The 107,478-nt window shown below is 38.8% G+C and overlaps 2 protein-coding genes and 1 non-coding gene across 9 annotated transcripts; 1 reads left to right on the top strand and 2 right to left on the bottom strand.

Moving 5' to 3' along the window:
- Window positions 1–13,656: 13,656 nt before the first annotated feature.
- GALNT3 (polypeptide N-acetylgalactosaminyltransferase 3) lies at window positions 13,657–38,988 on the bottom strand. The gene is made up of 10 exons (XM_032221382.1): window positions 38,407–38,988; window positions 35,933–36,105; window positions 33,748–33,897; window positions 31,038–31,272; window positions 29,260–29,377; window positions 28,694–28,894; window positions 23,246–23,377; window positions 22,166–22,267; window positions 16,362–16,514; window positions 13,657–14,018 (listed from the first exon to the last, which is right to left on the bottom strand). The coding sequence occupies exons 1-10, from the start codon at window positions 38,919–38,921 to the stop codon at window positions 13,896–13,898; spliced, it is 1,902 nt and encodes a 633-aa protein (XP_032077273.1). The 5' UTR covers window positions 38,922–38,988; the 3' UTR covers window positions 13,657–13,895.
- Window positions 38,989–57,241: 18,253 nt separating this feature from the next.
- Window positions 57,242–101,487, bottom strand: TTC21B (tetratricopeptide repeat domain 21B). 7 transcript variants are annotated; one of them, XM_032219811.1, is made up of 29 exons: window positions 101,406–101,487; window positions 98,874–99,003; window positions 97,273–97,383; window positions 95,149–95,315; window positions 93,573–93,695; window positions 91,318–91,475; window positions 89,866–89,950; window positions 88,592–88,690; window positions 85,465–85,657; window positions 84,830–84,927; window positions 83,824–84,024; window positions 81,827–81,956; window positions 81,050–81,207; window positions 79,372–79,590; window positions 76,688–76,926; window positions 76,056–76,128; window positions 74,275–74,385; window positions 73,011–73,149; window positions 72,001–72,107; window positions 70,726–70,914; window positions 70,509–70,619; window positions 68,233–68,314; window positions 66,646–66,796; window positions 63,865–64,026; window positions 62,883–63,078; window positions 61,544–61,768; window positions 60,474–60,594; window positions 57,944–58,011; window positions 57,242–57,762 (listed from the first exon to the last, which is right to left on the bottom strand). In XM_032219811.1, exons 1-29 carry the CDS (start codon window positions 101,424–101,426, stop codon window positions 57,685–57,687), a joined length of 3,945 nt encoding a protein of 1,314 aa, XP_032075702.1. In that variant the 5' UTR covers window positions 101,427–101,487; the 3' UTR covers window positions 57,242–57,684. The 7 variants fall into 7 exon arrangements, 6 of the variants coding, with proteins under 6 accessions (XP_032075702.1, XP_032075710.1, XP_032075719.1 ...); XM_032219819.1 differs by having other exon boundaries at window positions 62,883–63,075; XM_032219828.1 differs by having other exon boundaries at window positions 70,726–70,845.
- On the top strand, window positions 90,637–90,743 carry LOC116523784. Its single transcript, XR_004257142.1, has one exon. It is a non-coding gene; the product is annotated as a U6 spliceosomal RNA (small nuclear RNA).
- Window positions 101,488–107,478: the final 5,991 nt, after the last annotated feature.

Below are 107,478 nucleotides of genomic sequence, written 5' to 3'. Positions count from 1 at the left end.
AGCCCATCTTCAAGTAACTTCCGGGATGGACTTTAGCACAAGTACAAAGTTTGCAAGACTAAACTTCTGGTCCCGGTGACCGGCCCAAATTGGATCCTGCAACGTTATCCTGGGATATGTATATTTGCCTTCATTTGATACTATCTTGTCATGTTGATTCAACAGGAGAAGAGTCAAAGTTGAGTCAGTTCACAGCTCTCGCACCCCATATCCACCAATTGTTTATATTTGTTTAAATGAGAAAATGCATAGATTTGTAAGTCATTAGGGGTACAAGAGAGTGACTTGGATAAATGATTAGTTTGCTTACACCCAAGCATAAGATCTATAAGACATCAGAGGTTGGTTACAGTAGTTATACATACTATTTTTGTGGCTTTGTTTTAAGTACCTAGTCATATAATACAAATGACTTTACTACCATAATAAATGATCAATATTCTCTGAACTCTGACCCAGTAGGACCCAGGACCCTCCCCCATCAGGCGCATTTACAAATGGGTGAAGTGTAAGTGTGAAAACTGGAGATGGATTTGATTTTCCTCCCATTCATCCATCTGCCAGCAGGCCTCAAAATGAAAAGGAACCGTATACAAATTGTTCTTTGTGGCTAAGACCGACTCAGTTCATCTGGAATCACACAAGCAACCTCTGCATGTTTGGAAAGTCCCACTGTTTTTAGTACGGGGATAAACACATTTTGGCTGTATTTCGTCACTGTGACTTGATCCACTGTTACATTTCCGAAAGAAACTTTAGATGCTTAATGTGATGTAAAGAATATAACTAATGTGGCTAGAAACTACAACCTTATTTGTAATCTGAACAGTGCTACGGCAAAGTCTGATGGTACATAAACTTTGCTAGTGGTTTCTCGCATGATTACTGCCAACATCCATATATCATGAAGCTAAACAATGCAGCTTCACGAAGTACATGTCCGCTATCTGTATGAAGAATTAAACCAGAGTCAGGCAACCTGATATACACGAATCCATTGTACCCCAAATACTTTACTTGTTAATTTTGAGGCTACTGAACTGTCTTTTATTTTCCTTAACAATGAAATAATTAATAAATACCCATATTGTATAGTGCAAAGTAAAGCATTGTGGCCTAACCTCTCTTTTTTTTTTAAACAAAATGTCTTTTGTGTTTCATGGATGTCTCAATTGGATTATCTAAGAGTTTCTCTGCAAAGCTTGATCAACAGGCTTCATGTGTCTAGACAGGCCCACCCACTGCAGTTACTTTTGTGAGTTGCTTGCCGTATAAAACTTCCAGCCTAAAAAAGTTCCCATTTTTCAGATTGGACTGCACTCTCTGAGGGAAAAAGTAAGTGATCTACTCAGTCTAGAGAGTACTAGATTGAGGAAGGTTGCCCTTGAGGTTATAATGTAATATAGAGCCAGTTTGGTCTAGTGGTTAAGACCCTGGACTAAAAAGTTGGAGACTATGAGTTCAGGATCTGCCTTAGGCATGAAAGCCAAATGGGTGACTTCAACCTAGTAACTTTCTCTCAGCCCAGCCCACCTCAAAGGATTGTTGTTGGGAAAATAAGAGGAGGAAGGTGCATTGGATATGTTCACTGCCTTGAGTTATTTGTAAAAATAATAAAGGTGGAATAGAGCAATAGCACTTAAATGTATATGCCATCCCATAGTGCTTCACAGCCCTCTCTGAGTGGTTTACAGAGTCCGCCTATTGTCCCCAACAATGTGTGTCTTCATTTTACCGACCTCGAAAGGATGGAAGGCTGAGTCAACCTTGAGCTGATCAGGATCAAACTCCTGGCAGAGGGCAGAGTTGGCCTGCAGTACTTCAGTCTAACCACTGTGCCACCAGGGTTAAAATATAAATAAATATCAAGCAGCAAGGTGCCAAATACAGATGTGTCCACTAGTGGCTTTTGACAAAAGCCCTTGTTCCTGCAGTCATCTTTGAGTGAATATTTACATTTTTCTAAGATCTTTCTAAGTCCCAAAGTTACATTTCCATCTGTGGAAATAAGACAAATGAAGAAGAAAGCAGCAAAAAAAAATTTCAATTTGTTGTCAAGTAAAATGCTGGAGGTGCCCATGTATTTACCAAGAGTCAAGATGACTTAGAGTCTGTTCTTTGTTTTCTTTTTATATATTCATAAGGCTTTATATATAGCACAAGGCTGCTATCAGATAATAATTGAATTAAATAAAAGAATAAAATAAAATTATGGAAAATTTTAATTACAATAGTGAAAGCAAATAAAAACTAAACTCACAGAAAGAGATAGAATAAAAAGTGCAAAAAAGAAAAAGAAGGCAGGTAATGAAAAAGGAAATTAAAGAAATGACTTCCGATCTTCATCACAAGCATAAACAAGGTAAATCATCAATTTTTCACTTAGTGTCAGCAAATAGTCTGTAAAGAGTGAGCAGAGCTTTATAAAATGTCTCATTTTAACCTTGGTCAAACAAACCAACTTTATATTCCCTCTTTTGCTTCTAACCATCTTCATTTTTAATTTATTCAGATGTTGACATAGAATTTGATTTCATTCCATTTTTCTCCATCCAAAAGATTTCTTGAAGACTTTAACATGTTGTAAATCCAATAAAAATCATTATCAAGTTTGTTCTCTTGCTTTCTTAACTATATTTCTACTTTAATTTTCAAAACTTTAATATGATTCTTTATATATCCAGTAAAATCTATTATCTGGATCATTTTCTTGGCTCATCTTTTGTGTTTTTGCTTTAGCTACCTTTTCTGTCTTATAATCCAAACTTCTAAAATTATCTAATGTTTCTGGTTCTAATACTTCTACATCAGGGGAAATTTGTTCCCATCCATCATTTCTTCATTAATATCTTTTTTTAACATAGTGTAGTCATAGAATCGGATACCATTGCTGATATTGTAGCTGCTAATTTGTGACCCCATTGTTCAAAAGTCTCATGGAAGATTAACCAATGTCAGTGTTTTATGTCATTTTGTAAATCTACTTGCTAACCAAAAACAAAATGGAAGGTTGCCCTCCCCCCTCTTTTGCTTTTCTGCCTGGGATCTGTAGTCCCCTCAGATGTCCTATTTTTGACATCATAAAATCATCTTAAAATTTCACATGGACTTAGATAGCCAAAACATTTTCTTCCCATGAAAGTCTGTTTATTTACATAATTATTTCCAAAACTTTTGGTAAAAGTTTTAATATTCTAAATTCATCCAGATCCTTAACTCATTTATAACTTTCTTGGATCAAAATCCTGTTTAGCTTTTTGCCGTTTATATTTCTAGCTCTTCAAATTCTTAAGCTTGTAGTTATTTTTTTATTTTTTTGTTCAGGAATGAAGTTAAACTCACAAGGTGGCTTTTCAAGTTTGTTGTTCTGAAGCTCTAATAGCCTTAAGGTAATAAGGCAATTTCCAAACATTTAGTGAACCTTTTAAAAGGCTCTGCCACTAGTGAGATTGATGGCTGTTCCCTTCATTTCCTAACACTCAAGCCCATAGAAGACAACTGTCCTGTGGTCTCATGAGGAGCAGCCATCTGGAGCACATGTGGGTAATCTCTCTTCCTCTCCTTATCTGGAGAAGTTTTAGAGAACTCACCAGTTTCTTGGTCTTTTCCACAGTTGCCTCTGCTCTCTCAGGGATGGCTAATTCACCATGCTTCTCCATAAGTTTCCTCGACAAGAATATATCTTCATATTCCTGCTGGAGGTTATTTCGGCGCTGTATAGCTTTTAAAATTCTGTGTCAGCCTCACCAGGACAATACAGAATTTCAGCCTCATTTCTTGTAAGCTACTATTATCATTACCATCAAAAACCTTTGGGTCTCAAATGGGGAGGTAGATCCTGCGTAGCTCTAATGAAGAAAAAACTAACAACAAGAAACACGTCCAGTTGAATAATCCTCCTCCCATGTTTCATCTCCTGCAGTGAAAGCTATTTACCTGGCTCTGAGCAGGCAAAGAAAACCATAGGATTGGAAAAGAAGGTCAGCGGATTTAATTTAAGCGGTTAAAACTGAACATTCTATTTGTTTGGAGGTTTTTTTTTGCAGTTCTTTCTGGGGAAAAAAATCTTTTTCCTCCCTGCAAATCCAACATTCTCCGCACGTAGCTTTAATCAAGTGTTTTCGACTTTTTCTCTAAAGGCAAGTTCCTAGGCAACACAAACTTCGCTTTTCAAAATCAAAAGTCACAGTAATATAGGAACTTCAATTTAAATCTTTTATTATTTCAGACTCTCTATTTCCCAGGACTGCCACATTAATTTACCTGTGCAGAGTAATTTCAGCTACATCTTAATTCAGCAGCTTAAATCACACATGCCTCCACAGCCATGTAGATGCCATGCAGCTTACAAAAATGCAAGTGAAGCATTTTACATTTCTTTGCAAGGATTGTTATAATAATTGATAGCTGCATTTTTTTAAAATTAAAGTTTCGTTCCAGAGCCAGAGTTCACTATTGTGAAGTCAACTTGCTCCTCTTCTACAATGTGTTTGGGTTTTTGGTTTTGGTTTTGGCATTGATGGCTGTTAAAAATGGAGGCATTCTTTGGAGAATGGGTGCTACTAACCCACATATTTAAATAGACACTTTGCAAAAATGACAGTTGATGCTGAATCACTCTACAAGTAGTTCTCGACAGGCGACCACAATTGAGGCCAAAATTTCTGTTGCTGAGACAATTAAATGAGCCTTACCCCACTTTATGACTTTTCTTGCCACAGTTAAGCGAATCGCTGCAGTTGTTAAGTTAGTAACACAGTTGTTAAGTGACTCTGGCTTTCCCATTGACTTTGCTCATCAGAGGTCGCAATGATCACATGACCTTGGGACACAGCAACCCTCATCAATATGAACCAACGGCCAAGCATACAAATTCTGATCTGGTGACCTGGAGATGCTGCAATGATCTGAAGTATGGGGAAACGGTGATAAATAACTTGTTTCAGTGCCATTGTCACTTTGAACGATCACTCAATGAATGGTTGTAAGTCGGGGACTAGTTAAGGAAAATGTTCATCTAAGTCATATTGGTTATAAAAATAACTTGATCTATCATTGCCAACCTATGATACAGATTATTTGCGTTAGCTCCTTTTTAATTCAGATGCATGGCACATATATAAAATTCATCTCCTTTGAAATGCTTTCAATATAAAGCAGGTCTAATAATACTGTGGATCTAACAGACGTAGTCCTCATTTAGCGAGTGCCTTGTTTAGCAATTGTTGCTGGTTAAAAAAGTAATTTTGTGATCACGCCTCACATTTTAATTTCTGCAAAGCAAAGGAAATCTGAAGTAAGATCATAAGCCAGTTGCGGTTCCATTGAGTGACTGCTTTGTTGAATAACCAAATTGCGGGTCCTAATTGTAGTTGCTAAATGAGGACTAACTGTAGAACTTGGTTTTGTTTTCAGGAAAGAAAGAATTGAAGTTTTAAGACTGGGGTGCAACTTACTTGAAAGTTAAAAATAAAATTGGTAGCTTTCAGTTAATAAATTTCACAGATCAGAATGATTGTGGTATTCCTAGGTCACCTTTTCGGAGCTTCACCTCCTGCCAAAGGTTCTAACACAGTTAAACTGTCCAAAATTCCTCCCCCTCCCAAAGACATTTATAGCATGATGACACTAGAACATGAACAAACCCAGAACATACATACAAGCTATAATTGACATTATAGTGCTCCTTCCACATGCTGATTTAATTTGCATTATCATTTGCAACTTCACAGATACAAAAGGGTTCGTGTAGGTGGCAAAAGCCCTAAACTATACCTTATGTTACGAACTTTATTTTATGCTGTATTCCTTCTGTATTTATATTTTCGGTATTTATGATGAATGATCTGTAATTTGATGTATTTAATGTGGCTTATTCTGCGATGTATATATTAAAAATAAGCATTTATAAGTCTTAAAATTAGGTTATTTTTTTTTCTTAGTGGCATTCGTACTATGCTGTATTTTTATTATATATTGTACAATATATATATTTATTGTCCATTTGTTTGCAACAAAGTAAATCAGGTTTCTACGTTACATCAGCTATGTCTCTTTTTGTACTAGAAGGGCGCTATAAGCTTTATCTGAATTTAAATTATTAATGTGTTTTTGAGGATGGAAAACTAATTAGCGTTCATCTAGATAATAGAGCCTTGAAATCTAAAAAATGTTTTTATCCTGACTGGAGTAGTCTCCTTTGCAAAGCTGTAAAACCATGAAAGAAAAAAGGTAGTTTGGTCATTGTGTGATGTATTTTTTTTCAGTAGACTGCATATAGTCTACCAATTAGTTTTAAATTTGTAACTCAAGCATGCCTATTCAGGATTTCTTACATATACATCCTAAGTTATTTTGGTTCTGGTAAGTATTCTACTCTTAAATACCACCTACATAAGATGTCCATCGTTGGACAAATCAGTGGCTGAGTAGGCCATACTGCTAGCAAGAAAGTCACAACTATTGTGGAATCATAGAAGATAAGAACAGGAACCAATTTTGTTGTATTTAAGTACAATGACAATAAAGATTGTACTTACACTTAGAGTACCTCACCTCCATCCCAACCTGCCCAATGCAGACATCTGCTACTATAACGTCCCTGAAAAATGACCATATCCAACAAAGGAGTTCACAACCAGCCATTCTGTTCCATTGTTGAATAGCTCTTAGCCATTCAGAAATGTTTCCTGAAGTCCACCTGAAATCAATTTTCTTGTAATTTAATTTTCTATCATTTCATGACACACACACACCCCGAACAACTCTGAACTCCCATGAAAAGAAATGGAACAAACCGGGGGTATTTTCTTTCAGAAAAGTCACGTGAAGCCGAACATCTGCAAGGAATGGAAGCAATAGCAATAGCAATAGCAGTAGACTTATATACCGCTTCATAGGCCTTTCAGGCCTCTCTAAGCGGTTTACAGAGAGTCAGCATATTGCCCCCAACAATCTGGGTCCTCATTTTACCCACCTCGGAAGGATGGAAGGCTGAGTCAACCCTGAGCCGGTGAGATTTGAACCGCTGACCTGCTGATCTAGCAGTAGCCTGCAGTGCTGCATTTAACCACTGCGCCACCTTGGCAAATGAGAATTCCATCCTCATGTATGTGTTCCTTTTGCATCTTTGAGGTTTGCTGGACCAAGGAAAGATTGGATAGCAATCTCAAACACCTTGTATCTCCAGGGGATAGGACATGGAATGATAGATTTAAATTTCAGGAAGCAATTAAAATGGGGAAATCCCTTTTCTAACTATGATCAGTTTCCAAACTGTTATACCCTATTACCCCCTATTACACACTATTCTATCATATTCCTCTCTATTCCTTAACAGTGGAAGCAATTCACCATTGCTGAAAACATTGAAGCCAAGGCTAGGCAACCATCTGTGTAGGATCCTTTAATTTGGAATCTTGTGGTAAATAGGAATTTGGACTCAGTGGTCCAAATGCTCCTTTCCAACTCTGATTTTGGGACTCCTGCTTATCCTTAATGTGGGGTGGCGTGAATCCCTTCTTTAAAATTAACTAAATACAGCTAATTTTTTTCTGTCATATTAAAACTTAATTCATTGTTAACTTCTGGATGAATCAAGGAGCAGTTTCCCTTACCATATCGGAAAAGAGTGACTTAGAGATAGATTTAAAAAAACGATTATAATAAGAAAGCATTCAATTACATGACCTAAAATCAGTGGTGGGTTGCAGACGGTACGCCCCGGTACAGGTGTACCGGAGTCTGCATGGAGCACCGTGTACCCGCCCGCCCACACTCCTTACCTGTCTTTAAACCCTTCAGCACTTCCGTAAACACGCACGGCGCATGCACAATGCTCCGCCGAGCAGCTGGAGCGTTGTGGAGGCGTTGCTGGATGGTAAGATGCATGCGCATGTTGCACGCGTGCTGCATGCAATGCACGTGTTCATGTGGAGGGCCCCGTTGCAACTGTACCAGTTGCAACGGGAACCAGAACCCACCACTGCCTCAAATGTACTATTTCTAAAATCCATTCTTCAAAGTGAGGAAAAAATATCCAAGGTGATGGCTGAAAACCACCCAATGGATGATGGGAAATAAGATGAAATTAAAGGACTAACAGATAAGTTCAACAGTCCATGATTATTTTTTACTTCAAGAAGTATCAAACTACTAATTGGTTGGCACAGGAGACAAATCAAAATAAGGGAATTCCTCTAAACCTCGTGAGTCTGCAAGGATCAACTATCACACTCTTATTTTCTTCCACTGACAGAAAATGCCCTATCTCTACCTATCTCTACCTCTGAAGTGCTTTGTAAATTGCCCTAGTGTCGCAGAACCTCCAATTTCATGGTTTTGAAGCAGCTTCTTGCTTGGATTTTTGAACCTTTGATGGATGTGATGCAATCAAAACTCGTTCAATCCTTTGAAGTTTCACACACGGACGGTTGCTTTTCCCTCATCTCGTCTCCCTCTTTCTTCCCACTCCACATTACTCTTCTTCATTTTCTACCATCGTGCTCCAAAAGACTCCCCATCATTCAGTTGAAGAGGACACAAAAATGGTACTTGGCCAGTGACTGACTGCCTTAAACTAACATATTCCAGCGTAGTCTGAGAAACTAAAAAAGGCTCCTTGCTTCTCTTTTTCACAAAATTATTTGGGGAGAACCTGGGGGGACTGGTGCTTTATCCCTGCACGACCTTTTTGCATAGAGGTAGTGGCTTAGAGGCTAAGATGCTAAGCTTTTCGATCAGAAAGTCGGCAGTTCAGGGGTTTGAATCCCTAGCGCCACATAACGGAGTGAGCTCCTGTTATTTGTCCCAGCTTCTGCCAATCTAGCAGTTCAAAAGAATGTAAAAAAAATAGGAACCACCTTTGGTGGGAAGGTAACAGCACTCTGTGCACCTTTGGTGTTTAGTCCTGCCAGCCACATGACCACAGAGACGTCTTCGGACAGCGCTGGCTCTTCAGCTTTGAAACAGAGATAAGCACTGCCCCCTAGAGCCAGAAACGACTAGCACAGATGTGCACAGAAACCTTTACCTTTTAAGTAGAACTAGTTATATTTATTTTATTTTTTACGCCTTTTTTACCCCTGCAATTTTAGGACTCTGAAGGAGTTTTATTATGAAGCCATGTTAGAAACAGGAAGCCTGTGTGATTTCATTCAGGCATCCCAGAAACATGACTTGGAAATTTGAGTAGAAACTACAGTACTTACACCTAAATGCTCAGGCTAAGCCTCAGTGGCAATATGTCTTTGGCCAGTTATTTTCCACTTTATATTGTTCAAACTCTGGTCCCACACTTCCATCAAGAAAGATAACTATCATTCCAATTTCACAAAAGGGGGAAACTGTTTTTGCATCGATATAAACGTCAGACCCTAATCAGAATTTTATTATGCAACATGCATAGATTGGAAGCCATGGACAGACACTGCTGGAAATAATTCTGCAACAGCATCCTCTACTGGCTAATTAATTGAGTAAACATTTAGAATAACTCTTCTTTTTAAAAAGAAAGCAATAATATTGCTAAGCAGATGCTTAATACTGAATAAGTTGAAAACTTTGATGCTGTCTTCCAAGAACTGGTTTATAAATTATCCTGTAACCACTGCTTTTCTTGCAAGTTAATTTAATCTGAATAGTACTAAAATAAAAGTTTGTGGATAAGAAACGATAGTGAACAAAATGTTATATTTAACATTTAATAAGCACTACATCTGATATGCTTTTCTCCAAATTATGCAAAGAAAAGGAACATACAACTGCTAAGAGTTCTAAGTTTCCCTTTGGTGAATTAGACATACTGTTCTATTTGAATTAAAGAAAATGCTTTTATTGAATACAGAATAACTTTCCATTTGTTCAGACCACATGGAAAGTCAGCCCATTTCTATTTCTGGGTGCTAAAAAATGTGTCATGTTCAGGATAATTTTAAAAACTGGTCCCCCAACTTCTGGGCTGTGGCCTGGTAACGGTTCGTGGCTTGGGAACCGTACCAAACAAGCAAAGCTTTATTTGCACATGAGCCAGAAAGGTTTGGGGCTCTGCTTCAGAAGGGTCTTCCCACTCACCATTGAACTATTATACTCGGGAAATCAAGGAACTGTAATCCCAACCCATTTAAAATTTAACAAGTTGGGAAAACTCTCTTAGAACTCAGCATGCAACAATAAATTGCTGCATGGCAAATTTAGGTAACCAGAAACACAGGTTTATCCAAGGCCTAGTCTTGATCCATCAAATTTGACTAGTGCCATCCTATCTCTAAAGGGACGTGGTGGCTCAATGGGTAAGACACTGAGCTTGTCGATCAGAAAGGTCGGCAGTTTGGCTGTTCGAATCCCTAGTGCCACGTAAAGGATTGAGCTCCTGTTACTTGTCCCAGCTTCTGCCAACCTAGCAGTTCGAAAGCATGTAAAAATGCAAGTAGAAAAATAGGAACCACTTTTGGTGGGAAGGTAACAATGTTCTGTGTGCCTTTGGTGTTTAGTCATGTCAGCCACATGACGACGGAGACGTCTTCGGACAGATCTGGCTCTTCAGCTTTAAAACAGAGATGAGCAGTGCCCCCTAGAGTCAGGAATGACTAGCACATATGTGTGAGGGGAACCTTTACCTTTACCCTCTTTCTAATTATCCCTTCCAGTGTAAAATTATTGAGGAAGTGGCATGGTTGCTAGTGGAGAGGATTCTGGAGAATAGAAATTATCTGGACCAGTCTTTCTCAATCTTTTATCCCGCAGGTAACCCTAATCCTTGAAATAATTTCAGATCTCAAGGAACCCCTGCATCAATTAAAAAAAAAATCTCACAATTCACTTCTTTCCTACACCATCCACTTACATTTGTTTTCCTCTTTGCCATCATGTCTGACTTTCGGAGACTGCCTTGGCATGTCCCTGCAATTTTACTTGGCAAGAGAAGTACTTCAGAAGGGATTTGCCATTACCTCCTTCTGAGGCCCGAGAGAAAGTGACTGGTCCAAGACTACCCAGCCAGCTGTCTTTGCAGTTGACAAGAATAGAATCACAATCTCTTGGTTTCTAACTTAATGCTTTAACCACAGGACATGGATCAGAAATTGTTTGCTCTAATAAGTGGCCTGTGATAGGATTTGATTGAGGGCACCATACTAGTCTTCCTGGAATAGAAAAACAAGTCTTGCAACCTTGAAGTCCACTTGTATTCATAGCTCTTGCTTGAACTGTGGATGGAGACAGCAGACAGGAGGGCTAGAACTTGGCGTTCTGACAGTGGTACTCATCACCTTGTCATCACTAGGTTAGAACACGGTAGTTTAGTCTACATGGCACTTGCCTTGAAGACCACCTAGAACATTCAGGTGGTATAGAATGCAGCATTCTTAATGATCCATTGTGATACTGCCTATTACATCTCTACTGCAGAAGCAGTACCACTTACCTGTAGGGTTCTGAGTATAATTCAAAGTGATATATGGTCCTTATGAAGCCCTATATAGTTCAAGGCTTGGCTACTTTAATGATTGCCCAATAATTTCTCCCTATCCTACCCAAACAACTAAGCTGCTCCTATTAAGGGTTCCAGGACATATAAAAAGGAGCTTGACAGAAAGCATATTCTCCTCCTCTGGAAGAGCTTGCTGCTGGAGGCAAGGTTGGTCTCCATTCTAATTGGCCTTCAGGAAGCAGGTAAAAACTTTTTTTTAAAAACATCTCAACCTTTGAGAAGCAATTATAAAGAGAGCTGGTGTACTCAGTAAAAGTTAGCTTACCACCTTTGGTACAGAATTGGAAAATCTGATTTATTGCATTTATTGTATTCATATATTTAGCATTGTGTTTTAATTCCTATTCAGCTTTCGGGAGGCGCCTGTTTTCTGTCTTAGTATGCAGTGAAAATATTCAACTACATCTAAATTTACCTTGCAGAATATTTGCTTAGAATTGGTCTCAGCACTAGATGCCACAGGTTGTTAAATGTTTTGCCATTAGTTTTTGTTACGCTCTTGAGCACTACATTTTTGTTATGCCTTGAGCACTACATTGTTTCCAATATTTGGGGATGCGCAGATTAAAGATACAAGAAACCACGATTCCAAAGTCAGCTGACGTTAAAATTGTTTTTATTATTGTTATAAAACAGAATTAAAGAAGCACAATATATTACACAGAAGTGAAGACTGTTAGGAGTACAAAACAAGAATTAACGCCCTAACCTGGAGCTAAATTCACATTTAGACAGATACAAAACCACTGAGTAGGCAGGATCAGAAGAACAAGTGTGTTCTGGTTCTTGTGATAAAAATGCCACAATGAAATACTATGAAGGCTAATGATAGCCTCCCTTTATGGATTTGGTTGAAAAATTCTGGAACTTCAAATGTGGAAGAAGAGAAAATAGTAGTTAATTTTCTGACTTAAACATTGCAACAAACAGGAAGGAAAGCTGTATAAATAGAAAACCATAAAACACACTTTTAAATAAGAACAGGGTTCTCCTTTACGCCTGTCAAACCACAAAATATATTTCCGTAAACCGCATCTCAACAGTAAACTTCTTTACTGTACTTGCAGACTTGCAATAAACACTTTTTCTTGAAATATGCATGTATCTATTTTAAAAAATATAATTAAAAATCTTTTTATCTTCTAAAACTGCAAATATAACAGTGTTTTGGCTGAAATACAAACACATTATCTGCTTTCACGCAAACACAAGGTTGCCAAAAACCAGCCATGAATCTGGTTATTTCATTTCCATAGTGAGCATCTGTGACTCATCCTGGACAACTGCTACGGCAATGAGAGTGGCAGACATAAAGCTACAGTTCTTGGGGAAAGTGTTCCTTGAGGAGCATACATGGGACAGGGGCAAACTTAAAGTTTATCCTTTTTTTTAGTACACTTTTGATATCAGTCACAAACAGTTTTTTTTTAAAAAATTTGGTATAACTCATTTTAATGATGTTTTCTCAGCAATTTGCCCCTCACAATATAGCAGAACAAATTGAGCAGCTGCATATGTTACAACCTGCAAAATTTAGCTATATTTTTTTGCATGTTGAATTAACTGTGTCTTGTGCAGCTCAATTAAAATAAAAAGTGCTCCGTCCTTCTGATGAAAGAAGCTATTTGACTTGCAATGTTCTTATATTAGCCCTTTATCACATAAAGTTCACATTTGATACAACAAGAGAAGTAAAGAGGTAGGAATAGAAACTGCAAATACAGATACCTAATTTGTTCATATACATAATACAAAAATAATGCATTTGTATATCATTATCAAAACTGGTAATGTATCATATTTCAAAAGAAGTGCCAGACCCTTTTTCTTCAGCAATGCAAGCTTTTTATAACCGGTTTTAGAATCTTAAAGAAATGAACGTAAGTAACCCTTACAAACATAGAGAACAAAGACACAGTGAAATGGCAACAGAGAAGTTCAGAGCTTATTTCATTCTCACACTCCAAAAATAACTTAATCTTTTCAGAAGAAGTAATGTTTTAAACAAATATATCATGGATTACAGACATGCTAAATAGTTAAAGTAACTAACAGGAACAAGGAAATGATCACAGTTTAAAATTATAAACAACTTCTATTAGGCACTCTTTGTTCTACTACTACATAAAAAATATTTTAACCTTCATTGACAATTTTGTTTAGTTACTTTGCCATGTAAAATATTTGACAGACACATAGATCGTCAAACATAAGAAATTACATCCTAAAGATGTCTACTGAAAATGTAATTTTCAGTATTCTGTAAACATATTAAACAGTTAAGAAACTAATGTGTTCTTCAGATTTATGCCAGGGGGCGGCAGCTTAGAAATGTAAGTTAAATCAGTTAAATCTTGAAAGAACTACTGCAATTCTAATTTGTTGATTTCATTATCACTTTCAGTACCTAATTTTGATGGCCAAAAATCCATTTCTGAAATAAGTCTGAGGGATTACATGATTCCATACTTGGATGTTCTCTGCTTCCCGTAAGGCACATATTGGATGCTGCATTGTATAACAACTGATCCTAAAATATAAAAAAAATATCAATTTTAATCTACTTTCTCTAAAGAGATTAAAGAAGATGTATGGCTTATCACCACACTTCACTTTTATATCATGTAACTAGAAATGTGAACGTTATTGTCATACCTGTACAGGTAGTCCTCGGCTTATGACCATTAGTTCAGTGACTGACTGAAGTCACAGTGGTAGTGAACCAAGGGACTGGTCCCCAAAGTTACACCCATTGCACTACCCTCTGCTCATGTGATCAAAATTCGGGCCTTTGGTAGCTCACCTGCACTTACAACTGTCCCATCTATAGTCCCTGCCCCCCCCCCCCTGCCCAGCTGACATTCACTGACTTCTTGCTCTGGCTGCTGACCAAGCATACGCCCGCTGCTGACTGCACACTTACCCAGATTATGTGGATGGCAATTTCTTCATGTGAACTCGGCAGTGGTGGGTTGCTAACCGGTTTACTACTGGCTTGCTTGTGCGCAACGCTTCTGCGCATATGCAGAAGCATCCAGGCGGGTGGGCGGAGCCTCCTGCCGCCACCACTATCGCCACTACTGGACCAAACTGGCAGCAATCAACCTCTGGACCTGGGGAAGATGGCCTCATGTGCCCAGCAGCTGCCTCGTAAAAGGTCAGCCGGGAACGCCATGTCAGGAGGAGGAGCAAGAAGACAGTGAATATCAGCTGAGATAGTAGAACATGGGGTGGACAGGGGCCTCAGGGTGCAGGGGTGATTGTGGCTGGACTGGGGCAGCTGCAACTTCCTGGGATGACAAGAAGCCCCTTTGTGCTGAACTGCTGATCCAGACTGCGGCTGGGCTTTGTGCTGTGATTCAGGTGCTTCTTGCAGCCCCAGACCTTTGACAGACCAAGGAGCTCATTTCAGTGCACTGCTGGGATACGGCAGCTGAGGCCTCCAGAGATAGCAGGTGTGGCCCTGAACTGCACCGTATTCTTTCCATATCCTACATGGGATAGCACACATGCACTCTCTTTCCCTGGCTTCTTTGAACAAGCACCACACTGCAATAACACCCCACTCGTGTGCAACTTGCACACCAGGCTCCCCAGGGCAACTCCACCCCATTCCACCCCCCAAAGCTTCCACATCTGTGAATCCCTCTGCTTCTCGCTTAATGTCCTGAGCATCTGGAGTTATGACAGCAACAGGACCACTGTCGCTATGTAATGCAATGAAGTCACATGATGTCAGGCTTACTACCACAATGGAAATTCATTCCCAACAGGGATCATAAATTGAGGACTATCTGTAAATGTGCTTCCTAGATTCTCAAGGTTTTGTAGCCCTAGTGCTTGTTAGAGTGCCAAAGGACCACCAAGATTGACAATTATAAATACTTTCAGATTCTGAGAACCAGTCTGGTTTAGTGGTTAAGGTGACAGGCTAGAAACCCAGAGACCGTGAATTCTAGTTCTGTCTTAGGCACAAAGACATCTGGCTGATCTTAGGCCAGTCAATCTCTCTGCTTTGGAAAAAAAAAAACTTCTGAAAATGTTGCCAAGAAAACTGCAGGCATTAGTCCAGGCAGCTGTCAAGAGTCAATATTCATTAAAAGGCATTCTCCACACACATATTCTAATACTGAAAGCAATTTAAACACTTATTCATGTGATTTAAAGAAATTCAGTGTGGGTAACAGTGTATATATTTGAAATAAAATGTGGCCTTAAAATTTAAGGAAGCTACTAAAATATCTAAAAATACTTAAAAATGTATACCTAAAATATTTTTAAAAACTGAATTTAAAATATTGTCTGTAACAACCTGCCAAAAAGGGAATGGGAATTAAAAGACTTCACATATTTCAGAATGAAAATATTATTTCTCTGTGCCTGTTTTGTTTAAGACAATGAAAACAGTTGCCATTATGAAATTTAAATGAAATGCTATGATGAAAATATTCAAGATATATTTGGGCAAACTACAGCCGCATACAGTCCCAGGAGCTTCCATGCAATCTGAGCAACCTTTCATTGGATCACTGCCTAGCTTTTTTTGGAAACAGCTGAAGAGTAGACCAACTGGTAGAACTCTTGGCTTGGACAAAGTTGGAGAGAAAATGATGAGTACATGAGCAAGAAGAAAAGATGCAATATGGTTGTGTGAGTTTTTGCTTACAAGAAAGTTGTGGATGTGAACCTTGAGGGAAAGAATGATGCCCACCTCTGTAATCTTTTGTGTCTGATGGCAGGGGGCATGCTAAAGTAAGCCTGCACTATTTGATCTTTACTTAAATCATCTCTATCATTTTGGGACAGCCACCTTGAGGTGGCTAGTTTTGCAAGTTTTGCACTAAATAAATGTATTTTGTAGGGAAAAAAATACCTTTCGAAGCTCCCATTTCTCTTCTTCAGGAGTCTTGCTCATCTTTCCTTTGAAACCGCACTCATTAAGTTGTATTACTCCTTGAGAACTATGTAGGCATAGCTCCTTCTGAATATTGTGTCTAATTTCATGGTGTGCAGTGTACTCAAAATACTGTATAAACAAATGTTAACCATCACTCAAAAGAACAAGGATACAAATTCATTGCTCTAATTCCAAAGAAACGTTAATCAAATTCCAAAATTGCATTTTGCAGGTTGGGTATTTATGTCACCAAAGAGTAATGATTCATAGAAAGGATAACTGCCTATGTAACATAATCCAGCCTTTCTCAACATTTTTCCCTGAAAACTTCAAAATTCACTTCTAACTTATATAATCCATGCTTCACAACATTTATAACAAAAAAGTGGCAAACTGGCAGCTGAGTTGCTGCCTGTAAAAATTCTCATCACTGTAAGCACTAGAACTGAGTGGTGTAGTGTTTAAAAATATATCGTGTAATATTTTTCAATCTTGTGGCACCCCAGTTGAGAAAGGCTGGCATCCTTTACATTAAAAAGATTATGTTAATACTAAAATATAATTTCCTTCAAGATGCACAAAGCAGTGAACTATGGAGAAGTTTGTATGTACCGATGGCAAATTCCCAAGAAACTAATCGGTAGAGAATAGAATTAGCCTGAAAGTCAGTGGAATATCTAATGATTCTATAATTAACAACTTTTAAAAATGATAAACTCTAGCAATTTCAGAAGGAAAGCTAAGATTTATTTATTGCTACTGAATTTTGGAAAAAGGAGGACTTAGTTTTGCCCAAACCATACTGAAAGTATCAATTAATAGCAAAGCGAGAAGAGTTTTTCTTTTGCTTTGATATTTAGCAAATGTTTTAATAGAATAATAAGGAACATTCTAATCAATGTTCCAGTAGTGGAACATTTTTTTCATTAGTGCAGCATATTGACACATGAATTTTAACATATTGTACTGCTCTTCAGCTTTTAACAAAAGCTGGCTTTTTGTCCAGGAATGCTCATTAGATATTCACCCATCTAGAAATGCAGAATAGTAGGTGGTTTTTACTACAAGGAAGAGCTCTCTGACCTCCCAGCATGAGGTTTTAAGTCTGACAGGACAGATGACTCGGGTCTGGTTGCTCAATCACACAGTGGCTCTCTCCTTGACAGCAAAAACTTCTAGAGGAAAGGGGGAAAAAAGCAGGGAAGGAAGAGTCAAGGTTATCAAGTTGACAACACAGGAAAGAGAGAATAGACAAAAGGCCAAAGAGCTGAAGCAGAGACAGAAGCATCAAAGGAACTAGTGTAACATGGTCAAAAAGAAATAAAAAAAAATCAGAATCAAAGCTATTAGGTCAGTTATTAGAAGATATACATTGGCTCTGAAACTGCTCTGACTTTGGCAGCTGAGGGGAGTAGTATGCTATACTAGACTAAGCTACTTTCTCCCAATACTTTACATCTATCCAATTCAGTCTAGTGACTGGGAATGCTGCGGGTCCCATCAGTCAAGGAATGACAGGACCAGGAGATCTGCCTTCTCAGCAGAAGCCCCTGCCCTTTGGAGCATTCTCCCTTTGGAGCTCAGGATGGCCCTCAGCCTTTTAGTCTTTTGTAAAGCTTTAAAGATATGGCTATGTGCCTGAGATAAAGATCCTGAAAGTATTAGTGGCCTTGTTATCTGGTTGCAGTGTTAATTGTTACCTAATTATGAAGAGAACTTCCAGCTGCCTATATGTATAATTTACAACTCTTTTAATGTTTTAATTATTGTGATATTGTTTGCCGCCCAGAGTCAAATGGTTTGAAATGTCCATTATAGAAATTGAATAAATAAATATTGTATATGTCTGAAGGTGTGTCTATATGTGTATGCTTTGCTACCATTTTTTGGACAGGTGCAACACACAATCTCCTAGTCAACAAAAGATTGCCACTTATCATTTTGATTTCTTCTGGCATGACATAATATTATTACGAAATAATGCATTGTTAGTTCATAAAAGTATTTTGTGGGAAGCTAAAGGTGTCCAGAACTCCCCAGGTGATAAACTCCCTCGACTTTTTTGCTAGTCAAGAAAGAAATGAGAGCTCCCCATACATTTCAGTGTTAACAGCTTCAGCAATAGCTGTAAAAGAAAAGACCTGGACAACGCTTTGTTCCTATATGTATAATTTGTATTTAAAAAATAAAACATTTTGAATTAAAAAAGCAATAGCCATTTAAAAAATCTACAACAGAATCTTGACATGTTTGTTATCTAAACATTTTAAAAGCATTATTGTATTATTTAATTACAATAAGTAAATAATGGTTTACCCATGGTTAAGTACTGTAGTTCAACTAACCCAATTTTCTGGTTCACACTGAATCAGAAACTAACCATGTGACCTGGAGTCAGTGCAATACATTGCACTAAAGATGTAGATGCCGACTTGGTAAGGGATGCAAATATGCTTTATGTAAAATGTAAAATTAAATTGCATAACATTAAGCATATAAAGTAATTTGACAATAATTCCCTATCCCTAAGGAATTGGGCGTTGGTACTTACCTGATACGCTCATTCTCACTGCAGGTGGAGACAGCAGTCATGTAGGGTTAACTCTGTACAGTAACCAATAGGGCTGAGTCTACAGATTAAAAGCTATCCTCCTTGCTGCTCTTCCCCAGCTTTAGACGAAGAAAACTGTAGACTGAAGTGTAGGTGATATGGAGGAGTAGAATAAAGGAAAACCAGACAACAGAAAGAAAAGGCAGACCTAACCCCATTAAGGTTGAAACCAGACTGGAACAGAGTGGGGGTTCCAACTCTGCTATTGTATTGTATTATTGTATTGTATTGTATTATTGTATTGTATTGTATTATTGTATTGTGTCATGTCATGTCTTGTCGTGTATTGTATTGTACTGTACTATATTATATTATATTATATTATATTATATTAATTATATTATATTATATTATATTATATTATATTATATTATATTATATTATATTATATTATATTATATTATATTATATTATATTATATTATATTATATTATATTATATTATATTATTATATTATATTATATTGTATGTCGTGCATTGGCTTGCCAATTTTTTTAGCCATAGTAATCGCCTGGAGGTGACTGTGGAAGCAATAGCTTTTGAAGCAAAGCGAGCTGCGTCAAGCGCAGCATCAGCTGAAAACTCGAGAGCTGCTTTTAGTTTGTTTAAATCCCTGTGGGCCCTAGTGTCCTTATTTGGAATCCTGCTCTGAAGTTGTTTTAGCCGAAGAAGAGCAGATCTGCTAAAAAATGAGGAAGAAGTAGAAGCCCTGATAGACCAGGCAGAGGCCTGATAACCTTTGACAAGCATTTGTTCTAAACGCTTGTCTTCAGGTTTAAGCGAATCCTCTGGAGCACTGGCAGCTGCATTAGGACCTATATTACAATTAGACCTACTACCGGTAGGTCGATGGCTGGAAGGTCGAGAGCCTTAACTAAGGCAGGCCCTACATTATACAAGTGCTTATCAAGTGAATTAGGAAGAGGACCGGTGCCAGGAGAGGCCCATTGCCTTTGCACCACGTTCATAAAAATTCTAGGGGAAGGAACCACCTCCTTCTCAACAGTGGGTTCTAGGAAAAGAGGATCCTCAGAATTGCCCGTTTCTGGGGCCGCAAGCTTAATAGCCGGGATAGGCTTAAAGCCAGCAATCCCTTTAGCCTTAAACAGCAAGGATCAGAAAAGATCCGGTTTAAACAACCCCACAAAGGCTGGTTGGTCAGGGCCCAGCTCCTCATCCTCAGAGAGATCAGACTCTCTGGGAGGCTGCTCATCCTCATCTCCTGCCATAGAAGACCTAGAAGCTGAATGATCAGCAGTATTCTTATCAGAAGAATGTTTCTTTTTGCTCTTGGATTTAGATCTCTCCGATCTAGATTTAGAACTGTGGCCAGAGAATTTCTTACGTTTGAGGCCCACAGCTATATATTTTTCAATTGCTGAAGAGATAATAGCAGCTACATCAGGGGTAATAGTAGGAGGAGTAGCAGGGGTTGGTTTAAACTCCAAGAACCCCGGGGGAAGAGGAGACCTGATCTGCCACAGGAGAAGGGCCTGCATCCTCTAAGGAGTCATCCTCACTTTGAGGGGAATCAAAAAACCCTGTAGCCTTTTCAGTAGCAGCTCCGACCCTTTGGAACGATCTCCCCGTGGAGATTCGTACCCTCACCACCCTTCAGACCTTCCGCACAGCCCTCAAGATCTGGCTATCCCGCCAGGCCTGGGGGTAAAGACCATAGTCCGCCCCCACCCGAATGTTGTATGAATGTTGCTTGGTTTTAATTATATATTGTGTTTTTATGTTATTGTATGTCTTCCCCTCCCATACAAGTTGTTAGCCGCCCTGAGTCCCCTCAGGGAAAAGGGCGGCCTATAAATAAACTCAACTGAACAACTGAACTGAACTGAACTACCATCTCCTATCTGGGAAGAAGAACCAGGTTCAGAAAGAGAAACCTCGGAATCAGAAGAAAGACCCACAGGAGGGGGGCTATCATGAGTGACAGGGATCACCTGGAATGGATGAGGACTCTGTCTGCCACCTTGCTTGTCAGAAGAAGCACTGCGATCTGCAGACCTAGAATGGGATTGGCCCCCTTTTTTGGCTGACATGAGCCTTTGCTGGAGGCTCCTCACTTGCTCCAGTAGTCACTGCCCTACTTTTGGAAGATTTAGCAGAGAAAGGACCAGCCACAGGGCTATCTGGTGGAGAGGCCCGAGGAGAGGCCATTGCCTCCTCTCCTGCATTAGAAGCCATAATCAAGGTAAAGGAAACAGCCACCCTCAAGGTTAACGCTGACAGGGAGCCCTGTTACTGACTGTTGGCTTCAAAATGGTGCCGGCTGCTGTTCGTGCCAAAATAAACTGCTACACTTTTTTTCCCTTGCCTCAAAATGGCGTCCGTCCTCTTCTATCTCTTTCTGACTGCTCCCGGCTGGTCTGAGGGCTTCGAAAACACTGCATAGTGGTTCAGACAGAGGCCGCAGTGTTCCCACCGTTGGGCATGCCAACAGGGCACTCACAAGCCGCCTGGAATCCTCAGGAGCCCACGCCTCTCCGCTGATTTGGAGCCTCCAGAGCTCGTTACGGCAGAAAAAAAGCATCCGACGTTCGGAAAGGGTTTTAAGCAGCCACGTGGTGGTCCCGCGGCGTGGGGCAAAGCGCCAGACTATTTGAATGACTCCCCTCTGCCTGGAAGATCTTATTGATGGCAGAGTATAAAGTTTAAATTTAATTTAGAATTTCCAATTAATAAAGATGAATTTTTGAAGAGAGAGAAGTCATCTACATGTCCAGCCCAAAACTGACTGAGTCTAAAGCTGGGGAAGAGCAGCAAGGAGGATGGCTTTTAATCTATAGACTCAGACCTATTGGTTACTGGACAGAGTTAATCCTATGTGACTGCTGTCTCCACCAATTGTGGAGAACCTTTCTACACCAACTTTTCTACTATGTCCCAAAAGATTCTAAGGGTGTTATGTTAACTGATAGCTTGAAAGATCTTCTGGACAGAATAGTCATTGGTTTGACCTGAAAGAGCACTGAAGACCAATACTAGAGTGTAGTTCGGTTTCAAAAGGAAAATTAACAGTACTGGAAAATACTTGTTTTTATAGATCTTGTAACCAGACAGTGACAAGTTTAGAAAAGCACAGCAAGAGCATAAAGTTGTATGCTTATCAGGACCACATATGTGGGCACATATACATATACATAAAACATATTTTTACCTGGTTTCCTCCAAGCCCATGACAAGTATACATTATCAGTGGCTTGCCGCCTAAATTATTTTCTCCAACATCCAAACATGCTCTTCTTCCAACATTTTTTAGCTAAATAGAAAGTTGAAATGGAATCATATGACTAGGGTTAACTACAATACACAGATGGTTTCCTTTATCTGCGGGTGGTACATTTCAGAATAACATCATCTTGAATGAATGGAAATGGGATTTCAGAATCTATCATCATTCATTTCTTCCCATGAAAACTTTCTTCCTCTTCTTCCCATAGAAAATATTTGCATAATACACCTGTGTTTGCTTTTACTTCTCCTAGCGGCTCGGCTTAGTCACAATGCTCTATATGGTTTCTTCACAGCAAATGATTATCACTTATAGAGCAATTTGTTTAACTGATGACTAAGAGAGGTTTCTCACTTGCACTACAAGGTTCACGTCAGCTTATATATTCTGCGTGACTCTTTTATATACTCAATGGGGGCTCTTCATGGTGCTGCTAGGCACTAGTGCTGCCTATAGCCCACACATAGCTCTGCAGCATGCAGCCATTGGAGTGAGTTTGAGCCATACAGCAGTTCCACAATCTTGGTGGAGAATCTTCTTGATAATGCTGCTAGATGTTAGTATTATCTGCAGACTACTTGAGGTTCCCAGTTACATGACCAGTTTGTGCACAATTCTAGCATCCAGAGGCATAATCAAGAGGCACTTCCATGAATATCATGAAAAAGTTGTGAGAAGTGAGGAATCCATGAGCATGAACTCTGTGGGTGCATTGTTCCATTCCCAGAATGAATCACTTTGAAGGTGGCCAGCTGCTGCGAACAAACTACATGACTAAGCTTATCCAGTGACACTTGTGTGACAAGCCAAGGAGAAGCAAATATAAACACTTCATGCAAATTTATTAAACTTAAAAAATACACACACACACAAACACACATAGATATATAACGGTATGTATGTATATGTGTATACATACGTATATGTATATGTGTGTGTGTCTCTCTCTCTGTACCGTTTATATACAAAACAACAAAATATATGCATAAATAAATAAATACTCACAAAACCATGTAACATAGGATTCAAATCTGGTATATATGCTTCAGGGAAAACATTGCTGAGGTACCATGTAAAATTTTTACACTGTAATTGTTGTCTTAACTCATATCTTTTTGCGAGATTGCCAAATGATTTCTGTTGAAACAATGCTAAATAATTAGTATACAGAAAAAAATGATGTTGAATTTCATTAGAAATAATTCCCCCCTTTTTTAAAAAAGAGACTTGTAAATTAATTTGGTTAAACAAATGTAAAAATACTTTCTAAGACCAAAAAGGGAGAAAACGATATAAATGAAGCATACAATACTCCATTACCATATTTTAAGGAAGAAGTCATGGTCTTGATGGCCTGAGGTAGCCCTGCTTTCTATATATATCACACTGAATAACCCTGACCACAGCCAGTCATGTGAACTCCCTGAATTCTTACAATTGGCCATGCCAACTATGGAATCTTGGGAACTGTAGTCCACTGATCCAAGGATTATAAGGCTGGAAAACAGTGATTTCTAAAACCATGATGGGCTATAAAATAGACCCTTACGCTTACAGTTTGTTTTTCTTAAAAAATAACTATCTATTTCCTACCTTTATTATTTTTATAAATTGTTCAGGTTGGCGAACATACCTAACATTCCTTCCTCCTCCTATTTTCCTGACAACAACAACCCTGTGAGGTGCGTTGGGCCTAAAGACTGTCGCAAAGTCATCCAGTCAGCTTTCATGCCTAAGATAGAACTATAATTCACTGTCTCCTGATTTCTAGCTTTAACCATAGAACAAATGAGATTAAAAATCACAGAGTTTAGCTGATATTAACAAGTTTGCAATAATAATTCAACCATACTAGACAGGTCTCATCAGAGGAGCTAAATGAAGCGTGTTTCTTCCATAAACAATATGATGAGATGTGACTTGCCGAAATCTATACCTGGGTTAACTAGGAGTCCACTATGGATTGGAGATCTCAGACATCTGGTGACAAATGGGCTATAGGACTCAAAACTTTGACAAAGCAACCAGGGCCAACAAGACTATTGGAAGAAAAAATTTCACAAACATACAAAGATTGAAAATAAAAAAGGGCCAGTGTTAAACTTTTTGGAAGAGCTGGCCAAGTTTAAAATTGGGGAAGACATCCGGCAGATACAGGGAAGAAAAGGAAGAGGGAAAAGGACAAAGACACCCCCCCCTTAGAGAAGAAGGTTATGTTTCTGTACACATCTGGGCAAGAAACGGTGGAAAACAACACAGAAACACACACATACACCATCTCTTTCCTCGTTGCAAATGAGAAAGGGCCAGAGATAAACTTTTCAGAACGGAGCAATGTGACATCATTCATTTTAAAGTTGACACTTCAAAGCCTCGAGTGTCCCCAAGGGGCCTTTAATTAAAATCCCTGGATTGCGCTGCTTGTGCAATGAAGTGCATAGCGCTCAAGGGGTATTGGTGGGGAGGGTAAGCTGGATCAAGGAGGAAGGGAGAGAGGAAGCAAGAAAAAGGGAGAGAGACAAAGAGGAGAGGAGAAAGAGATTCTCCCTCACCTCTGGCATTTAGCAAGTTATCCTGAGCAATTAATTGTCCTACATGATGAATCCGCTGGGACGAGTTGTCCCACGATGAATTGCCCATGGGGGCAGCTGGGGAGAACTGACTGGGGAGCAATGGCTGTGGTGGGTCTACTGGGGTGGGTGTGGGCGGAGTAAGGCAGCTATTCCAATTGTCCCATTCTGTCCTCAGATATCCTGGATCTATGCCATAAAGGGCTTTCAAACTAATGAGCAACACTGTGAGTTGGACTCGGAAGCAAACTGGAAACCAATGCAGCTCATGTAGCAGCAGAGTCACGAAATTTCTATCATTATTTTCAAATATTTTAAACATGTTTTATAGCAAGTATAGTTAAAATATTTTTCAATTGTGCTTTGTGAAACATTCCCTCATAGAAACTTCCTAAGTTATATCTTGCTACTTCTTTGTAATTTGGAAGTGCTATATTACGTTCTCCATGAGCAAACGTGGTTGGTTGAATTAGAGGGGGGAAAGGAAACACAGGGCTTTCCATTTGAAAAATAACAGCTCATTCACAACTGGTACACAGAATTTCTTGGTACACATTTCTTCATAAATTTATACTCTAAGATAAAATTTATCTAATGCACATTATTTAAAAGTTCTAGGAATTACAAAATACCAGTTTTGCTGGTATCTTTTGTTTATGGTATTGCTATTACCGAAGTAGCTGTTACTGTAACTTACCTAATCCATTTCTTTACAATAATTTATTTCATTATTTTGGAGAAATGTTGGATTTATAATGAATACTAAGAATAGCTATCCAACTTTTACAACTATCTTTTATTTGAAAAAAAACTGTTGCCCAATCACACCTTGATTTAAACCACAAATTTGTCTTATTTAGACAATCCTTACTTCTAATCTGGGACAGAAGAGAAATATAGAGGAATGGTAGGGAAATAGAATCTGAGAAAACTATAGGATCTAAAAAATAACTATACAACTGAAAGTAGCTGAGTCATGGAACATTGAAAAAAGAAAAGAATACAGCAAAATAGACTACTCTTTTCCTTACTCTCATGTAGCAACAAAATATCCCAATTATGGACTGACATTCAACCGTGACTTTTTCAACCAAATTTCTACTATCTAGACGTTTTATTTATTTTAATTTTATCACTGCTGATCTCTAAATGTTGTTTGTTACAACAAAAGTACATAATGCTCTTTTATGGTAGTATTCCAAGATGTTTATTTGCAAATTTTGGTGGACGAAAGTCAAAATATCTAGGTGAGCAATGAATATATAAATTAAAAATAGTGGCACCAAGATGCAGCCCTGCCTACTACTTCTGAAAATAGAAATTTCCTTAGCAATGGGTATTTCAAAAGATCCTTAAACATGAACTTTTATATAGTGTCAAGATCAGGAAAAATAGCCAGTGATCCATTGTCACTGAAAACAATTTGTAGCTTAAGATCAGATCAGATTTAAAATCAACTGCTGTTGCATATAGAGATAAATTTGATTTATTTTTCTGCCAGATGGTTGGATATAAAGGCTGGGTGTAAAACAGAAAGCCAGGACGAAAGCCAAATTGCTGCTTTGCCAGAATATTTTCAGACTCCATCCAAACCACTAATCAACCATACAGATGTCTGGCATACAATTTTTGGACTATACTCAGAAGGCTGATAGGTCTGCAGTTTGGAAGTAACTTTTCCACAACTTTATAAAATGTAGGGATTAATACTGCCACTTCCCAATCTTAGAGGACACATGCAGCGTGGTTAATAAAAGAGAAAAAAGAAGTTAAAATTGAGGCCCACCATTCCGTTCCTCTTGGTTGCTTTTGTTGCTATGTGACAGTACTTTACCACGCTTTATCAGCAAATCTATTTCCATACAGATTACTGGTGGCCATTGGTGTGTATATGTCCATATCCATAAATGGCTTATTTGCCCTTTTTTCATAGTGTCTAATAGCATTCCTCTCATTTTGTTGCAAGATAAGGCAGTCAATTTGAAAGAATTTTTGACGTGAGATACAGCAACACTAAAAAAAAGTGCTGAATTTTCAGATTTTCAGTTGCAGTAATTAGCTCTGGCTAAGCCATCTTGTAGCTTCCCTCATTTCACCTTTGAGCAAGTCTTTGATGTATAAAGTTTAGTGGAGAAAGGATAATGGGTGACCTCAGTACACACTTATTACAGGAAATTTCCAGGTTAAGAACCTCTGGTTTATGAACAATTCGTAATTATGAACAGGCTGCTGACCAGCATTATGAGATCTGATGCTTCCGCCTTGCAAATCGAAGAGCTGCCAAACACAGTGCCTCCATGAGAATCATGAAGTAGTGAATGCATTTTTAATATACTATATGCAGCATGTTTTTAGTGGCTCCTGAAAGCACAGTGCAGCCTCAGGCAAACTTTGGCCTGAGGAAGAACAGCATCTGCTATATAGGTTGAGGTCTACCAATACACACTATTTATTTGTCTATCAACTTCCCATATGGGTTATTTTTTAATGCTTTTTGCCATTTTCACATCACTGCTTCCCACTGCAACCTTTCCTTGCCTTCTCTCCCTGCCTTCTCTGAAATCAGTTTCTGCTATGACACTTGTTTGCGGCAGAAAACTGGACAGGAGGGGTTTTGAGGAGCTTAGTTTTAAAATGTAAAGTAAATGTAAAGTATCTATCCCTCTTACAGCTAAGTAGCATTGATTTAGGCAATGTTTGGGGGCCATATTGCTTGCAACACCATGTTCTCTCACAGCAGAGAGTAACTCTAGGATGTAAGTGGTCTTCACTCTGGGTTTCATTCCGGGTTCTCAGAAAATAGAAATATATAGTTCTTCCTGGCTGATAGGAGCTTGGAATACATAAAAATTTTAAGTTTAAATAATTCAGTTTATGATGTTTACATTTCTTCTAAAAATTTCCCAAGTTGCTTAAGACACAGCTTTCGTTAAAAAAAAAACTCAAACAACAATTTAAAAAATTCTAAATAAGTTGATACATAATCCTTGGCTTACAACCACCATTGGGACCAGAATTAGCACTGCTAAGCAAAGCGGTTGTTAAATGAGTCACCCCTTATTTTACCACCTTTTCTGTCACAGTTGATAAGTCAATTACTGCAGTTGTTAAGTGAATCATGCTGTCTTTAAGTAGATCTGGCTTCTCCCATTGATTTTTGATGGTCTGAAGTCAGCTGGGAAGGTCGCTAATGATGATCACTTCACATGATCTTGATTCTATCCCTCTGTTTATGCAGCCTAGAACTGTGTTGGTTTTTTTGGCAGCTGCTGCACACTGCTGGCTCATATTTAAGAGGGATCCAAGATCCCTCTCACAGTTACTACTATTGAGCAAAGTACCACCTATACTGTGGCTGTGCATTTCGTTTTTCTTGCCTAAATGTAGAACCTTACTCTTTTCACCACTGAATTTCACTGAATATTGTACTTATCCAATGTACCTAAGCACACACACACAGGCACTGAGCTAGAAATCAGGAGACTATGAGTTCTAGTCACACCTTAGGCATAAAAGCCAGCTGAGTGAATTTGGGTCAGTCACTCATTCTTGACCCATAACATCAGGTTTGGGTGATAAATTAGTCAATTCTTGTCACAACCAACGGATCAACACTCAGTTGATCCAAGAAAAGCAGACCCCGCACTTGTGGGAAGAATGCTATGGGGAAAAAAGCATAATTCTAGAACTAGCTTTCTAATATTCATTCAATTGATTAGCTCTAATTTATTTAAAGCATATTCAAATTTTCTCAACTCTTTTGTTTTTTGGCTAAGCAAAGCAAATCATACACATACATAGTGCCTAAATAAATAATAATTTTTGCTCACCAAGAATTTCAATGAAGCAACTGATTTCTAATACCACCACCATCGCCACCTACTTGTTTAACAATTTTTGTTGCTTCTGTGTTTCTCCGATAAAATATATATTTATATTCATCCATCCATACTTCTGCAAGGCGAACTTGATTGCGGGTAATCACTTGAGTCCCTTTTGGAAAGGTATGAGGGCTCTTGCTGCGAAACACATGACCCACAACTGAGCAAGGTATAATTTCCAACTGCCCCCCACACTGCCACACCTGAAAAATACAGAGCTGTACTCAGTAAAACCTTTAGTAGCTACTAGGTCAGAAAGGTCAGAAAGCTACAGGAACACCTACATACTAAGAGGATTCAAAGTGTGGCATTGTAACAAAGGTAATAATAAAACAAAGTATTTTTTTTTTATATGAACTAAGCATGAATTAATAATGTACTGACCAAGCCACGTATATCACTTCTAGAATCTACACATCATTTTATTTTTCTAGGCCATCATTATCACATGATTAGGTTAATTTATCTGCTCTAACTGTAGAGTGGAGGTAAAAGATTTAAGAAGTTTTAGCTTAATGTAGATAGTCGCGTTGCCAGTAAAAGACATGTGAATACTCTATTAACTTACTCGGAAAGACATTTCTAGATTTTCTCCTCCCCATATTTCCATTTCTTCATCATAGCTTCCAATTTTATAAAAATAGTCCTTTGATATTGAAAAAAGACCTCCTGCAAAAGTTGGTGTTCTGCCAGAGAACAGGAGAGAAAATAAGAGAGAGAAAGCTTTATGAAGCCAGGAACTTCTCCATCAAACTGAAATATATTATTGGGGTTTTTTTATATAAGACCTTAACCTTATCTTTCTTCAAATAAATATGATCAACTGAACTACCACTACAAAGCAAATACATTCAATGTTACACAAGTGTAAAATCCCTCATACAACCTTACTAATTTTGTTCTTTTGCAGTCATATCCCAGCTTCTTGAAGAAAATTTGGAGCTGTGAAAGATCAGTGGGATTTATTCTATTCTAAAAGAACAGTATGTCAGTGAAATGACATCACTAAATATAATTCTATATCCAAGTCATAAAAAGCAACATACCAACAGCAGTGGAACATACATTTATGAAAATGACTGACTGCTGTCTGAACCTGTATTGTAATCTATTTCAAAATCAAAAACAGACAAGAGTTTTCCTGAGGTTAAAAATGAGAACTTTTGATATCTGAGGATAAATAATCTTATTTGATTTGACATTCTTCCAGCCTAACATAGTAATATTGCTACCGTAATATTAAATCAGTAAAAAGTCAACATGTTCCATAACTTTTCAAAAGTCAGTCATTGCAAAGAAATAAAATAAAATGTAAATTTCAAGTGAATTATATCTAGGATCCAATCTGGGTCAGTCACAGGGACCAGAGGTTTAGACTTCCAAGCTTTCAGACTTATTATCCTCATAGAACTTCTCTCTCTCTCTCTCTCTCTCTCTCTCTCTCTCTTTCTCTCTCCCTCCCTCCCTATTGTGAAATGAATTACTGTATAGACAGACAGCAGTTAGTCAGCAGTCTTGAGAGAGAATTTCCCTGAGGATGATTTCCAGCATGAGTCCAAAATTTTGGAAAATTAAACCTCTGGTCCCTGTGACTGACCCAGATTGGATCCGGCAATATTTTCCTGGACATGTATATTTGCCTTTATTTGTGAATTATATCTAGCCTATATTTTGTAATATTCTAAACATTCTAAAATCAACTCTTCCCAATGCACAATCCATTAACAGTTAATGAAACTATTGATCCTTGGCGTCAGCCTTTCTTGAGATAGGCCAACCTTTCAAGCAGTGTCAGGAAAGAGCTTTCCAGAGATCCCAGCATTCTACTTTATTGTTGTAGGATGTATTACCCAAAAGCCTTGTCCAAAACCTTCACTACCCCCCTTAAAGACAAAAAGGTCATGGTGAGGCTGTTCTGAGTTCCTTCCTTATACTCTTCTTACTTTCTCAGAGCTGAATAAACATTACATCTCTCCCATCTCCTTCACAAACCTTGAAGAAAATTTCTCCACATCCAGGCATACCAGCATGGAATTCTTCCAAAGACTGCATTGTAGTCATTCAGTTATGTACAATCTTTAATTTATTTATTAAATTCATTTGCCGCTCATTTCTCATTTCGAAGCAACTCAATTTTTATACTGAATGGATATAACTTATTTTTTTTATTAATTTTTGCACACATTAACTGGACCAGGCTCTCCTTTGGGGCAAATAAATATATTTAAGAGCTGAAAACTGGATAGGCAGATACAGAATATAAAAACATAAAACTTTTTGTTCTTTTGTATTTTATTCACAAAATAAGCATAACAAAACTATCAATAAAAGTGTTTCATTACTTACTTAATAGGATAGGTTTCATCTTTCCTTTTTTTGTTTTCATGTTCTGGCAGAGATTCCCAGCCAAAGGATAAATTCCAGTCAAAATTTCCTCTGTTGTGGTTTTGACCATAAGGAGAAGGTTTATTAAATTCAAAAGTATTGAGGTCAATTGAGGAAATATCAGGGCTTACAACACAAGTATAATTTTCAGCTATTCTGGCTAGTAAAGGTTCTAGCCATCCATAAAAGCACTCACCTAAAAGACAGAAACAAGCAAATAATTTTTCCACCTGCACAAGAACATTTCAAATACACTTCAACTATAAATACAATTTTAGTTCCTGAAAATTATTTTTAAGAACTGTTTTGCAGGATACTCTTTAAAAATGAATTTCATAAATACTTCAAAAGTTTATAAACAATTATCAATAAATAGCACTAAATATGTATTGTCAAGAGAAAATATAATTAATTTTAAATCATTTTCCTAGCCTAAAAGTTATTCAAAAAAGTTGTGTGTCTGAAGCCATAAAGAGTAATATTGTAAAAAAATCTTTAAATTTTAATTAATCATGTGAATAAGCCAAATATTATTTTATTTTATATTAAATTTATTCTTCAGTTTTTAAACTTAATTCAATACTGTTATTTTGGTAAAAATATTAACAGGCAAAAAGAAGGGCAAGAACAAAGATTCACACAGATGTAGATAGATTCTAGATTCTTCTACACTGCTTTAATTTAGTTTATGTAAGAAAATGGAGAATTAAATCTGTGAATAAACGTGGATGCTTTTCTGAAATCAGCAAAGTCTAATTTCTCATTCAGCTGCAGTTCTTTCAGTAGCATATGCATCCATCAACTGCAGAAATGTTTTCAGGATTTAAAAAGTTGTCCCAGGGAAATTTCACAAAATAATTCTAAAGAAGCAGCTGCACTTTCTATTCATCTTTCTTCCCTTATACATTTTACAAGTAGCTAAGTCTAAGTCCTGAGAAATTGAAACACAACACCTCTGCCTACTACTGTACATAAAGGTAAGAAAGCAAAGTAGTAATATTCAATTACTAATTCTGTTTCCTCACACTCAACTCTCTTGCAAAAGTCTAAGTACTCAAAATAAAATTTCTAATATGAATTAGGTGTTTTTCTTATTTCTCCTGTTTACTGGAAGGAATTTTGAATTAGCCAAGAGGAACATTAAATTAAATTAAAAGTACCTTTTCAAACATAATGTTTAAAATTTAGTGATCATACCTAGGAAAGAAGAAATAATAAAGAAAAATAGGATTTTATTCCTTTTTTGGGCTAATTAGGAATTGGTATTTGGTCTAACCAAGATATCCTATTCTATCCCATTTTTTTTTAAAAAAAAATCAACTTAAATCTCAGTGTACTCTGTCTACTTCTAATTGTGCTTTCATTTGTTCTTTAACAGATTCTGGAAATATTCACTAGTTTTTTTGTTAAATTCTGGCAATATTTACTTGTTTTTGATGTTATAATTTTGTTGTATTTAAATACAATGACAATAAAGATTATACTATACTATAAAATTATATTGGTTTAACCTTTATTTTGAAAAGACTAAGCTCTGTGCATGCTTGGAAGCAAACTGTACTTGAATTTTAAATGTGCAAGGAATTGGGAGCCGGTTGTTATTCAAGGAAAGAGAAGCATTCCATACAAGTTCAGAGATGATTTTCTTTCCATATTTCGAGATCCTGAGACTGGCAGTACTCCTGGTCAGAGTTCATAAAAGTTTTAGAAGACCTGATAGAGCAATCACTTCTAACGAGTGAGCAGTCAGCAGCATTTGACATATTTAGGTGTTATTGGAGAGGCATGAATGGTTTTGAAAAAGGGCAGAGAACACTTGTGTTTTCTAATCATGGAGATCCATAGTACCTTTTACCGGGCACTGGTTTTAGTTTTATTGTAATGGATAAAGATAGGGTGAAGGAAAAAATGTACATGTGACTATATTTTTTTATCAAATCACTATTTATGTCTAACAATTCTCTGTCAAGAATTCACTTACTTATTTGGAATTACTTAATTATTAATAATTACTCCTTCTGAGATCTACCTTCAACTCTCTATTAGAAATGTACCTTTTAAGTTCTGAATTGCTAAATAAGAAGTTATGATGGCAGCATCTCAATGTTTTCAAGTTTCAGAAATAGCAGGTTAAATGATGAGTGGGGGTATGGAATTCTAAAGCTTGTCTACTTTCTCAATTCCTCTGTAAACCTATAGAAATCCCAACCGTTTTATGCATATTTTATGCAACCCATTTGCATGCCAGATTTTGTGATGTAACCCCATGTATTTAAATACTGACTTGACAATCTATCTTTCATTTTTAATAAACAAAAAACTATTTCCCACCCCAACAAAATGAACAATGTCATCTGCAATGCTCCTATTAAATTTAAAAAAATAATTCAGAAGAAAATCACATATACTATATGCCTTTATTTTATTGTATTTTGGCATATTTTTCACATTATTATTCCTTTAGAGGCGGAGTATGTACACCTTGACCTCAGAATATTCATTCCAATCTGGAAAGGAGCTCACCTTAAGCAACTTGATCCTGAAATGAGCTATAGTAGCTTCCCTAAATCAGTGCATCCTAATTTTAGATTAGTCAGAAATTCAATGACAAAATAGGACAATATTACTTAGTGCTCCTCTAGTGTTCAATGAGCTACCTAGACATACTTACAGTGTGCATCCAAAAAAGTCAGGGTTTCTCCAGTAGCTACTGAAGCACCTAACAGTCGAGCAGTGATAAGCCCCTTTCTTTCCTTTTGTCGGACAACTTTAACTATTTGGAATTGTTTCACATACTCATCCAGTTTATCCTGCAAGTAGTCTGAAAAGAGAACAAGTCATTTTCTATACCTTGAACAAAAACAATGTACACGTTTACTTGTTAGAATCGATTCATCAGTGAAGAAAATAAAAAATGATGTAATTGTTCAATGACAATGGTTACAGTTCTAAAAGCTTCCTTACCATCTGATCAGTAAAAAATGAACAAATGACCAAATAAGTACCACTTTAATTCAGCAAAACTGTAATTGCTAACACCTACTAGTAAAGTTAAGCTTTAGCAAAATTTTGTGCTTTTGGAAAAAGTGATCCAAATGTTTAGTTGGACTCAACTGAACATTTTGTATCATTTAAAGCAATTTGGCTTTATAATCAAGCACTTTATAACTGAATATTGTTATAGGAAAGTTACATTTTAAAAGAAAAATGAAATATTAGCTCATCCTGACTTAAAGACTATGGCCAATGCTTTAAAGTGAATAAACTGTTCATGGAGAATATTGCTTAAGAAATATGTTCTCAATATGAATTAAATATGTATCACATTTATCACTCAAGGAAGGCAATAATATTCCACCAAGTCCTACATATACACAATCCAAAATGATAATCTTACACAATGGACTACAGACATACACTTTCAGAATATTATCCAACTGCATTAATGGTGGCGGCAGCGTCATGCAATAGGAACAATCAGCAAGAAGATGAGCTGTTCTAATCAGAACGATAGATTTAGAAGACAAAATAAAAAGTTGGAAATGGACAACTTATACTAGAAAAATGCTTACTGATTAACAAGACAAAGGGGCACATCCTGTGCCATATTCTACTTTGTATATGATTAAACATGTAATATCAGCTAGTTTTTCCCTTTGATAACAAAAAAGATATTGTTGATTAGCTCAGAACCAAGATAAATAACGTATTGCCCACATATGCCAGCCAGTCCTTCATTTGCAGTACTGAGCCTCTCCACAATTGCTTTAATGGCTTGAGTTACTAGTTAGGTGATGATAGAAAGAATGTGCATCCTGTATTTCAACAATATGTTAAGCCAGTAATGGCCACTGTAGGGGAAGAACCACCAGGATGAATTGATGCATTGTATTCTTTTAACATAAACCTAAGCAAGTGTAGCATGCAAGGACAATCTGTGACTTAATTCAGAAACATCCATCTTTAGCTTCGCAATGTAACATTATCTACATATGATTTAGAATTCCATGTCCTTTATTTTCCATCACCAAAAAACATCTTCATTAGAAAAAGTGTTCCTGCTTTATAGCATAACAGATCTTCAAGAAAGAGCAACAGTTTGGCAGTAATTTATCAGGTTTGGCATCGAATCAAGGATTGCATAAAACCAACTAGTCCAACCATACTGTTAAAACAATTTGGCACATGATTTCCAATTCTAGTTTGATCAATTGAGATCTAGATGGAAAATAATCTTAACCATAATTTGACTTGGATTGAATTGAGCCAAAAAGAAAGTGAAAACGAACTAATTCATCTTAAATGCATATGTGGATGTGTCTACATTGTGCAGATAGACCACAACTTGCAACCAGTTTGGATTGAAATTTCAATCGCCAAATGAGGTGGTCAGTGAGTTGTGCCCAATTTTTCTACCCTTTATTGCCAAGCTTGTTAAGCAAATCACCATATTCATTAAGCAAATCACCAATGTTGTTAAGCAAATCCAGTTTCTTCCATTGACTTTGTTTATAAAAAGTTGACTATTACAAATGGCGATCATTATGACCTCATGACACCACAAACCATGGGTTGCCAAGCGCTCCAATTTTGACCACATGACCATGGGAATGCCGTAATGGTTGTGTGAAGTCACTATTACCATCATCATAATTTCAAGCAGTTGCTAAATGAATGGTCCTAAGTCAAGGACTATCTGTATGTGAATGTAGGTACAGTATATGGAAAACGGATATTTCATCTCTTGAAAGGGTTGTCTTTTCTTTATTAAAGAAAAATGTGTATATTTCCAGGATATATTAATTAGGAAAAAACCAAATATGAAGATAATCTATAGTTTAGATATAGCGCCTTACCGTCTACACTGGCATCATCTACCAAAATTATTTCCTTCAATAATATTGCAGGGGAAGTATGCATCACACTAAAAACTGTTCTCAGAAGAGTTGACCATGCTTCATTGTGAAACACTATGATAACACTTGTAGTAGGCAGTGGAGGACAGCGCTTAAATTTCTGCTCAATACATCTGGGGGATAAAACCAGAGTTTATGGGAAAAAACAAAATAGAAATGTTAGATCTTAATACTCATGGTACAGATTTACATGGATGATAGAACTATCACATAATTTAAAAAAACATGTACCGAAAATAACATGGCACAGGTATTTTCTAAGAATCTCATTCTAACAATAAAGTGATAATCTATGCATCACATTGTGTGTAACGGTATGTGGAAATGACCTTAAGAGACAGGGCCAGGGGTGGGTTTCTGCTAGTTCTAACCTCTTCTATAGAAGAGGTTCCACAAATCTATAGGGCCGTTTAGAACTGGTTCCAGCTCTCCCCCCCACCCCACCCGTCTGTACATCATCAAGATGAAGAGTGAGAGGAGGAATTCTGGGAGTTGAAGTCCACAAGTCTTAAAGCTGTCATGTTTGAACACCCCTGAGTTTTTTTTCTAAAAGGTTAGGCGTGCAAGGGTCTTGTAACTTGATAGCTTTAAGACTTGCACACTTCAATGCCAGAGTTCCTGAGCCAACATGACTGGAGGAGAATTCTGGGAGTTGAAGTCCACAAGTCTAAAATCGGTCAAGTTTGAACACCGCTGAGTTTTTTTTCTAAAAGGTTGGGGGTACAAGGTTCTTGCAACTTGACAGCTTTAACACTTGCGTGCTTTAAATGCCAGTTTCTGAGCCAACATTTTGGTTGCTAAGCAAGAGAATTGTTAAGTGAGTTTCACCACATTTTACAGGTTGGCCACACCCACCCAGTCACACGGCTGGCAAACACTCCCACCCAGTCACATGGCCAGCAAGCTACTCCCACAAAGCACGCCACACCTACAGAAGAGTTTCTAAAAAAATTTGAAACCCACCACTGGACTGGGCCCAGAGATGCTGTCTAGGGCAGTGTTTTTCAACCACTGTGCCGTGGCACACTAGTGTGCCGTGACATAGTGTAAGGTGTGCCGTGGGAAAAACACCTTATATATAGTCAATATAGGCACAGAGTTAATTTTTTTTAACATTTTCTAATGTTGATGTGCCTCGTGATTTTTTTCATGAAAAAAGTGTGCCTTTGCACAAAAAAGGTTGAAAAACACTGGTCTAGGGAATGGTCAGATAAGAGACAGCTTAGTGTATAGTTGAAAATTGGGTGTGGCCAGAGGTACACCCAATTTCTTGGGATGAGATCTATACTTTCAGACTTGCAAGATTCTATTAATATGGGTTACAATAAAGTAGAATTAAGCTCATCTGGGAAATTTCCTAGCTAGTCCACATTATAAGGCTGACATTATGAGGGAATATAAAGATTTAGGAAAAATTGCACACAAAGCATCATCATAATTAGCAGATTACTCAAGTTTAAAATAAACAGAAGACCTGCTGAAAAATTGTTAATAAGAGCTTAATCAATGTATTGGAAGTACCCTAATCTCACATAATTTTTTCAAGATTTCTTAGTATTTTTTAGATGCATGATTTGCTATAACCAACGACTTCAGATATAGGTATATATATATGTATGCTATACCTGCAGATGTAAGAGTTAGCAATTATTCTATTTATTTTTTTAAAAAATTAGACATCTTACTCACTCACAGTGACACTGGACAATTTACAAAAATAAAACCCCAGTACAAAACCTATTATACCCGCACGCCGCTGGTAACAACAATCAAACCAATCATGAGTCCCTTATCACCCTGGGGTCCCCAGGCTCACTGGCAAAATCATGTCTTCAGAAAGACTGAAGGAGTGTCAAGATAGGGGCCACTCTTATTTCCACAGGGATGATGTGGCATGGGGGAAGTAGGGATGGGCTGCTGGGGGTTCTCATGGGTTCAGGTGATCCTCTAGTGAAGATTCTGCGTGGTTTGGCGAACCCCCACTTCTGGTTGGGCCCGCCCACCCTGCCCCTCCCATTCCGCCGCTCCCCTCCCAGGAGTCTCCATGTGGCCCGTTCAACATGCCAGGTAAGTGCAGGGCCCACACAGAGGGTCAGAGGGGGGGGATGTGCCTACTAGAGGTTCCAGAAGTCTGGAAACAGCCCTGTTTCTGGCCTCCAGAGCCCCGGGAGGGTGAAAAATGCCAGCCCCACCATGGTGGGAGGCCAACTAGGCCACACCCACCCAGCAACATAGCAGCAAACCTGTTGCTGCAATTTTTGAAGCCTACCCTGGGAAGAAAGTTATAACAACAGTAGTCACAGTTCACATCTTAATATAGAATGGAAGCTCAAGACACCCTTTCCCAATATTTCACATATTTTAAACTAAAACCTAGAATATTTGCTCTTAAATCCAAATACATTTCAACATACTCAGGCGGTCGTGTGTCTGGTCCTAGATCTCGATGTAAAGAAATCCTGTCACTTGCAAATAAATTAAAACAATGCTTTTCTTCACCACTCTCTTTCTCTTTCTGTTCATCTGGGCTTAAACTGATCATTTTGAATGCTTTACCAGAAGCCCCTGGAGTATTAGGATCCTGAGGGGGACGCTCAAGGTAAGGAGTCAGTTCAGCAGCTGTGTAATATCCTGGTAAACAATGCTTCTGTTCAGCATTATGAGTCTGCCTAAGAGGTGCTTTAATTTGCATTTTTGGTTTTGCAGCTTTAATGTTGTTCACAGCATTTAACACTAGATCTAATACAGTTTTCTTTTCATCATGAGATGGCATTCCTCGTCCCTCATTAAATTCTTGAACACCTACTTCTCGTTGTAACAAAACCAAAAATATTAAGAAGACAAAAATAACGAAGGTAAACTTCCAAAGTTTCTTCTGGGAAAACTGTTTCATTATGAAGCGCCGTAGCATTCTCATATAAGTCATCATGGAGAGTCGACATATAGAAGTGCTTCAGAAAATGTTGTTCTTTCGTACAAAAAAGTTCACAAAATGGGAAAACCTGAAAGATTTTTAAAAATGTTAATTATTCTACTGTATGTTTATTCATAAAAATAATTGCAACAATTTAAATTAATACCGTAATAAATTCACAAAGACACTACGTTTCTGGGTTATTGAAACAATGTTCATTTTCTAAACTTATTAAGAGTATTTGAATCCCGTAAGAACCCTTATTAGATACAACTGACACTTTATTCATATTCCTTGAGATACATTCTTCTATACCTTTTAGATCAGATGCTCTAATTTTTTTAAATTATTAGCCATAAACAACCACTTGGGGCTATGAATCTTAAGAAAGTTCACAACATTCTGTTACGTGTCCCTGATACATGTGATTCAAACTTCAAAATGAGTCATTGTGTTTTGGAAGTGTTCCAACTTTGTAAAAGGTACTTCTATTTTGAGTGCTTTGGATATGATCCAACTTTAAAATGGTCCTTTTCCTTAATGCCTGTTTCTCAGTTGATCACTTCTGGAACATTCGGGTAGCCCATTTTGGGGATTGAAAAGACAAAATCCTGAGTTAAATCTCTATTTTCCCTTTCAGTACCCTATATGCATTTCAGATATGTTTCAAAACCATTTTTACACCTTTGAATGGTTGAAGATTGGTTGAAGTAAGATTAGCAAAACCATTTTTACAATTTCCCTATTGGCAGGGAATCATTTCTACTTGAAGAATCATCCATATTGAAATAGCAGTGAAACATATTAAAACAGTACCATCCAAATGATAAAAATTATACTTTAATTAGAACCACTGCATTTTTTCTTTTTCAAATGAAACTCCTGGTTGTATTTTTGATTGCCAAACAGTAAAAGAAAAACCAGTATTAAGCAACAGATTATTTATATCCAGTTCTATGTCATTTGAGAGGACAGAGAGGTTAAGCTGCATTACAATGTTATGCATTTATTTGACATGGTAGCAATTCTAATTTTCCAGATGGATGGATATTTATCAGTATGTCTCTCACATTGCTTCTGAATGTGTTGCTACCTGCTAGGCATTTTGCTTTGGAGAACAAGAACTATGTCTAAATCAGAACAGTACATGCTATTTATTATTTGATAAGCATCTTGCCCAATCAAGTATTAGAGATGATCTCTCATGTAGCACTGGAAAGAACGCTGCTCTACAACAGATGTGTGATAGCCCTTCAGCCATATTGCCTTATGCAAGATTGGCAATCCTACGTCTTAAATCTGCTTCACATATTAGTTTTTGTACAGCAAAAAAAAAAAATCCATCCAAACTGTATATAGTATTTACTATAATCAAATTATTTGAAGAGTTACCATCTGCACAAATAAAAGAAAATCTGTATAACTTTTCATGTTATACATGTTCCATATTAAATCTCTTTAAAAATTATGAACATGTAGGAAAATTCTAGTTCAGGAGTAGTCAAGAGTGGTAGAGTCATATCAGCAAAGTAAAGTATTTTATATTCATTAGTCAGATTTAGATTTAGATAGATTAAAACTCAGTAAAATGAACAAGGCTCCAGATTTTCTAGACTCCCTAACCACTAAACACTGGCTCAATGGAAGCTCACTGTGAATATGCTACTGCTCTTGAACAAAGATTTACTAACACCACCCTTAATTTTTTCCAATCCAAGAGAGAACATTGTTCCAGTCACACTTAGGCTCTTTCAGGCTGAGTTGCTAGCTCAGCTTCTTTATGGGAGTCTGGTTGCACCTCATCTCATAGGATGTACCCTGGAAAGGGAACCAACTAAATTCATCACAGCAGCTTTCCAGATACCATGCTGTATCTCAAATGCACATCTACGAGTGGAGACGCATATGATAAAACTTCAGTCAACAGTGCATCTAGCTTTTATAAACCTTTGGTTGAAACTCAAATTTCTATCCTCAAGGCTTAGCACCATTCTGTCCTATTCTTGAGGACAGTTTTCAGTTCACATGGATCAACGCTGTTGAATCTAATCTTTGAAATCCAGGCTACCCTTCCCTACAGTTCTTAAAATGAAATATTATCAGACGAAACAAATCCTAGAGCAAAGATTAAAGGATAGAAAGGGAAGTAGATCTAGGAAAGAACTCTAACCTTCCTGCCACCAGTACATATTAGATATATTATCACCACTGCCAGCTACCTTACATAGTTAGAAACCATCAGAAAGCTTTCACAGAAAGCTTGCATAGTTACCCAGCAATCAGAAAACTTTCTCAATTGGTCAATAGCAAGTGTGATTACCTCTTTAAAAACTGAAGTTTTAGGAGTTTACTGGTTTCCAGCATTGAAGTATGTGTTGATATGATACCAAAGAGGAAAAATATCAGCAATGATCTTAAAGAAGCAAGTGTTGCTGCCTGTCAGTCTGGGGAGGGTTATAAGGACATTTCCAAACAATTTAAAACCATTCTACAGTGAGGAAGATTTAGTCACAAGTGGAAAACATTCAAGACAGTTGCCAATCCTTCCAGGACTGGTTGTCTCAGCAAATTCACCCCAGGGTCAGACCATGAAATGCTGAGAATTTTTTTTTAAAATCCAAGGGTTACATCTCAGAATCCACTGGCCTCAGTTAGCATGTTAAATGTTGAGTGTCTTAAATGTTATTTTGCTTATTATTTATACTGGTCTACAACTACAATAAATTGAATTTTGACTAGATTGGAATGTTAATAGATAGAAAATGACTTATAATAGTAAAAGGAAGGAATTTTAATCAGTTTATTAGATCCAGTTAAAAATAGATATACTGTTATTTCTGGTAACCATTACTGGACTTTTGTTAATTAGGATGGATGACACTTTAAAGAGTTATAGAGAATGTGATGAGCTGCAGCATGAAGAGATTGTTATATTTTTAGATATAGTATAAGTTGTTAAAGCTGTTTATTCTTTATAAAGGGGGATGTTTTTTTTTCTTTCCCTTTCTTTCCTTCTTTGCACTTTTATCTTTTCTTTTTTCTTTTTATAGTTTGTATTAGTTTTATCTGTATAATGCAATTTTTAATTAAAAAAAAATTACCAGTGCATCAATCCTGACTAAGAGAGACTGAGATAATCCATCTCATCTAGGACACTGTATAGGTTGGAATCTAACCATTATCTCAACAACTTGTTCAAAGACAGGTTAGAGATAAACTAACAGTTTCCCAAGGTGGACGGGTTCAAAGATAACTTTTTAAGAAAGGACATTTAACTCCTTCAAGGTAGTTCTTTTGTGTCATCTATGGCTGCTTGTATTATCCAAGAAGAGCAAGGATCTAACTTGCAGATGGCTGAGCTCATGCTACAGAGGACACTGTCTACTTCCTCAGGTATCGCAGGCTTGAAAAGTCCCAAATTACCTGACAAGACATTTCTGTCATCTCATCAGTGTCTGCCCATCTACCATCCAACTCAAATCCAGTATAAGAGTGTAGAGAAGGATGCAGATGGCTTTGAAGAAAATATGCAACATCTGCTATATTATAAAAACACCAGCTTAGCCTAGTAAGATAGGAAGGGGTAAGGAAGAAATTCAGACTGATCTTGGGTATAAAAGGGAGAGAGAAAAGCCATCAAGCTTCCACATTTAATATCAATAGAATTCTTATTGGGTGGTCCCAGCTTAGTTTACTTCAACAGAGAGGTAATATCCTCAAAATGCTTAGAACGTGCTCAAGGAGAAGTTTCTAGAGCCTCTAAAGGCCCCAGTCATGTAATTAATACTGCTAGATGGCCCTCTAAGAATGCAGTAACCAACCACGGAATAATACCCATATTTTACTGCTCTTAGTGCCACAGAATAGGCACAAATGTGGGCTCATGCCTATGTCTGATCATATTTTAGTCATCTCCTCTTCCAGTGTTCTCCCCAGTAAACCAAAGACCCTCTTGGATCAGCAAGAGAGTCAAGCCACTTCAGAGCAACTTCATCAAAATCCTTGACTATCTTGATCCTCCAAAGTTTAGCCAATCTATCCAAGAGCAATCTCCATGATTGCTGGGAAATCCCCTAAGTGGCTATTGGGAATAAAGTGGATCCAGAAGATGCAACAATCTCCCCCTATGGAGATTGATGCAGATTGTTAATTCCAGCAGCTGGACCATGACAACAGATTGATATTGATGTCCTTGATCCTCCAATCATGAATTCCTCCAAGGTGAATAATAGCTTGCCTCATGGTAACTTGGGACAAGCCCTTGGTTGCCATGGATGCCCCAAATTCCTGACAACTCCCGCCTCCCATCCATGGAAGATGACATTTCCCAGTATATAAACAGCTGGGGAGCCAGCCACCAATGATTTTCACATAGTTGCTCTTACTCTGTAAGATGGCAGTAAGAAGTTTAATACTGCAATTCATTCCTCTCACTAATACAATTAAAATGTCTTTCAAATATGTATGTAGTCACTTTAATTGTATACAGATATTTTGCCCTGCTTTTTAAGCCATTAATTTCTAAAAAGCAACACTTAAAGTTGGGAAAATGTATGGTTATTTTACTTAATAGAGGTGTTATTCTGATATGCATATGGTGACATGCAGTGGTAACTTGCTTATTACCTGGTTTTTCTGCTTAAAATATGTGCTTAAGACTAAAATAAATTACATAACATCATTAAAATCTGCTTCATCAAGACAGTTTAAATTTCAAGGCCTGACTAATTAAACACATCAGCTTCTAGCAAAAAGATAGCCTATATTAAACTAGCGTGATCTTCCTCACATGGGCTTCTAAAACTTAGAGTAAATACCAAGAAGGCCATTCTCATCATTCTGCCAGTAGTATATTTCATGGTGGCTGAGTAGAGAGAGCAATACCTCTGAAAGGCCTTAAGACATGATCTTTATAAAGCTAATCAATTCAGCTAAACACATCATTGTGATTACATTACATTACACTAAGCTTGGTTAATTTCAATTATAGCTTTTTAATAGCCTATTGTTTTATGCAGACATTAGTGCAATTGGTTAGTATGTGATTCAATGTATTGTATGAACCAAGAAAATGGGATAAATGCAGTAGTAATCGGATCTGTTATATAAGAACTTAACTGCTCATGCAGTGATCCCAGAATATTGGATATTGAAAAGGGGGTAAATGTATGGACAAAGCATGGATTAACTATCATTCTGAGCATAGCACTCAACTTTACAGATGTTTGTTGCAGGTTCTACCTTTATATTACCATATTAATAATCACAATTCTTAAAATGTTGGCTTTCTTTTAGTCAAACAGCACTTTACTATGTACACATAAGAGGACATAAGAGATTTAAAGAAAGCCCAAATTATAAAAATCCTTAAAAACAATGTTGAAAGATTTCTAGAAAGTCAGATAGGAGGAGGAATGTAATAGCACTGTGGAATAAGTGTGACTGACTGGATGGAGCTATGAACAGAAAATTGCAATAATTTGTTAAAAGCCTCATTTTAGCTTTTAGAAAACAGAAAGGATCTGTTCTGTATGAATGAATGATGTCCACTATTTGCATATTTTTAATGAGACTAACAGAATAGTTGTATAGTGATGACTGGTCTCCTCCATGATTTCTTATGATATCCCATGCTAACATCATTATATTTACAATTAGAAGAACAATTTGTGAAAACCTTTACATTAAAAATGTCTGAGAGCACAGATGAGAACAGAAATATTTCAAGAGTAATATTTCATTTTTAAAAATTAATTTGATGTAAATGGATGCCATCTAGTGGTTCAACAGATGCCACAGCCGGCAGGTATAGTATTACTTTACCAATCCTCATGATATACATGAATCAAAATTCTTAAGGCAATGAGCAGAAATACCAAATTATCTCAAACTCTGGATGTTTTGGAAGAAAGCATTTTTAGATTTATTTTAATGTAGGATAATAGATATCCTATTGTTTGTAAAAAAGACAAAAATGGGGGGGGGGCAAATTACTATTAATTTTAATGTTATTAATAAATTGATGTTAATTTGTATAAATAGTAAATATAGTTGCAAGGCAAGTGGCAAGTCCTTATGAACGGTTGAGCAAGCAGCTTTGGCAAACCCAATAAAAGTATACATGCAGAGATCCTGTATTTTGGCTATGGTTTGGTTTGGTTTATTAGATTTATATGCCGCCCTTCTCCCAAGGACTCAGGGCGGCGTACAACATTAAAAGAAACACATAATACAAAAGTTAAAAAAATTAAATAGAATATGCAAAACAAACCCAATTAGAATTAACAATAACATTTTTTAAAAAAAAAATCAAATTAAAATTAACAATGATCAATAATTTATTTTGTTTTGTTCAGGACAGGCTGGCTTGCTGGAAAAGCCAACTTTTTAGGGGCGTCGGAAGGACCGGAGGTCGGGGATTATACGAAGCTCTGGGGGCAGCTCATTCCAGAGGGAAGGTGCTCCCACAGAGAAGGCTCTCCCCCTGGGGGTCGCTAGCCAACACTGTCTGGCTGATGGCACCCTGAGGAGGCCAACTCTGTGGGATCGCACTGGACAGTGGGAGGCTACCGGTGGTAGTAGGTGGTCTCGCAGGTATCCTGGGCCTAAGCCATGGAACTATGAAACATTCATAGTTCCCTCAACCCAAAGCTTTTGTATTATCTCACATTGACATAATTTGTATCATGCATTAAGTAGCACTATTTTAAAAATTTACAAAAAAAACTTGCTCCAATTACACTTCTGGTTAAATTTGGGAAAGGGAAGTGAATGTTTTCAATTATAAGAATTACCTAAAATGTATTTTATAACTGCTTTTCCAAGCAAAGCCTTCATTTACATTGGGAAACAAACACATCATTTATTGTTTTGAGTTCAACAGATGGCCAGAGAATGAGTGAGTTATCTTGTTAAGCCTGGTATGTCACTCTCCAATTAGCACAAAAAGAAAAAAGAAAGGAAAACACAGTAGAATATCAAACCTATCTACATGGTATAATATAGGTTATAGAATACTGATAATTATTACATTTCATCATGTAATTCTTAGTGACCAAACAGACTTATGAACAGAATACTAACAACACGGGGTAGACAATTTTTCCAAGGGTCCATATGAGAAACTGGGATAATGGAGGGCTGCTGGGCCACCCCACCACCATCCCCCCATAGTGGACCAGACAGGGATGGAAGTGGTCCGGTTCTCTGACATCTAATTTAATGAAAGCAAAAATAATTAGAATATGTTTAGTAACTACTGATATGTTATTTAAAATTGTCAGATTAGGATCCATATGCATGGCAAAATATTTCAAATTATATGGTTTTGGATTCAGGTTAATTATGGATTGAAAAGTACATTAGAAATTGTTTTCCATGCTACTAGATTTGTAGCAGTTCATATCAGAATTTTTCTTTAATAGCAAAAATTCATTTAAAGACTATGACATGGTACAGAAAATTGTGCGACTTATTATGCAACAGAAGTATAGGATGAAGCATAGAAATACCCCCTCTCGATCTGATAAGTCCTAATAATTATCTAAACCTCCATATTTTAACAGAAAATTGTTTTCTATGTTGTGTCTTATTATAGCTACTGGAAAAAAACATTAAGATTTAGTCCTCAATATATTTACTGATTACATACAAGGGAGACTTACTTTTCTATGATTTATGAAATTAAAGAGTATCTTCTGAGTAAGCATTGTTATGTAATGTCAGAAAGACAAGTTTCAGTTAGGCAACAAAAGGAAATAGTTATAGTAGTTTAGTGCCAGCATCAAACTTTTTTTTAAACCACATCTCCTGCTCGTCATACCTCAAGTCTGCTTCAGATTACATCCCACATATTCCAAAATGTTCTTGTACACCGAATCTAGCAATTGCCCCTCAGACTTCAGGGCTCTACAAAATCACAGTAATCCCTGACCGAGTACAATTTCACGCTGCTACACCTCTTTTAAGTCAACCTTACAAACCTTCCACATCACTCCCGGAAGCAGTTCCTGGAAATAAAAAAAATGCAGATTAGACCTGCCCTCTTGCAGCTTTTACTGCGGCTTCACCCAAAACCCAAAGCTGCGGCAGACCACAGGGTGCAATATTTGGTGTTAAGATCTCCCCCACCCACCCCGGTGTGTGTGTGTGTGTGTGTGTGTGTGTGTCCCACCCCGTTTCTTTTATCATTCTAAAAAATCTATACACTTAACAGGGTGGGTTTTGACAGACAGCGCCTGAATTGTTTAGGAACAATTTTCCACTAGAAAAACAGCTAGAGGCCACATTTTACTTCACAGCCAAGTGCTGTTAGAAGTAACCTGAATTACAGAAGACTTTTTCCACTTTTTAATACTTTGGGGTGGGCATGAGGAATCTTACTGAAGGGATAAACAAGCGTCAATGAGCAATGCTCCCCCCCAACTCCCGTCTCTCATAACCTTGCATATACCACGGTCCTGCTAGAAAATATGAATGTAAATATGAATTATGTAAATAGTAAATAGTATGTATTTACTATGTACATGTAAATAGTAAATTTCATTTTAAATTTACTATGTTAAAATTTCAAATAGTAAATTTACATATAAATAGTAAATATCAAAGACCGGCCGATCTCTAGATGCAAAGCGAGTGGAGGTGGTGGGAGAGTCTTGGGAGGAAGGGGGGCGCCGCTTGCACTCCCCTCCGCTTCTCCTTCTCAAACAGAGGCGACGCGGACAACGCAGCAGCCCTTTAAAGTCTTCGAGGGGGGGAGTGCGAGAAGCGGGCGAAAAAAAGAGAAGAAATAGAATAAAAGACGCCCTTCTTCCGAAGGCAGAAGCCGCAGAACCCTACCTACCTACTATCCCCGCCTCGGAGCCCGCGCCTACCTGTGGCCTCGACCAGCCACCAGCGGGAGAGGAAAGCAGCGCTCGCTGCTGGCTGGGTGGGTTTTTTTCTTCTTCTCTCTCTCTCCTTCGTTTCCCTCTCACCCGCCCCCGCCTCCCGCGCGAGATAGGCGGTCAAGGGAAACGGGGATTGGCTGATAATCCTCCTCCCGCGGCGCCCAGGTGAGCGCCCAACCCGAACGCGACAAGCGCTCGCCTGCGGCTTCTCTGGGTGAGAGAGCGCTCAGGTGAGGCGAGAGAGCTCCTCCTTCCGTTCTTTTAACGGAAGGCAAAGGAGGCCACGTGCTGCGGGAAGCGGCGGGGGGGAGCGCCGCCTTTGCCGCGCTCCGTTTGTGACTTCGTATATAGAATATATATACACATACAGAATATAGTTTGTGACTTCATACATAGAATATATATAGTTTGTTACTCCATATATATAATATATATAGAAATATAGAATATAGTTTATGATTTCATAGAGTATGTACATATATAGAATATAGTTTGTGACTTCATACATAGAATATACATATGTAGAATATAGTTTGTGACTTCATACATAGAACATATATAGTTTGTGACTCCATATATAGAAGCCGGTAGACGAGGCAGGCTGTAGTAGTGTTCTTTATACTCCCCAATTGCAAGGGCATCCCTTAGCTCCTATTTCAGTCCTTCTCCCCCTTAGACTGTAGTTCCCGAAGTGTTGCAAACTCTCCTGGGGGGAGGGGAGGTATTGCTAGTTTGATGAGATCATTCCCTGCAACTGAGTTCTGGATCCTGGATTCCGCCTACAGGTTTGATCTTGGAAGTTAGTCCATTTAGTTTGCTTTGTTCCCATCCAGGTGAGGCTCCCTCCAAATTCAAAAGTAAAACCTATTGCTAAAGATGCCTTTGTTTGTTGGCTTGGGAAAAGTCTAGGTATAAAATTCCAGGGGTGTCATCAATGCTCCCATTAATGGGAGACCAGGCTCTTTAATAAAAAAAAGGAAATAAAAAAAGGAAATAAAAAAAGGAAAAGGGGGTTGCTAAATTGATATGCCACGCTACTCCTAGCGACTTTAGGGGCTGTGCCACTATAAAGATGTGTAAATCGGGTAAATTAAAGAACTGGGGCATATGTCTTATGCTTATTTCTACAAACTGTTCAGTCCAGGGGTGTCAAACTCAAGGCCCTGGGGGCCAGATCTGGCCTGCAGGGCTGTCCTAGAAACAGCAGACGGACTCGCAGTACCTCTGCCAGTGAAAATGGAGCTTGGGAGGGGTGTGTGTGGCCCTCCTGAACTCTGTCTTTGCTGGCAGTGGGTTACAGGAGGCCATTACAGCCGAAAATGGAGCTCACGAGGGTTGCAGGCAGCATTTCCAAGCTCCGTTTTCACTGGCAGAGGGTTGCAGGAGGTCGCTAGCAGAGCGCTCAGGCCACCACAGGTGCCCCCGATACAAGTGATGTTGAGCTGGCAACACCCACCATGGCCATGTCCATCCCCAAGGTCAAACACAACCCTGATGAGGCCCTCAATGAAATCAAGTTTGATACCCCTGGTTTAGTCTAATCCAATTTTGGTCTCCAACTGTGGAATTGAAAATGACTTGATGGTACATAATCAAAAATTAAACACCATTAAACAGATGTTGACATTTGGCACAAATTGTAATTGACAAATCAGCCTTAGGTGTCCTGCTGATCCTTATTCCCATGCAGAAAATAGGTATAACTCTGCATGCGTCTCTCTTATAGAAAGTGATCAAACGTGCTGCTGACAGTCTTACCTTCTAAAGCCACTGGTTACTTGCTGCTTTTTTGCCCATCCGTGTTCATTCCGTTTCTCTGTTTAAGGAAATATCATTGAACGTATCCAAGAGGTTAGGGATTGTCTAGTACTCTCTAAAACTTGTGGATTTGACTCCACATATATATGTTGTAGACATGTACCTGAGTTCTTTACTTTACTTGATTTACAGATCTTTATATTGACACAGCCCCCAGAGTCTTTGGGAGTACGGTGACATATGTTTAATATATACTTATAATCCTAAGGATGACTGGCTGGCATTCTTCTTTCAGGTATCCTATTGATATAAGAGAGACGTTAAAATTAATTTACTTTTCCAATCATTTCTTCTATTTGCTTATTGAAGATTTTAATTTGCTGTAGTTATTACTCTTAATTTTCCTCATTTGAGTGGCTTGGACAAGATTTTCCTGTTCTCCATTTTGTATCCTGATTATTTCCAATATTCCAAATACCAAGTTTAGTAAAAACCTATACCATGTTTTTTTAAGTAGTCCCAATTCTTTAGTACTTTTTATAAATCTCATCATTTGTTTAGTTATGATTTTTCTGCTGAAGTTGACAGTTGAATGAGTCATTAGAATCTTAATTTAATTTACATTCAAATGAATGTAAAACACAGAATAAATTTTTACTAGTTTCACGTTACATACTCTTGATGTGAAACAGGTTTGAAACTTTAGCCATTATTATCTGGCCTGTAACTATTGTGTCTGTGATTTCCTTACTGTATTATGAATATTGAAATATCAAGAACACTGAAAAATAACAATAATATGTATAAATTTGAGGGGTCCACGGTGCTCTCTAAGCTTGGTTGTTTTCTTGCAGATATTTCATTACCCAAACTAGGAAACATCATCGGTGCCAGACTACCAAGCTCAGGGAGCACCAAGGATCCTCATTCAAACCCGAACTACAAATATTCTCCTTTATCAGTATAAATTTCCATGATTCTAATCTTCCATTCCCTGGTCTTCAAATAAATCGTTTTATTGCATAGTGTCAGTTCCTTGCCTTGTACGGCATTGGAAATATTTCCTTAGTGTACAATATCTGTATACAAATTTATCATTCTAAAATATCTTTATGTTTCTTAAGAACTCTGAAATCCATTCACTTGAATTCCATATAGTAATTAAGTTCAGTTTAGCTTGGAGTGGCATTAGTTGTAAATGGTGAGCATTATTTCTCATACTGATAAAAGTAATACCATTATTAGAACAAGGAACAGGCAGAGATTGTCTAGCTTTCACCAAAATAAAAGCCCACAAGAAAGTATGCTCAAAAGTGTACCAAAATGTACAGGTTTTACAATTTAGACTGCTTATATATTGCTTTATCTTTTGAAAGTAAAATACTTGCTGGATTTCTTATAAGCTTATTTCTTATTATCTTGACCCCTTCCAGTCGGGCTTCAGACCTGGTTACAGCACAGAAACCGCTTTGGTCGCATTGACTGATGATCTCTGGAGAGCCAGAGATGGAGGCCATGCCTCCATCCTGGTTCTCCTTGACCTCTCGGCGGCTTTCGATACCATCGACCATGGTATCCTTCTGCGACGACTGCGAGAGGTGGGGGTGGGAGGCACTGTTTTGCAGTGGTTCTCCTCCTACCTCTCGGACAGGTCGCAGTCGGTGTTAGTTGGGGGGCAGAGATCAACCCCTAGGCCCCTAACATACGGGGTGCCGCAGGGTTTGGTCTTATCCCCCCTACTATTTAACATCTACATGAAACCGCTGGGCGAGATCATTCGGAGGCACGGGTTAAGATACCACCAATACGCGGACGATACTCAGTTGTATCTGTCCGCCCCGTGCCAACTCAATGAAGCGGTGGACGTGGTGAACCGGGGTCTTGAAGCCGTTAGGGACTGGATGAGGGCTAACAAGCTTGTACTCAACCCGGAGAAGACCGAGTGGCTGTTGTGTTTCCCTCCCAAAAATTCGACCAGTGTTCCATCGCTCAGGCTGGGGGGTCAAATTTTATACCACTCAGAGAGGGTTCGCAACTTGGGAGTCCTCCTGGATCCACAGCTGACTTTCGACCACCATCTGACGGCTGTGACCAGGGGGGCATTTGCCCAGGTTCGCCTGGTACGCCAGTTGCGACCCTACCTGAACCGGGAGGCTCTCACAACAGTCACTCGGGCCCTTGTGACCTCTAGGCTGGAATACTGCAATGTGCTCTACATGGGGCTGCCCTTGAAGAGCATCCGGCGACTTCAGCTAGTCCAGAATGCGGCTGCGCGAGTGATTGTGGGCGCACCTCGGTTCGCCCACATAACACCTATCCTCCGCGAGCTGCGCTGGCTACCTGTTGATCTCCGGGTGCGCTTCAAGGTGCTACTCACCACCTATAAAGCCCTCCATGGTAGTGGATCTGCGTACTTGAGAGACCGCCTCCTGCCAATTACCTCCCTGCGACCTATAAGATCACATAGATTGGGCCTCCTCCGAATACCATCCGCCAGTCAGTGCCGACTGGCAACTACACGGAGGAGGGCCTTTTCAGTAGCAGCTCCGACCCTTTGGAACGATCTCCCCGTGGAGATTCGTACCCTCACCACCATCCAGACCTTCCGCACAGCCCTCAAGACCTGGCTATCCCGTCAGGCCTGGGGATAAGATCACAATCTGTCCCCACCCGAATGAAGAATGAATGTTGTGTACTATTTTACTCTTATGTATTGTTTTACGTTTATTGTTTATACCCCCCCTCCCTATTTTATGTAAGCCGCCCTGAGTCCCCGCGGGGAAAAGGGCGGCCTATAAATATTAATAAAATATCAAAATATCAAATATCAAATAAGCTTACATTTCTTTTAAATTGATAATATTATTAAGAGCTCTTAAATTTCTACTTGCTTGGATTAACTTCTCAGAGGCTATGGAAGCTACTTGGTGAAAAGAACAATGACAGCCATGGATGGAGTCACACTAATTACGAAAAAAGTTATTGGAATGATGAAGTGAAAGACTCAGAAGTGAAAAAGTTATGTGAGAGAATGATTGCTGCAAACAATGAGACAAAGCTATTTTATTATGGGGATATAGAAAAAAAGATAATTGCAAAGAATGTCAAAGAGAGCAAGGAATTTAAGATTGGGCACAGTGGAAAATGTAGAGTGACACTGATAAAAATAAAAATCTATTTTGGAAGCAAAAAGGATGAACAGGAGTGAGTACCTCCATCAGTGTGAATACTATTAAAAATAAGAAGGATGAAATGTATAAGAGAAATTTGTAATTACATTAGAGGTTAATTGGTTTAGAACAGGTGTCAAACTCACATCGTCACCGTGGCGTCATGGTAGTGTCCCGTGATGTATCAGGACTTTTCACCCCTTCACTAAATCGGGTGTGGGTGTGGCTAGTGTGTGATACATCTGACCCATGGGCTAGGAGTTTGACAGCCTTGGTTTAGAATGTGAGTATGTATATTTGTACTGTACATAGATAGTGAAGTTTTGCTGAATAAAAACCAAATGATTTGCAGTGACTATTAACTAGATTTGTATGCAATTGAAAAATTTTACACAAAAACTTAAGTACTGCAGTTGAACTTATGTACCTTAATGCAAGTTTTGTTACAAATAGAAAATGAAATTTTAATATGTGAAAATCCTGATAGAAACTTATATAATTTCTATATAGTTTGTTGCAAAGAATGCTGTTGAAAGAAACCAAGTGGCTGGGTATGTTGAATGTTGAATGCAATGGAACAGGGTAATTAAATGCATGTCTAATACAAGATATAGACTTGAGAACAAATAAAAACTGAATGTTGATTGAATACAAAAATGAGCAATCAATAAAGTTAGTGCCTGACTTACAACCACAATTCAGCCCAAAATTTCTGTTGGTGAGATAGTTAAGTGAATTTTGCCCCATTTTACAACTTTTCTTGCCACAGTTGTTAAGTTAGTGACACGGTTGTAAAGTGAATCTGGCTTCCCCATTGACTTTGCTTGTCAGAAGTTTGGAAAGGGTGATCACATGACCCCGGGATATTGCAACCATCATAAATGTGAGCTAGTGTCCAAATTTTGATCATGTGACCATGGGGATGTAGCAATGGTTGTAAAGTGTGAAATATGATCATAAGTCCCATTTCTCAGTACCATTGTAACTTCAAACAATCACCAAATGAAAGATTGTAAGTCGAGGATTACATGTAATATGTTGAAATATGAAGGGGAAAACCCAAGAAAATTTCCTGAGATGGAATTGATGAAATACTCAAAATGAGGGAAGTGACAAGTTTAAAGAAAAATAACCAACTATAAAGCAAGTTATGTGTTGGAAAGTTTGCAAAAATAGGAAAGTATGGAGACAGTAAACTGTATTGATATGAATTATTTTCCTTGTTTCCTTTTCCTTTTGTTATCTCCTATCTTTTAATTTCTACTCGTTTGCATCCAGATCACAGCTTATTAGTGAAATGTTTTGAAATCCTGTTTCTAATTTGAATACAGTACTATTCAATAGGAACCTATATTGTGGCCCTTGATTAGCTGCTAACAATCTGATTAGTTTTTCTTTTTGGAAGATGAAATGGAACACTTTTAAGGATTTTTTTCCCTTGGAAATACAAAGCTGTGAGCACCAAAGCTTTCCAAAAAAACATTGCCAGCATCCAAAGTATTAAAAATGGAAAGTGGTATCCCTTGTTTTATTTCACTAAAGGTATGAAGAACTTAATTATTCTATGAAAACTGAGTGAAGCAATAGGAAATGGAAAACTGACTCCACTCCCTACTCTAAAAACAGAGTAAAAGGTGAGTTGCTAGGCAACCTCACTTGGAACACTGGCCTTTTTCATGAAGATAACTACTCTTACCTCTCTGGCTTCCTCGCGGGAATTAATTCAAAGGCCATGTATTAGGCTTAGGATATGAAATACTATTAAAATATTGATAAAAGCTCTAATAGAGTTTTTCCACTTCACTGGACAGAGAGTAAAATCAAGGAAGGAAGAAAGAGATCTACTGTTCCCTCATGGAGGCTTAAAATGGCTTATCTGAATCCAACCAACTTGGTGGAAATGTGGCTGAGAGACAGGATATTAAAAGCTCAATTGGAATCAGAATTAGTGGCACTACAGTATCTTCCATAAATTTACATGCAAATTAACACACTGAGGAATGGGATAAACATTGGCTTTATTACCTATTAAACTGTTCTTACTTCCTGTTTACATTTAGGGTGGCTGAAGAAAAGGACAAGAGCTGAATGGATAGAAGAACTGAGAAGCCAGCCATGCTGCAATTTAGGCCAGTGTGAAATATGCAGGAGATGTTGGTATCCTCATGGAAATCTAGCCATTCTATCTACTTTTATGAATTGTAAAGCAATGTTAATTTTATCCAGGCCAATATCAGAAGACTAGAGTTTTATTAGCAATATCATTGTACAGGTCTGGAATATTGTCCCTACTTTTCTTTCTAAAAACAGTCCACCCCTTTTTTGTGGTGGGTGGATTATTTTCTATGGGAATAAGAAGGATCCCTCCTAATAACTAGAATAAGCTTAGACTATTTTTATCCAGCAAGTTATTCTTTAGTAGCTTTATTGTGCAATATCCGCTTAAACCCTTCTATAGGAAGTGTCTGGCAATTACAAATTCCAATCCATGAAAAAATTAAAAATGCTTAGTGTAACAGTAATGAGAAAAATATTGTACAGAATTGGTTATGCCATAAATAACTAGATTTTGGTTCAGTGGCAACTGAAGCAAAATTAAGTGCCTAAAATAAGCGTGTATAGATGAATGTGGGCACAGATCTTGTCCTGTAGTGGTTACCGATAATGCTCTAAAAATGGAGGGAGAGTTCTAAAGCTGAAGTAAAAAGTCACTTCCTTTCCTGCAAAAATTCATCTCTATGTATAGTTTACATAAAAGGAAGAGTTTTTAAAAAAGCAAAACCAGCAAAACTAAATAAAGACTGTTGGTGTACTGTACAGCAACAATTAGTGCAGCAACAAGATGTCGATATGACACAGAAAAAAGAACCAACACTCAACCACAAGGATGAAACCTTATCATCACTCTGAAAATTGAAATTGGATTTAAGGATACCAGGAAGTTGTAGGACCTAATCACAGAACTCACACCTCTGCAATAAGTAAAAATAGATGTGAGAATCTGTTTTTATATAATAATATACAGTAAACATTCACTTACTTTTCCAAAATAATAACCTGTAACACTGATTGTTTTCAGACTTCATAGATACCAGTGAGAAAATTATATATTTTATACAGTGCCTGAGGTTTGGATGATGCAGATATAGGTCCTGATGCAGATATAGGTTTGGATGATGCAGATATAGGTCCCATACAGTTTTAATTATTCTGTTTCTCTTGTATTAATACCACACAAGATTGGTTTAAACCATGACCATAAAGGAAATAACAGTGAAATTTTCTGCTTTGAACTCCCCTCCCTACTTCAAGTAGCCTTACCTACATACCTCCTTTTATAACAGGGCTGTCAAACTCGATCGTGTCACGTGACTTATTGCAATGTTTTTCTTTGCGGAGCCAGGGTGGGAATGGCCTGCAATTGATGCACCCAGCCCGTGGCCTGCCATTTTGGCAGTTTCATAGAATCACAGGCAGAACTGACAAGTAATAACTATGTCACATGTGGAAAGGGACAGGCCATCAATCCCATTTGGTGTATTTTACACTAAACACTGCTGGCTATAAAAACCGTTTGATTTTAAGATGTAAGCCTTAAAAAAATCCAAAGGTGGCAAAAGGAAACATTGCAATGTACACTACTTTTTTTGTTTTTAAAAAGCAATCTTGCCACACCCAGATTTTCCACAAAAAGAGTAATAAAAAACACTGGGGAAAAATGCCTGGCCAAGGCTTTCCTTTCCTTTTAAAAAGTTCTCTATCTCCAACTGATTTAGCAAATGGTTGGAAGAAAGCAGATTACGTGAACATGTTTTTGAGATAGAACAACAAAAATGGTTGCATGGTGCATATATCTATTTAGATTATAATCAATTCAAAATAGCATAGGCATTCATTGGATCATTAAAAACAAAGTTTCTCAGAAATAATCTTGTCTGGAAATTCTAAATATAGGCTAGGCAGGCAATAAATCACTTGATAGTTTCTTGTCACAATAGCCCAAATAATCAATTAAGAGCAAGTATGAGAGCCAATTGTATCTTTATCAGAAGTGATAATAAAAAGATAGTACTTATATAGACTCAGAGATATAGATAACAATTTGGATGTTTAGATTGTTTTTTATTTAAATGTTGGGTTTTAATGTAAGCAACTGAAGTTCAAATATCTCTTTAACTTTAAGAACTCCATGGTAATTTTAGAAAAGGCTTCATTTCTTAATTTGATTCAGTTTCCAAAAGATGGAGAGATTGAATATTGTGGAAGGACAACAGAAAATACAGTTGTTAACATGGAAAAAAATCCTTGGGAAAAGCCTGGAACAGAGATCTTTTATTTTATATCATGTTCTTCATACTGTTGCATATTTATATGCAATATTGTGCACAAACATGCAAAATTGAAGTCTTATTGCTATAGTAAAATAAATTTAAATAAGAATTAGTTATTGCTTAAGGTTTCCAACGGAGAGGAATGATACCTTACAAAAACAGAAGTTAAAATTAGAGAAATACAAATATAACATTGTAGTATAGTACTTTATTTTCCCCTTTCTTGGTATTCATGGGGATTCAGAGTAGACCCTGTTTCAAAACATTGATTACACTCCAAATAAATCACCTCTACAATGTAGAAAGAGCAATAGACACAGCTGGAAGTTCTCTCTACAGATTTCTCTGCCACAGAGTGATCTTCAAAGAAAGTTCCAGCTGTGCATGTTGTTTCTTTTACTCAGTTTATCTGGATTGCAGCCAGTATCTACAGGGGGAAAGTGAGACACCAATGATTTTTTTGTTTTTACTGAATCCTAAATACTAAAGCAGCCTGTTTTTAAAATAAATCTACAAGTAGTCTCTGCTGGTTTTCACTGGGAACTAGTTGGGTGTGCAGCATCTTCAATTTTACAGATGACTTTAAAGCTCCTTTTATCTTCCAAATTCACATAAATGCATTCATCAATGCTCAAGTCCTTAAAGAAGCACGTGCTTTATCAAGTATTTCTTTTTTTATCTTCGGGTAATTTGGATGTGCTCCTAAAACCTGTTGAATAAAAAAAAACTTGCATTGAGACTGCTTTTCAAGCTACAAGTTAACTTTAAAATAGATGTAACTATATTGTTTAGATTCGTTCCACCATAAGTTTATACATTTGCTTTATTCTGATTCTTAACATGCAACACACATACACCCCTTTCATTATCAGATAGTCAGTATAGTTTACCTTATGACAAACAGTGATAGCATCAATATGTCTCTTGGCTTTCAGATAATTAAAAGCTAGCTTGAAACCTGTAAAAGCAGAATGATACAGATTTTGCAAAGGAATGTTTTTAAAGAAATAAAAATTAAGAACTAGGATGACATGTGCATATTTCTCTCTCCAGTTTAAATTATGGTACATATGGAAGTTTTCAAAATGAGAAGATAATCTATTGGTCTATTATACAGAATTTTCATCTCCGTCAAAATTTACCCTTATCTCTCAAGCTCAAAATCCTTAATACCACGAAAGAGGAAAAGAAAGGACAATAGAGAAGTTTTTCTTTTAATTTCCCACCACCCATCTCCTTTTGTTCACATTTTCTGACTGCAAAAAGTTAATTTCATAGTTGCTTACTACAACACCTTCATTTAGCTCACAAAGCACATGATTTGAAAAGGACATCCCAATCAATTTCCCAGGCTCATCTGCATGAAATATCAGATCAAATATCTGTATTATAGTCTTTGATCATCTTTTTACAATTTAATAATAATAATAATAATAATGAAATTGCAGCAAAAGAAGAAACAGTTTAATACAACAATTAGGGAAGAGAAAAATGGGACAATAAAACAGCATATCTAACTAAACATTTTGCACAGTTGTGTGACTTGGTAAAAACAATTGGCCACCTGATTTGTAAGTATAGGATTAGTGTCCTTTAAAAGATAACACAAAATTTATCTGATTGCCCTTGTATTTGGAAATGATTGGTAAAATCAAAGCGTGTCTTGCGGCACCATAGAAGGGGCCCCTTATTCACAGAGACGTTGCCCCTGTGGTTCTAGAGGGGTAGAAACTTTCACCCACATTTTTGTACCGTGCATGAAATAATCCTCAATGGGTCCTATGGAACTGAGGAAACTTTTGGTTTTAGCACAATTAGGTATGTTTATGTTAACTTTGCTCAGGTTAGAAAGTGCTGTGCTATATCATAAACGATAACAAGCCAGCTCTATGGAGCCTGGGTTTGGACAGACTCGGTACACATTCTTTTTATGGAGTTCACTCTGGAGTCGATTACATTTCAGTAGTAGGTATGCAGCATTCCTCAGTGGCTTCATGGAAGGAAGAATGTGTTGTAACAACATGGATTTGAGCTCCAAGGCCAGGCAGAGGAAAAGGGCTTGTGGATTTAAGAGTTGAATACAGAAAGCTACACTCATCTCCCAAATTCAAGTGAATTTTCTCCTAAGGCCCTACAGGTATCACAGAGGACTAGAGTAAACAAAAGGAGAGAAAGCGCTGAACCCCGACAATTCTATAAATGTTGAAACAGGTAGCATTTTTCTCCTCTCAACAGTTTAAGAACTTTTGAAGGGATAAATGAGAACAGAGCTTACTGTCTTTGAAAGCATGTATGTTTCTTTCCACAAGGAAATTAAGTAGCTTCCCTTTAACTAAATTCTACCTTAGCCAACTTTTCCATCTAGACAACATGATGCCTGTCTACGAATGCCTATTATAAGTTGTGTGTGTATGTATGTGTGAGACAGAGAGACAGAGTGCAGACAAGTACAAAAATAGCAATAGCATTTAGACTTATATATTACTTCACACTGCTTTATGTTCTGTTTTGCTAATTTAACCACAGGGCTGCCTCTTGATAAAATCAAACACAATTTGTTAGCCTGCAGCACAGTGCCATATATAACTGCTCAATAGTAGATTTCCAAGCAAAGATATGTGGCATCTATTTGGATGACAGCACTGTCATCTTCTAAGGGTTTGTTAATACATTAGACTAATTTCAGATACATTCAAATAGATTTCTACTATTTGAAGGAATATATTTTCCAATTAAAAGTACTAAACTGAACACAGATCTTGACATCAAGGCTAAAACAGAAACTTTTAAAGAACAAATCATGCACATTTTATTGACCCACTGGCAGTGTCTATCTCTCTCTTCAATATTCTACTTTCAACAGGCTGAGGTCAAAATTTATATTAGATGTTCTAATACCAATTCCTTAATATTCTAATACTAGGTATAGAGCAGGTGAAAAATGATCTGGTAAAGAATAGGTAAAGGTAAAGGTTCCCCTCACACATATGTGCTAATCTTTCCCGACTCTAGGGGGTGATGCTCATCTCCGTTTCAAAGCTGAAGAGCCAGTGCTGTCTGAATACGTCTCTGTGGTAGCTGTTACCTTCCCACCAAAGGTGGTTCCTATTTTTCTACTTGCATTTTTACATGCTTTCAAACTGCTAGCTTGGCAGAACCTGGGACAAGTAATGGGAGCTCACTTGGTTACACAGCACTAGGGATTCGAACCGCTGAACTGCTGACCTGATCAACAAGCTCAGCATCTTAATTACTGAGCCACAGCATCCCATCTGGTAAAGAATAGGGGAACATATAATCTGGCCTGATAGTAGGTGCATTTTTCCCATTGCCAAACTCTGCAAGATTCACAAATAATTTGCCGTGGCTGGTAATAATTATTGGAAGACCACAAAAAGCAGATGCCAAGAACAGACCTACCAATGGCTGGATTGCTTTGGTTCCCATATTTCCAGGCCATCTCATAGTTTATAGCCGCATCTCTGTAAGCTTGCTCTTTTTCCATAATGTATCCCATATATTCATAAGCTTTGCAACAGGACTAAAACAAAAAACAAAAAAACCCAAGGATATTATTCCTAAAGTTAGAATCCCACTATTAAAATAATAAGTTATTCTGGGGCTTTTTTCTAAAAAGTATGTTATGGATGTTACACTAAACCAGAACTTTCCCTTTGTTTGCTACAACAGGTAGTCCTCAACCTATCACCTGAATTGAGGGCAAAGTTTCTACTGCCAAGTGAGACATTTGTTGTCAGTTTTGCCCCATTTTACAACCCTTTATGCCACAGTTGTTAAGTGAATCACTGCAGTTGTTAAGTTATTTGTTAAGTGACTCTGGCTTTCCCATTGACTTTGCTTGTCAGAGGGTCACAAAAGGTGATAACATGACCCCAGGACATTGCAACTATCACAAGTATGAATCAGTTGCCAAGCATCTGACGAGCTGAAAGCGGCGAGGTGGTGCATTGGTTAGAGTGCAGTACTGCAGACTACTTCTGCTGACTGCCAGCTGACTACAATTTGGGAGTTCAAATCTTACTGGTTCAAGGTTGACTCAGCCTTCCATCTTTCCGAGGTGGGTAAAATGAGGACACCGATTGTTGGGGGCAATAGGCTGACCCTGTAAACTGCTTGAAGAGGGCTGTAAAAGCATTATGAAGTAGTATAAACACCTAAGTGCTATTGCTATCTGAATTTGGATCACATGACCATGGGGGTGCTGCAACAGTTGTAAATATGAAAATGTCATGTCACCTTTTTCAATGATGTAACTTTGAAAGGGCACTAAATGAATTGTTGTAAGTTGAGGACTACCTGCAAAGGAAATAACTTAGAAGAATTGCTTGAATAAACCAAGGATTGCAAGGAAACCTATTATGAGCTATAGTTGTAGCCATAAGCATCTTCCTCTTAAGTGCTCATTACAAATCTCAAGAGATCGATTCACCAATTAATAGTTTTAAAATGGTTTCTGGTTTGCTAATTACCCTGTTGTGTCGAAGGCATCGCTTTAGTAATTCACTCGCCATGTCATATTTTGAGGACTGGATGTAAATATCTGCAAGTAAAAGCCAACTTTTTTCAAACTCTTCGGCATCAATGGGATTCCAGTTCATTTTGGAAATTCGCTTCAACTGATTTCTGGCTCTTGGGGTTTGCTTTAAAATCATGTACGCTATAGCCATTCCCAAAAGTGCCGGGACATGATCCTTCTGCAACAATAGATGGAACAGAGAAGATAAACGGAGAATGCTACAAAAAATAAACTTTTGCAGACCGTGTAAATTGTGATGCACATTCAGTCCCAATCTAAAGATCAATGTGCAGTGCTCTCAAAAGCCCTAAACATTTTTCTGCTAAACAGGTGCAGGAAAACAGATTTGTATTGTGGTGTTTCTCAACTTTGACAAGTTTAACATGTACAGAGTTCAACTCCCAGAATCCCCCAGCCAGCATAACCATCTCACCAAGCAAATCATTTTAGCAAATCATTGTTTTTTTTCTCAATTTCATTGAATTTTGCACAGCCAGTATATTTTTCTTCCAATGGTTTCCATGTATGCTCTAAGGCTAGCAAAAAACAGGAAAATGGTTATCAATAACTGTGTTTCACTAGAAGCCAGAATCTAATGCTTACAGCCACATGACCAAGAATGGTTTATTTCCTACTAGCCGATAACCTGCCGTTGCCCGGGTATTTATTTATAGGGGAAAATGTCAGGACCAAACATAATTTCTAATGTTGGATTTTCCCCCTTACCCGAGGGAGCCCCCTTGTGGAGTACTGTGAAGCCATTACCATGGCAACTCCACTGCACTGCACAGTAAAAGCCATTTTATGGCAGTATAGTAGAAGCCATTTTAAGGCACAACAGGGTGCATCTTTACAGAACACACATCCTAAGGTGTGTTAGGGGGTCTTACCCCCACAATATTTTTTCCAGAGACTAAGTAAGTCATCTGTGTACCAAGTTTGGTTGAAATTGCTCAAGACGTTCCAGAGTTATTGTTAAACATACACACACACAGTCATGTATGCATGTATGTATGTATGTATGTATGTAGAGAGAGGGAGGGAGAGGGAGATTTTTTTTTAGACTCCCTCTATCCACATCTCATCACAAAGTGCACTTTTTCATATTAAACACTAGATCATGGGTGTAAAACTCACCGCATCACGCTGCCATCATGTGACGTTTGGCAACGGTTTTCCCATTCGCAGAGCTGGAGTGGGCGTGGCCTGCGTGTGATGCATCTGGCCCGTGGACCGCAAGTTTAACACCCCTGCTCTAGATGTTTTCAACTGAACAAATGTTTTCAACTTACCTCATTAGTAACAATTTCTGTAAAGGCCTGTAGCGCTCGCTCAACATTTGATTTTTGTTTGGTTGCCATTAAACAGTAATTTTCCATGATGCCAAGCTGAATGTGACCTTGAGCAGTCTGAGGCTTCAATTCTTTTAGGAGTTTTTCTGCTGTTCTCACAGCCAGCTGGACTGATTCTTGCTTTTCTGTAGAACTATTAGATGTGAGAAAAAACATCAAGGTTATATTTTAGAATGCATTAGCAGTAGGCGGGAAAGACACATTCTTGCATGTATTCAAGATATAAATGCAAAAAAAGTATTTAAGAGCACTTTTCAGTTTAGTGCGTAGAGATAGTGGTGCCTCTTTATGTAACAATGCACCACAATGCTCATATTGTATCAGTCCCTTGACTCTTAAGCCCTTTTGAGAATTCAGTGAAAATTGGTTTCGGAAGAATTTGGTTTATGGATGTTAATATCAACACTCCATCAGATACGATTCCACCCATAAGACAAATCCACTCTGTCAAGGACAACGCTACAACAGGCATCTCTAGTTCCATAATGTACTTTTTTGTTCTTTTTGTTCTTTGAATGTCTGAAGATGGATTTCAGTCTTTATTGCTGAGCATGGGAAAAGCAAAAAAACAAACAACACCATTGACAAAAAAAGTCAACTGTACAATTAGAGAAATTATTTTCCCATTTTACTGAATTAGCTAGATAAGCTTTGAAGCCTTTTAGACGTTTTCAGTGTAAGGTCAGGCTGAAGTAGAAATCACCATGTGAAAATTTAACCAGCAAACAAGCTTTTTTCAGCATCAGGTACTTCTTATTAACACTATTATCTAACAATCCACAGGATGAATTGTCCCAAATTTACTGCTTCATCCTACAATGTTTGCACCCAAAAACAAACTGGGGGGATTCTTCTAAACATGACTGATTGAATTCATTGAACAGGATACCATCTAAAAGTAGTAGGAGTCACCATCACTTACTCTATGTCACCATCCAGATGTTCAAATACCTCACCTCCAATTGTTTCATTGTCAGGGTTTAAGCAAATTTCAATCATATTATACACTGCATTTTGTCCCCAGTCATTATCCTTTCTTGCTTTGTTAAAATGTCGAAGGGCATCATTTGGTTCACCAGTGTACCTAGCAAAAGAATTAAACTTACTACCTTGTGTGGAAAGAACTTAAAAGAAAAGAAAAAAATATTATTGTAGTTACTGTGTTTACATCTTGCAATTTCAGGCTTGAGAAAACATGAAGTTCATATCATTATGATTCCACAGAGGGAAAATATAAGATAATGATAAATACTGATGCAGCTACTAGAGAAAATTAAATGCCATTTTCGTTAATATCTCATTTAGTTCCCAGAAATTAAAAAGTAGCATGTTCAAACATAAGAGAAGACAAGAACATATTCGTAGCTAAATGAAAAATAGTCTGGGGCACCAGACTAATAAAGCATAATGCAGTAAGATTACAATTGCTGCTAAGGGAACTATCTTTACACACAAATTCAAGTCAGCTTTACACCAGGTTCATTTTTTTAAATCACATTTAGCAAATTAATTAGCTTATCTGTGTAAAGCATCTGGCATCCAATCTCCCTTTCAAATATGAAACGAGTAAAAGTGCTAATTCTAGGACTGACAGGTAATCCTTTACAGGAGAAACATAATCTCTTCTACATCATGTTGTTAACGCCAAGAATCATCATCAAATAAAAATTTAAATGTATGGGTCAACCACTTGCATAGATTTACACACTTATCTTCTATTAAAGTATATATCCAATTAGCATTCGAATATAGCACATTTACTGTTTAGCTCTCCCTTGATCTGAAAAAGCATGGCAATATTTTCAGCCTTTTTTACTAGTCTAATAAGAGTAGCAGGATGTGTCCCTCTATATGTGTCACTTAAAAAGATGAGAGAGGCCTCTAATTGACATCATAGGTGGACTTCAACTATGAGAGACAAAATGAGAAAACAAATCCAGACAATCACATTGTCTGATTTGGAAAGAATTTTTTTGCAAATTATGGTGGAAAATAAGTATTTGGTCACCTACAAACAAGCAAGATTTCTGGCTCTGTCAGACCTGTAACTTCTTAAGAGGCTCCTCTGTCCTCCACTCATTACCTGAATCGATGGCACCTGTTTGAACTTGTTAGCAGTATAAAAGACACCTGTCCACAACCTCAAACAGTCACACTCCAAACTCCACTATGGTGAAGACCAAAGAGCTGTCAAAGGACACCAGAAACAAAATTGTAGACCTGTACCAAGCTGGGAAGTCTGAATCTGCAATAGGCAAGCAGCTTGGTGTGAAGAAATCAACTGTGGGAGCAACAATTAGAAAAATGGAAGACATACAAGACCACTGATAATCTTCCTCGATCTGGGGCTCCACACAAGCTCTCACCCCATGGGGTCAAAATGATCACAAGAACGGTGAGCAAAAATCCCAGAACCACACGGGGAGACCTAGTGAATGACCTGCAGAGAGCTGGGACCAACGTAACAAAGGCTACCATCGTAACACAGTACGCAGCCAGGGACTCAGATCCTGCAGTGCCAGACGTGTCCTCCTGCTTAAGCCAGTACATGTCCGAGCCCATCTGAAGTTTGCTAGAGAGCATTTGGATGATCCAGAGGAGGATTGGGAGAATGTCATATGGTCAGATGAAACCAAAGTAGAACTGTTTGGTAGAAACACAACTCGTCGTGTTTGGAGGAGAGAGAATGCTGAGTTGCATCCAAAGAACACCATTCCTACTGTGAAGCACAGAGGTGGCAATATCATGCTTTGGGGCTGTTTCTCTGCAAAGGGACCAGGATGACTGATCTGTGTACAGGAAAGAATGAATGGGGTCATGTATCATGAGATTTTGAGTGCAAACCTCCTTCCATCAGCAAGGGCATTGAAGATGAAACATGGCTGGGTATTTCAGCATGACAATAATGCCAAACACATCACCTGGGCAATGGCTTCGTAATAAGCATTTCAAGGTCCTGGAGTGGCCTAGCCAGTCTCCAGATCTCAACCCCATAGAAAACCTTTGGAGGGAGTTGAAAGTCCGTGTTGCCCAGCGACAGCCCCAAAACATCACTGCTCTAGAGGAGATCTGCATGGAGGAATGGGCCAACATACCAGCAACAGTGTGTGCCAACCTTGTGAAGACTTGCAGAAAAGTTTGACCTCTGTCATTGCCAACAAAGGATATATAACGAAGTATTGAGATGACCTTTTGATATTGACCAAATACTTATTTTCCACCATAATTTGCAAAAAAATTCTTTCCAAATCAGACAATGTGATTGTCTGGATTTCTTTTCTCATTTTGTCTCTCATAGTTGAGGTCCACCTATGATGTCAATTATAGGCCTCTCTCATCTTTTTAAGTGGGAGAACTTGCACAATTGGTGGCTGACTAAATACTTTTTTGCCCAACTGTATGTATGTATGTATATGTGGTGTGTGTGTATAAATATATAAAATTATACTGTAGAGGGATACATAAACACCTAAGAGACAAGAGGTTATAGAGGAATAGCAGCTTGTAGCTCAAGGACATTGGAGGTAGAGAAGAAGAAAATGCAAAAAAGGCATACTTTGCTAGCCATCAAGAATCAATCATGGTGCATACATGACACAGATATATTAAACGAACTTGCTTGGCTAACATTTCATAAAGGCAAATAAAAAAGACTTTTTTTCTCAATTTCTTTTATTTTTAGAACTTTTCTAGCCATACCTACCACAAATACAATCCTTTGCAATAATGAAAACCTGAATCAAGTTTTGTCCTTGGAGAATGTTTCTCAGCCATTGTAAGGAATCTTGGAACTTCCTCTAATTTTCCAGCTCTTCTTAACAGATCAATTAAACGAGAGAGTGTAGTATAATTGTCTAAGCATATGATAATAATAAAGAGTAATTGATTATTAATATATGTTTAGATTACACAAAGCAACGCCCGTTTTTTAAAGACATATGCATATACAAACACATACACACACAGAACAAACCACAACACCAAAGAAAATTGAAATAATACTGAAATAATTGAACTTTTGCATGATATTCTAATTTTTTGAGTTTCACCTGTAAGCCTGGTCTATGCAGCTGAGAACTCTTAACAGCTGAAACAATAGAATTATAGGCACCAAATTATTTATCTGTACTCTGTGCCTTTGTACTGCAGGAATCACCTGAATAAGGCTCAAAATGTTACCAGCATGCTCGTTATATATCGAATAATACCCACATTATTTCCAATCTACAAATATTCAGTGTATCTCTTTTTTTTTTTAAATATATGAACACTGTTATTTTTTTAAAAAAAAATGTTTCTCAGAATACACCTTTTAGCTTCTTATCCCAATTACATTAAGAATTTCAAGAATTCATGGAAATCCAGATTGCTTGCTCCCAATGGCAAAAAGTTATTTCCTACAAAAGTCACCAAATATATTCTCTTTTCTCCCATCTTCTTGTCCCCTGCCTCTGGAAACTCTTGCTGGGAGCACCCTTGATTCAGACAAATATCTGACACTTCTCATGCAGACGGTGAAAGCTGTTGCTACAATAATTGTGTCTGCTTGCAGAGTGTCTGAATGTTCTTTGTTAAATTAACCCTAACATTTGAATAGGACATAGCTTGTTTCCTATTCTGACTGGAATTCTGTTTTCCAGAGAAAAACAAATACAGGTCCTTTAAACAATAAAGCCCATGGAGGGCAGAAAAAACAGAATTATTGTATAATTTAGCTCTGCAAATTATATAAATATATTCTCCATTCATCTACTTTTTTCAAAAAGTCCTTTATGGTTTAGAAAACATTTTCTCATCTGATCCTGAATATGGTGCATTGTCATATCATACTTCTATTGAATATTTCATTTCTAATCATTTGTGGAAATGAATTGGTTCTTTCAGCCCTTTCTCAAGATTTGGGTGATTGTGAACGAGTGTTTTTCCAGTGTGACTAGTCTATCAAGGCAACCTAGTCTACCCAAATATGGGACTGAGCATACTTCTGCTCCATCTCATATTTGGGTAAACCAGGTTGCCCTGAGAGACCAGTCTCACTGGAAAAACACTTTATCTCTCCCCTGATACAGCCGACAGAGCCAGGAGAGCCCGTGGCCTAGAGGTTAATACATCTGCCTAATATGCAAGCGGCCGGGGGTCGAATCCCAGAAGGGTATGGCTAGCTGATAAGAGCTAAACAGCTTGAAAAAGCTATACTAGTCTCCCTTTAAATTTAACTCTTTAAATTTAACACAAAAAGATTTTGAACGAGGCATGTAATAAAACAACAACAAAAGGCTTCAATGCTCACCAGGATGGCGATCCAAAAGCTGCTGGAAATGAAACACAGCCTGCTCGTAGTCCTGTTTCTTGAACATCAGATCAGCCATCATCTACAGGGATTAAAGCAGCCAGGCTCGCAGATCAGAAAGTAGCATGGCCTGCTCTACACTGAACTAATCTTGGTAACAGTGAGTAAAAATTCAATTGGGCCAGATATTCCACCTAGGCAATTGCTAGTGCTGTAAGGGAAAGTACCATATTTTTCAGAGTATAAGATGCACCAAGGTTTTGAAGAGGCAAATTAAAAAAAAAGTTTTTGCACTCTGCAGACCTCCCCAAAATGGCCCATTTTTTGCGAAAATGGGCCCGTTTCTTTGTCAAAAAAGAGCATGCATAGCCTTTAGGAGGCTTATAGAGTGTTCCTGGGGGCTGGGGGGGCGGGGAATTGAGCAAAAAACAGCCAGTTTTTCACTCATTTCTGCCCTCCTCAGCCACCAGGAGCACTCTGGAAGCCTCCTAAAGGCTATGAACGGCCATTTTGGTGAAGGAGGCGGGGTTTCGGGAGGCAAAAAATGCTGTATTCAGTGTATAAGACGCACCCAGATTTTCAGCCTTTTTTTGAGGGGAAAAGATGCATTTTATACTCTAAAACATATGGTAAGTTACTCACTTTGATGAAGGATCAAATTTAAATGAGGGCAATGCTGCATTTTACCATACGCCAGAGGATAGAAGATAGCATCCTTTTCCCATCAATGAATCCCATTAAAAATGACACACACCAGCAATGATATAAATGGAATCTATTTGAAAATCTCATAGCAATGGGGGAAAGTTTCATCTTTCATTTGTTTGGTTTATTTAATTAATTTCATTTCTATAGCTGTCCATCTCAATAAATGACCCTGCGAGGCCTACATCATAAAATAATTAAAACAATACAGAATAAATATGTATGGTTGCTGAGTAAAACTACTGTCATATAGCCAAAAAAAATTGGGTCCTTAACACACACGGGGCCCCAGGCCAAAACACCTAACCAAGACCCTACTTGTCTTTTGTAAGGTCTTCATGGCCTTACAAAAGACAAGTAGGGTCAGGGTCATCCTGATCTCTGAAAGGAGAATATTCCAGAAGGCAGGGGCTATGAAAGAGAAAGCCTGTCTCTTAAACCCTGCTAGCTAACATATCTTTGTTGATAGATCTGTAACATGTCCATTGTCCAACTTGCTGGACCTAACTGTACGAATACAACTGTGAGAAGAGATTTCCTCAAATAACTCAGTCCCAAGCTATGAAAGTTTTTAAAGGTGACCACTAGCATTGTGAATTGCACCTGGAAACGCATTGGCAACCAATGCAGCTCATGAAGTAGTTGTATTACATGTGTCAAATATCTAGAGCCATTCACGACCTATGCAGCCACATTTGCACCAGTTGAAGGTTTTGAATATTTTTCAAGGACAGACCCCTATAGAGTACATTACAGTAATCCAGGCAAGAAGTTATGAGGGCATGAGTGACTGAACAGAAAAGAGTATTTGCTAGCTAATTGTATATTCAGTCTTCGTATATCTTATGTGTCAAAATATTTTTAACATTTTCAGTACCAGCTTTGAATTACCAGCTCTTCTCTTCTGCTTACATATCCTAGCTTCTCGCTGCTTTAACCCCTTTTCTTTCCAAAATACTCTCACATATTCTCCTGCATACCCTATGAGCCATGATTTCATTTCCATTGACCAAAAGACAAATTCCAGCTTTCTCTTGGACAGAAATGCTGGTAAATTGAAAATGGCATGTCCCTTGACACCTGCACTACTAAATGAAGTGAAATTGAGGCCACTGATAGATCAGACATTGTCCCAAGCAATTACGTGGCTTTCCAGCCCAGAAGATAATTTGCTAATTGATGTGATAAGGTTGTTGTGAAACTACTTCTGGACAGAACAGGCCTATGGTAGCCTACTTTCCATATAGCATAAAGGATTAACTTGTGATTAGTGGCTGTATTCTTGATCTATAATTGTAAAATAAATTAGAAGTAGATTCATTCCACTAAAAGTCTGCCTAGCATTTATTTTTCATTGATTGCTACAGAATTTTGGGAAACAGGAAGGTGGAAAAAACAGTGGCATTACATTTTAAAATGATTTTAAAACTCTTAATTTAGATTCCATTTTAACTACTATTTGTATCAGTGGTCTGTCACTTTGAATATGTCTGAATGCAGATTAGCTGCTGTGTTGGTAACCATGCAACAAAGGTTTACATGTTCCTTAAAAATAAATCATTCTAACTCACCGTAGCAGCTGCTACATTGTCTTGATCATTTTTTAGCAAGGCAGCACACTGGTACTGGCACGCATCCACTTCATCTAACGCAAGATATAGACGGGCAAGTTCCAGCATCACCTGAGAATCAAAGACAGAACTTTACTATTTTTCCCAAATACGACCACCTCCAAGCCTTTTCAACCAAACCTGAAGAAAAAGTGCCTCAGCTTGGAACTCAGCTCACCTTGTTGTCGGTCTCACAATGCGCAAGAGCTTCTTTGTAAAATGTAATGGCTTTCTCGTAGTTTCGCTGGGTTGCCAAATGCTTTGCTATCTCTGCACAAATTTCGGCTGCCAGTTGCTTCTGCAAAGGAACAGCATCTGGCTGCTCAATCTCAATCCGCTTCAGTACTTTGGCTTGCATCTCCCGAGCCTGATGGAAAAGCCCCCCCCCCAAAACCCCAGCTTTTCAGTAAGGAGATCATGAATAAGGATGTTTGGAAATAATTCTGAAGAGCTCTGAGGGTTTCTGTAACTTAAGCTTGTACTCATTTGTGTTTTGATATATTTGAGACCATCAGTTGTATTAAGTTAGTCTAGTGATGCCTGTGACTTTGTACTGATCTCAAAGGTTTCAAGAAGGGACCTTTCTAAACTTCTCCTCCAGATGCCAGGGATAGATCTTTGAACCTTAGACATGCAAAGGGCATTTGCTGCTGAGTCTTAGCTCTCACACGAGGGCATAGTGACATGCAGTAGAACAGTCCACGAACAGTTGCTGTAATGGGCCAACACTGAAATGGCACTTGGGAGACCCACATCCTACTCAGCCAAGCCTGCCAAGCATCTCTCTTCTGACTCCCATTCCACATCCCAAAAACCTAGAGAGATAATAGTGTAATGATTGACACCTTCGATATTCAATCTACATTTCCATCAGCAACCCACCCTTCCAATCACCTTAAGATTCTACCCAAATTGTGTCTTAACTGGAATCGCAATGTATTGAAAAATGAGTGGTCCAATTTTCCATCCAATTTTGGTGGCGCATTAAACAATTACAGTAAACCACTGAGAGACTTCACACCAGAGGTGGGCAGTCCAGATCGGGCAAACCGGTAGTAGCGGTGGTGGGAGGCTCCGCTCACCCACATGGATGCTTCTGCACATGTGCAGAAGCATTGTGCGCACGAGCGCACAGGAGCGAACTGGTAGTAAAAAATTTGGAAACCCACCACTGCTTCACACCTTTATAAAAGGCTTTTTTAAAAACCACATTTACAAAAGTAAAAATCCTCCTTAAGACTGCTCCATAAAAGAGGCAGGGGAAAGAGATTGAAAATCCATTCTCTCCTCTAGGAACATCATTATGATGATAATCCTCAAAGCATACAATATATTAAAGTTTGAAACATGAAAGAAAGAAAAAAAAAAAAAAACTCAGATCACCATTAGGGAAAAAACAACCCCAAGGTCATTTCAATAATATATGCTTTAGCTAATTAAGGGGTTTCTTTACTTGTTGCAATGAAAAAAACGCATCCTCCGTTCTCTCCATTTTGCTGTAAATCTTTGCAAGAAGAACCAGGTAATGGATATCTTCCATCAGAGAAGACAAATCATTGACTGTCGGAATACAAGGAGATGGAATTAAGAGACATGTATACTACAGAAGGAGCGTTACAATGAAAATAAGGTATTAAGGAAACTTAGGCAAGAATTAGGAAAGAAATATAGCCCTAAATAGCTCATTTAATTTGATTTGATTAAAAATGGGGTAACTGAGGTGGCATGGCAGAGGAAATTGTCAAAATCCCCATAGTTATTACCATACTTTTTGGAGTATAAGACGCATCCCCCCCCCCAAAAAAAAAGAGGGTGGAAATGTCAGTGCGTCTTCTACACCAAATACAGCCATTTTTGGCTAAATCCCACTCCACCCATCCCATTTTCACAAAAAAAACCGAGCCTGTTTTTCACAGAAACGGGATGCACAAGCGGGTTTCGGGAGGCCTGCAGGGTGCTCCTAGGGGCTGGGGAGGGCAAAAAGAGGATGCTTGGGAGGTTCGGGAGGCCAAAAATGGGGCCATTTTTCACAAAAAAGGGATGCCCAGAGGGTTTGGGAGGCCTGCAGATTGCTCTTGGGGACTGGGGAGGGCAAAAACTTTTTTTTTCTTATTTTCCTCTTTGAAATCTTGGTCTATCTTATACTCTGGTGTGTCTTATAATCCAAAGAATACAGTACTTCTGTGAAACAGAAGGATCTGTTCCGTGACTGATCCTTCTGGAGGCTTCCCAGGTTGGAGAAGAAAAACTAGCTAAATGTCAGATCACAATGCTCTTCTTTTCTCTCCAACATCTGCTGAAAGTTTTTTTTTTAAATCTACTTAGCTGGTAACTATAAAGTGCTTACATAAAATAGACGATTGAAACATGTGGACTGGTCAAATTTAAAATGCTTAAATAAGTCCTGGAAATGTTTGCCTATCATACCTATACAAATCTGAAACAAAGGGGAGAAGGCCTTACCAGGTTCATGATCTAAAGCTTGCCGAAGGACTTTTTCTGCTTTGTCATGTTGGTTCAATTTTAGCAGCAGCTCAGCCAAGTCATAACAGAGGATGTTCTGCTGTCCAGTTCTCAGAGCAGCTTCGTAGTAACTGATTGCCTAAAAACCAAAGATTCCCTCTGAAAATATGTAAGTGAAATTTCCAATGCATTTTTACAGAAGAGTGCTAATGCCTTTTCAAAATGTCTTAGATGCTTAAGGAATAACGTTAGAGACATTCGACTTTTCAATGCATTCTTATTTTGTTTCAATTATAATTCAAGGTAATATGCAATAATAATACAATCATTATTTTTAAAAAAATAGGTATGTATATGCAGAAAGTGAGGGCCTACAAGAAGATGCAAATGTTTTCATGTGAATTAGATCAGGGCTAGGTAACATAAAGCCCTCTCAGTAATGCAAAAGTACAACTACAATACAACTACCAGCATTTGTTATCATTGGCCGAGTAGCTGGCTGGCTGGATTCCTGCAAGTTGTAGCTCTTCTGGAGGCAAACATTATGAACTTCACCATGATTACAACCTTAAAATTCCCCAACTAAGGATTTAAGGTTTTGGTGCACTCTACACCAATCTTGAACAATGCAACTGGGGAAAAAGGACCTGTGCTTGGTAGGATCCCAGTTTTTCATGTTAGGGAATCTGCTTACTTTGCAATTTAAAAAGTTCCTGGTGCTTGTGAAAAATATACCAGTTATTAATCCAGTGATGGAATTCAATTTTTTTTACTACCGGTTCTGTGGGCATGCTTGGTGGGCATGGTGTGGCTTGGTGGGCGTGGCAGGGGAAGGATACTGTAAAATTTCCATTCTCCTCCCCACTCTAGGGGAAGGTTACTGCAAAATCCTCATTTCCTCCCAATCAGCTGGGACTCAGGAGGCAGAAAATAGTTGGGGGCGGGGCCAGTCAGAGGTGGTATTTACCGGTTCTCCGAATTACTCAAAATTTCCACTACCAGTTCTCCAGAACTGGTCAGAACCTGCTGAATACCACCTCTGCTGTAATCCCTTGCTTCGGGATGGATTTGGGGCGACTGAGTGGAGCTGAGCATTTACTAACTGGATGCCCTTTCTGATGTCTACGTGGAATTTGGAGTAGATATTTTCTCTTTGTGCCCTGACAGAGAAACATCTGTTGCTGCCTAGGATTGAACCTTCTGAGAGGGAGGCAAGCATCTTAACCTCTAGGCCACCATGCCGCTCATGTTCTTCATACTGTACCTTTGAATAATTGTGTGTCTTGACGAGAGCATTCCCAATTTTACGAGCCAAGGCTCCATCTCTAGGATTTTTCTTTAAAGACTGTTCATAAGCCTCTATGGCTTCTTCAGGCTAGAATTGCAACAGATAAAAAGTGAAGATTATGTATGATTGGACTTACAATACAACACAACACAACACAATTGCACAAAATTGCTATCAAACTCATTCCTGAAATATTTTTTTCAAGAGAATCAAAAGCTCATAATCAACACATAATAAAATGATTCATTCACATAGGGCATGTGTGACTCTCCAAATATTGATGTACTGCATCCTTGAGCATCTTTCATTTTTGGCTTTCCTGTCTGGGTTGCTGGGGGCTGAAGCAACATAAAGACCATCATTGATATGCCTTCCTCACGCTTGGAAAATTCTTAAGACAAGTAAGCCAAAAGCCGCCTCCCCACCACCACCCGCAAATCCACATTGATATTCTGGCAAAAAGGAAGCAAACACACACGGGGACAATGCAGCTCAGAAAGCCAGGTACGACAAAACAATTCCACTTCAGAGCAATTCCCATGAATATATCTAAAAGATCCTGCATTACTTTGATTAAAAAAGAGACAATTCAGACTTTAGAGCAGGGGTGTCAAACACAAGGCCCATGGTCGGCTATGGCCCACAATGTGGTTGAATCTTAGATGGGCTCCTGTGTTTCTTCATATCCAGATTCTGCACACACACTAAAAAGGCTTATGCTCTAAAGCAGGGGTGTCAAACTCAATTTCATTGAGTGCTGTGGTTGACTGTGGGGGGTGGCCGACTGGGTGGGTGTGGCTGACTGGGGGCATGACCAGCTTGAGCCCCCCTCACTGGGTATGGCCAACTGGATGGGTATAGCCAGCTTGATGCCATTCCCCAAATTGCTGGCATGTTTCCTCTTCACACTGGGTAGACTGCACCAAAGCCACGCTGGCCTGATGTTTACTCTTCACAAACATCGTGCCAGTGTGGCTTCAGCCCGGTCTACCCAGTGTGAAGAGGAAACATGCCAGCAATTTGGGGAATGGAATCAAGCTGGCTACACCCATCCAGTTGGCCATGCCCAGTGAGGGGGGGGGTCAAGCTGGCCATGCCCCCAGTCAGCCACTCCCACCTAGTCAGCCACCCCCACCCCCCGCAGTCAATCACAGCACTCAATGAAATTGAGTTTGACACCCCTGCTTTAGAGCATACGCCTTTTTAGTGCGTGCGCAGAATCTGGATATGAAGAGACACAGAAGCCCATCTAAGCCACTTTCCTTGCTAGCTGTTATGAACTCTATACTTGTGTCACTTGCAAAACAAGTAGCATCTTTTTACCTTTCTGGGGTTGTTTTGCTTTCTTACATATTAGATTTTGATCTTACATTTTTCCCAAAAATTATCAAACATCCAATCTGGGGCTTAAAGCAGCTGTCTCCAAAGAGATGCCCTCAGTACTGGGCCTCCACAGGGTTCGGAAGGCATATATGCATCACCTGTATTCTTCATTCTACCTCCCAAAGGGAGTGGCTTTGCTTGGGAGCAGGGTCTGAGTGGGAATAGTTGAGGGAACTAAGATCAACTCATGTGTCCATGCCAACAGGGAGAACAAGAATCTCTTCACTTTCATGCAGCTATTTAGTGCAGTGGTTTTGTGACAGAGTAAATAATCTCTTCACTTTCAGATTACAACATTATCCTCTCCTTTTTCTAAATTATCTGAATATCTAGCTTCATTCTAGCACTCTTAGCCTAACACTGGAAAAGCTTACCTCCTGGATATTCATGTATGCATCACCAAGGAGAAGAAAGGTGTGGGAACTTGGCATTTTTTCTACCAGGTCTCTACAAAGAACAATATGAAGCATTACGGCAAAAACTGCCAGAAACAGAAACTTACTGGAAGTTCAATAAAATAAATTTTCTACAATCAAAAATCTCAGGGGTTGGTCTTTAATAGTTAACCGGTAAATATTTGCTTCTTCCTTGGAAACTTCAATTTAGTAGGAATAAAGAATACTTGCCTTCTACAGAAAGAAAACTGGAATCAGTTGATCTCCTAGAGACCTCAGCTGTAATTAACATGCGTGAATCTGTGGGCAAGTATTTTTCTGAGATTACAGTAATTCAATGGAACACATTGAAATGGGATGAAAAGGACCCTAAAACATAATTCAGCCGGGGAAGATAAAGAGCAGATTGGAAATGTTCATCTCCAGTTTTGACTAATTATGTTAACCATTCTTAATTGAATTAAACAATTCAAACCAAGTTTTAGATTCATGCATGAAGCTGGTCTCTTTTCACAAACCATACCATTAAAGTGGTTTCTTGGATATAAATTGATAATGCAATTTCTTTTTGGGGGGAGGGGGAGAAGGGTGTGGGCAATATAAGGTCTTACCTATAACAGCTTGCATAGAGCTTCTTGTCTCTCCTGTATTTCAGATAGATCTGTGCCATCTTTTCTTTCGCTTGAACAAAATAAGCCTGCTCTGGTGTTATGTTTCTGAACATAGTTAAAGCTGCTTCAACATCTCCTTGCATAAGAACTAAGTCTGCATTAGTAATCATGACCCTCAGTTCTTCAGACGTACCAGAAAATTCATTGATAGCATCTTGGAGGATTTTAATAGCTTCATGCTACAAACAAACAAACATTTTGTCAAAATACCAGCCATCACGTTCATGCAAAACTTCAGCCCTCAGATTAAATTATTTCAGTTTGTCTGCTAATTTAGTTAGTTGCTAGCTAATTAATTAGTTAGTTCATTCCTTCATTCCTTCTTTCAATTGATTCCTTCCTTCATCTCACACATGTGATTTTGGGCATCTTATAAAAGTTTGTCTCAATCTTGTACAGGATACTGTGGGAACATTTTTAAGGATCATAATTGGTTCACACACCAAATTAGTCAAAAGGTAATTTATCTCAATGTATACACTTATTAATTTGAGTCATATTGATCATAGTTATTAATTACTGTACAGTAATCTAATTTTGATATTGACTTATTTATTTAATTTCTACAATGCTCTTAAGTGACTCTGGATGGCTTACAGCGATGATTTGCTTTACTACTGATTTACATCGTTAAATGTTTTAAGATTTGCAGATTTAAATAACTGTTATTTTGAATTTTATAATGACCTTTTTTCATCATCATCCTCTTTTAAAGACCCCATAATCCCTTGCGAGATGGAGTCTTGAGCATCTAAATGGAGCTGAGTGTTCACTGGCTGGATGCCCTTCCTGTTGTCAATGTGGAGATTGTTTCAGCAGATATATTCTCATTGTGCCCAGAGGGAGAAATATCTGCCTCTATCTAGCATTGAACTCACAGCCTCCTGATTGTGAGCGAGAGGTCCACTTCTAGGCCACCGCACCACTCCTTCTAACAAATTTTATAATGCTAGAAAATCTTTCTTTTTTTTTGTTTCTTCTTCTTTTTATTTTTCTTTTGCCTTTTCTTTGACTATATTTGTAAAATTAATAAATTATTATAAAAAATAGAAAAACATTCATATGTAGCATCGGCCGGATCTATTCCTCAAAGCTTTATGTTGCAACAAACCTAGGAGTAAGCCTGATAAGCTTATTTACCAATAGCCCTACTAAGATTGTGATAGGAGAAACACATTATCTTCTCCCACTCCTCTTATTACTTTCCCAGTCAACCTCCACAAACTATAGGGAGATGCTTTGGAGCAGGTGATCTTCCCCACTTGAGTTGCCTCCCTGTACAATTTGTTCAACAGATTCTAAATTAGAAATCATGGAACTTTCAGAAGTAGAAAAGACTAGTCCTCTAATTCATAGAGCAGTAATGGTTAACCTTTTTGCCATCGCGTCAAACCCCAAACTCATACTGTATGAAATTGACATCTTTGAAATTGGAGATTTACAGTATTCTTCCCCTGCCATGGCCAAAGAACTGGTAGTAAAAAAAATGAATTTCACCACTGATGTGCAATCCTCTTGGTCACTGCTATCAGGGTAATTGCAAATACTTCAAATAATTTTAAATTGTAAATGTAATAACATCTCCCTTTAGTTCATAAAACCATGCTCAAATGTTACATTTACGTGTCAGCTCCCTTGGATAAATCAGATAGGAAACATATTACTGTGTTTCCCTGAAAATAAGACCCTGTCTTATATTTTTGCCACAAAAAAGGCACCAGGTCTTATTTTCGGGGGATGTCATCCACTGACTAACCTCACTTGCACCCCCCGCCTCCTTTTCACTGTAAGAGGCCTTCAGGAATTTCTTCTTCTGCAGCTGGCAAGGCTTTCCTGAAGGCCTCTGCAGTCAATAACAGAGCTCCGGATTAATCCAGAGGCCATCAGGAAAGCCTTGCCAGCCTTGCTGGCTGCAGAAGAAATGGGTCGGCGAAGCAGGTATTGGGGTGTGTGAGGCCTGGCTACAACTATCCAAAGGTAAGTAGTACGGCAGTATCCCCCTATCCCCACCCTAGCTTAATTTTTACTCATGTACCCTGGAGTGGGCAGGATCTTAACTGGGGCTTATTTTGGAAGTAAGGCTTATATTGGGCACACGTGTAAAAATCAAGCTAGGACTTACTTTTAGGGTAGGTCGTATTTTTGGGAAAACAGGGTAGATGAGCTAAACCTACTTTATTGTAAGGTTACAATAACAGGATCTGGCAAATCTGAAGGTACAACTTCCTGCCAGCATTTTAACTATCTGATCAATTAAGGTGGGTCTCTCATCCCCCAAGGCAGTGGTGGGTTCTTGCCGTTTCGGCCAAACTGGTAGTGGTTTGGCGGCCTGGGTCGCTGGAACCGGCAGTGACTCAGGCCTGGCATGCCTCTGAACTGGTTCCCCGGGCAGCGCTGTTGCCGCTACCAACTTGTTTTTCAGCTCTGCACATGCACAGAACAATTTTAATTGCACTGCACATGTACGCACAGCACACATTAAGCGCACACGTGAAGCACGCACATGAGCAAACAGGCAGTAGTGCCTGCCGGAACACACCCCTGCCCCAAGGTCATCCATACGCTGCATGACAATTCATAATATTGCCATATCCTTTGATACACAAATAAATAAAAACAAATACCTGTTCACCATTCAAACGATGAGCCTCTACCAGTTCCAGGTAGAGAGACAGACGATCGGACGCATCAATTTCAATTGTTTTCGATTTAGAGGACGGTGTACTGGTTCTCATCCCTGGCAAATTCATTGCCATCTGCAAGGTTTTGATGGCTTCTGCTATCTCACCCATCTTTATCTGGGCTTGAGCTTTTACTAAGTGGTACACAGGATGATCCCTAATCTGATGAAAAGTGATTTGAACAAATAATTGGTATCTGCATTCTTGACTATCTTCTATGAAATTTTTTTAAAAACAACATTGAAAACCAACTATATATGATGCAAATATTTAAGAATATTCTTTGAGCAATTATAGTGTCACATAATTGCTAAGCTTTATAAAAGATTCCCAGGAGTTCTGCCTTCAAATTATACAAAGGTTGTTGGAATGTTTGATTACTTTGAAAATCAAGAGTACAGAGTACATTGAAAAGGAAAAACATACTATTAATTACTGTAAAATAAAAATCAGAATGATTTCTAAACGATAGGCCAATTGTTATACCCACTGCTGGAAAATAAAAATCTAAAGAAGAAACAATGGCCTTCAAATATTTAGGAATTACATTCCAATCCTCTGTAAGGCAATGATCAATACAATTCTGCTATAAATTTCTGATGATCCTCCTGTAATAAACATTGCAGGCCTGTATTTATCAAAAATTAAAATCGCCTGAAGTTTTCTGATTCAAATTTGTTAGATCTATAGTATGAGGTCCTCTGTGTGTACCTGGTGCTTTGCTATACCTACAATCTGGGCTAGTTTCTCTTGAATAAAGTTTTGTCAAACTCTGATCTGAAGTAATATTTAATGGGCAGCTGTTCGCCTATTTGACACTATTGGATAGTTGTAAATCAGCAAGAAAAAGGGAACTGAATTCGATCTTAGAAGATACAGTCTACCTGTTCTGACCTAGGCTTCCCCAAACCACGAAGCAGACTCCTTGTCCTGACAGAAAACTCTTTTTATTAAGTTACTGTGCATTCCTCTCGTTCACATCCAGCAAAGTCTTTCAAGGGTGAATTTAGAGTCACAGACCTTATCTGGCTTGGAGAGCTTCCAAGCCGGTATCTGCAAAACCTGGCAAGGAGCCTCTGAAAGTCATGAACCAATTAAGTGAACTAATTGTCTCCTGCAAACTCCACTCCCCTTTCACTCCTCTTTTATTCCCTATGGGAGGGACCATTTATTGCCCACCTGTGGCCTTACTCCCAAGTCAGCCCTTGTTCCTTAGCTGTTCCCTTTGTCTGGTAACTCTGCGTATGCGCACACTGGGTACAGTCTCCAGCTATTCATCTGCCTCACTGATGTCTGACTCCGAAGGCAGATGGCCCCTCATCAGAGCTTTCCCCAGATTCCAGGACTGGCCCATGTTCCTCCCCAACATCCTCACTGTCCGAATCTGCTGCCAGCTCCACTGGCTGCTGGTGGGCCACAACACTACCAACCCTGTAGGCAAGACAAGGAACCAACCACTTAAGGGCATTAAAAAGGCTAACTAACAATTCTTTGACAAACTGCAATCACCTCAGCGCTCTCAAATAATAAACACCGATATTAAAAAATTCAGAGAGGCAGTTTAGACGACAGTCAAGTATGCAATGGAAGTAGAGTTTCAGCACAGACTCATCCGACTTGCCTGAAAGTTGTAACTTAGACAGAGCTCCAGGGACTGAGCACAGAGTTGGAAGTTGTTCTGCAGCAGATGGACTTGAGCCATGAGGAGATGAGCCTCTGCATAGGAAGGACTCTGCTCCAGACAGTGTTGTAAGAGCCTCTCAGAGGCTTCATAGTTGCCTGAGCAGATTGAACAAATGAAAGACAGGAGGTAGGAAAAACAAAACTCCTCCATCTTCAAAAGTTGTTTTAGGGAAGTATCTGTAAATAATCCCCCCCCCCCAACTGTATACAGTGTGTTTCTTTGTCCCCCTCATCCTGTACTAGCCAATAAAGGAATGATTCAACTTATTTTAGTCTGGATGGTCTAATTAGAGATTCACACACACACTATCAGAGCAAACATGTATGCACTATGAGAATATAATGCATGCAATACACACGCAAATGCAAACATTATTTTGTTGCACAAGAAAATGCCAACCACTCCTATAGCCATTGCTGGTATCAGGGATGGAGAGAATCTCAGAAATCATATTCTTCATCCTTTCCTTAACTTGTTTCTTCTCTGGGTGATTAAATACTCAGGTCTACAGCAAGGCTAAAGCCATTTTTAATCTATTTCCAACCTAAAATGAACATTTCTCTGAATTTATACTGAAGTTTAGCATTATATTCCTCAGAAAATTTGTCTGTGGGGCAATGTAGCCTGCACTTTACCTAAGTTCTCTGAAGCTGCTTTCCGAAACTGAGTGTATAATTTGAAAGAACAAAAATGGGCCCTTAAAGAAATGATTACCTGATAAATATTTCACTTTTGCAACCAAATAGGCGGCTTGTAAAAGACCAGGGACTGTTTTCATCACCGTTTCAAGGACGGATGCACAAGGCCTCAGAAGTGGTGAAGGAGGCTGCCCTGCACCTGCAGGCTAAAAGTTAAAAGGTATTTCATGATTAAACATTATTGTACTCCAACTATACAACAGAGGGAGTTCAACATGATGAACACATTCATTTGAGTGAGAAGTAAAATCCAATGTGCATTTTGCCCAGTCTTGTTCTCTGGATCTCTCAATGCCTCAGTAACCTTGGCATTACTGAGGGTCCTTGCTGCTCTCTGTGCTTAGATGTTTTCTTGCAGACATTTCATTACCCAAACTAGATAACATCATCAGTGCCCATCATGTTACTTAGTTTGGGAAATGAAACATCTGCAAGAGAACAACCAATCTCGGAGAGAAACAACGACCCTTATTTCAACCAAGCTACAAATATTATTCTTTATTAATTGGCATTTCTGAATCCATCTGTTGACTTCCAACTGCATGTTGGGTACTAAGACAACATAGACAGATCAGCTTCGTCATCCTGCTTACCTCCAAAGGAAGCACTCCGAAGGTAGAATCTTCCAGTAAATCTTATTTAGTAAATAAATCTTCAGGAATTAGGTCAGGATTAGGTTTCTTGCAAAATTGCTGCTTTTTTTCTTACCTTGTTTAATTGGCATCATTTAAGCTACACTAGTTTTCCTTCACCTCTAAATATGTTGGGATTATAGCTCCCAGAATTACTAGGCAGTAATTTTGCAAAAGATTAATCTAAACCTTGGGTAAGAACTATAGAGGAAAGGTCCCAAAGGTGTCTTTTTTTAGGAGGCAACTGGACTTCTTTCTTTTGAAGACATTTCGCTTCTCATCCAAGAAGCTTCTTCAGTTCTGACTGGATGGTGGGGAATGGAAGGATTTATATTCTTTGCAGGCAGCTGGTCATTTGCATCCCTTTAGAGGGTCATTGAAGCATTTGGAGGTTTAGCTGTGCTTCAGGTCACTTGAGTGGTGCTCCTGGTTCCTGTAGTCTGCAATTTTTTCCTCTGGAAGTCCATTCCTACTCCCACACCATTCAAAGGGTGTTCATCCCAAATTGTATAGCTAAAAGTCTGTAGAGATTCTCAGTCATCCAGGTCCCAAAGGTGTTTTTTTCAGGAGGCAACTAGACTTTCTTGTTTTTTTCTATTGAAGACCTTTCACTTCTCATCCAAAAACTACAGATTACAGGAACCAGGAGCACCACTCAAGTGACCCTGAGGACACAGATAAACCTCCAAGTGCTTCAACAACCCTCTAAAAGGATGCAAATGACCAGCTGTCTGCAAGAAGTATAAATCCTTCCACTCCCGACTATCCTGCCAGAGCTGAAGAAACTTCTTGGATGAGAAGCGAAACGTCTTCAAAAGAAAAAGCAAGGAAGTCCAGTTGCCTCCCGAAAAAAGCACCTTTGGGACAACCATGACCTGGATGACCGAGAATCTCTATAGACGTATAGAGGAAGGAGATATCAGAAGGAGTTTCACAAAACAGAAAATGGGGGACCTATCTTACTTCTTGCTTTGGTCCCAAACAGAATAAATCTGATATCCATTGCACGTTATAACTAATTTGGGTCATAACAATTTCCTCATTTATATTTTTAATGAAAAGGGGAGAAATGGTTTTAGTAGTTAAAAATGTAAAAGTATTCTCACAACTGAGCTTGTATCTTGTTATTTTCGTGATAATATATTAAAAGTATTAACTACCTTTTTGCCCATTCGCAGGCTATTCCACTATAAATCTGTGTTTGCTTTCTACACACAACAAGCCAAACATTTTAATAATTGTTCTTTCCATCATTATGGAACTTTTTAAAAGAAGGAGTGAGGAAAACAACATTATATATGTGTGTGTGTGTGTGTGTGTGTGTGTGTGTGTGTGTGTGTGTGTGGATTATTTGAAAAAAAAAAGAATTTTAGTATCTTACCTTACTTGGGCAAAAATTAAGATACTCCTTAATAATTTCTATCAAAAAATCTGGGTTTAATTTTTCAAAATATTCTATACCAAGAGGTAAACCTTGGAGAGAAGAAAAATGGGCATCGAGTACATCATTCAACAAAGTAATAACTTCTTCTTGTCTTTTATTTTTCTTCATAGCCAAGACTGCACGTAGATAAGACAGCTCCTACAAAACATTTTTTTAAGAAATACATAAAAATATTTTCTATTCCATCAGGTGTTGGGCACTGATACTGACTGTTGTAGCTAAAAATCCCCGTTAGGGGATCCAACCCCTTTGTAGTACATTCCTCCATATCTATCTTAGCTTAAATTAAACAGAAAAACTTCCATTCTATCTATATGCAGGTAGTCTTTGACTTATGATCCCAATTGAGACTAGAATTTTTGTTGCTAAGCAAAGCAGTTGTTAAGTTAGTTGTGTCCACTTTTACAAGCTCTATTGCCTTGGTTAAGTGAAGTGGCATGGTGGCCTAGAAGTGCAGGCGCTCACTTCGCACTTAGGAGATTGAGAGTTCAGTCCTGGGCAGCAAGAAATGTTTCTGTATTAGGGCACAAAGAGAAAATATCTGCTGCGAACTCAGGAAGGGCATCCAGCCAGTAAACGCTCAGCTCCATTTAGTTACCCTGACACCACCCGGAAGCAAGAGATTATTTCTTTTTAAAAAGAAAAAAAATGGTTAAGTGAATCACTGCAGTTGTTAAATGAATCATACAGTCGTTAAGTGAATCTGGCTTCTCCCATTGATTTAGCTTGTCGGAAACCAACTGCAACCAGGCTGCAACCATAATAAATATTTGCCAATTGCCAAGCACCCAAATTTTGATCCCATGATCCCCTGTCATGAAATCCAAGAGCTGGGCATTGTAGGGAACATAGAGACAGAACTACAGCACAGAGGGCCTATTATCTGCATTAAGAACATGGATTAATATCAAATCGTATTTGGAAAACATTACTCTCCACTTACTGCTGATATTCCAATAGACTGCTGAACTTCTTTCAGGAACTCCAACTGCTGCTCTACATCTTCTAACTTCCCTTCCATTAACTGGCTTCGGATAATTCCTGTAATGCAAGGATGTTTCTCTTCAGCTTTATTCTACGAAATGTCTTCAGGGCACAGGTCAGATTTCATAGATTACACGAAGGCATCCAATGAACCTATTCTATCAAGAACTGCAGGCTGGCAGGACCTGGGTCTGAAGTCAGCAATGAAAAGGGCATCACCTCTATTGCCAACCACATTGGCCTCTGGGAGAGAAATGGTTGTTCTTGGCAAAGCTCTAAATCTGAATCTGCTGTAGAAAAATTCAGTCAAAGGTAGCCTGAAGCTATGAAAATATAATAGTCACTCAAAATCAAACTGGGAAAGATCAGCTTCATATTCTCTCTCTCTCTCTCTCTCCTCTCTCTTTCCCCCTCCCTCGTTTCCTTCCTCTCTCTCTCCCCCTTCCTCCTCTCTATTCCCCCTCCCTCCTCTTCCCCTTTGCTTCCTCTGTCTCCCTCTCCCCTTCCGTCCTCTCACTTCTTCCTGCTCCCTCCCCCTCCTGCTCTCCCTCTCTCCCCGTCCCTCCCTCTCTCCCCTCTATCAATTATTCAAACCTGTTAGTGCAGGAACACTTGTCTCATCAAGAGCCATAGCCGTTTTGTAGCATTTCATAGCTTCCTTTATTTTTCCTTGAAAAAGCATCTGATAGCCCAGCTCTGTAGCAATGTCTGCATTATGAGGAGCTAAGCTGAAAGCTCTGTCCACCAACTTCTGAGTCAGCTGCAGGATGAGTGGATTGCGGCCACACTAGAGTTAAAACAAATACACCCCCCGCCCAAAAGAAATCCATTGAGAACATAATCACAATGTTAATTAAAAATGACCACCTTTACTTCAAATAATTTAATTGCAGCCATCATCGCATACATTTATGGCCCGATCAAAGAAGCTCTCTGCAAGAGAGCTGTCCACAATTTTACTAAATCCTTTAACTATCATATTTTTGGAGTATAAGATGCACCTTTTTCCCTAAAAAAAAAAGGGTGAAAATCTGGGTGCATCTTATACACTGAATACAGCATTTTTGGCCGCCCGAAACCCCACCCCCTTCACCAAAATGGCCGTGCATAGCCTTTAGGAGGCTTCCAGAGTGCTCCTGGAGGCTGAGCAGGGCAAAAATGAACGAAAAATGGGCCGTTTTTTGTTTGTTTTTGCTCCCCCCCTGGAACACTCTACAAGCCTGGTTCACCTGGTGCATCAATTGCGGTCCTACTTGGATCGGGGTGCACTTCAAACAGTCACTCACGCCCTTGTCACCTCAAGGCTGGATTATTACAATGTGCTCTACATGGGGCTACCCCTGAAAAGCGTTCAGAGACTACAGCTAGTCCAGAATGCAGCCGCGCAAGTGATATTGGGTGTACCGAGATACACCCATATTATACCTATCCTCCACGAGCTGCACTGGCTGCCAATTGGTCTCTGAACGCAATTCAAGGTGTTGGTCATTACCTTTAAAGCCCTATATGGCTCAGGACCAGCGTATTTGTGAGACCGCCTACTGCCACATACCTCCCAACGGCTGATAAAATCCCACAGGGTGGGCCTCCTTAGGACGCCGTCAGCTGAACAGTGTCGGCTGGCGGAGCCTCGGAGGAGGGCCTTCTCTGTGGCTGCTCCGACCCTGTGGAATCAGCTGCCCCCAGAGGTCCGGACCTCACCCACCCTCATGGCCTTCAGAAAAGCTGTTAAAACCTGGCTATTCTGGCAGGCCTGGGGCTGTTGACCTTAGTATGTAGGGTCCAGCCCCAATTTGAACGTATGTGTGTTGGATAATTTTTAAATTTTTTATTTTTATTTTTTGTTTTTTCTTTTCTTGTTCTGTGTAAGCCGCTCGGAGTCCTCCGGGATTGGGCAGCTTATAAATCTAATAAATTAAATTAAATTAAAGCCTCCTAAAGACTATTCATGCCCTTTTTTTGACAAAAAATGGGCCATTTTGGGGTGGTCTGCAGAGTGCAAAAACTTTTTTTAAAAAATTGCCTCTTCAAAATCTTGGTGTGTCTTATACTCCAGTATGTCTTATATTCAGAAAAATACAGAATTCTGAGGGTAACATTTCAGAAAGAGAAAATGCACAACATTGGAAAAGTGTAGAGATTCCTGTTGATGAAGTGGTGATAAGAAAAATGTTAGAATGCGCAGAAATGAACAGATTAACATTAGCAATTAAGGAGAAAAGCAAACTGAGTATTATATGATTTGGGAAGTATTTTACCAATGGTTGAAGGGGGAAAAAGGAGTTTGGAAATGAAGAAAGCTAAAAAATAAGTAGACGATACACTTAGAGATATAAAGAAGATGAAAACTGTTAGTATGTGTACGATGAGAATAATGATGTTTAATGTTGATATGATATTATTACTAGAAGATATTAAGAAGAAAAATGCTCACTATATTATAATACTCAATGCTCAATATATTATAATACTAAATTTAGGGAAATAATGTTAATATGAATGTGAAAGATGTGGCAAAAGAGGAACAATGTTGCACAGAGATGTTTGTACCCAGACGACACACTGCATAAGGAAAGATGGAATGTTTATTTTTGTAATTGAAAAATAATAAAACTCTTTTTAAAAAAAGAAAGAAAAAATGTTTTTTGGCCTGCTTATTTAGGCCATGCCCTTTGCTATCAAGCAGCCCCCAGCAAATTATTCCTAAGAAAATGTACTCCTTGACAGAGTAAGACTGCCTAATGCATAAAGTTATCTGGAAAATATCCCTTGCATTATTCAAGTTCTGCTACCAATACTGAGCAACTAAAATCCAGAATCAAAGCCAGCAAAGGCATCCAGGAAGCTCATGAATTGCTCTGCCCCAACCATCTCCATCTTTGATTGCTGTCCGCTTTGGGAAAATGTTCTCAAGCCTCCATTTTTTAATACCCCTGCACTTCTCACCTTTTGCTCATAATCCGTCATAAGCGAGTCTCTTGCCACAGAGAGCGACCCAACACAAATAAAGAGAGGGACGGAAGCAGTGGTGGAATCCTGCCAGTTTAACAACTGGTTCAGTGATCATGCGCGTGCACAATTTTACCAGAACTTACCTTCCACATTACTTCTTGGGGAGTAACACAGGTGAAGCATGGCAATCTGCTCTGCCACACTAATCAGCTGAGAGGATATAGGTAAGTAAAACGGGAGGGCCAACCTGATCGTCAGAGCGAACTGTTTCGTTCTCAGCTGATCGTCCGAGCTAGCGATCCGCCTGAATTGATCCGAACCGGCTGAATCCCACCCCTGGAAGGAAGTGACTGTAGGAAGCCATGAGAGGCAGAAAAGTGTTCCCTGTACTTCAGGGTTGCAATAATGATAGAAATACCAAACGAATGATAAAGCTATCCCTTCAATTTCCATGCCAAAAAATCTATTTCCAATTGCAGTAATTTAGCACTTCCTGAAGCATACCTGGGCTTTAACTCTTAATAGTCCTCGACCTACAACTGGTTGTTTGCAATGGTTATTAAATGAATGAATGTAAGTCAAGGACTACCTGTACCTACAATAATGATTAGTCTTTGCTTTATCCTCAAAAGGCATGACCAGGACATAAATTAGTGCTTCCTATGAAAGACAAAGTTGGCATTATGTACATAGAAAGCTTGCCTGCTTAAATAAAGGAATCATTGAATCAATCATTACTAGCAATTTTAAAAAAATATTTTCTACTTACCGTTCTGCTAAAAACCAAGGCTATCTTACAGAAAAGCGGAGGATTATGTGGTTCCAATTGATCTAAAGCACTAATCAGATCTTTCAGCCTGGAGGAAGCCTAAGAAAAACAAAATATCCTCAACTTAGGACCACAATTGAGCCCAAAATGTCTGTTGTTAAGTGAAGCATTTGTTAAGCAAGTTTTGTCCCATCTTATGACTTTTCTTACTACAATTGTTAAGTGAATCACTGCAGTTGATAAGTGAGTATCCTGGATGTTAAGCGAATCTGGCTTCCCCATTGACTTTGCTTCTCAGAAGGTTACAATCCAACACATCTGGTTTTTAAACCACGGTAGTTGACATAGGGGTGCAAATCCATCCAACAGTTTCACTGATTTTCTCTCTTGTCTTTTAATGACCCCTTGCATAGGGGTGGAGTCGGGGCAAATGACTGGAGCTGAGTGTTTACTGACCAGATGCCCTTCCTGTCACCAATGCGGAGTTCACAGCAGATATATTCTCATTGTGCCCAGAGAGAGAAAAATATATGCCTCTATGTAGGATCGAACTCACAGCCTCTTGATTGTGAGGCGAGAGCCCCACCTCTAGGCTACTGCAACACTCAACAGTTTCATTTATAGCCTTCATTAAATACTTTTTGCAACGTGTAAAATCAATGTATCTTTGGACCAATCTAGAGCAGACTTTGGAAATTGTTTGTTATGGTATCAATCATAGACTAAGGAGCCTATTGACAAAAATACAATAGGTGGTGGGGGGGGGGTAGTATTTGCTTTGTGTCCAATTGCTACTTCCCACTAGCAAAACACAACTTATTGACAGCTCAAATTCTTCTTGTAGCTTCTTGTGTGAAGCCTGGATCTGCTCCATCCTGGCCTATCACCAAATGAGATTTAGGGCAGTATGCATTGGAAAGGTGATCTCTTGTTCTAGTAATGGCTGTTTGATAATATGATACTCATTGTTTAAATTAGATGCATTCTTTTACTGCATGTAATTCTAAAACACCTGTGTCAGGTGTTTCCTGTGTCAGGAATTCTCAAAAGACATTTTACACCTGAAATGTTCCCACTGTTGACCTTGGGGGTTAAATTCAATGGAACTTAGTTCTATATATATATGATTACATTATTAAAACCATTGTCATCATTATCATCACCAGCAATTAAAAGATACATTATTTTACATGGAGGAAAATCCTGAGTCATTGTTTCCTATGTCTCTATATAAAATGCATGCAACAATGTGGAATTAAATACTGAAGACTCACCTCAGGTATGTTTCCTTCCCTGCACAAATAGTGAACAGCCTCCATTTTTAAGGCATCTAGGTTGAGAGCATCTTTCTGCAACAACCTAAAGGAAAATTTTAAAACACACAAACCTAAAATACACACTATATTTTTAGCTGTCTTCAAGGAAAACTGCTGAACTACAAGACACAGAAGCTACAAACAGAATGGCTATGTCAGCTTTCAAATAATGCACCCATAGATAGGCAAAAACAATTTATTGGATACATCGTATTGGAACAACTGGTGAAAGCCGACTTCCACCTAATTAAAAAGTAAACGTTTTCCCTTTCCCCCAAGTCACTGGTCATGCTGTCCAATCCAATTGCTGCTCGGCTGCTTGGTTACTTCACTCCTCCTTGGGTCAGCCACCTGTGAGAATGTCCTTGGTTCCCACAGGAAAACTTTATTGTTTTTGCTGCATAACCTCATCTAACTATCCCCCCCCCCCACACACACACACAAGCCTCCAAGATTGCTTCAGTCTGGTTCACTTCAGGGTTGACAGGCTAATAGCTGAGCTCTATTTGGAGGACTTTCCTGCTTCTAATTTAGGGTAAACTTTAGGGGAGTTAGTCTCTGGGACACTAATGACAATTAATTGGTTCTATGGACAAATGTCAGATTAATTGGGAGTTTTATGTGCTTAGGACACCCTCTTGAAAATGTATTGCGTTGCCTGGCATCTTTATGTCCCCTTCATCTCCAACTTTCAAGACAACTTAAGGGAAATGGAAAGAAGGCTACCCTGTTCACTTTGGCAGCACATTTATTAAAATTGGAACAATACAAAAAAGATTTGCATGGTCCCTGCACAAGGTTGGGCACACAAAACTACATTACTAGAGCAGTAAATTGCCCATTCTTGTTTAGTTCTCATATCATTCTCTACCCTCGTTATATAAAATTTCAAACCAACAAAAAAAAACCAGTGGGAACAGCTGATGTAGGTGCCATTTACCTCCACAGAGTGTTTGTGCGTGTGCGTCCATGTGCACAGAAGATGCTTCAGCCAGGATAGAAAATGTTATCAGCCTTCACATATTTGGTTACCCACCATCAATCATGTACAACCTGATAATACTGAAGCAATGACTGAAAAAATGAGTTTCCCAGAGTTTCATAGCTACTGACTAGCTAGATCAAGATTGGGAAATAAATAAGTGAAAAACTGTATTCTTTTTTTGTTTAGACTTTTCCCACTAGTATCTTAGGCTGCTGTCACAGCATCACTCAGCCCATTGTTAATGAGACATAAAATTTATCTCCCTTACCGTCATTTTGGCATTACAAGGTTGGATGACTTTACAAGATGATTAAGTCACCAGGGGAGAAATCATCTTTGATCATTTTGCCTTCTGCAAAAGCACTGCAGTTGAGATGATACAGCATTTTTAATGGATCTAGACAAGAATAATTAAGTTGACTCACCTCTGGGCTGTCTCAACTGACTGCTCCCAATCCTGCAAAGCCAGATGTAGCTTCATCTTTTTTACAAATGCCGGAAGGAAGTGTGGAAAATTCGCAATTATTTGATTCACAGTTTCCAAAGCTCCTGAATAATTCTGGCGCGCTTCAAAATATTGGGCCTAATGAACAATGAAATGATCACCTGGTCACTTTTGTCTTGCTTTTTTTTTTTTTTTAAAGGGCTTTCCAATTTAAAAAAAGTTTTTCTGAGACTGGTGGAAAAGCAGTCTGTTGTGACTGCTTATGTAGACCCGTTTTCCCCAATATAAAGATTTTGGAAGGCATATTAGGTAGTCTTTATAATACAATACAATAGCAGAGTTGGAAGGGACCTTGGAGGTCTTCTAGTCCAACCCCCTGCCTAGGCAGGAAACCCTATACCGTTTCAGACAAATGGGTATCCAACATCTTCTTAAAGACCTGTGTTGGTCTTTGATTTACAACTGGCTGCTTAGTGACTATTTGAAGTTATGTCAAATCTCCCTGGCAGTATTTTTTACCTGGTTCCAAAGTTATAATGGGCCACTCCTCTGATTGTCATGTGACTGCATGTCAGGCACCCAGCAACTGCATTTACAGCTCTTTGCCACATCCCATGGCCATGTGTTTGCATTTTATGAAAGTTTTGCTGAAAACCAGTATTTACTTCTGGTTTTCAGCAAAACTGACCCATGGTGAACCATTGGTTTGCTTAATGACCACAGAGCGTGATCGCTCACATGGTGAGGACACTGGGTTGGAGTTAGCAAGTCCATGTTTGAAACCCAAATGGTACTGTGTAGTGAGGTGAGCTCATGTCACTTGCTCCAGCTCCTTGATGGTGACATGAAAGGAGTTGGAGTTCCTTGGGCAATGGTGATGTCACTAGCTAATTCTTTCAACCCAGAAGTGCCTTAAACAGTGCCTTCAACACAAACAAGATGGGGGGGGGGGTGGAGAGAGAACCACAGTGTTTGCTCAACAACTGCCATCGAAAAGTTCATGAAGTCATGCCTGTCAGATGGGTGACCTTTCTTAGAATTATCTCAACTTATGACCATGATAGACAGGCTCCATTATGGTCACACAAGTCAAGGACTATTTGTATGAACTTATAGGATATCTTCTGCTGAAGGTCATCAGTTTTAATCAGAGGTGGTATTCAGTAGGTTCTGTCCAGTTCTAGAGAACCGGTAGAGGAAATTTTGAGTATTTCGGAGAACTGGAAAATACCACCTCTGACTGGCCCTGCCCCCATCTATTCTCTGCCTCTCGAGTCCCAGCTGATTGGGAGGGAATGGGGATTTTACAATATCCTTCCCCTGCCATGCCCACTAGACCATTCCCACCAAGCCACACCACACCCACCAAGTCACGCCCACAGAACCAGTAGTAAAAAAATTTGAATCCCACCACTGATTTTAATACTGTTGTATAAAATAAAGCTTTGTGACAAAATAGCAATATTCCTACAATATGCTATTACGTACAACATGGTTTTTTGGTCTCTCTTTAGCTTGTTGTGTGAATCTAGCCCATTGCTGGTCATTCAATGCTTAGTATACAGTGCCTGAACCAATGAGTTTATAACCAGGATTATAATAACTTGGAAAGCAAAACCATTCAAAGCAGTAAATATATGCAACATGCAAGTTTCTGTGGAATTTTTAAAAAAATGCAGCAAAGTGATTATAAACCTACTGATTCAAAGGGCAATTTGTAGTATGATTTTTAAAACAGAATACATTTGGGCAAACATAATATTAAAAAGAAGATCTACGAAGCTTCTTTTTAAGACGAAACAAAAAGAACTATTTCTTTTCTACAGTTGCAAATGATAAAACCCTTTATAGCGTCTATTTGATTCCCAGATTTTATATACATTGCTCTTCAATTGCTTCCATTCTTAAGTGTAGAAATGATTTCTAGTGCATCTTTTTGTTTTTCATAAAAGAAAAGCACATGTCAGAGCAAATACAAATAATTGATGATATGATGGCTAAAAGACTTGATCCCGTGAATCAAAGAATATTGACTTCAATCAGATTCTTAGAACCCTCATTCAAATCACACAAAATGAGAAATTAAAAGGAGAGAGAATAAATAGCATTCTGAATGCAAAAGAAGGTTCCTTTGAACTGCTCCTTCATCCTGCATTAATCTGGGCAAGATCAGTCTGCATCAGCTGCAATGTTTGTTACTAATTAGATGCATTTAAAAGCTTTTTATACACTTACTTTACCCATCAGGCCAAAAATATCATTCCCATTTTGGAGCCCTTCATCAAAATATTTTCCGGCTTTTTTGATGCTTGCTTCTTTCCCACTAGTCACATCAAGCCATCCTTTTAGAATCCACCCCTGAAAGAACAAAGCAAAACATTAAATGATGCAACACTATACTGCTGTTACTGGATAATTTTTAAAAAAAAATCAATTCAATTCTACTTAACATAAATACAGTAATTTATGCAATGCAAAAGACTGATATATGTTCCGTGGTGTTCATATACGTAGGTGCTGCTATAGCAACAACATTTAAACTTATATACCACTTCACAGTGCTTCAACCGCCATCGCTAAGTAGTTTACAGAATCAGCATATTTTCCCCAACAATCTGGGTCTTCATTTTACCAACCTCGGAAGGATGAAAGGCTGAGTCAACCTTGAGCTAGTTGGGATCGAACTCCTGGCTGTAGGCAGTGAGTTTGCCTGCAATTCTGCATTCTAACTACTGCACCACCATGGCTCAAGGGATGGGATGGATATAGTACTTAAAGTGTTATGATGTTTCCTATTTATCCATCCCCATTAAGAGGCCTGCTTCAGATAGGCAGAAAGACAACTCTGGAGCACTGATGAACTGCTCTAAAAGCTACTGTGAAAGCTAGAAGGACCAAAATCAGGAGATCACAGAGATATTACATTGACAATCCATAGATATTAACCGCTCCTTCCACTAAGAAGCAATCCACCCTTAGCCCATCCAGACACTCAGGCAGGAAGAAGAGATGTAAGGTTTGAACCTCAAGATGGATATAAATAAATATAAGGCTTGAAGTTTTATGGACAGCACTGGCAAATTTTCTATTCTAATTATGGCCTTCCTAGTATCTGTAATAAAATAGCTTATCAAACAGCTAAATCCTTGAATTTCACCCTTGCTGTCCAAGTCATAGTCCTGATGAAGCCTGGCATCTTTTCAAAAGCATATGGAATATTAGCATAACAGGTTAATAAAGAAAATTAGTTGGGAAAGAAAGCATCTAGGATTTCAGGATTCTTCCATTTAAAATGGCTGAATGGCTTTTTTAAAAATAACCCTTTATAACCCCCAAGTGATCCAAGATTTACTACTGAGTGTTTTGAGGCTCCTAAAAAATGGAAAGCAACAAAGCAACTTGGGAAAATCAGCAAATACATAGGGTGTTCCAAGTTGTGTGAATAGAAGACAAAACTGACACTAGTTACTCCCCATATATATGCTACTATATCTGCAGGGAACAGCACTTATAAGCTAAGTAAGAAATAAGTAGTAGCAGAATGTGAACGTATTGTGTATCATTGACCAATAGTACATTCCACTTAAGGAAGCAGGTCTAAACATTAAACTAAAAGGAAACTATCAGGCTATTTTGTAACAGTATCAATATTATCAGTTTTCTTGTAATGTTTTATACTTCTCAATTGTTAAGGAAGCTAGTGATATCCGCTCTGATATGAAAGATGATTGAGAGCATCACGAGGCAAACCTGGGAGTGATCAAACCTTGTTTATAGCAAGTACAACACTCAACTATAAGGCATGGGTTACCTCTTTACTGCCATTTGAGATCTTGATCATTCTGTCGATGTATTCGCGGGCTTTCTCGTAGCGGCCGATATGCCACAAGAACAGTCCTGCAAAATATAAAGCCTCCTGTCCGGCTGTCTTACGATGCTCCTTCAACTTGGCATCAAGATCCATGATAACTTCCCGATCTAAAAACAAGGGAGGAGAAAGTAATAATCATGTAGTTTGAAGGACCATCATTGAACGATGATTTTGGCAGATTAAAGGCGTATTGCAAGATATTACATAACAACAACCAAACCCTATTAAAAACAACAAAGTAAATGTATTGTAGAGTCATAGAGCAGAAGAACAGCAAATGATATCTAGCCCAGCCCAGAGGAGGCATTCTGCCAGTTCGCCCTGGTTCAGGTGAACTGGTAGTGGCAGTGGTGGGAGGCTCCGTCCACCAGTCCAGACATTATCATGAACACTCTGCACATGCACAGAAGCGCCACATGCAAGCGAAGCAAGCACATGCGTGCGCGTGCGCTCCCGGTTCTGAACCGATAGTAAAAGTAGGAGGATTTCATGCCTGGCTCAGCCAACGCAGGAAATCCCCCAGTCTGGAATCCTAAGAGCCCTAACCGACAAACATCTACTCTCTGAAAAGCCCACCATTTTTTCAACATAATCTGTTCTGTTGTTGAATGGCTGAGAAACGTATTTTAGCCATTTTTGCAGATGGGTTTTCATTTTTATTTTCACATTTCCCCCCAAGAATCATAGTCTCCAGAACACACTCCATCTTTCTTGTTCTTCTCTATACCTTTTCCATTTGCCATATTCTTGAATGGCGTCATCCAGTACTGAATACAGACGTCCGATAAAGGTGTAAAGACACAATTTCATGTTGACTATGATATTAGATCTATTAATCAAGCTTATACTTCCAGGTTTGGCCGTCACACTGTATTTAGTAATTCAGAGGACTGGGAGGGAACAGGGTCTCTGCAAACTTTTGACCTGCCACTGTCCACAAGGGGATTTGGAGAAGTGTGGCCAAAATTAAATTTGAGCCTTTACCTATCTAGTGTACTGCAGACATCTACAACTTCCATGATTTGAATCAATGGATATAATACTTATTTCCTGGAAATTATGAGTGATAAAACATAAAGGGCATCATCTGAATCCAAATCAGGTAGCTAATTTAATTAAATACACCATAAAACTGGCCAACCAGTAGTTTATAAATTGGAAATTATGAGATGGACTATTCATCACTACCCAAAACATCCATGTTAAGACCAACTAAAATGAAGTCATCTTCCAGGAGGATTTGAAACCTTGCTCCTACTAATAATTGATAATTTTACAGACAGCTAATTTCTAGTTAGCCAATTATAGAAAGCTGATTTCATATAAACTCATGCTTGAAATATAAGCCTTGCTCATATACTGTGCAAATTGGGACTTCATTAAAGAAACAATCATTTTTTCTTCAAGTTTGCAAAGGCATCTGGAAAGTCAGTTGCCAGATAAACCAAGTTGCTAGATGCAATGTTGTAAAGACATTTGCTATGGATTGGATTTGAAATAATGTTAAGGAAAATAATGTTTACAAGACATCATTAAGAGCCACAGTGGCGCAGTGGTTAGAATGCAGTACTGCAGGCAATTTCTGCTGGCTGCCTGCAATTTTGCAAATCGAATCTCACCAGGCTCAAAGTTGACTCAGCCTTCCATCCTTCTGAGGTGGGTAAAATGAGGACCCAGATTGCTGGGGGCAATATGCTGACTCTGTAAACCGCTTAGCAAGGGCTATAAAGCCCTGTGAAGTGATATATAAGTCTAAGGGCTATTGCTATTGCTATAAAAGAATGGAGAAAGTAGCAATGCAACTAATCAGCATTCGAGGAACTTTATGATTGCTGAAAAAGATAAAATAATAATGGCATGGGAGAGAGGTCGGGGAAGGAGAGCCTTGTTAGAAGAACAGATGGTTGGTGGTTGCAACAATCCCATTGGGATGGTGAGGTGTGAACATCTCTTTTGTAGCAGAGTCCCACATGTACCTTCATATTAAAAAGGAGAAATAGCATTATTGCAATTCACCATGTGCAAGTATAAAAATTTTCTGAGGACAAATAAGTGAGACACTACCTGGATTTGATCTTTTTTTATGAGCATAGATCATTGCCATCATTGTGCACAGGGATACTTCTGGTTTGCTTTTAATGGATTCAAGACTGAGAAGAGCTTCTTGGACGTGCCCTAGGAGAACCAAAATCAGTCAGGGGGTTAGTTGCATTCATTTGTGTAGCAGCACTTTGGCTTCCCCACTATGCCTTCTTCGATGTAATGCTGTAATGAACATGCATGAACATGTTATCATGTGTGTGCAAAGTACTTCTAAAGCTTTCATTATTGGTTATGTAAACAATTTATGTATTTACAAAAATGATCACTTAACATCGAAAACGCAAAAACCAGGAGATACAAAAAGACAATAAAGGTAGTCCTCGCTTAATGACTAGATGCTTAATGACTGTTCAAAGTTATGGCAAGCTCAAAAAGAGTTACTTACAACCCATCCTTAAAGTTACAACTGTCACATACAGAACCTGCAGACACGCAATCACATTTTTGGTACTTGGCAACTGGCTCATATTTGTGACGTAATAATTTCTAAAGCACTCATTCAGGAGAATGGATTGATTTAATGGCCATATTATTTATTTCATGACTGTGGTGACTCACATTATGAAATAAAAGTCAAGAAATTAAGTCAAGTCACACAGTGACCCATTTAATGACAACAACCTATGACCAAAATTTCAGTCCCAACTGTGGCTGTTAAAAGAGGATTATCTGTATTCCTCACATGTCACAGAAAAATGTGCAGTGCTTTCCATATACAGTATACGACAATTCTGTGATAAAGAGATTGCAGGAAAAAAAATCTGATTACCTATTTTTTTCATCCTATAAATAACTTCTGATGATTTCTTGAATTGCATTAACATTATGTAATACTACATTTGCAACTGGCATCCATTCATAAATTTATGAAACACTATGCTATTTTTACACACACACAAACCACACACACACACACACACAAATTAATTAATTGGACCAAATACTGGGTTTGGGGATTAAAACAAAACCCTCACATTCAACCTTTCAAACACCTAAGATAAGCCTCTTGGTTGATTAAAAAAATCATGCATTGCCCAAATGAATCTAAAAGAGTTTATTTGAACAAACAAATTATAAGGGTAACAAATCAATAATTCTTTTCCTTTGCAACAGAAACTGCTGAGTTGGATCACATGTTAAATTCCAAGTAGGCTACCAGATTTGAGCTGCAAAAACTAAACATACACAAAAGATTATAGCTAGCTGGATTTTTCTGTGATTCTTTTCTGACATCATTAGTGTTCCCAAATTTTTCTGTCCAAATCTGCTAGCGCTACCTTTAGCCATCCAGCATTACCAAGGGCTGAGGTTCTGCAGCATCCAGGACCCAGTCCCCTAAACTATTTACTATGCAGAAATAGTGGCATGCATATTTGACTGAAGAACCAAAAGATTTACTTATAGAAACTTTTAAACAAGATGGTTTATGATTGCAATTATATTTGCCCCTCCCTGAAAGGAAGGCCCATGAAATACAATGAAATTTACTTCTTAGCAAGTACTCATTATCAGATGAATAAATAACAACTGCAAGTATGAAAGTATATAAAGTAAAGAATTACCTTCCATCAAAATGCCATAAGATTGGTAGAAAAGAAACAGTGGGTCATTGCCAAATGTCTTCAAGCCTTCATTGGCAATAGTCTGAACATGGCGAAAATAGCCTTCCTGACAGTAATAATTAATTAAAGCCTGAAAGGAAAGGAAAAGACTTGGATTTCCACAAGCAAGCAGGGGAATCAATCACACTCATAAAACAGAGAGAAAGGATTTAGGAGAGTCACTTCCAAAATCTGACAACAATCTCTTTTGCATAGCTTTTTGGTAAGTTTTCCCCAAGCTGATGCACCTCCTCAAGATGGTACAACTGCAGAATCCTCAAGCAAAGAAAGACTTTCCCCACAGGGTGTCTAGTCTTTTGGCCTCCTGTAGTATTCAAGTATTTAATGATTCCTGTAAAATTTCTATGAGTGGCTTGTTGATTTAGTGCAGTGAGGGCTAACCTTTTTCTCCTTGCGTGCCAAAATGTATCCTCGCATCCCCACACCCATAATGCTATATGCCCCACACTCCTGCGCATGCGTGCACGACCCCCGTGTCCCCCCATCTGCCTGCCATGACCTCCACACATGTGCATGACCCCCACGCATGCACATGACTCCCCATGCATGCGTGAGACTCCCCCTTCTCACCCCGTTATGGGCCTAGCAAGCCTCCTTGCAGCCTCCTGGGACTAAAAATGGGTCGAGGGGGAAGGGCGTGGCAGAGACCCACAAATCAGCTGGCAAGTGGGAGGCACACACACATAGGCGGTGGAGCTGAGCTGGGCGGCAGTTTGCAAGCCCACAGAGAGGGTTCCGCATACCAGCTGTGGCACAACTGCCATAGGTTCATCATCAAGGATTTAGTGTATCCGGTATTTTCCAAAGGCTGAGAAAAAAGTGACTAGCCCAAAAGTCACCACCAAACTTGAGTAGGGCTTTGAACCTGCGTCTCTCCAGCCATCCTGGGAGTTGGGAGTTGTGATCTCAGCTTTAAGTTTGAAGGACAGTTTACAAAAGGATGGTGTACGGGGGAAGCCAGTCTTGACCGATGGCCATTTGTTTCTCTGGCACTTGACCTTATCTGCATTACAAATGCTGACCTTTTATGCTTTGCACATATAACATAAACTTCATGGCCGTTTGTTTTGCACATGCATTCTTTGCAAAAGCAAAGCATTTGAACAATTCTTCACCTTAGGACTGCTCTCGGAGAGATGCCTTTTCCCACAGCAAAACACATGAAGCGACTGAAGTCAGTCAGCATCAGCTTTCAAAAAAACAGCTCAGACACAAGCATAAGCAATGTGGGTTGTTGTTGTTTCAGGCTCAGATGCTTGCAAATTTACACCCCTTCTCCCTCAAATTGCAACTGCTGCTTCTTTGGAGCCCAGCAGATTTGCCTCACTGATGTGATCTTCGGATGCGCACACAACTGGCATGACAACTTTCAGGGTTTTAGCCAGGAATTCTGGGAGTCGTAGTTCCAAGGTAACCGAGGGGGAAGGAGCGGGTGTTCTTAACGCAGGGGTCTCGAAGCTTGGCAACTTTACGACTTGTGGACTTCAACTCCCAGAATTCCTCAGCCAGCTGGCTGAGGAATTCTGGGAGTTGAAGTCCACAAGTCGTAAAGTTGCCAAACTTCGAGAGCCCTGCTCTAGCTAGCGTTTAATGATGCCTGTGTTCGTGTGCTGAGAGGACTGGCTCACACATACACTCGGCTTCCTACAAAAAATCATAACCATCCTCAGGAGGAAAACGTGTCGGCTCTGGGTTTTAAGGCAGACAAGTGAAAGAGGGCGGAGGGGGGGGGTAATTTCAAAGGCCCTGGAGAAAAAGAGCAAAGCTATTCTTTTTTGCCGCCCGGTGCGGGTGCCGAGGCCAAACCTTGCGGGAAGCAGGGATCTGCTACTCCACACAAAACCGCCAGGGCTTTGTAGAACCCTTGCGAAGAAGGGGAGCCTGGCCTTCCTCGGCCAGCTACTGCCGGCGTTGTTCTCCCGGAGCTTGATGTCCTTCCCTCGGAAGGAGGAACATCAAGGCCGGGAAGGAAGAAGCAGCGTCGGAAAACGGGGCTGCCATTGCAAAGGGGAAGGAAGGGGGAAGGAAGACGCTGGGCGATGCACGGCGGCGAGGAAGTGGGGGGTCGCTGCGCGGTGGAAGGAAGGAGGGAGGGAGGGAGAAAGAAAGAAAGAGAGAGGGGGGGGAAAGAAGGAAAGAAGGGGAGAGGAGATAGGAGAGAGGGAGGAAGAAAGAAAGAAAAAGAAAGAAAGAAAAAAAGAAAGAGGGAAAGAAGGGGATAGAAGGAAGGAAGGAAAGGGAGAGAAGGAAGGAGGGAGGAAAGAGGGAGGGAGGAAGAAAGAAAGAGAAAGAGGGAAGGCAAGAAAGGGAGAGGAGAGAGGAAGGGGGGAGAAAAAAGATGGAAGGAAGGAAAGGAGAGAAGGAAGGGCGGAGGGAGGGAGGGAAGAGGGAGGGAGGAAAAAGAGGGAAGGAAGGGGAGAGGAGGGAGGGAGGAAAGAAGGAAAGGAGGGAGGAGTAGAGTTTCCAACCAACCTGCAGGAAGGAAGACTCCATGGCCGCTGAAGAATCCAAGCGGTAACAACACCCGTTGCCAGTGCAACAGGATGGCCCCCAAACGTCAGGGAAAGGTGGGGCTTAAAGCCCGCAGCCACGCTTTGCCTTTGAATGGCAAGCTCCTCCCCTCCCCTGGAAACGCCGCAGTGCCTTTCAGCGGATTAGAATTCGGTGACTCCCACGGTTTTTGCAGCCCGCGGCCAAAGGAGGCGAGACCGAGCTTCCCTCTAGGGAGGTTGAGTGGGTTGGCCCTGTCCCTGCACCTGCACCTGAGATCGGCTGCCTCGGAGCCGTGAAAAGCCCCCCCGAGCCCATTCTGTGTGAACCAGATCCTCTCAATCTCTCCCCACCTACCGATAATGCGCATCGAAACAGAAAGAAGTGGGGTCTTCCTCCCAGCCCTTCCCAGGGTTCTCGAACTCCTGCGCGGGATCCTAATCCTCGAACGCGCCCGATGGGTTTCTGTCAAGATCCACCGCCTGGTGGAGTTTATTCAGTAGGGTGCGTGTAGACAACGGCGACCTTAAAAAAAAAGTTGTGCCAATCTAATCTTGATTGAATTCATGGGCATTTAAAATTGTATTGTATTGTTTTTAAAGCCAAAATAGGTAAGAATTAGGATGCCCTATCCCGACCCCCCCCCCTAAAGAGAAAACCCAAAACCCATGTGAGCATATTTCTGAGAGGGGCCCACCCAGATCTCAGTTCTGCATCTCAAATTGGTCACTACCCATAATCAGATGATGAATGGCACCAAATTGATTACAACTCCATTTGGCATTCAGAAGAAATAGCCAAAGCCCAGGGCCAATAACTTCGTTAGGCCAGATCTCAAACAGCATTCCTGACCATTTAAGATTAAGGGAGGAAGGGAATAAAGCTTTAAAGTGAGAGAAAGGTTCCTGGTTTTAAAACACTAAAGGTGATGAAAAGCATTCAAGAGCGCTAATAATAGAAAGTTGAGCAAGAGTCAGTAGAGGATGGTCAAAGCTTCCTTCCTTCCTTCCTTCCTTCCTTCCTTCCTTCCTATCTCCTGGCGATGTGCCTATTAAATTGAAGGAGGGTGGATCAGCAGGCAAGATCCAGGCCTTTCAGGTCTTCCAGCAGTGCACTCATTACCACTTGTAACTGAGTCCATCCACCTTGCTGTTGGTTGTTGTCTTCTGTCTCCTTCCCAGCATGAAGGTTTTTCCAGAGAACTAGGTCTTCACATGTGTCCCAAGTAGGATAATTCAAGCCTAGTTAGTTGTGCCTCGAGTGAACTTGAGTTGAATTGTTCAATAATCCCTTGGCTTGTTCTTGGCTTTCCATAGTATTCTCAGGTGTCTTTTCCAACACCAAAGTTCGTAAGTGTTAATAAACTATCTTGCCTCTTCAAAGCCCAACATTAGCTTCCTTAGAGAGAGAAAGGTAATAACTCTGTTAAAAGAACATTAATGTCCTACAATAATTACACACATAGAAGTTAAGAGTAATTTGTCATGTACAATTCAGACCAGTAGAGCTGGACACCGAGGAAAAGTAAAATAGCTGAATCCCAAACAATGGGAAAGCAAAAATGTTGATGGAAGTTGATGGCCACAAGGTGGGAAACCATTTAGCATTTAGATTGTACTTTTAATGTCCAGATGTCCATACTGACTACTGTAATAAATATATGCACATCTGTTGATGTCTTAGAAGGCATCTTATTATCTTTTCTACAGTATGCCTGTCTATGCTTTCTTTCCTAGGTTAGGGCTTCTCACATGTTGTTCATTTTTTATTATTATTATTATGTATGTTTAGTTCAATAAAGACTATCTCCATCTCCTAACTACAGTGGCTGGAAATAGAGTAATTCAAGACACTGAGTGGCATTACATTGGAAAAGACTGGTGTGAACCAGGACCAAGGGCCTAAGTCAGGGGTATCAAACTGGCTGCCTGTGGGCTGGATGCGTCACGTGCAGGCCACGCCCACCCTAGCTCTGTGAAGGGGAAAAACATTGTAAAATGTCATGTGACAGCAACGTGACGTGGCAGGTTTGACACCCATGGCCTAGGTTATGAGCAGACATCTCCTGCACTGGAGCAAATGTATTCCTCCTCCTCCCCTCCTCAAAGCACATAACATATCCTTCAAATTTGCCTTATAAGGGCTAATGGATACTCATAATTTGATTAAAATAAACAGGAGTTGTGATGGGGAGAGGAAATTACCCTGTTTAATTCCACTGATGGATGTAATTCTGGCTCACGACAATGTATTCCTTAGCAAAGAAAAACAAGAACCCTGGACATAGAAAATCAAAAGAACTCTTCCCCTTCTCCCCCATGAAATCTTATTTTCAATTGAGGAAAGTTTGTATTATTTTGTGGGCATAGCAAAAATCCTGTTGCATGTGGTCTACAACCAGAATTTCCATCCTGAAAAGAAATCCTAATCAAGGAACAAAACTCTTTTAATTAATATTTAGTGCAATATTCCCCCCCCCCCAATCAGTATGGAAATATTTTTGTCTTTGTAATATTAAAAAAAACCCTTTTAAAAAGGGATAATTTCTCAGTATCTGTATCTAGTCAAACAAAAATTACCTTACATTTAATTTGTGAAGTTTTACCCATTCTTTAGAGCATTTTTATAAATTTAATCATTGTTATTTCCACAGTTCTACCCTGTTTCACCGAAAATAAGACCTCCCCAGATAATAAAACTGATTGGATTTTTGAGCGCATGTGCTAAGATAAGCCCTCCCCGAAAATATTGCAACAGAGCAGCAGCCATGAGGTAACCACGCTCGCCGCCTCCTGCACCTCAAAAATAATAAGACCTCCCCAAAAATAAGGCCAAGCGCTTATTTCGGGGGTTAAAAGAAAATAAGACCATGTCTTATTTTGGGGGAAACATAGTAGTATAGGTAGTCCTCGACTTATGACCATAATTGAGCCCAAAATTTCCATTGTTAGTGTTAAGCAAATCAATTGTTAAGTGAGTTATGCCCCATTTTATCTTTTTTGCAGATGTTAAATGAATTATATGGTTATTAGGAAAATCCAGTTTCCCTTATTGTCTTTGCTTGTTGAAAGCTGGCAGGAAAAATAGCAAATTATGATCACATCATCCCAGAACTGTGCAGCTATCAATAAATACATGCTAGTTGCTGAGTCCCTTAATTTTGATCACACGACTAAGGGGATGCTGCAATAGTTGTTTGAAAACCAGTTATAAGTTTCATTTTTCAGGCCTGTTGTAATCGTCACTGAGTGGTTCAAGGAATACCTACCTGTATGCTGAATAATAGCAATGTATGGAGACACTACTTTCAGACAATCATTAAAGTAGCTGTTGATATTTTGGCAAATAAAGTGAACTAGTTTCCAACAAGTTCACATAATTTCCAGCTGTCTCTGGCTAGGAGAAAGAGCTCTTGTTTTTCAAACTGCAGTTATCTTTTTTTAAATAAAAAAAAATCACTTTCCTATATTGCCAATGAATTACACGTTTCTGTTATGTTATTTAACTAAACGTGGCTAAACACAGATAATTAAATGGAACAGGTAGAAAATAGATGATGGCAAGAAAGAGATTCAATTAATCAAATATAGTAGTCTCAGATATAATACACTGATACATTTGTTCTAATAAATTGTGACACATTAAGTGCCAATTTTTCAAAAGCGCAGGATCAGTACTTGAGTTGATACAATCTTTCTATTTTTGGGATTGAAGGCCCAAAATCACTGCTCATGATGTTCAGATATACATTTTCAGAAGATAATGTAATGACCTTTCTCACTATACTAATGGTGGTGAACCTATGCCACGTGTGTCTGAGGCGGCACACAGAGCCCTCTCTGTGGGCATGCTCGCCATCGTCCCAGCTCTGTTTTGGGTCTCTGCCGTGCAAGCGCATGTACCTCCCGCGAGCCAGCTGGTCTTTGGGTCTGTCGCACATGCACAGGGCGCATGCATTTGTAGAACGCGGATGCACATGCGTCCGTCACCTTACAGTTTGGGTGCGTGCATGCACTTTGGGCACTTAAAGGTTCCTAAAAGGTTTCCCCACCACTGCGAACCTAAAAGGTTCGCCACCACTACATTATACCACATGCTTTTAATTCTTGTCTGGATTTACTTGGTTCCTGGGGAAGAAAGTAGGATCACTTCTAAATTGTGCACCAATGCAAGCACCTTCCATTTTTATTTTCAAATATGTTTTTGGCCTCAGCTTTTCATTTAAAAGAACTTTTAAAACCTAAAGGTTAGGTGGGGCAAAGAGTTTGAGGGATGCCCAGAAGTCTCTTGGATAGGCTGGTATCCACAGGCACAATGAAGGACCACAGGGATGGTCAAGAATGATACAGATTTCCAACTTGGAGCAAGTAAGTGATGGCCTGAGACTGTTTCCTGCTTGAATTGATGATCATGATCTGTGGAAATTGTGGAATTATCTCTAGTGTTGGATTCAGGGAATCACATACATGACACCAAACGTTGCCATGCAATTTCTGTGTTCTCCTCTTTCACAGCAAAATATTGGTGGAACATTTTTCCATGTAAGCATGTTTAATGAACATTTTAGTCACATTCTTATTTATGACAGCTTGAACTTCATTATTTTAGAGATGAAAAATAACCAAGGAAATTACAATAAAAAAGTAATCTTTATTATTTTTGCACATTGGTAATTATGTATAACATTATTGAGAATATTAGTAGCATTTCCTGCATGCAATTCAACAATACAATAAGTTGATAGTTTATTAAAAGAAAGCTTCTATATTTAACATATATAAGAAACATAAAATTTCTGGATGTATTTGGTTATATAATTTTGCTATTCTTTTCTGTGAAAAAATACCAATATATTAGCAATGATTCTAAAGCATGGAATCAAATAAATGTCCACAGTTAGCATTAAATAATTCCAGGAAAAACATTGTGTTTCTGAGAGAGAGAGAGAAAAATGCTACATTTTCTGATGCAGGCACAGCTAAAAATATCAAACCAAATCTTACATCCTTTTCATACAGCAAAGAATAGCTGTTTGGAAGCTAGCAAAATTGGGATATTTCTTTCATAAATCATTGAATTATTGCATCTTGAAAATATTAGCAAGTACAATTTAAAAAGCAGAAAGCTACAATTACCCGTCTCTTCTTCATTTCTTGTTTTCTGATATTCTTTCATGAAAAAGTGCTATGGAAAGAATCTAACTTAAAAGGCTGCAACATCAACCTGAAGATAAAATTCTTTCTTATTTTATGTACAGAATGCTCAAAAATAACACAACTTGATCTTTACAATATTTATATTTCCTTATAAAATTCTACCCACATTATTTTCAACAGGTTTAGGCATTTGCAGTATACTCTGTACAGTTTGGCTATACATTGGATTTGTTTACTTAAAATGTTAAAATGTCAAACGAAAGAAAAAGATTTCTCCAATATTGCTTAATGATAGGAGAGAATGAGGTCTTGTTGAACTCTTTTTTTTCCCGCTTTACCTCTGACATTTGGCTCCCTGTATTTAAGATTCTGGCCAGTCTAAAGAAGAGAAGCGTAGGCAATATAAACATGCATTGATTGAATCCAAACTACCTATATTGGTACAGAATACATCATTTTACCTGCTGAAAGCTTGCACACTAAACTTATTGTGGTACATACATAATGTGCTCGGATCATTATTCATTTGCTCAAACGTGCACCACAAGTAAAGGACTATTTACACAACAGAGGGCTCTTCATTAGACACACAGGTTGGCAACTCTGCTGAGAGTTGAAGATGGCGAAACAATATTGCAGGAGAAGAAGAAAAAATTAAACGTATTATAATGGAAATGGGGGTCTGTTTGGGACCGGTGGGGAAGAGAGGATGGTTGGAGGTCACACTGATGTAAGTGACACCACACAAGATAAGACAAACAACCAATACATAAAACCAGTAATTTCCGACTCCAGTTCTTGTGAGATTTAATTGTTTGTGCAAAAATAATCCATTTGGTTTATTGTTGGTTAAGCACCTCAACATGGAACATTCCTTCAGGGTTAACAGAGTTATTGAA

Source organism: Thamnophis elegans, chromosome 1 (genome assembly GCF_009769535.1).
Source record: "Thamnophis elegans isolate rThaEle1 chromosome 1, rThaEle1.pri, whole genome shotgun sequence".
Classification (NCBI taxonomy): Eukaryota; Metazoa; Chordata; class Lepidosauria; order Squamata; family Colubridae; genus Thamnophis; species Thamnophis elegans.
The sequence above is the reverse complement of the archived record's forward strand: the minus strand, read 5'-3'. Positions and strand labels throughout refer to the sequence as shown.

Coding starts and splice junctions, on each gene's coding strand:
- GALNT3 (XM_032221382.1), bottom strand. CDS start 38,921: ATGATGACTTATATGAGAATGCTACGGCGCTTCATAATGAAACAGTTT. Junction 29,378..31,037: donor GATGAAACCTATCCTATTAA/GTAAGTAATGAA, acceptor GTTCTCTGGCAG/AACACCAACTTTTGCAGGAG. Junction 28,895..29,259: donor ATCTAGAAATGTCTTTCCGA/GTAAGTTAATAG, acceptor TGTATTTTTCAG/GTGTGGCAGTGTGGGGGGCA.
- TTC21B (XM_032219811.1), bottom strand. CDS start 101,426: ATGGAGTCTTCCTTCCTGCAG. Junction 88,691..89,865: donor GGGAAGGAAACATACCTGAG/GTGAGTCTTCAG, acceptor TGTTTTTCTTAG/GCTTCCTCCAGGCTGAAAGA. Junction 72,108..73,010: donor AGCTTTAGATCATGAACCTG/GTAAGGCCTTCT, acceptor GTATTCCGACAG/TCAATGATTTGTCTTCTCTG.